Genomic DNA, 144,179 nt, shown 5'->3' with positions numbered 1-144,179 from the left:
GAAGTTCAATTTCCTTAACTTCTGGGAATTTTAAGAATATTGCATCTATAAGGTGCTTATTTATTTCTAAGTCAATCAAACTAGAGCTCCTTTAATTTAAGCAATTTCATAATATAACTTGGCAATACCACCCAGACAGGAAAACATTACACACAATGAGAATTCACAGCCTTTCTGAATGACAGAGACTGAGAGCTTAGAGCTACCACTCTAACATCTCAGCCCTGGGCACCTGTCATTACAGACTAACTGGAATCACTGCTGCTGCTGCTGCTGCTGCTGCTAAGTCACTTCAGTTATGTCCGACTCTGTGCGACCCCACAGACGGCAGCCCACCAGGCTCCGCCATCCCTGGGATTCTCCAGACAAGAACGCTGGAATGCGTTGCCATTTCCTTCTCCAATGCAGGAAAGTGAAAAGTGAAAGTGAAGTCTTTCAGTCATGCCTGACTCTTAGCGACCCCATGGACTGCAGCCTTTCAGGCTCCTCTGTCCATGGGATTTTCCAGGCAAGAGTACTGGAGTGGGGTGCCTTCTTCGACAGGAATCACTAGTCCACACCAAAGAGCTGTTCTCTTCCCAGCGGATATAAAACTTTAACTGATAAGCTCAAAGCAGATGAACAGGAAAGGGTAACAAACAAGACTCCCTGCCACCTTTCCCAAAAGAGACAAGATCTCTATATCCCAAATGGCCAGACCATTCAATCAAACGAATCCAGCACCAGGAACCTGGTGAACACTCAAAAAGAATCAGAACCGAATCCTCCCTGTGCTGGGGATGGACCCGAGTCCAGAGCACAGGAGCAGAAGGCAGATGCACACTGGTCCCAGATCTATGGTCAGGAGTGAAGGTGGAGAAAGCAGGGATCTGAGCACAGGCTTGGCTCCTAAACAAGTCATGGCACCAAAACTCTCAAAGACAAGATGCACTGACATCTAAGGAGGTGCTTTTACTTGGGCTGTTGTGCTGGGGTGACTGTTCATTAACGAGGAATGTCTCAAAGAGGAAAGGGTCTGAGGTATTATAGAGGCAAGTGGTGGAGGAGGAGTCATGGGGAAGAGGGGTAGAGGGGCCTGTGTCTCAGATATAAAGACTGGATGTGAGACCTGGGGACTTCTCAAGCATCACTGCTTCCAGGAGCACAGGGCCGAGATAACACTCAAACATTTTTAAAGCGGACTTCCCTTTTGGCTCAGTGGTAAAGAATCTGCCTGCCAGGATCCTCTATGACCCACTTCCCAGAGTAATGGAAATAAAAGCAAAAACAAACAAATGGGACCTAATTACACTTAAAAGCTTTTGCACAACAAAGCAAACTATAAGCAAGGTGAAAAGACAGCCTTCAGAATGGGAGAAAATAATAGCAAATGAAGCAACTGACAAAGAATTAGTCTCAAAATTATACAAGCAGCTCATGCAGCTCAATTCCAGAAAAATAAGCGAGCCAATCAAAAAATGGGCCAAAGAACTAAACAGACATTTCTCCAAAGAAGACATACAGATGGCTAACAAACACATGAAAAGATGCTCAACATCATTCATTATCAGAGAAATGCAAATCAAAACCACAATGAGGTACCATTTCATGCCCAGTCAGAATGGCTGCTATGTAAAAGTCTACAAGCAATAAATGCTGGAGAGGGTGTGGAGAAAAGGGAACCCTCTTACACTGTTGGTGGGAATGCAAACTAGTACAGCCACTATGGAGAACGGTGTGGAGATTTCTTAAAAAAAAAAACTGGAAATAGAACTACCATACGACCCAGCAATCCCACTGCTGGGCATATACACAGAGGAAACCAGAATTGAAAGAGACACGTGTACCCCAATGTTCATTGCAGCACTGTTTATAATAGCCAGGACATGGAAGCAACCTAGATGTCCATCAGCAGATGAATGGATAAGAAAGCTGTGGTACATATACACAATGGAGTATTACTCAGCCATTAAAAAGAATACATTTGAATCAGTTCTAATGAGGTGGATGAAACTGGAGTCTATTATACAGAGTGAAGTAAGTCAGAAAGAAAAACACCAATACAGTATATTAACGCATGTATATGGAATTTAGAAAGATGGTAACGATGACCTATATGCAAGACAGCAAAAGAGACACAGATGTATAGAATAGACTTTTGGACTCTGTGGGAGAGGGAGAGGGTGGGATGATTTGGGAGAATGGCATTGAAACATGTATATTATCATATGTAAAATAGATCACCAGTCCAGGTTTAATGCATGAGACAGGGTGCTCGGGGCTGGTGCACTGGGATGACCCTGAGGGATGGGATGGGGTGGGAGGTGGGAGGGGGTTCAGGATGGGAAACACATGTACACCCATGGCTGATTCATGTCAATGTATGGCAAAAACAATACAATACTGTAAAGTAATTAGCCTCCAATTAAAATGAATTTTAAAAAAAGAATCTGCTCGCCAATGCAGGAGACATGGGTTTGATTCCCAATCCAGGAGGATCCCACATGCTTTGGAGCAACTAGGTCAGTATGCCACTATTGAGACTGTGCTCTAGAGCTCACGAGCCACAACTACTGAGTCCACGCACTACAACTGCTGAAGCCTGCACACCCTAGAGTCCATGCTCCACAAGAGGAGAAGCCGCCGCAAGGAGAGGCCCGCACAGTGCGACTGGAGCGTGCCCCTGCTCACCACAACTTGACAAAAGCCTGCACAGCAATGAAGACCCAGTACGGCCAAAAACAAATAAAATTATTTTCTAAAACATATTGCAAAATTAGTAAACAATTGGTAGGTGCTTGTTTTTTCTTTCCACTTAAGTTCAAGGGAAACATCGGGATTTCACAGACTTAATGGAAAATAATGAGATACAAAGATTGTGGCTGGTGTACCAGAAGAGACTTAGGAAGAGCGCAGCATGAGTCCTGGGGCAGACAGAGCACAGCATGGGTCCTGGGATAGACAGAGCGCAGCACGGGTCCTGAGACAGACAGAGCGCAGCACGGGTCCTGAGACAGACAAGAGAACACTTCCTGAGAGAAACTGAGTCAAGTGTCCTAAAGTGACACATTCACACATCAAAGCGCTCACCTTAGAAAATCCTAGAACATACAGCAACGTCCCCTTTCCATGAGCCCCTTTCCTAGGAGATCTCCTGCGGTCCTGCAGACTGCACCCTCCCCAGGCCCTGGCCCAGTCACTGGGGGCTCTGCTGCTCCTGGCTGGGCCACACCTCCTCCGCCTCTGGGCTCCGGGCCTGTCCCAGCCAGGCCACCCCAAGGCACACTTGTCTCATCTTCAGCTCCCTCATCCTGTCAGTGAGGGTGACATTCTTGGTCCCTGGCACCCTATGCTCTCAGGTCCCAACACAGATCACCCTGCTTCCTCCGCACCCACTGGGTCTGAGGCAGGCGGAGAGCTGTGGCCCCTTCCAGGGGACCAGCTCCCACTTCACCCGGGGGTTCTGAGCGAGAAAGGAGCCAAGGTCTAGTTTGGGGATCAGTAGGTGGGGAGAGAAGTGAGAGGTAAACCAGCACCCTGACCACCGCCCCTCTGAGCCCTGTGCTAGACTGTAGTCACACTAGGCTGCAAGTGACAAGCAGGAGGGCCTGATGAATCTTTTAACAAGAATTTGGCCCACAAGGTCTGCACTGTCACGGTGTGGCCACAGAAGGGCAGCAGTGCCCAGGGTGGCTGCCCAAGGCAGCAGCACGGAGATGTCTCAGGTTAAGCCAGCTGGACGTACAAAGCCCTGGCCAACAGTGAGACACCCTGTGATGGGCCCTCGTGCTGTATGAGGAGCTCCTGTGTAAGTCCACCTGACTACCCAGGAAGCTTGAGACAGCCCAGGGAAAGCACCCCGACTCGGGCAGCCCAGTGCTAGAGCAGCAGTGAGTTCTGCAGAGCTGAGCTGAGGAACCACGGTGTCCTCAGATCAGACTGCTCCGCCAGAGGCCCTGGAGACGATCAGCCAACCCAGCCATGACACCCGGACTTTTGTCAATGCCTAACCCCACAGGCACCATGCAACAAAGCCACCGGTGTCCCCGCTCATGTACACACACAAGTGCTGTGTGTGCGCTAAGTCCCTTCAGTCGTGACTCTTTGGGACCCTTTAGACTATAGTCCACCAGGCTCCTCCGTCCATGGGATTCTCCAGATAATACTGCAGTGGGTTGCCATGCCCTCATCCAGGGGGTCTTCCTGATCGAGGTATCAAACCCACATCTCATTACTACTAGCACTATCTGGGAAGCACCCCCCTATCACGGTGATACCAAATGCCCATGTTTCTAACATGCTCCAAGCACACCAATATAGGAGCCATTGGCCACATGTGGCTCTCATGAATACGATTATATAATGATGTTATAGAATAAATTATATTTTAAATATTATGTATGATAATATATGTGTAAATTTTAGTATATTATAAATGCAATTCATTACAAATAATGACTTAATTAAAATTTTAAATGAGGTTCTTCTATCTCACCAGCCACCTGTCAGGCTGTTCACAGCTACCTGTGGCTAGTGGCTCCAGAACTGAACATTCACCAAGTATCTCTCCCCATTTTCAAGCCACTGAACTTATTGCTGGACTCTGGCTAGACTCCCTGCCCTATGCACTCCTTGCCCATAAATACAGCCCAAACCTACAACGGACTCCTTTGTAGCTGCTACAGTTTGATTTTTCCCAAATGCAATTCCCCTGCTGTTCCTGAATAAGTTCAATGTCTAGTAATTTGAGCTTGCCTCAGTTTACCCCTTTATTTATATTGACACAAGTGAGATAACAAATTGTAATGTATTTTGAAAAAGCATACTGAAACCAAGCAAGATCTTTCCTGGAATAGACCTCCCCATGTCTCCCAGCTCTTATCTATAGAAAAGCTTCAGCTTTCCAAGTGTTTCCCAAGTTCCAAAGAGCAAATATAATCAGAGAAATGAGAAAATGCAGAAACAAAGGAAAGGAATCGAGCAAGACAAAATAATAAGTTTAACCATTAAAAAAGATTGAGAACCTTTAGTTCTTCCTCAAGGGCTGTAGATAATACCCTGAGCCATATCCTTGAGTTGTTTTGCAAATACTAAGACCCCCACCAGGTGGAAGAAGTTAGCTGCATGCTCACCACCATCAACAAGACCCCAAACCAGTAGGAATGATGACTGTACCGATATAAGGGGGAAAAAAAAAAAACACCAAAAAACCACAATGTGAGAGCTGTAAGTTTAGAGTTGGACTGTGAAGAAGGCTGAGTGCCGAAGAATTGATGCTTTTGAACTGTGGTGTTGGAGAAGACTCTTGAGAGTCCCTTGGACTGCAAGGAGATCCAACCAGTCCATTCTGAAGGAGATCAGCCCTGGGATTTCTCTGGAAGGAATGATACTAAAGCTGAAACTCCAGTACTTTGGCCACCTCATGTGAAGAGTTGACTCATTGGAAAAGACTCTGATGCTGGGAGGGATTGGAGGCAGGAGGAGAAGGGGACGACAGAGGATGAGATGGCTGGATGGCATCACTGACTCGATGGACGTGAGTCTGAGTGAAGTCCGGGAGTTTGTGATGGACAGGGAAGCCTGGCATGCTGTGATTCATGGTGTCGCAAAGAGTCGGACACGACTGAGCGACTGATCTGATCTGATCTGATCTGAAGGACTACAGCCTGGGAACAGTTTCTCAGAGGTATTGCATCTCAGAACTCTGAGGATCACTTATCTAGATCATCTCTAATTCCTGAGACTGGCAGGCTTGGCCTGTGGGGGGAGAGACATAGAAAAATCTTTCTAAGAGCTCTGGTCTCAAGGCACAGGAAGAGAAAACCAAGTTTTCCTGGTAGGACTTGTTTCCTTAGGGTCAGAATTCTTAATTTTTTTTTTCCTTCAAGCTAGCTTTCCCTGCTACTGCTGCTAAGTCGCTTCAGTCGTGTCTGACTCTGTGCGACCCCAGAGACGGCAGCCCACCAGGCTCTGCCATCCCTGGGATTCTCCAGGCAAGAACACTGGAGTGGGTTGCCATTTCCTTCTCCAAAGGTAGCTTTCCCTACCCTTTGGGAATTAAACAGAAGTTGGTTAACCTTCCACTGACATTGCGTACTTAATTGGTGCAACTGAAGGTTCATAATTTTCAGAGACAAGCCTTCTCCTTCCTTTTAAAAATTTATTTATTCATTTACTTTTGGCTGCTCTGGGTTTTTGTTGCTGCATGTGGGCTTTCTTGGGTTGAAAAAACATATTCCAAATGTTATTTACAACTAGGGAGTTTTACATTGTGATATGTGATTCACAACTAACTTTAGAAAACGAAGCTATGAGATCTCTGCTTGTGTTTGTCTATATGTTTGTCTATATGCATTATCTTTGTTTTTACCTCTGTATGGGATTATCAAAATTAATTCACAAGTGAGGTCTATTTAACTGGATTAAAGGAAATTAAGGGCTTATATAAATTCTAAAAAAAAAAAAATAACAGAGGAAATAACTGGCCACAATTAATTTCAGGTTCACATAAACTGGGAAATATCCAGCATTAAATTAATACCTGGAATACAGACATGACTTTACAGTCATCAACATTAAGTATAGTACTTTTATTGAACCTAGATTTAAGTTAAATAGAGTCTTGTAATATCCATAGCAAATTTGTCAGCCAAGAACGTAACTTGATGTGAAGAAATTTTTAAAGAAAGAAAATGTGAGATAAGAGCTTTTAGATACTCTATTAAGAATAATTATACTTTAGAAATGTTTATCTAATAGTCTTTCCAGATTCTGGTAACCTGAAATTCTAGAGATGTGCTAAAATAAGTTAACTGATGGAAGCTTACTGAATAGCTTAATGACCGATAGAAGCTTTCACCATTTCCAAATAAAAGATACTGAAACATTGATTACTGAACACTGGCTTCCTTTTACATAAAAACAAAAAGTGTTTAGGACTATTAATGAGTATGTCTGGTGCCATGTTCTCTATAAGAAAGCAAATGTGTTTAGACATTATCATTGGTACTTATGTTCCCAGACTATAGAATGCTAATATAAATATCAGTTCATAATTGCTTCCTTCTCAGTTTTCACAAGAAATCGAGGTTTTAAGAGCTGAGGATTCTACCATCAGTTCAGTTCAGTTCAGTTCAGTCGCTCAGTCGTGTCCGACTCTTTGCGACACCATCAATCGATGCACGCCAGACCTCCATGTCCATCACAAACTCCCGGACTTCACTCAGACTCACGTCCATCGAGTCAGTGATGCCATCCAGCCATCTCATCCTCTGTCGTCCCCTTCTCCTCCTGCCCCCAATCCCTCCCAACATCAGAGTCTTTTCCAATGAGTCAGCTCTTTGCATGAGGTGGCCAAAGTACTGGAGTTTAAGCTTCAGCATCATTCCCTCCAAAGAAATCCCAGGGCTGATCTCCTTCAGAATGGACTGGTTGGATCTCCTTGCAGTTCAAGCGACTCTCAAGAGTCTTCTCCAACACCACAGTTCAAAAGCATCAATTCTTCGGCGCTCAGCCTTCTTCACTGTCCAACTCTTACATCCATACATGACCACTGGAAAAACCATAGCCTTGACTAGACGAACCTTTGTTGGCAAAGTAATGTCTCTGCTTTTGAATATGTTATCTAGGTTGGTCATAACTTTCCTTCCAAGGAGTAAGCGTCTTTTAATTTCATGGCTGTAGTCACCATCTGCAGTGATTTTGGAGCCCAGAAAAATAAAGTCTGACACTGTTTCCACTGTTTCCCCATCTATTTCCCAGGAATTGATGGGACAGGATGCCATGATCTTAGTTTTCTGAATGTTGAGCTTTAAGCCAACTTTTTCACTCTCCACTTTCACTTTCATCAAGAGGCTTTTGAGTTCCTCTTCACTTTCTGCCATAAGGGTGGTGTCATCTGCATATCTGAGGTTATTGAGATTTCTCCCGGCAATCTTGATTCCAGCTTGTGTTTCTTCCAGTCCAGCTTTTCTCATGATGTACTCTGCATAAAAGTTAAATAAGCAGGGTGATAATATACATCCTTGATGTACTCCTTTTCCTATTTGGAACCAGTCTGTTGTTCCATGTCCAGTTCTAACTGTTGCTTCCAGACCTGCATACAGATTTCTCAAGAGGCAGATCAGGTGGTCTGGTATTCCCATCTCTTTCAGAATTTTCCACAGTTTATTGTGATCCACACAGTCAAAGGCTTTGGCATAGTCAATAAAGCAGAAATAGATGTTTTTCTGGAACTCTCTTGCTTTTTCCATGATCCAGCGGATGGTGGCAATTTGATCTCTGGTTCCTCTGCCTTTTCTAAAACCAGTTTGAACAACTGGAAGTTCACGGTTCACATACTGCTGAAGCCTGGCTTGGAGAATTTTGAGCATTACTTTACTAGCATGTGAGATGAGTGCAACTGTGCGGTAGTTTGAGCATTCTTTGGCATTGCCTTTCTTTGGGATTGGAATGAAAACTGACCTTTTCCAGTCCTGTGGCCACTGCTGAGTTTTCCAAATTTGCTGGCATATTGAGTGCAGCATTTTCACAGCATCATCTTTCAGGATTTGAAATAGCTCCACTGGAATTCCATCACCTGCACTAGCTTTGTTCGTAGCGATGCTTTCTAAGGCCCACTTGACTTCACATTCCAGGATGTCTGGCTCTAGGTCAGTGATCACACCATCGTGCTTATCTGGGTCGTGAAGATCTTTTTTGTACAGTTCTACTGTGTATTCTTGCCACCTCTTCTTACTATCTTCTGCTTCTGTTAGGTCCATACCATTTCTGTCCTTTATTGAGCCCATCTTTGCATGAAATGTCCCCTTGGTATCTCTAATTTTCTTGAAGAGATCTCTAGTCTTTCCCATTCTGTTGTTTTCCTCTATTTCTTTGCATTGATTGCTGAGGAAGGCTTTCTTATCTCTTCTTGCTATTCTTTTGAACTCTGCATTCAGATGCTCATCTTTCCTTTTCTCCTTTGCTTTTCACTTCTCTTCTTTTCACAGCTATTTGTAAGCCCTCCCCAGACAGCCATTTTGCTTTTTTTGCATTTCTTTTCCATGGGAATGGTCTTGATCCCTGTCTCCTGTACAATGTCACGAACCTCATTCCATAGTTCATCAGGCACTCTATCTATCAGATCTAGGCCCTTAAATCTATTTCTCGCTTCCACTGTATAATCATAAGGGATTTGATTTAGGTCATACCTGAATGATCTAGTGGTTTTCCCTACTTTCTTCAATTTAAGTCTGAATTTGGTAATAAGGAGTTCATGATCTGAGCCACAGTCAGCTCCTGGTCTTGTTTTTGTTGACTGTATAGAGCTTCTCCATCTTTGGCTGCAAAGAATATAATCAATCTGATTTCGGTGTTGACCATCTGGTGATGTCCATGTGTAGACTCTTCTCTTGTGTTGTGGAAGACGGTGTTTGCTATGACCAGTGCATTTTCTTGGCAAAACTCTATTAGTCTTTGCCCTGCTTTATTCCATATTCCAAGGCCAAATTTGCCTGTTACTCCAGGTGTTTCTTGACTTCCTACTTTTGCATTCCAGTCCCCGAAAATGAAAAGGACATCTTTTTTGGGTGTAGTTCTAAAAGGTCTTGTAGGTCTTCATAGCACCATTCAACTTCAGCTTATTCAGCATTACTGGTTGGGGCATAGACTTGGATTACTGTGATATTGAATGGTTTGCCTTGGAAATGAACAGAGATCATTCTGTCGTTTTTGAGATTGCATCCAAGTACTGCATTTTGGACTCTTTTGTTGATCATGATGGCTACTCCATTTCTTCTGAGGGATTCCTGCTCACAGTAGTAGACCCAGCAATCCCACTACGGGGCATATACCCTGATAAAACCACAATTCAAAAGCACACCTGTACCCGACTGTTCACTGCAGCACTGCTTACAATAGCCAGGGCATGGAAGCAACCTAGATGTCCAATGACAGATGCATGGGTAAAGATGTGGCACAGACACACAATGCAGTATTACTCAGACACTGAAAGAGACAAAATAAGAGTCATCTGTAGAGATGTGGATGGACCTAGAGTCTGTTATAGAGTGAAGACAAAAAACCGAATATCGTATATTAATGCATATGTGTGGAATCTAGAAAAATGATACAGATGAACGTATTTTCATAGCAAGAACAGAGACACAGACATAGAGAATGTACATGCGGACATGGGGTAGGAGGAAGGGGAGGGCGGGACAAATGGAGAGATGGGGACTGACATATATACACTACTATGAGTAAACTAGCTGGCAGGAAGCTGCTATAAAGCACAGGAAGCTCAGCTCAGTGGTCTGTGATGATCTAGGTAGGTGGGATGGGGTGGGGTGGGAGGAGGTCTAAGAGGTAATACAGATCAACACCGTAATAAACTTCATTGTACAGCAGAAACCAACACAACACTTTAAAGGAATTATATTCCAATCTAAGAAGGAAAAAAAAAAAAAAAAGCCGAGGATTCTAATTTTTAAATGTAACTAAAGCTAATAGAAAAAATATTTTTGTTTACAGTAGCAAAATAGGATGTATATTTTCAGTAAAGAAGGCATAAGGAATGAAATTGCATTTTATTAAGGGACAAGTAAGTAGGTCTGACTTAGAGTTGGCTGTTTCTGAATGGAAAAATAAAGTGATAGATAGAGAAAGCTTCGTGGAATGTGGACCCTGCACAGAGTTCTATATGGTCAGGACTAAAGTATAAATTCATTTGAGTAAATAAATTTTAAAAGTGGGTGCTAAACTTGAATTTAGCTTTTCTCTCTTGTTAAGAGGACAAGTTTTCTTAAGATGTTGAGCTGCCTTGGATAATAAATTTTAAGCTTCTTTACCTTTTAAGTGATTTGTTCTGTATTTGCCTTTGAAGTCTTTTATTGTTATTAATACTTTGGGAACTAAAAAGCCTCTTGATGAATGTGAAAGAGGAGAGTGAAAAAGTTGGCTTAAAGCTCAACTTCAGAAAACGAAGATTATGGCATCCGGTCCCATCATTTCATGGGAAATAGATGGGGAAACAGTGGAAACAGTGTCAGACTTTATTTTTCTGGGCTCCAAAATCACTGCAGATGGTGATTGCAGCCATGAAATTAAAAGACGCTTACTCCTTGGAAGGAAAGTTATGACCAACCTAGATAGCATATTCAAAAGCAGAGACATTACTTTGCCAACAAAGGTTCGTCTAGTCAAGGCTATGGTTTTTCCTGTGGTCATGTATGGATGTGAGAGTTGGACTGTGAAGAAGGCTGAGCACGGAAGAATTGATGCTTTTGAACTGTGGTGTTGGAGAAGACTCTTGAGAGTCCCTTGGACTGCAAGGAGATCCAACCAGTCCATTTTAAAGGAGATCAGCCCTGGGTGTTCTTTGGAAGGAATGATACTAAAGCTGAAACTCCAGTACTTTGGCCACCCCACGTGAAGAGTTGACTCATTGGAGAAGACTCTGATGCTGGGAGGGATTGGGGACAGGAGGAAAAGGGGTCGATGGAGGATGAGATGGCTGGATGGCACCACTGACTCAATGGACGTGAGTTTGGGTGAACTCCGGGAGATGGTGATGGACAGGGAGGCCTGGTGTGCCGCAATTCATGGGGTCGCAAAGAGTCGGACATGACTGAGCGACTGAACTGAACTGAAGGAATAACTATTGTTTCACAGTGAACTGTGATCCTATCTGAGTGTTCTAAACCTTTTTGATATAGTTTTATTTGACAAAACTTTCTAAATCAAAGTTAAATGAAGTCCTGTGATCTCTAGCTAACTGTGGGATGCTTCAAAGGGCCCCTAACACATCCCAAAGAGATATATTAAACAGTTTCATTCCTATGTTAAATTACATAGGAAGCATTGTCAAATGCTTAATAAATCTTCTTATAGTGTATGGTGAATATTAATATAGGTATTCTAGAAACTATATAGCATTCCTAAAATTCTGATATGTCCTATAATATAGTTATATATCTAGTTACTATCTTTAAGTGAGGTATGTTACAACAGTAACCAATTTAGTCAGTTGGACTGCATTGTAATCAGATTTTAAACATGTCTTAAATCTTCTGTCATAGACAGTTATGGTTTTATTCTGTTGCCTCTGCAAAAATGCTTCCTCCTCAGGAATATTTATAGAAGGGATTTTTGGATAAATAAAAGCTTCTGACTTTCAGTAAATGTCTCTGCTTTTTAATATGCTATCTAGGTTGGTCATAACTTTTCTTCCAAGGAGTAAGCGTCTTTTAATTTCATGACTGCAGTCACCATCTGCAGTGATTTTGGAGCCAAAAAAATAGTCTGACACTGTTTCCACTGTTTCCCCATTTATTTCCCATGAAGTGATAGGACCAGATGCCATGATCTTCATAATCTGTATACTCATAACTTCAGTATCATTGATGTCCTATGGTTTTTACTGTAAGGGATGGATTGTTAATCTCATCTATTATGTATAGGATTCGTAAAGATGGAAGGGCAATTAAAATTAAAATAATAGCTGGTAAAACAGTTCAGATTGTTTCCACCTTTTGTGCATCTATTGTACTGGTATGGGTTAATTTTGTTGTTAATATTAGTGAAACAATGTCAAGTACTAGCGAGCTAATTAAAAAGACGATTATTAGTGTGTGATCATGAAAGTGTAGTAATTCTTCTATAATGGGTGATGTTGCATCTTGAAAGCCTAGTTGTATGGGGTATGCCATATGAGATGTACAGGGTTTTCATCTGTAACTTAACTTTGACAAAGTTATATAATGTTTTACTAACATCTCATTAATTGAGAGAGACATAGTGGTTATGATGTTGGCTTGAAACCAATAGTAGGGGGTTCGATTCCTTCCTTTATTTTAGGTTGACATATGTGAGTTCTTCAAATGTGTGATATGGTGGACATCCGTTTAATCATTCTAGGTTTGTCGTAGTTAAATCTACGGTCAAGACCTCTCGTTTAGATGTGAATGCTTCTCAGATGATGAAAACCATTAGTATAACTGCTGTCAGAGAGATAAATGAGCCTATAGATGAAATAGTATTTCATATTGTATGCTATGCTAAGTCGCTTCAGTCATGTCCGACTCTGTGCGACCCCATAGATGGCAGCTCACCAGGCTCCGCCGTCCCTGGGATTCTCCAGGCAAGAATACTGGAGTGGGTTGCCATTTCCTTCTCCAATGCATGAAAGTGAAAAGTGAAAGTGAAGTCGCTCAGTCGTGTCTGACTCTTAGCGACCCCATGGACTGCAGCCTACCAGGCTCCTCTGTCCATGGGATTTTCCAGGCAAGAGTACTGGAGTGGGGTGCCATTGCCTTCTCCAAAAGAGGGTAATCAGAGTATCGTCATGGTATACCAGATAGTCCTAGGAAATGTTGTGGGAAGAAAGTTATATTTACACCTACAAATATAATTGCAAAGTGAATTTTGGCTCATGTAGTATTATGGGTATAGCCTGAAAATAGTGGGAATCAATGTACAAATCCTCCTATGATAGCAAACACAGCCTCTACTGACAGTACATAATGGAAGTGTGCGGCAACATAATATGTGTCATGGAGAACAATGTCAAGGGAAGAGTTGGCTAGAACAATTCCGGTCAAGCCCCCTACTGTAAAAAGGAAGATGAAGCCCAGGGCTCACATTATAGCGGGAGATCATTTGATATTGCCTCCGTGAAGTGTTGCTAGTCAACTAAAGACTTTTACTCCAGTTGGAATAGCAATAATCATGGTGGCTGATGTGAAGTAGGCTCGTGTGTCGATGTCCATCCCAACTGTGAATGTGTGGTTAGCTCATACGATAAATCCTAAGAACCCAATTGATATTATAGCTCAAACCATTCCCATATATCTGAATGGTTCTTTTTTTCCTGAGTAGTAAGTCACGATGTGAGAAATCATTCCAAATCCGGGTAGAATAAGAATATATATTTCAGGGTGTCAGAAGAATCAGAATAAGTGTTGATATAGGATAGGGTCCCCTTCCCTATCCTAGTTAAGAAACTAGGCTTCATAAAAAGTTAACAAAAGCACTGAGTGAACTGGTGAATAGGGTTATAATTTTTATGGTTTTTATCTGAAAAATTACAGGCTGGAATCTGTGTTTTCCAAATGTAAGGAAAACCTTCCCCTTTAATTATGATTTACAGTAATTTGGTAAATTATACCTTTGCAAGAAGAATTGAAACATTTAACTTATCTGATCCCTCCAGAGATTAGAAACTCTTAGGTTCCCAGCAGCTTTATCAAATAAATGAGGAAGGCTACCTCTTGAACAGTTACAGAAACCTCAAGGTATTTTGGGATCCTTGAAAAGGGAGGAATTCACCCAAATCTGGTTGTCGAAATCTGTGACAAGGCCTTGGTGTGACTTTCCTAACCCTGAGACATCTTTTAAAAAGTGCAGTCCGAGAGTTCTTATAAAAGTTTCAGCAATCAAAATGTCTATCTGACCAAGCATATTTATGTAAATCAGGCCAAGTTTACTGAGACCAGACTTATTTGGCAAACTAGCCTTAATTTGGTAAAAATGAGGGTAATTTTAGAGAGAAAAAGAGTATGTTTCAATGAATATTAAATTCCAATTTTGTTAATGGGGATCTGTACTTACTAGACTCACCTCCCAGATAATTCCTTGCTGTTAAGTTATATTGATATAAAGTTAAATTGAATTATTAAAAGGACACTCTAAGTTTGTTTCTAAAGCTTATCTCAATAATCTACCTTTGGATGAAGATCAGATGCCCCTGCAACCAGGGGATTATATATATTGGCAAATATATCATTTAAAGGACTCACTACAAGCCGGGTGGGAAGGTTCTTACCAGGCATTCTTAACTAGCTCATGTGCAACAAAACTAAAGGGAACTGACTCTTGGATTCATATTTTTCACTTAAAAAGGGCCTCCACATTGGATTGGTCTATAGAGAGGCCTGCTGACCTCAAGCTCACTTTAAAACAATATTCAGAGGACAAACTACACTCACACCAAGACAAGAAGATGACATCAGCAGACACCTTACCCAAGATGCTGGACCTGATTCGTATGATCATTTATGTTTTCTTAACTTCTTCAACCTTTACATACAGATCAAATGTCTTTCTATCAAGGGCATGATCCTATGCTAGTTTTCAAAATCAATCCAATTGTTGGGTTTGTTGCCAATTACCTATGTCTAGTACTTCTTGGTTACCTTGGTGAATTTCTCACTTCCAAGGCACTGACTGGCCAGCCCTTAGGAAACTGATTTTAGAAGAAAGTAAGCTCAGTCCTGCTCAGGCTACTCTTGATATTACTAGATGGGATCCTCTCACCTGGCCAGTTAATAATACCTGCTCTGACCCTGGCCATATATATGAATTTTCTTTTAGGGTCACTCAAGCTCAATCAGAACAAGAAGCTAAGTTTCAATTAAAAGTTGTAACTTCCCATTTATTAGAAGGAAACCTCCCACAATTATGGGATTGATTTTTGTAGTTAACACTATGGCTATGGTCATTTAGTTTAAAAGTTCCTCTCTGGTGGGAAAAATTAAATGGTACCAAGGATGGTCATCCTCGTAACATTAGGAAATTTGGGTGGGTGCCTTATGAACAATGCCTACATATTATTGCCCTTAGAGATAGTGACTGGTATGGAACCAAATGGGTCAGATGACCAGGGATTCACTGGGCTGTGCCTAATTGGATCTGTGATACTAGTCCATGGGCTTGCACTGGGATGGACAGGAAGATGAACACTAGGACTTCCCTGGACTCAGGGTCATATACGCAACAATTTAGAGATGACCCCAGCCGATTTACCATTAGTACTAGCCCAATAACAACCAATCTACCATTGGTATGAGCCTGACAAGTCAAGAAATCTGTATTTCACTGGTATGATTATTTAGCAGCTATTTTTGCGCCTTCAGTATGTTACATTCTTCAACAGGACTGGAGAATGTAATCAGCCATACCAAAGCCTTAGTAAAATTCACTCAAGAGGTTTTAAATAATAGTAACCAAGCAAAGAATGTTCACACTGCCACACAGTTGTCCTCATCTCACACACTAGCAAAGTAATGTTCAAAATTCTCCAAGCCAGGCTTTAACAGTATATGAACCGTGAACTTCCAGATGTTCAAGCTGGATTTAGAAGAGGCAGAGGAACCAGAGACCAAATCAGAAACCAACATCTATTGGATCATAGAAAAAAAGCAAGAGAGTTCCAGAAAAACATCTATTTCTGTTTTATTGACTACATCAAGGCCTTTGAGTGTGTGGATCACACCAAACCGTTGAAAATTCTGAGAGATGGGAATACCAGACCACCTGACCTGCCTCATGAGAAATCTGTAGGCAGGTCAAGAAGCAAGTGTTAGAACTGGACATGGAACAACAGACTGGTTCCAAATCAGGAAAGGAATACGTCAAGGCTGTATATTGTCATGCTGCTTATTTAACTTATATGCAGAGTACATCATGAGAAACTCTGGGCTGGATGAAGCACAGGCTGGAATCAAGATTGCCAGAAGGAATATCAGTAACCTCAGATATGCAGATGATGCCACCCTTATGGCAGAAAGCAAAGAACTGAAGAGCCTCTTGATGAAAGTCAAAAAGGAGAGTGAAGTTGGCTTAAAGCTCAACATTCAGAAAACTACGATCATGGTATCCAGTCCCATCACTTCATGGCAAATAAATGGGGAAACAATGGAAACGGTGACAGACTTTATTTTGGGGGGGGGCTCCAAAATCACCACCATGGTGACTACAGCCATGAAATTAGAAGATGCTTGCTCCTTGGAAGAAAAGCTATGACCAACCTAGACAGCATATTAAAAAGCAGAGACATTACTTTGCAAACAAAGGTCTGTCTAGTCAAAGCTATGGTTTTTCCAGTAGTCATGTGTGGATGTGAGAGTTGGACTATAAAGAAAGCTGAGTGGTGAAGAATTGATGCTTTTGAATGGTGATTTTGGAGAAGACTCTTGAGAGTCCCTTGGACTGCAAGGAGATCAAACTAGTCCATCCTAAAGGAAATCAGTCCTGAATATTCATTGGAGGGACTCATGCTGAAGCTCAAACTCCAAAACTTTGGCCACCTAATGCAAAGAACTGACTCACTGGACGAGACTCCGATCCTGCAAAGACTGAAGGCAGGAGGAGAAGGGGACGAAAGAGGATAAGATGGTTGGATGGCATCACCGACTCAATAGACATGACTTTAAGCTCTGGGTTTGGTGATGGACAGGGAAGCCTGGTGTGCTGCAGTCCATGGGGTTGCAAAGAGTCAGACACAACTGAGCGACCAAACTGAAATGAACTGAACCAGGCTATTAGCCTATCGAATTCTGTCTCTATAATGAGAAAAATGCTAGAAGACCACATGACATTTGACATCCTTCAGCAGCTCAGGGAGGCACTTGTGCCATAACTCAAACTGAATCCTGTACCTGATGAATCCTCTAACACATTTAATGAATCATATGAGAAACCGCATTTCTGCCTTAAGTGACCCACTTCCTAGTCTTGACGATCTCTTGAAAAACTGATTTGGCATGGGAAGTTCTTGGCTTAAATATTTACTTATAATTCTAATTAATGTATTAGCTATATTATTTGTATTTTGCCTGTTTTACAAGACTATTGTTCCTTATATTACCAACTGTGTGACTGAGCTTCCAATAAATATAATGACTAGGCAATTTGAAGCAACTGATCAAATATATGGTTCCATATGAGATCAATTACTGTAATAGAGTGATTCTTGATACAGGAAGATGCTACAAGAGGGAATTTTTTCCCGGACTATAACAGACTAGCCAGACAGATGATCCAACATTACTTTTAGCTATTGTTTATAAGACCTAGTCCAGTAATAGCATATTGAGTGGCCTTGCAGCAAAATCTCTGCCAGACCCAGGAATAAGCCTTCCTAGCACCAGTGGACAAAATGGTCATAAAATGCCTCTCAAAGCATGAACAAATTTATTACCATGAGGGGGCCCTAACTACAAACTGGCACCTACCATTGGCATTTGCCATCCACCTCTACAAGGATTAAAGTGGGTGCTGCTGCAGCTGCTGATTTCCAACACTCCCTGAAAGGAGTTCAGGGTGGAAAGCAGAAATGAAGCAGGCTATCAGTAGGACTGATGTTGAAGCTGAAACTCCAATACTTTGGCCACCTGATGCGAAGACCTGACTCATTTGAAAAGACCCTGATGCTGGGAAAGATTGAGGACAGGAGAAGGGGATGACAGGATGAGATGGTTGGATGGCATCACCAACTTGATGAACGTGGGTTTGGGTGAACTCCGGGAGCTGGTGATGGACAGGGAGGCCTGGCGTGCTGCAGTCCATGGGGTCACAAAGAGTCGGACACGACTGAGCAAATGAACTGAACTGACGCTCTGGGAAAAATTGGCAGAACAGGTCTTCAGGTAGATATTTTCAGGAGCCAATTTTATGAGCCCAATTCTTGTGTCCTCTCATATCTAGAAAAGCACTCAGATGGTGACAACTGCTCATGACTAGAAGAAACCTTTTGCAAAAAATATATATATATGTGTGCTTATTTCCATATTTCCCCTTCAGCAAAATCACATATATACTGACCTTCACCCTACCTCTTTGGAAGAGTTTCTCAGGGCTATCTGAGATACTGTCTTCCAGGCTATAGTCCTCACATTTTGCCTGAAATAAAATTTCATTCACAACTCTCCCATTATGTACTTTTTTTAAGTTGGCAGTTGAAATTCCCATATCACCCAGTTACCTCATCATCAACTAATCAACAATACTTGTGTATGAGCTGACCTTGCACCCTGTGACCCTCTCCCTCACAGTTTCAGAAACCTGTCCCTGAAAGCCATTAGGGAGTTCGGGTCATGTGAGCAAGGCGCTTGCCACCCTACAATAAACACGATACATTCCTCCACCGCAATCCAGGGTCAGCAGATTGGCTTTGCTGCACATTGGGCAAGAGGAACCAAGTTTGCTTGTTCAGTAACAACAGTCAAGATCCAACCAGGAAAACAAAGTATTAAAGGGAGTAATTTAATAGGGGAAAACTGGTTACACAGGTAACAAGAAAACTGAAAAGTCAGACATGACAACAGCAGGAAATCATTAATACTTATCTTGTCATAAAGGACAAAGGACGGTCACCAGTCATCAGCTGGAGTTGTGCAGGGGAAGCCAGTACCAAGGAGTGAGGGGAGCTAGTACAGACAAAAGAAACAGATACAGGGAGATACCCTCTTTTCTCCTGCAGTGCCTCCAAAGTCAGCGACAGAAGAAAGCCTACAGCGCTCAGCCTTGCCTCCCATTCCCAGTGCTTCTGGGGCAAGTAAATCAAAGACCTGTACAAGAATACACTGCTGTAGTACTTAACTGGGTTGCACTCTACATCACAAAGACTTCCATACCATCATATTTAAATTCACAATAGACATTTTAAAACTAGGTTTTTCAACCGAAAGCTTCAACATCTACAAAGGCTTTACTGTACTCAAATCGACAGCTGTGTCAATCAGGTCAACGTCCGTTTGAGTGCCTTTGCTGTCCAGGTCCAAAGAAAAGGGAGATAAGAGAGAACTTGTCCTCAAGCTGCTGGCACTGCCTTGAACAAATAAACTTTCACAATTGGGATAGATGAGAACTCAGAGAAAGTGCACCTCAGTGAGAGATGTAAACAACAAGAGGTGCAGCTTACTCGGAATGTCTGAGAACAGGAATTAGCCAAGCAGAAACCAGAGAGCAGGGAAACCAGAAGTCCTAGCAGACACCCAGATGGCTGTGACCTACATAACAAGCCAAGGAACTTCAAGGAGGTTCTGAAAAAAGATCAGAAATTAACCGAGCCGTGAACAAGCGCTTCAGAATTATCTGATGGGTCTGGAAACTTGTACCCGGAGGTGCATCAGAAGCATGACAATGTGGGCCAAAAATATACATATATGACCTGGGGCTTGAAACAATATTGCCAGACCTATGCTGAAACGGGTAAGAGAAGAGAAGCACATCAGTGGGAGTGGGCGGTTAACTCTGCTTCAGCTCTGTAGCATTCCCAAAGACACCACTTACGACCTGAAGCGTGAGCTTCTTAAAACATTAAATTAAAAATTAAGTTATAGATTAGCATAGTTTAAGACCGTATACCCTTTCCCCATTTCTCCCCAATGGCCAAATATTAGAAAACTACAGCACAGAATCACGATACTGATAACCGTAAAGTCAAGACACACAAGTTTCTTTCATTTATAGCCACACGAGCTCACGCCCCTCAACTAACTTCTAATGCTATTATAATTCACCCAAGCCCTGTCCGCGCCTACAGCGGACACTGAAGAAGGTGTCCGGATGCTACACGCAGGGATACAGCCGCGGTCTCAGCTCAAGTGCCAGTCGAGACCACGTAGGCAGTGGAACCACAAGCCCCGCCCCTTCCGTCCCGGCGGACTAACAGCCGCCCGAGGTCCGAGCAGTTTCCAAAGCCGACCGAGTAGAGCCGGAAGTGGGAGGCTGCACCCCACCCCCCACCTCGCGACTTCGCGGAAGCGTCCATCCAACATGGCGGACCTCAACCGCCAGCTGCAGGAATATCTGGCGCAGGGGAAAGCGGGCGGCCCTGCGGCCACGGAGCCACTGCTCGCCGCGGGAGAGGCGAAGGAGTCCGCGGCGGGGGCCAGGGCGTGGTTCAGCCGCGTAGGCCTGCGCTGGACGTGGACACGGAGCCCCGCGGAGCCGGCGGCGGGACAGACGTGCCTGCCCAGCGTGACGCGCACTCAGCGGCTGGCGGCGAGTGGCGTGTGCCTGCTGCTGGCTGCGCTCTGCTTCGGCCTGGCCGCACTCTACGCGCCTGTGCTGCTGCTGCGCGCCCGGAAGTTCGCGCTGCTGTGGTCGCTGGGCTCGGCGTTGGCACTAGCAGGAGGCACACTACTGCGAGGCGGCGCAGCGTGTGGACGCCTGCTGCGCGGCGAGGAGGCGCCCTCGCGGCCCGCGCTGCTCTACGTGTTTGCGCTAGGCGTGACGCTATACGCGGCGCTGTGTTTGCGGAGTACGTTGCTCACAGCGCTGGGCGCCTGCGCACAAGTGGCCGCACTGCTGGCCGCGTTGCTGGGCGTGCTTCCTCGGGGCGCGGGCACCGCTCTGCGCATCACACTCGGGCGCTTGGGCCCGGGCGCCGCCCTCGCCAAGGCGCTCCCCGTTTGAGGCCCGCGGTCCGCGCCGTCGGAAGGACGCAGAATCCGTCCCCAGGATACGCCATCATGGGGACACGGACAACCGGCTCTAGGCCCACCGCCAGCCAAACCAAGGACTGCGCCTGTCCGTTCCCAGACCGCACGGGGTAGAAGCTGGTCCTTTACTGTGCCAGCGAACTGTAAACTGAGACACACAGGAGTTTGGGAAGCTCCTCGATTTCTGCATTTTGTGCTACACTCGGCAGCAAGTGTTGTGAAAACCAGATTTTGTTTTGAATTGGTGATAGGACGCTATGAATATTAGTGATAAATTGTTTTTGCGTTAACCGTGGTCTTAGATTACACTCAGTAAAAAGAGGAAATAGCTTTTCCGTTTTGACTGCCCTTATTTTCCCGGATTTGTCTTTCACGTTTTGTCACCTAAAAAAACCCAGGGGTAGATCGCAGTAGCTTAGTTCCACTAAACGTGCTTTCTTTCGCTTTTGGAAGATTTTCCCCTTGTTCTTCAACGTGAGTGTATCCATAGGAGTTAGCAGATTAAATGCTGACTTTAGCCACTGTAATTTTTTCAAGTGCTTTAGTTAATACGGTTTATCTCAGTTTTCTCTTAGTGGAATTGTTAACATGATGTCTTATAAAATTAAAGGACAGCTGGTTCTGCATTACATAAGGAAACCATGGACCAAGAAGCATGGTATCCAGTAAGGTGCACGTAAATGCTGAGGTCCAAGGACAGAACTCAGCTAAGGAAGTGCCTGGCAGACAGGAAGGTAATTCCACACCAGTTATCCTATTGGATGGGAACCGTGGATTTCTACAGGGTCGTTTTTCATTCCTAATTTTATGATGTGCTTTTGAACCATAGTGTACACTTGATATTCTGATCTTAATGGAATGTAAGGTGCTTTTCATACCTAATTGCCAAATTTTCTTCATTTTTAGATTTAGCACCTTGGTCTAGGACTTACCTTAATTTATTGCCAGAAAGAATGGGCTCAGTATTCTGGTGAAGTCCATAAATAAAACAACATTTTTTCACTAGCTACATATTAACTGGGAAGTAAACTGTATTTAAGAAGTTTTAGTCCTATGCCAGTGGTTCTCAGTTCACATGAGAGTTACTTGAGTCAAATTTCAGTTCAGTCAGAATCTCTGGGTGGGGTGAGGAGGAGATTGGCATCAGTATTGTTTTTTAAGCTTCCCAAATGATTTCCTTTTTCTGCTAAGGTTGAGAACAACTTGAAAGTAATTGTTTCCTGGGACTGGATTAGCATTGCTTAAACAGGCTGTCAGGCAACAGAGTTTTGCCTCTTCCTCCAGCCTCAAAACTTATATTTATAGGTCTTGATCAGTGTCCAACAAGCCCTGCTCCAAGTGGACGCCGAAGTAGACTTACTCCCACTCCCTTACTTTGAAAGAAGGCTGCTTTCCCCCCCATCAGTTAATAGGGTTACCTGCCTCAAGAGGCACTTACTCCCACCCCCCTTACTTTGAAAGAAGGCTGCTTTCCCCCCCATCAGTTAATAGGGTTACCTACCTCGAGAGGCACTTACTCCCACCCCCCTTATTTTGAAATAAGCCTGCTTTCCCCCAGTTAATAGGGTTACCTGCCTGGAGAGGCACTTACTCCCACCCCCTTATTTTGAAAGAAGCCTGCTTTTCCCCCCATCAGTTAATAGGGTTACCTGCCTCAAGAGGCACTTACTCCCACCCCCCTTACTTTGAAAGAAGGCTGCTTTTCCCCCCATCAGTTAACAGGGTTACCTGCCTCGAGAGGCACTTACTCCCACTCCCTTATTTTGAAAGAAGCCTGCTTTTCCCCCCATCAGTTAATAGGGTTACCTGCCTCAAGAGGCACTTACTCCCACCCCCCTTACTTTGAAAGAAGGCTGCTTTTCCCCCCATCAGTTAACAGGGTTACCTGCCTCGAGAGGCACAACTACTGGGTTTGTAAAAGCAAATCCACTGTTTTGGGAGAATGATATATTTTTTTGACTGGAAAGTGTACCATTGGCTGCTTTCTCTACCCCCTAGTTAAATCTGTATTTTAGTTCTAAATTTTAGGCTGAAGATTTTACTGCATTTAGCCCATTTTTATATTGATGCTATTTTTAAAAATTGTTTTTCCAGCATTTTCCCAAGAATTCACTGTCAGGAAATCTGTTTTTATAAAATTCAAAGCACAATATATTGTATATATTTTGACAGTGATGATTTAAAATGCAGATATATACATTAAGTAATAAAAATGTTGAGTTTTCCGTTTTCTCTAAATGAATTCATTCTCAAAATGCAACCTGGTTATCTGCTTACTGAGGTAGTGTTTTTGGAGTTAAAGCCTTAAAATCTTATGATAAAGTTTTTAGCACATGAGTCTCAGAAAAAAAAAAAAAAAAAACGAGCCTAATCTCTAGAAAAGGCAAAGGAACCAGAGATCAAATTGCCAACATCTGTTGGATCGTAGAAAAAACAAGGGAATTCCAAAAAAACATATACTTCTGCTTCATTGCCTGTACTAAAGCCTTTACTGTGAGGATCACATCAAACTGAAAAATTCTTAAAGAGATGGGACTACCAGACCACCTTACCTGTCTCCTGAGAAACCTGTATGCAGGTCAAGAAGCAACAGTTAGAACTGGACATGGAACAACAGACTGATTCAAAATTGAGAAAGGAGTTCATTAAGGCTGTATACTGTTACCCTGATTATTTAACTTACATGCAGCGTAGCATCATGTGAAATGTCAGACTGGTTGAATCACAGGTTGGAATCAAAATTGCCAGAAGAAATATCAACAACCTCAGATATGCAGATAATACCACTCCAATAGCAGAAAGTGAAGAGGAGCTAAAGAGCCTCCTGATGTGGGTGAAAGAGGAGTGTGAAAAACCTGGCTTAAAACTCAACATTCAGAAAACTAACATCATGGCATCTGTCCCATCACTTCATGGCAAATAGATGGGGGAAAATTGGAAACAGTGACAGATTTTATTTTCTTAGGCTCCAAAAAGACACTTGCTGCTTGGAAAGACAGCTATGACAAACCCAGACAGTATGTTAAAAAGCTGAGACATCAGTTTGCTGACAAAGGTCTGTATAGTCAAAGCTATAGTTTTTCCAGTAGTCATGTCTGGATGTGAGAGTTGAACCATAAAGAAAGTTGGGTGCTGAAGAATTGATACTTTTGAGTTGTGGGGCTGGAGAAGATTCTTGAGAGTCCCTTGGACTGCAAGATGAAACCAGTCAATCCTAAAGGAAATCAACCCTGAATTGGAAAAACTAATGCTGACGCTGCAATACTTCAGCCATGTGATATGAAGAGCCAATGCACTGCAAAAGACCCTGATGCTGGGAAAAACTGAGGGCAAAAGGAGAAGCGGAAGACAGAGGATGAGATAATTGGATGGCATCACTGACACAATGGACATGAATTTGAGCAAATTCCAGGAGACGGGAGGACAGAGGAGCCTGATATGCTACAGTCCATAGGATCGTAGAGTCAGACACAACTTAGCAACTGAACAACAATAAACTGTCTATTATGGTTTTGTGCTCTGGATCCCTTTTTATCCTCTTAGAATTTGATTACAACTTCTTTTTAAGCTATACCAGTAGAGGGCATGGAGAAGGCAATGGCACCCCACTCCAGTACTCTTGCCTGGAAAATCCCATGGACGGAAGACCCTGGTGGGCGGCAATCCATGGGGTTGCTAAGAGTCGGACACCACCGAGTGACTTCACTTTCACTTTTCACTTTCATGCATTGGAGAAGGAAATGGCAACCCACTCCAGTGTTCTTCCCTGGAGAATCCCAGGGACGGTGGAGCCTGGTGGGCTGCCGTCTATGGGGTTGCACAGAGTTGGACATGACTGAAGTGACTTAGCAGCAGTAGAGGGCAAATAAAGAATATCCACAAACCTAAAGCAATCTTGAGCCTCCTATAGGTGTGTTTAGAGCAAGGTGCTGATAAACAGGATGTTTTAAATTGCAAAGTAAAGAGAAAATCTCTTGAAGCCTCTAGGTTCTAACACCCTAAAAAAGGCAGTGTTTATGTGTGGTAAACATTTTATCTGCATAAGTAACTTAGCTTTTTACCATTTTTTAAATTAGTGGAGAACCAATTAGGGGTTTTTATATACGCCAACTATGTCAATATCCCTTTTCTAAGCAACTACTGACACTTTCCAGCACCACTAAATTTGTCAAATAAACTTGTTTCCAGTGCCCAGCTGAAGTTGTCGAAGTAGTGAGGGTGACCACAGGATGTCCTTTGAAGAATAAAAAAGACTTTTTATAAAAACAAAGTAAGGGGTCAATATAGAAAGTATCCTGGGATAATCTCAAACTGAACTTTTGGCTTCCAATTCAAAGTGGGCCAACTGTCCTATTCATTTAAAACTAAAAGAATCTGTTGTGGATGAGAACTTCCTGGCTCACTTTTAATTGAACAATCCTCTGCCTTAAACACTGGTGTTTCCACAGAGCTAGTGTGGAAGAGGAAGACATTATTTAAATTTTGCAGAACTGTTTTAAGAAAGATTTTGATCCATTCCTTTTCAACTTAAAACCATTTTGAAATGATTTACAGTATTCAAAAGGTATGTGTAGATGATTTCTAGCTTATGTTCCTCTAATGAGAAAAAAACAAGTCAAGGCTAAGGTGTAATTACTAGAAGATGCAGCCAAGGGAGACCTCTGCTTGGACATCCAGATTTTTTTTTCTTCAGTGTATAATTTTCCATTTGCCACAGCAGGTCTAACTAATAAGGCTTTGAATCTAACTTCAAACCACATTATAGTTTTGAAGTATTTTTCACTATGCTACAAAAGTAAGTGTGACAGAATGGCTAGATAAGAATTTGTTTAAAAACAAAATTCACAGATGAGTTAATTTAGATGACTTAGAGATTCCCATCAAGGATGTTCACAAATGTAAGCAGTAGTTGTACACCTCTCAGCAGACCGGATGCGACGGAAACTAAAGGTTTCCTTAAGGCAAGCACTTGACGACTAGTTGTTTTCTGTTAATTCTTGCGTAAATCACATTCTGTATTCATACAAAAACAACTTAATGTTTTTTCTCTGACAACTGTACATATAGAAACAAATTTTCGATTGGACATGAACTTAAATTTGTGGAGGTGCTCCATGTCTCGTGACCACTTAAAAAAAAAAAGATTCCAGCTTTTATCTTCACAAACCCATGTGGGATTTCGGGCAGTGAGGGTGGACAGGACAAAACAAGGCCAGCTACTCTGGGTCGCCAGCAGCAGTCTCTTCATCTTGAAGACCTCGGTAGGGGCTCTTGGGATTCAGCTGCCCAGAGAGAGTTCAGGGCCACACGGTGCAGGACTCCTTTTCTTTCTCTTGGAAAGTCCGCAGAAGCTCTTAAATACTGTCCAGAGAGGCCTAGGGGGTTTGAGCCCCAACTTCTACCGACCCCTCCCACCCCCCCTCGAAGCTCCTCGCCTTGGTGGGCCCGAGTTCATGTTACTCCCTCTACCCCAGTTACTGCCACTCCGGCCCCCTCTAGAAGCGGTACCACTGCCTGGAGGGCCCCCAAAAGGTTCATCTCTGTGGTATCCATCATGGTGGTCTCCATCCAAGGAGCTGGAACGTCCGGACTTAGGCACTCTCTGAGAAGGTCCTGGGCCCCCTCGGCCTGAAATGAAACAGTGGTTTTACATGTGACTTTTATTTCAACTTTTTAGTAACTCCTGGTACAAACATTTACTCTACGATGACAGACACTGCAACATTTCTGGTTTTGTTTGTTTTTTAAACAGAGTTCTGAGAACATTAACGCGGTACTCAGAGCAGTAGAAGTTGTGCCTCCACTTCTCCTTTTCTCATCCCCGTCCTGGCCTGTGGCTGTGCCCCTCAGCATCAGCTAGACACAGTGTTCCCCAAGGCTGTGATGGAGCCGCTGGGGAGCCAAGAGATACATACAGAGCCCCATGCTGGACTGTGCCTACAGCCTATGAGAAGTGTATCTTCACCTTCCTATGCCACCACAGCTGTTCTGGGGGAAGGTTTGAAAAGCACTAACAATATTAGAAGCAAGTAAGAAATACAAACTGCTGATGATGTTAATTACAAGTGTTCTACAGAATAAGTATTTACTATGATTATCCTACAACTATATGGCACTTTTGATTTCTTGTTAAAATACAAAAAGAAAAACACTAGCTTTTAGTGCTTCTCCCAGGGATAGTTTTAGCTGTCCCAGGATTAGACACACAAACCTCTAGGTATCATTAAAATTCTGACTTTTAAAATTTTTTTCCTGAGATGACAGCGTTTAGTCACATCTCCCATGATGCACTATCAGAAAACTATTGCCAACTTTGTCTTAAATTTTTGAATGGAATCTGAATCCAGCTAAGACGAGGTGAGGAAAGATAGCCAAAGGAATTCTGGCTTCTTTTCTTACAAAGCTCAGCCTAGGCCCCCTCATGGTACCCTGGCAGAGAAGCTGTCAATTAGGGTATCACTTCCACACTAGCCATGTGGCCACAGCCTGGGACCTACAAAGTGCGTCCTGAGTGCCCACCCCAGCCAGCAGCAAAATGTGCATGTGGGTGGGCACTGGTGACACGAAGTTATTTCTGAGAGCTTTGCACTTAGAAGAACCAAACTACCAAGAACGAAAGGCAGAACTCTGTAAAGAAGGGATTCAACAGGAGGCAGGTGAACTGGAGTGGAGCACAGGCTGCGGCGCAGGGGCACTCTTTCCAGCAGCCTCCAAGGCACACTCCTTGTCTGTCAGCCCAGCCTCACCTGAGCCCACAGCTGTAGTTAGCATTCAATAGCTACCACTCCGGGCTGAAACTCATTGCTGCCTCTATAAAATAAAGATCCAGAGTTTCAAGTGGCAGAAATAATCCACTGCCCCCATGAAAAGAAAACCACTTCCAGACCATGTTCCCCAAAGTCTTTGTGACTCTGGCCACAAGCAGAGCTCCTTCTAAAAACAAAGGCACAGAACCTGAGAGAAGATAATCCTCCCTGCCCCTGACAATGGCCCCGAGGGCTCAGAGCAGTCTTTACCAGAGCACGTCTGCCAATCAGAGCAAGAGTCTCACAGATCAGCAGAGAAAGTGCTGGGACAGTCTGAAAAAGAGCCGTAGTGGAAAACGTGAACAAACCAGGCACTCCTGGAAGCAAGTGGAGGAGACCTGTGCAGAGACTGAGCTTGCAGTCATCCACTGGCTGCACCACAATTGGGAACACGTATCTCTGCAGTCTAAGCCCTGGAGGGTAAAGGACCCCTAGTACCCCAGTGTGGGGTGCCCCAGTAGGGACAGACAGAACAGGCATACACTGGGATGGGGCTTCCAGTAACCCTGAAGCCTTCCTGGCAGGGCTGTAGCACCCACAGCTCCCAAGCTGTAATCACCAGCCTCACTTACCTTTGCCTCCTCGATCCTCAGAAGGACCTCCTGGGGCATCCATTTCTCTGTGCTCAGAGGTTCCCGGCCCATCATGCCAGGGGCGCTTTCGGGGTGGTAAAGATGCCATGTCCATGCCTTGGAGAGAAGAGGACCGTTCTCTGCTAGCTGGGGAATGACCGTCATGAGGGGGATGATCAGGGCGGGGAGCATCACGGAAATGTTCATGTCCTGGCCCTAAAATAGGAAGCACAGATCCACAAGGCTAAGAATCTGACAATCTCATTATATTTAAGTACGTTCACGCATGCTCAACTGCTCAGTCATGTCCAACTCTTTGCGACCCCATGGACTAGTCCGTCAGGCTCCTCTGTCCATGCGATTCTCCAGGCAAGAATACTGGAGTGGGTAGCTATAACCTCCTCCAGGGAATCTGCCCAACCCAGGGATCGACCCAGATCGCCTGTATTGCAGGTGGATTCTTTACCGCTGAGCCACTGGGGAACCCCATATTAAAGTACAATGTGATCAAAAGAAGACAGAAATTATACTGTTAAGCAGCAACTTGAAAACAAATATTCATTCACGCAAGAAACATTTCCTAAATACCCGCCGTAGGCCAGTGACATCATGAATACACAGAAAGGTCAAGATTAGGAATCAACACACTCCCTAAAATAAGAGGAGTTGGGAAGGTCTACAAAAGTGATTCTCAGATTTTTTAGTTTCAGAACGTCTTCACACTCTTAAAAATTATTGAAGACCCCAAATAGATTTAATTTATGAGAGTTCTAACAACATCTGCCATGTTAGAAATTAAGACTGAGAAAACTTTCGTTCATTTAACTATATTTTCCAAAAACAAAACTGTTTAGTGAAAAGAGTGGCATTTTGACAAATCTCTTTAATATCTGGCTCAGCAGGAGAAAGTCCCCACCTGCTCCTGCATTCAGTCCACACTGTGGGTTGAAGATATGAAGACAACCCAGCCTCCCAGGGAGAGGTGAGCTGCTGAAGAGAGAATGCAGTGGACCCCTGGGAGAGTCCTCAGACCACACTCTGAGAACTGTTGGTCAGAGGAACCCTAAGGCACAAGCAGCTCTACTGCCTTACCTGGCTCTCTATTTCCATCCCAGGAGTCTGGTTTCCGTCCTCCTTCAAAGCGAGGGAACTCATCAGGAGTGGGAAGCAAACCCTTCCTTCCTCCTACACAATGAAACAAAACACCACCACAGTCACAGACTATTCCAGGCGTGCTCACAACCACCTAACTCTTCATCCCTGTCCTTCCCAGACCCATGGTTCTCAGCTCACCTCGGGGGGTACCCCGACCTCGACCTCTGAGATCCCTTCCTCGGGCTGTTTCGTCAGTAGCATCAAAATTCTCCTCTGGTCCAAAGTCTTCGGGCCCAGGAAAGCCATCTCTTCCTCTGGGGGGAGCACGGCCCTCATGTCTTGGGGGTGCTCCTCTTCTGAAGCTGTTAGGGAAAATCAACAGGATATCCATCTAATGGAATATCTTGTAGGTCGAAGTTCATGTTTCAAAAAAGCCTAATTATGTGAGGAAATATGATACAATGTTGAATGAGAGAAAAACAAAACAAAATTAAGTATTTTTTAAAGTACCCATTTTATAGTATGGCAGGTAAATACGGGCAAGAGGGCAATGTACTAAAATGTGGGGTTATTTTAATTTTCTTTTAGGCTTTTAGGAATAATAACAGTGAGCATTTTTAAAGTGCTTATCTCACGCCAAGTGCTTTACAGTGTATTATTTCATTTGTTCCATCGTCACAACCACCTTATGAAAGTGACTATTCTACCCTTGAGTATTTATTTACACAGGACTCAGAGAAGTTAAGTCACTTATTTAAGGACACATGGTTAAGTGCTGGGATTTAAACTCAGCCAGTTTTGACACTCAGTGCAGGCTCTTTACCTCTGCCTCCCAAATATTTTTCATTTTACCATTCACATTTTTATATATAAACATGGCTTACATAATCAGAAAAAAAAAGTGGGGGGAGGGGGCAGAGATCACTAGAGATCATGCCTACTCACTGTACTTGACTTGTTTGGGGGCATCTGTTCTGCCATGTGCCCTGGTCCACCTCTCTACTCAGGGGCAGGCCTAGGGGCCATAACCTGCACCAGTGGCCCCAGCCACATCTGACCGATGGACAGGAAGACATCTGGTTTGTGGGTGGCTCACCACTGCCAAGGTGACCATCTCATGCCTGGGCTAGTGGACCATGTCACCACCTCTCAAGAATTCTGAACTGGGAAACTAAGTGGGCCAGGAGTGCTACTGAAGCAGGACCATTAATGAGGGGTGCCAGAGCTGCAGCAGAAGCCTGTGAGGAAGCAGAAAGAGGGGCCTGCCAGTAGGAAAGGTGCGTGAGCAACCAAGAGAGGCCACGGAAACTGGAGAAAGGATCAGAGAGAGGCAAGGGCTTAGGGCCCACCAGGCCTTCTGCTTTCTCCCGAGTTTCCATTTGTTTATCTTATACTCCAACATTTTGAAAAATTTCATACAGAGCAACAAATGCCCAGACATTCTTCACCACAATTCATTAATCGGTTCTTAAGATTCTGCCACACAAACCTTGTCTTTTCACTATCTATTTACTAATTCACTTTCTAAGCCTTTTCAAAACCAGCTGTGACATAATGCTTCACCTCTTCATCCTTCAGTAGATTTCTTCTAAGAATAAGGACTTTCTCCTACATAACAACACTACTATCATTCTAAATAACATGTAATAGTATTTAATACACAATCCAATTTTAATTTCTCTGTCCTCAAAATGTCCTTTACAGGTGTCTTTATAGTTTTCAATCATACACTGTTTTTCAGCGGTCCCATCTCTTTGGTCTACTTTAATCTACAACAGTCCTCGTCTTGTGTTTTATCTTTTGTGACCTTGACTTTTTAATTTTTATTGGAATAGACCTTGACATTTTTGAAGGGTCCATACAGGGGTTTTACATAACATTCCACAATTTGAATTCTGATTTTCCTATGATTAGATTCAGGTAAAACGTTTCTGGTAAAACTTCTTATACCTTCACAGTGATGCCAGTCTGTCTCACTGTTTAGGATGTAAAAGTGATATGGCAACCAAATTTCACTGTTGTAAAGGTCCACTTTCTCCTTTGCAATTAAGTAATCTGTGGAGTGATACCTGGGCAGTGTGAAAATATACTGATTCTCCACAATCCTTTTATTTGATGATGGCTTTCCGTATCTGCTGAGGATCCTTCCCTGAATTAATTATGACACTGGTTGCTTAAAATAAGTGATTTTCTAAGTCTGCATCTGTAACTTGCTGTTTTACTGTAAAGAGCTTTCCTTGTTTCACTCCACCATTCCAACGATCTAGATGTGTTCTTAACACCTGTTTTGTAACTTAATGAGCCATGCTCCTGCAAGCCAAGGAGGGGTACTCCAGATGCTGGGAATTTACCACTCAGGGTGAGGGCAGAATCGACAGGGGCGAGAAGTGGAGCAGGAGTGTCAGCAGAGGGCGCTCCTCCCCCGAGGCAGATTCAGGGAGGAGTCCCCACACATGGCAGGACTCTTCTCTTGTCCAGGCATCCATTAGACAACTGCTCTGACTACAGAAGGACAGAGGGAATCTAATCTGCCCTAGTTAGAAAATAGTTCCTGTTACAGACTAAATGTTTTTGTCCCCTCCACAAAATTCATATGCTGAAGCTCCATCCCCTAAAGTGACTTTGGAAATGGACCTCTGAGAGCTATTTAGGTTAGATGAGGCTCTGCAGGTGGGGCCCCATGATGGGATATATGCTCTAATAAGAAGAGATACCACAAAGAGCTTGCTCAGTCTCTTTCCATCACGCAAGGACAAGGGGAGACGGTGCCTGTACGCAAGCCAGGAAGAAAAATCTCACCAGAAACCTACACTGCTGGGCCTTGATCTGGGACTTCTAGCCTCCAGGACTGTGAGAAAAATCAATTTCTGTTGTTGAAACCCCTCAGTCCGTATCTGTCAGCTGAGTAGTGTATCTGCTAACAAGCTGACCCCTCTAAAATATATCTCCCTCTGTAACAGATTCATGTATTCAACAGTCACTGGGCACCCACAGGGCGTCACCACTACTGCGCTAGGCTCTGAGGACCTCCCTTCAGGAATGTGCCACGGTTCTGAGAGATACAAGTGATACACAGATAAATATATCACTTCATGTCAAGGACTGCTAAGTGCTCTGAGGAACATAAAGCAGAGGAAAGGGACAGGAAGAAAGATCCAAGTGCAGTGAGCCACAAACACCTAGGAGACTGTATTCCTGGCGAAGGAAAAAGCAAGCACAACATGAGCAGGATACGCCTGGCATGTCAGAAGAGGAGTACAAACTGTGAACAGCACAGTGTCTAGGTGTGGGTCTGTCACTGACAAATGAAATAAAACACAAACAGAGTAAAATCTAAAACTGTGCACAGACAGAGATTCAAGAAATCAGTGAACATTATGTTGGTGCCAAGGCCACTGGAAATGGGGCTCCTGCAGACATAAAAAGCCACTTCAAAGAGTGAATTCTTGGATATCATTTAGTGAGCTCTTAAATCTTTTTATTAAAAACTCCCCTCCAAGAGCTGCTTCCCTTGACCCCTCCCTGGACGTGTTATCAGCCACTCTTTTCTAACATACCCATGAGAACGGAGATCACCAACCTTTACCTCAATTACCTACTAGCAACAATCATAGAGTGATGAGGAAAGACGTGGGAGAGATGACTGCGGCAGGAAGACAGGGGTGCTGCGCAGCAGAGCATGGCTCTGCCAACTGGATGGCCAGACCGGGAGCTGCTCTTACACGTACCATCCATGGGACCTCCCAAAGTCAAGCAACTGCTCTCTCAGTGGCATCCCTCACCTGTGCAGGCTGACAGTAACACCTAAACTCACAACTCACTGCAACAACTGAATGAAGTAACATCTGGCACACAGCAAATAATTATTATCATTGATTATTTTGAGTCTCACTTGAGATTTCACTAATTCTTTTTACTCCCTACTTCCTCTATTCCTTTTTTTACCCCAAACAAGTCAAGTGTCCAAGCCTGACCTCAGCCTATTTGAACAGCAAGATTATTCTTCAGCTTGATTGCATTTTGTTAACATCTTTAAGCAATTACACAAAAACTATCTACTCAATAATTCCTTTATTCTCTGTCTAGATGTCTCATATTTCATCATTCTAACCAAGAGAACCTGGAGATTTCTATTCAAATCCAAGTAACTTTATAGTACACAGGCCCACCCATCTGTTTAAAAGGACCAAGAAATAAGCAAAAAGATTTCTAAACTGCAGAGATAATAAAGAACCACATAGATGTTAAAAGGCATATTAGGTCTAAACACAAAACCTAGAGAGGGGAGGGCACTCTTCCCCCAGTGAAGGAGTAAAGAGATCCATGTGGACAGAACAGATGGGAAGCTCCAGGGAGGAGGACATGGACCCATACAGTGTCTGGCCCACCTTTCTTCTCTGCGCCCTCGGAACCGCGGGTCCTCAGGGTCCCGGGGGAAGCGGTCGTCTCCAGGTCTGCGGCCTTCCCACGCCCCTGGGGGGCCCCGGGCTGCACCCCGGGCATCCCCCTCACTGAACTCCCTGTGGTCAGGGGGGAATGGAGGCCCAGGGCCCCCACGCCTCCACTTCTCTTCTTGTGGTAAAGGGCCTCCTCGCCCCTCAAATTCTCGTAACCGGTGGCCAAAGCGCTTGTCGGGGTGGAAGTCGTCTGGTCTGCTGAAGTCATCAGGGAATTCGGGGTGAGGGCCACGCCTATCAGGGGGACCCCTGCAGTCCTGGCTGCCCCGGAAAGGCCCCCTCTCGGGACCGTGCTCAGGGCCGCTGCTCTGCTCGTGCCGCCTCTCTGACATTGGGCCCATGTGATGGTTTGGAGGGCCGCGCGAATCACCTAAAGGAAACAAAACTGATGTTTACCTTGTCTTCCAGGAGTCCTGTCAACACAGGTCTGATTTTCAGCATCTTAAAATTTCAGAATGCAGTCTTTTATTGAGAGTGTTTTCCCTCCTTGGTTCCCAGCGTACTTAGGAGACAAATGTCTCTAAGGCATCATATAATGAAAAGAACAAGGGTTTGGGGATACAGATTTCAACTTCATCAATTCACTGGCTAAGCAACTCAACAGCCGCAGTGAAGGCTCATTTAGAACACAAGAACATCACAGGTATAAGGATAAGCCTCCCTTCCTGCCCCCATTCCTTCAGAGTGTTGCTGGGCCCACTGCTCCACACCCAGGGAACTCATGCTGAAGGTCGGCCAGGAAGCCAAGTAGACAAATTCACCTCTGCACTCCTAACAGCCTGCAAAGCCCACCACAGGGCCACTGGGCCCACACTGCCCTGAGGTCTTTCCTTTAACTCCTAGTCCATCTAACCTGATTTGTTAGCTGATGCTTTGATTCTTAACAAAATCCTCTGTAGCGTACGTGGAAGCATGGGCTTCTCTAATAACTGCTGGGTGCCCTGCTGTCCTTCAGTTTCAGGGTTTATATAAACACTTTTTCTGGATTCTTCATCACAGTATCATCACCATTCTTCACAGTGTTTGGAAATTAAAGATTTCTTTTAATAAATATTTTAATATATGCTGTATAGTTACTGAATAAAAACGGAAAGAGACCAATTACACTTAGTTTATCTCCCAACTGTAAAGGGGTTTGTTTTCCTGGCTACTGAATGATGACTGCAGCCATTGTAAATGTGCATCTCTTTTCTGTCAACATACAATTTAAATCAAATATTTTTTTAAGGTACGTAGCTAAAGAGACACTCTTGCTTCTAACTTCTAAAAATGTCATCCCTGCACTTTCCCAGCTCATGACTTTTACTGTTTTTTCCCAGCAATAAAGACAAACTTCCTTTCCTTACGTCACAGTTGTAATCCTTACCCTCCCAACACCTTCCTCTTTCATTTTTACTCATTTCTCTTAGCCATTTCAATTCCTCTTCATCATTCAACATGGGTAAAAAACTTGGAAATCTCAGTAGAAAAATACACCATGGGAAGTGTTTTCCTTCTAAAAACATCATTAGACAAGTCTCTTCTCTTTAGCTTTTTCCATCCCCTCTGCCTACTTTCCTTCCATTAAGCCAGTCCTCCCACGCTGAGGAAAGTGTCTTCTAAGCTGCCGTTTTGTTCAAATACCTCAAGGCTCATTTCCTCCTGGTAAACAGCCCCTCACTTCCCAGTGTGATCCTGCAGCTAATGGCTCATTCTCTGACTTCACGTAGAGTGGTGTGACCTCAGACACTGCAGACCTTTGACCTGAGGAAGCTGAACACATCCCATTTGGACTTACCCATGAGTAACAATCCTCCCATTACCTCTACCATGCTTAAAAGTACCCTGGCTCCTCCAAGGAAAGAAACCCACCACTACAAATAAGAAGGGATGTGGCCGCCGGTGAGCGGGCGGCGGCGCTGGTTAATCCAGTGGGGGATGGCAGGGCCGCTTTCTCGGCTCCCCCTTCTCCCTTTGGTCCCTGGGAGGAGAAAGAGAGGAGGAAGAGGAGAGGGGTGGGGGTTGGGGGGAGTGAAGAGAAAAGGGGAAGAGCAAGGAAGAAAGGGAAGTAGGTGGAGACAGACACAGGTAGGGGAGAGGGAGAGAGGCAGGCTCTCAGTTTGCTGATGGCTGTACCTTGTGGGTAACAGACTTCTTTTCTCAGGGTCCCCAAATCCAGAGATTGGCTCTTGATGCTTTCTTTTTCCCTGGTGGTCACCACTTCCACTTGGTAAGACTAGAAGAAACGTTCTCCTAATTCTTTTACCTCTCCCTTCCTATTTCTAACAAATCGCATAAATTCACAGCTAAGCTTTAAATTCCCAAAGCCCCGGGGTTGAATATGCTGACAAGGACTTTGCCTAATCTGATCAAATCAGGGCAGAACCTCACAAGTACTACAAGGTGCTGTGGGCTTAGCCAATTACAACTGAAAAGGGGTCTCGTTCTCTGCAGTGATGTCTCCACGATATTCATGATTCTCTGGTGTGTTCCTCCGTGAAAAGGCAGCAACTCCATCCATCCACGTCCCTCCCAGCCCCACCCTCTAACTGCCTCCAGCCGCTGCCCCTCCCCACTGCACTCCTGCTCTTCCCACACTCCTGGGAGAGCTGAACACCTTGCAAAACAAGACGGTGGCTCCTGCACGTGCCCCCTGTTGATACTCAGGGTTGATTCTTAATGTCCACAGAGCCTACACTGAAAATTCTTAACTCTGCTTTTCACAGTATCCACAACCTGGGGCACAACACACTGGAACACAGCTTTCGTCCTCTCAAAGGTACAGAACAATGCCACCAGGAAACACTGCCTGACACAACTTGGAAGGGAAGGAGGGATAATACTAGAAACACTGCTAAAACTGAATTCCTTATCCCATCAAAAACTCAGACCAAACAGTTCAGTTTTCTGGCATGCTAAAAAGATACACTTGCATTGGATTAACACAGGAACCACTCCCATTCCCAGGAGGACAAGGCTGGCTTGCAGCACAGGCCCTGCTCTCCTGGTGGCTGTCCAAGCGGTTTCATCTCCCGCCTCTGGTAGTGAGGAGTTGTGCCCTCTGTGCAGCATTCAGGCTAACCAAAGCAAATCTATGAAGACAGCATAAGGCAAAGCTATGACCGAATTGACTATGCTCTTATTTTTCCTAGAGGTTCAAATGATCACATTCTATCAATTACTTACCAGTAAAACTATTGAAAAATTTACCCAAAGGAGGTAGAATATAATCTCTTATTCAGCCGAGCAGATATTTACCTTTGTTAGGGCCAGGTCCTTGTCCAGGGTTAAGAGGGGGGATGCGACCTTGTGCTCCCTGCTGCCCTAGTCCTGGTATCAGGGGTGGGGGGCCTGCATTCTGTCCTTCCTGAAAAGATGTGTTTAAAGCGGGGGTGTGAAATCAAAGGCTTATGCTTCATGAACAGCAATTTTATCATAATGTGACAAGATAAAAATACTACGTTGCCGCAAATCTTCCAGCAATACATAAACAGCTAGCAGAACCGTCCTTATATCGGGGGAAAGAAGATATTTCTCTGACCATAATAAAAGGAAACATATATTTCAAACCTGCTGATAGGTTTATTTAAAGCTAGATCTTCAGTTGTAATTCCAAGCCAAAACCTCAATGGAAAGTCGGAAATCATAACATAAAAACAACACTGCACAGAGATGGAATTTCTGGCAAAAGCAAAGACCTGGAGACCTTCCAGGACAGGTAAATTCTGCTCTTGCATCCATAATCCCTTTCCAGCTACAGAAAATAATTCATCCTCTCAAAAGGTTATGAGTAGGTTTAAAAGATGGGGGCAGGAGCATAGGAAGGGGCCCCCTGCTGAGCAAGGTGCTCACTCACTGCTCTCTCCTTTCACTGCCTTCTCTCTACTGGCTAACTCCCCTGAGCCCAGCACCCACTGCTCGCTAGCAGGGCTCCTGGGTTCTCACAGCTTCTGTCTGACATGTGCTTGCTGCTCCTCATAACCTCCTTGCTCTGCAGCCCCAGAGCTCAACCTTAGCTTGTTCCTAGTCCTTGTTCCACAGAATAAATAATATTCTGTATTTTTACCTAGCCATTTCTAAATTCTGATTCCCCACACTGTCCAGTGATCTTGGATCTGGACTCTTGACAAATAATCAAATATACATCTAGTCATTCCTTCATATAAAAAATGCATTAGTGACTGAACCTACCATCAACAGCAAAACTGCTTTCACATTCCAAACTAGCTACAAGAGCAGCCTCGGCAGGACTCACTCAAGCTCCGCAGTTAAACACTGCCACCATGGACTCAGTACAACTAACGTCCACACGCCTTTGTGTCCTGCGCCTTTTACTGGAGGGCAGCTCTTTTCAACATCTTTCATGTTATCACCTTAACACTTGAAAGCAATTCCATTAAATTTAACCAATTATAATGATTGGCTTAAATAACTGACCTGATCAAGGTGAAGAAAGTCAGATATCAGCATAAGAAATATAAGCAAAGCTTTTCATCAGACAACTTCTGAGACGTGAAATGCCCTCTAATGTATTAATCCTCCATTTTCACTCCAGTATTTCTACAGGTAAATTAAATTTTAGAGCCATTTTGCTTTTCATGTCTAAAATCTTCTACTATATGATACAATAAAAACATTAAATTGTTCCCACAGACCTGTCCTCTGGAATCTGACACGTTTATATAATTTCAGTCGCAAAGTGATAGCTAAAGTTCATCATATTTTTAGCCTACAAAATGAAAGCTGTTCATTCACTAACATAAGGTTAGGTAGGTAAATATTATAAATATTTATAATATAAATATAATATAAAAACTCCGGGAGTTGGTGATGGACAGGGAGGCTTGGTGTGCTGCAGTCCATGGGGTTGTAAAGAGTAGGACACGACTGAGCAACTGAACTGAACTGAATATAAAAAACACACACAAATATACACTGTATTAATAAAATATAAAATATTTTTAAGTTTTAGGACAGTTCTGGATGGTAAACTTAGATTTATTAAACATCCTAAGTTCTGAAATGTGCCCAATAAATTCTGGAAATAGATTCAAATGCCATCAAATTCTTCATTGCTATGCCATTTTTAACTTCTGGAAGATGTGCTGAAGAGGACCATAATCTAGTTATTTTAATTCGGTGAATCCACTGGTCACCTTCACATCACAGACACTCAGAGGTGGTGTATGTTCTACACACAGCATCCACAACAGGCCCTCTTCGGCGGGAATCAAGTGCTTTTCAAAAGGTGAAGACCCAGGGAATCAACAGTGGTTCATTCACTCACTTTGGTCCATGACTGACTTCAAGGACACAAACAAAGTTGTTCTTATCCAAATAATTCTTTCAGACTATGAAATTCAGTAAAACATAAAAACCCACAGAGCCAAACAGTGCCCATGCATTCTTCTGTAATTCGGCCCAAGAAAACTGAACTTCCACTACCTCTCAAGCACAGCTCAGCAGATGGGTTTAAAAAAACTTGGCTGACAGTAACAGAATTCTCTAAAGAGAGCCAAGAAAATTTCTGCAAAAATACTTCCTCTTGAAAATATTCTTATACGTGAACTAAAAACAATTTGAATAGAGTTTCATCCAAAGGGTCACCATTTGAAAACATGCAATTCTGAACTCATATCTCTAAAAGTATTCAATGAAATGAAAATAGTGAGAACATAGTCTACAGTATATTCAAGAGTTAAACATCCCAGACTATCTTAAAAGTAGAGCTGGCAGGCAGTGGCTCAGTTGTCTGGAAGCCCATGAAACACCAGCCTATGAAATAAAGAGCCCAGAAAAGGCAGCAGAATAGACCTGGAGCCCCCATGCTCCCTCCTCAGCACCACAGCTCTTTTAGAGCCCTGAGACAAATATGAACTGTATTCAATCGGGAGTTCTTCTGGAAAAGGCTGAGAGTAAAGATTCTGTTGCAATATATTTAATGATCTACTTAATTACTCTTTCTTCCTTCAGCCATGATGCTATTCTCAAGCCACTGTCACTACTTGAGACGTCTACACCAGCTGTTCCTTCCTTTCACAGCATTTTGAAGTGCTGCCTCAGTGTGGAGTGTATTTTCCCAAAGTGTAATGTCTACAAGTTGGAAATAAGTAATACCTGGTTGAAGGGGGCCCGGGGCCCATCACCTAGCAGAGCTGTTTTCTGCTGCTGGAATGGTATTGGCCCTTGAGATGGATGTGGCCCTCTTGCCGGGTTCTGCTGTCCCTGAGGTCCAGGGGGCCCTTGCATGCCACCCTGGGGTGGAGGTCCCAAAGAGCCCTGGGGCGGCCCCTGCTGACCTTGTGAGCCTGGAGGCCCCCTCAATTCCTGGGGAGGGCCCAGCATCGATCCTTGGGGTGGAGGGCCCTGCATGCCTCGCATCTCCTGAGGACCTCGCATCTCCTGAGGGCCATGTCCCAGCAGTCCACTTGGAGGATGAGGACCTCTCATCTCTTGAGGTGGGTGACCCAGCATCATCCCTTGGGGAGCAGGACCCTGGTTCTCTCGGGGGCCTGGAGGACCCTGCATTCCTCTTGGATTCAATCCCATCAGAGGTCCCTGAGACACAGGACCTTGGATCCCTTGAGACCCTGGCCCGCCTTGTATCCCGTGAGGATGGGGAGGTCCTTGCATTCCTCTGGGACCAGGTGGTCCCTGCATACCTTGAGTACCAGGAGGTCCCTGAGGGCCCAAGTGACCCTGGGGACCAGGTGGGCCTTGGGGGCCTATGTGACCTTGTGGGCCAGGTGGGCCCTGAGGACCCATATGACCCTGAGGACCAGCATTACCCTGGGGTCCAGGTGGTCCTTGAGGTCCCAGAGGGCCATGAGGTCCAGGATGCCTTTGTATTCCCTGGGGCCCATGCATGTCCTGAGGCCTTGGCAACCCCTGGGGCGGTCCCTGGGGCCCTTGTGGTCCCATGAATCCTTGCGGCCCCCCACCTCCCTGATGCAGTGGAGGGCCTTGTGGTCCCATTTGTCCCTGTGGTCCAGGGGGTCTAAACTGTCCCTGTGGACCTGGAGGCCCCATTTGAGCCATGTTCATTGACAGCTGCTGAGATGGATGAGGCTGTTGAAAACCTTGAGGAATCTGAGACATTGGACCTTGTCCTGGAAAGGGCTGGGGTCCCAGGAGAGGGGTGCCAGATGAAGGAGGAGGCTGAATCTGCTCAGCCTGTTTCTGTGCAAGTCTTTCAATTTTAAGTTGCTAGAAAGAAAGAGAGAAAAGGCATGCTAATAAATATGACATTATTACTATCACTTATTTTGTTTGGGGAATCTCAAAACAAACATAAAGACATTATTGATTGACCTCTTAATGCCCCAACTATAACTAGAATCCATATGATATTCATATGTTCTGAAGGTACTCAGGCTTCCAGACTCTAAAATGCTTCTTTCCAGGTGCTGGGAAACAGCAGCCAGGACTATTCATATCCATCTTGATCGGGGAAAGCACAACAATTTACTAGTGTTTTATCATTCTAAGTAGCTTCCAAGGTAGAAAAAAAAAGAACAAACCACCTGCTCTAAAGCTAACAGAAAATTCTTTTATCTATGGATAAATATGTGACTCCAAATTGAAACTGTTGGTTTTACCTTGTCTATTAAAAATGTATGTTCAACTGAGGTCTACTCATTGCTTGACTGGTCTGGTTTTAAAAGTCTTAGAAACAGGATTCTGCTAGAAACTAGCTTCCTAATGTAGCAATAAGAAATTATACTGCTCATCTGACCCATGTAAGAGTTCCTTTCCTTCTCCTCAAGGGCAGATCAATAAAAAAACATTAACCACTACTTTCTTAGATCATCTTGAATTCCCTCAAAAGTGTCACGCACCTCCAGAAGTTGTGGGTTAGTATACTGTAATGTGGCCATCTCTTGTTCGATTTCTGCTTGTGTTTTTTTCTTCTCTTCCAATTTAATGTCTTCTTTTCTGTCATTCAATACCTCGTTTGGGGCAGGAATTGGAACTTTATTTTGCATCCATGCCTTGGGAATGAAGAGAACATTAAAGTATACCCTAAGTGTGTAAATTATAATGACAGAATGAGAAAACCATTCTATAATATCACCAGCTCATTCCAACCTGGTGAATACAAGTTCATGCAGCTGGTAAATTATCTTTATTTCTAACTCTAATTCTCTAATTCTTAGTGACACAGGAATAGAGTTAGGCAAAGCACATTACTAGGTAGAAACTGCCAAGTTGAAAAAGCTGCAAGATTTCACATGCTATTAAGATGCAAAGCCTGCCTGCCTCTTCAAAAGGGCGTGTACACTTTTGCACATTGTGTGAGGGACAAAGTGGAAGACAGAAAAAATATGCTGAAGAGTGTCAACATACTCTTTCCACTCCAAGTCTCTTTTCTTCTTCCAATAGCTTGGATAATAACAAGGTGAGAATAAAAGAATATCCAGAGAAGATTCATGACAAACTCAGCACTAACTGCAAAGCAGCAGATGGAGACTATGTCTAATAATGCCTGAAATACGTGAAGAAAGCTCCAGAAAGTCTATAGTACAGACAGACATACCTTCAACAGATGAGATAATATAAGGGAGACCTATCCTTGCACATCAGTGAGACTCACCAGTTCCCCAGCGCATGAGGAGGGCATAGGGAGGGGATGAGGGTGCCCTTGGAGTTGCTCACCTGCTGGAACTGAGCAGGGATAGGTTTTGCATACGGAACCTTCTTCTGAGGCACTTTTTTCTGATCCTTCTGCATTACCTCCTCCATTCCCCAATCTAAACCTGGAATTGTCATTTCAATTTCATTTGATTCATCTTTCCCTGCAACCAAGAAGAGAAGCGGTTAGCCAAGGAAATGAAAGAAAATGGCCACCTCACCAGTGAATGTATTTTTGAAAGAACAAATTCTAAATATTATACAGCTTATATCACTTTTATCAATGCTTCTCAACATACATCATTTTGACATTTTCAAAATAACTTACTATCACAATTATAGGAAACAGGTAAAATTACAGAAAAAGTTAAATTTATAGCAACAACTTCTCTTACCCATCTGTTCTTGTTCCATAGCTAATTTTAGTTGTTCTGGTATTCCCATCCCTGGAATTACTGCCAGACTATTAGGTTCAAGGTCATCTATAAATAGGAATATAGCCATTGTCAATAGAGATTTCATGAATGTAGTGGGCCAATACAATTAACACTTGATAAAAATTGTTAGAGATTCATAAATCAATAAACTATAAAACTAAAATTCATTTTACATAATCTTCTCAATACTTAACACTTTTATTAGAGAATATCATATTTCAAAGAAGAATAAACATGCAAGAACCTCACCATATTCCACTCCATCTTCAGACATTCCAGGTAATAGGTTGAGGTTGTATCGATCTCGCATTTTATCACCTGGTCGGTTTCGGGTCCAAAATTTGCTGTCAAAATAAAAGTATTTGGAGGGAGGAGGAGAGGAGCAGAGTTTCAGTGTATCTCTGGGCACTTAACAGTAGTAGTAAGCAGTCCTCTGGCAAAAACAACAAAGTTTTAAAATGCCCTATTCTAAAAATTTTTAATGTAGAGAGTTTTTTTCAAATTAGAAGGTAAAACAAAATTCAAATAACAAAGTCATATTCAATACTCAATCTCCTTGTAATATGTGTATTTATAACCCACTGCGAACATGTCCTTAAAAGTAAGTTAGAAAATAAATAAAAACATTCATCTATGAATGGACTAAATATGCATTTATCTCCAGCTGCTCCATAAACACAGCAATTCCTTGTTACTTTTGACATAAAGCTTACCTAGTATGGTCATTTGAGCCTGAGCAGAGAATATGTCCAAGGGGATGCCAAGCCAGACTCCAGATCATTCCTTCATGGGCCATCTCCATTCCACCCACTTCTTTCTCTACTCTGTAACGGCACCACAGAAAGCAGTCTTTTTTACAAAAGTTACTCAGCTTCTCCTCTGCCAAAGAAGGTACTTTCTTTTAGCGTAATACAAAGCTACCAAACTTGGTAACTTTGAATCTGGTCAATTCCACATGTTTCAGAGGTACCCAGTTGTGATCAATAACATATTTCCAAAGAGCACTTCAGAGGGGAAATGCCTTAGAAATTACCTTATCACAGGAAACAAGGAAGTTGGTCTTCCTCTCCCTTTATGACTTCCATAGCCAGAAAGAGAAGTGCTATGTTTTCTATTCCAAACTGGGTTTACAGATACAGGACATATGAACACTCAGAGAAAAATACAACACACTATCATTTTTTTCACTTTCGGGTGTGGTCTTCATATAATTTACAACTTCTTTATGTAGTGAGTGCCACATACCCAACATGCCAAAATAACAAAGAGCCATCAGACCCTCCACTGGCAAAAAGTCCTTCATGAACAGGATGCCAGGCCACAGCTGTAAACAAAAACATAGAGAAAAACAAAATTATTAGGATGTCAGAATTCTACAGTGATGGAATGAGAAGCATATCATAGCTACTGACCTGTAGCTTCTTTCTTATGACCTCGGAAGACTTGAAGCTCTTCTTTCAGATTTCGGATGTCGAAAAGTTTACAGAGGTGGTCACGTGATGCTGTGAGTAGCCAGTTGCCATTGAGATTTAATTTCACTTCCATTACTGTGTTTTTATGGGCATGACTAGAAACAAAGTACCAAGAAAATAATCCTTGGTCAGAATTCAAAACAAGTGTAAATCAATGGTCATTTTCTTGAAAAGCACACGGTAGTCAAGATGGAAGAAGTTTGGCCTAGAAGTAATAACGCATGTAACATTACAGGACTACCGTTAAAATATACATGAAAGAAATAGGTCAAAGACAGAAATAATGTCCATTATCTAAGCAGTTTTTACTGACCAATTTAAAACAGCAGCAGAACTTCAACTGGGTAGAAAATTTTATCTGTGAAGCAAGGAAAGCACTTGAACACATAAATTAATATACAATAAAACTCATTAAATTTTAGAAATTCAATAACCTGCTCTTATTAAGTCAAACGTTAAAAAAGAACTTGAGACAGTTTGAGGGTTAATTTGAACTAAAGACTCTGCAACTGCTGAGGCCAGGACAATACACGTCTCCTAGGAGCACCATTAACAACGTGTTCTATTTGCTCGTGGCCACTGGAGCTGTGCAACAAAGCAGCCTTGCTGCCAACCAGCTCACTCTGCACATGGCTCAGTTCTCAATCAGAGGGACTAGGAAACAGCTGCTTAGTTGGAAAAAAAAAAAAATCAACAACAATCAATCAATATTAAATGAACTGTGAATGTTCACAGATGAGTCAAAGAGAAAATTTTACGATGTGGCTGCATTGTAACTAAACACCTCAGAAAAAAAAATTAAAACTGATTTAAAAACAGAGGGAAAACTTCTCTGTTTCCCTCTGTTTTTCCCTCCCTACCTCTGAAGAGCTGTAGGGAGAAGGAGAAAGGGGGCTGTCTCACACGTGGCACACATATCAAGTCTATATAGTGCCAAGTGTATCAGTGTTATGAGTAACCTAGAGTGGTAGTAATAACCACCTCCTCCCTACCCCTCACCCCCACGATACCCAAATTAAATTTACATGTATGTGGGAGAACAAACATCAAGCCTGACTTGATGAGGAATTCAGAGAGAAACCATATTTAATAAATAAAAGGCCTATAGATAAGAATCCATCTGCTGTCTACACTACTTTTTCAGGAATACATGAGAGGAAAGAAGGCTAAGAGTTAACAATCCAGTCAGCTGTGCTCCCCTTTTTTTAAGGATCAAGGTGGGGTTCCTATCACTTACAGTGTTGCAAGACTCTGCCCAGTCTTGGGATCCCAGAACTTGATTGGCTGTTGACTATCTTTACTTCCTGAAACAACTAACCCTTTCGTTGGATGCCAGTCTACACACTTCACATCAGCACCGTGCCCTGTCGGAAACAAGTTAAGATAAAAACCTAATCAGCATAGATATTTAAAACAGGACTCCATTCTAATTTAAACCAAAGTAGAGAAATCTATTAAATGTTTTGATCCTAGTGCTCAGTCTTCTTAAACTTTAAAATGCAACCTGTCCTATGCCACAAGGCACAGGAACCATTTCTCTTCTGGAACTATTCTCACTTACTTGCTGGTAGGCCAGTCAAGACTTTTTGGAAGCTTTACCTCTCAGGCCCCTGTATATAAAGCTTTTCAAACTTTTCATGATCTTCTGTGTATTATCCTAAGTATTAGAAACAACTCTTGTTCACTTTAGCTTTCCTACTTTGCAGCAGTCCCTACAGATCGTAAGTTATAAATCCAGACATCATCACTTTCTAGACGTGACAATAGGAAAAGCATTCCATCTTTCTGATATCATTTCCTGAAATATAGAATGAGAAAAATAATCCCTGTTTCACTCACACTTATGTCAGATGAGATGATAATAAAAGCTAGACAATCAAGTGCTCACTATATGATAGGCAGTGTATGAAGCACTTACAATCATCACCTCTTTAAATCCTCACAAAATCCTGAGGAAAGCTGTTCTCTTCAACAAGAACAGGAGCTAGAATCTGAACCCAGTCTCCTGGATTAGGGATAGTAGTTCTCTTAACCACTGTAGTTACTTCACACGCGTTATAGACTAAGCTTACTAAAAATCACTAAAGCAAAAATCAGAATTTACAAAACTGAAAAAAAAAAGAGCATGATTTTTGAAAACTTGGTTGCCATACAAAAAGAGCCTCAAGAGTATTTTATACAGCAAATGCACTAAGAAGCAAATGGAGAGAGGTAAACAGCATTTGAAATAGCTCCTTCTCTAACCTGGATCAAATCCAGCTTCTATGAAGTGGGAAGGAGGAAGGATACAGAAGAACAGAAAAATCGGGAAGGAAGGAAGAAGAGATGGTTCTAGAGGCACTGGAGAGAAGGGGAATTCGCACCTCAAATAGGCAAGGACTTAACTAAAGACCATCCCTGTGCTAGTAAGCACTCAGAAGGTACCAACTATCTGGAGAGCAGTTTGGCAATGTGTATGAAAAAGCATGAAAAAAAGAGTATGACCTACAACCCAATAACTCCATGTCTCAGAAATGATCATAAGGATATAATGTGTATCCATAAAATTTGATTTGTAAGGATATTTACTGATATAGTTTATTTTTAAATGCTCTTGAGTAGGAAATATACTACAAATTAAATTTCAGTATGGCATATGTGCTCAATGGAACATGATACACCTATTATAAATGATTTTATAGATAACAGCATGATTAAAGTGATCATAATACTAAGTTTATTAAAAAAAAACAACTGTGTATAGCATTCCTGATGCTATCACTGTAGAAAGCAAACAAATTAATAACATGAGGGACTGTGTGTCCAGCTACATAGAGAAAAAAGGCAAGAAGCCTCGATACCAAGCTGTTACAACATTAAACTGAATAGTAATTTCAAGGTAATTATTTCTCTGTCTTCTGCTTTTATATTTCCTACAATTAATATATATTATTTTGTAACCAACAAAGGGAAAGGGGAAAGAGGTTTTGTTGTTCCCTTAATTTTTTTCATTAAGAGCTAAGGATGGAAAAACTGGATAGAAATATAAATCAAGCTCCCAGCCCCTTGCTTGCCTTAAGAACTTTAAATCTTATTAATAACTTTATCCTTAAAAGATATGACCAGAGAATTTTAAAACTTTATGGGTCACTATCACCTAAAATTTAATATTGTATAGATATGTATTTTTATCAAATTTGAGTAGAAAGCGCATGAGAAAGTATTTTTTTAAATGTGATGCACTATGCAAAAAAAGTTCATATTCTCAGGAGTCACCTCTACCTCACTTTCTCTGAGACACTTTTACTACATAAAGAAAGTATATCTGTTTAAAAACGTACATGCAAAAACAAACCCCCCCTAAAAAAAACCCTATCAACCCATAAGAAAGGAACAACAAAGTATATTTTAGTTGCTTTACTTTTGTTTTTGGAAGTTTTCTGAAATATTTAAATAGAATTCAAACAAGTGAGAAATCCCATTCATCCCTTTTTGTTAAATGAACTTGAAAAGAAAGTGAAAGTGAAGTCGCTCAGTCATGTCTGACTCTCTGCGACCCCATGGCCTGTAGCCTACCAGGCTTCTCGGTCCACGGGATTTTCCAGGCAAGAATACTGGAGGAGTGAGTTACCATTTCCTTCTCCAAGAGATCTTCCCAACCCAGGGATTGAACCTGGGTCTCCCACATTGTAGGCAGACGCTTTACCGTCTGAGCCACCATATTCATATATATCACTAATATAAGTCAAATTGGTCTGGACTGATTCTTGAATATTATTTTATTGGTCACTGTCCCTAATAATAAAAATAATAGCAGTAGCAAACACATATACTCCTTATGTGTGGTACTACTCTAAGCAGAGTATGTATACTGAGCCATAATTTTACATCTGATTACAAAGCACAGATAGGCTAACTAACTTGCCCAGAATTATACACTTGATATGTGGCAGAGCCGATATATGAATGCAACAAGCTGGCTCCTAAGCCACTGCTCTTGTCGTCTACTCCATACTGCCTTATTACATGTGAAAGGTCAGTTTGAGAGTTACAGAGGAAAACAAAAATATGTACCTTCCTACTGAATATCTGCTTTTCTATGCATAAAGACTCACCAAAGGACGGTATATTTCAGACAGGGTACTGAAATACAAGGGGGACTATGCAAATCTTTTTATTATTTTATCTTTGAAAAACGTACATATATTATCTACTTAAAAAAATAAATACAAATAATCTAAGAAGATATGTACAATAAGTATGTGTAGCTTGCTAACCTTGGTGGCTTAAATAGAGAGACGCACACACACAGAGGACACACACGTGCTGAAAATACAGACCGTGTGTCTGAGAGGACACGCGAGAGTGTGGTGACAGCAAGTGCCACAAGCGTGAGGGCTGGGCATGGAGGGAGCACGGGCAAGGGCAGCTCGCCCTGTGTCATCTGCTAACTTTAAAATACTGAAAACAAATGGTCTTTGGAGAAAAAAAGTCAATTAAAAATTTTAATTTACTTAATGGATTGATTACCTTTATGAAATCTTTACAAGTAGTGTAAGTCATTTTCATAATTTTTCATGAAAAAGGAGAAAATAAATAGATTGAGCTGGCATAGAAGGAAACTAATATGCAACTGATTCCTTCCCCAGGAAAAAAAGTTACTGAATTCCCAATGAAGAGACAAAAACTACTTCAAATGATGAAATTCTACCCTCTCCTGTCAATATGACACATTTAAATCCAGAAGAATCAAACAAGTAGAAATTTATCCAAAGAAAATAATTTTAAAGGATTTTTTAAAACTTAGTTTCAAAACATGGTATTTGAAGCCTTGTTCATAATAGTAAAAAAGTATAAAATAGTTTAGAAGTGGAATGACTAAATCAACTGCGCCACAGCCCCCAAACAGAAGAAACGTACAACTACTGCAATGAAGCTTCTGGGGACAAAGACAAATGCCCTGAAATAAAGTGGACTTTTAAAAAACAAACTATACATGCACAAACTATGCATATGCTGTAAAGATGATTATAAAAATGCACATAAACAATTATTATAAAAATGTACATACAGATAAGCGGGAAAGGAAAATTATACTGGAAATTGTGAGAATAAAGGTAAGATTTTTCTATCCACATTTCCTAAAATATTGTGGTTTTAGTCATAAACAACATGGGTAGATACTGTGTGTATGAACTTTCTGATGTGCTTTTAAAATGAGAAAAAAATGCAAGCTACTTTGCTAGGTAGTATCTTATCCATCAAATTGGCAAAAATTAATTTTGGTGACACAGTGTTAAGATGGTTGTTTAGTCACTAAGTTGTGTTCGATTCTTTTGCAATCCCATGGACTAGCTCTCCAGGCTCCTCTGTCCATGGCACTTCCCAGGGAAGAATGCTGGAGTGAGTTGCCGTCTCCTTCTCCAAGGGATCTTCCTCACCCAGGGGTTGAACCCATGTCTCCTGCACTGGCAGGCGGATTCTGTTAATGAGTTATAGACATTTTATACACAACTGGTTGAAAAGGAAATTAGCACAACTTTCTGGGGGCTTTTGGCCCAATCAAAATGTTTTAATGCTTACAGCCTTTAATTCTGTAATCCCTCTGGTAGGAATCCACCATGTTTGCAGCTGTAAAAAGCACACCAAGATTTATATTTAAAGGTATTTATTGGACCTTATTTGAATTCTAAAACTGGAAACAATCTATATCAATAAAGGGCTATTTAGAAAAATTTAGGTACATCAATATAATTCAATACAATACAGCTATTAAAATTGAGGTTGGAACTGAAAGAGGAAACGTTTTGGAGTGACAGACTTTATATCTTGATTATGGTGATGGTTACAAAAATGAAGCAATTGGAAGGAACTTTTTGGAGGGACAAAAATGTTATATATCTTGATTATCATGCATATATTTGTTAAAATTCATAGAACTGTACACCTAAACAGGGTAAATGTTACTATACATAATTTATATCTCAATAAACCTGATTTCTAATATCTTAAGCAGATTTTAGCTCCATTTGTAAAGAAGAAAACATAAGCTGTTAATAGTGTAGGGAGAAGAAATGGTACGGGTTTAAGAAGCAATTTACTCTTCTATACTGATTGAAATCTCCAACATGTGCTTTTATTACTCTATATAACGGCAACTGCCTCTGGTTTCCTTCTATTCAAAACTCAAGGACTGACTGACGCCAGTTAGCACTTGGGTTTGCCAGTACAGAACTAACCAGTGCCTAGGGTCCCAAGGAGATACACTTCAGAGCCTCGGTGGGAATGCAAGTTTTCATTGAAAGCTTTTGGACTTGGTATGACTGAATTAAGTTCAAAGATATTAGGTTTTGTGACCTAGCATGCCATATATAAAAACTTAACCTTATATAAATTATTATCTCATGGAAAAATGACTTGAGTCCCAAACACATGGCTTATCAATTTCAACCATTATTCCTACAGAATGCCTATAAAATAATTTTTATTATTTCAAAGATAATTTCAGGATAGAATCATTCAAAGTGCTTTGTTATCCACAAACATGGAAATTTCAAGAATGCAGTATTTTTAATGCTAAGCAATTAATATATATATATCCACATGACGAATTTTTATTGGCCTAGTGACCTAGATATTTTAGAAGTAAAAACATCTTGCTAATGGCTCAAGATTTTAGGACTAAAAACTTAACAATGAAAGACCAAATATTTTTTAAAGCAACATTTAAATGTTTCAGGTTTAAGCTTATAAAAAATACAAAGATAAAACTCTCAACAACACCAAACCTGCTCCAGATACTATAAAGGAACGTGTAGATCTGTAGGGTACTGATGGGAGTCTACAGGTAGATTGTAGCAAACACATACAATCATCATTAGGATGGCAGAGCTTTAAGAAGCCAGTGATGCAGGCACATGGTTGCCAAATAAAAACTCTAGGATCCCTGAGAAAGGTAACAAGGATCTTGGTTGTAGTAGCAGTAGTAGTGTTAGTGGCTCAGCCGTATCCAACTTTTTGCAACCACACAGACCACACACAGACAGAGTAGCCTGCCAGGCTTCTCTGTTCAGGAACTCTCCAGGCAGGAATACTGGAGTGGGTAGCCGTTCCCTCCTCCAGGGGATCTTCCTGACCCAAGGATAGAACTCAGGTCTCCCGCATTATAGGCAGATTCTTTCCTCTCTGAGACACCAAGGAAGCCCAGCTTGGCTGTATTTGACAGCAACTAGAAATGGAGGCTGTGCTTGAAGAAAGATTTCAATACTGATACTTGGAGGTACAACTGCCAAATTCTAATATATCCCAGTTGCAACTCATCAAATGAAAAATAAGACTGTCATGATAAATCTACATGTGAGACTCCTTTTGAATGCTTATAAACACTTAAGAATTTAACCTGCACTGTTCAACATAGTAGCTATTAGCCACATGTGGCTATTTAAATGTTTTTATACATCCCTCAGTCACACTACCAACATGTCAAGTGTTCAACAACCCCATGTGACTAATGACTAGCATATTGGAAGCATAAATATAGAATATTTCCATCACCACAAAAAGTCCTATCGGACAACACTGATTTAGACATTTATTTTTTAAAAAAACTTTCTTCTTAAATCTCCATAATCACATTATTTTTATTTACTATCTCAGTTACAAAATGATAGCAACAACAAAAAATTATCTTCAATCAATACTTGAACTAGTGAAGACCTGCAAAGTTATAAAGTCTTGTAAAAGTTTTACAAGAGAAAACTGAGGCCTATTTGGGTTAGTCCACTGACCACTGGTAGCCAGGACTGCCTCCTTCCCATGTCCAATCTTCCCTTCACCTCACCAAATATAAAACATCCATATAAAGGGGCAAAGAGTTTCTTTTGTTTATCAAATTTTGCTTGCACAAATGTAAATGAGGAGGGTGCAGAAGGAAACCTTCTAAATATCTTTCCATCTTGAAAATATGGAAAGAATTTAGGGGTGAAACCTAAACACAAAAATAAGAATTACTTTTACCTGAGAAGTAATCACATTGACCTTGAAGAGCAAGGTCCTGTTAAATGTGACAACCATGACTCAACTCCACCCAAAGAAATTCCAAATTAATCTACTCATACATAATCAAACTTAAGTTTTGAGGGCAGTGAGTTCTGCATCATTTCTTCGGTAGCTAAACATTCCTTCAGGATCCTCGCTAAACGAATAGTGACAGAATTAGCATCTCTGGGAGACAGGTAGCATTTGCTTTGTGGGTTAACCAGTGTCTGACACCCAGAATTGTTTAGCTTATTACTTCATACACTTGTTTGCAGAAAGAAACCATTAATTGTGCATTAGAATTTATACTGAATGGGGAGATTAATAACTTTACTTACTCCACCTGATTACTCTTTCACGCATTCATCTATCTTTCACTTGTTCACTAATTCAAAATAAAGGTGCTCAACAGTACTTATTGGGCTCCTATTACAGGGGCTCAATCTCTAAAGTAGGTGATCGGCAAACAAACAGAACTGAACTCTGGGGAAGTATCTGTGGAACCACAAAGTCCAGGCACAAAAGCTTTTAAGAAAGTTAATGCTTAAAAAAGTTTTCTGAATATAGATGGAAATTAAGCCAGCAAAAATTAATACAGGTTTTTTAGAGATAGCTGTCCACAAAACAAATAAAAAACCTTTTTAAATAAGTGTCATGTAACTATCTTGAAATAAGGTGCAGAATGCAGGGAAAAAAACATTTTCCTAATGATAAAATGTTTAGATGTTATTGTTTTTAAAGGCTATCCTAGAAATATAACGCAGAGACTCTTAATAAATCCTAAAATTTTAGGAATAACAGGATAGATGTCCTTAGCTATTTGGTGAACAGCTCTAGGCTTATTTTTGTAGAAACTGGAGGCTTCCTGTTTATTAATAATTTCCTATCCCAGAATCTGGCGTGCTGCAATTCATGGGGTCACAAAGAGTCGGACACAACTGAGCGACTGAACTGAACTGATCCCAGAACCATAAAGTATAGTGCAGTGAAGACTAGAAGCCAACAAAGGAATAAGGTCTGTTTTTGGATCTTCCCTTACAGGAGCTTCCCTGGCCTCTGTGAAACTGTGTGTGAATTTAGTACCCCTATGCATTTTAAGAATCTCATCTCTCCTTCACAGCCTCACCAGACCCTAAGGGACCTATTAGCCCACATGGGTAAACAGCCCTGCCTTAAGACAGTGCATATGTCCCAAGGCTTGGTGAACAGTCTGAAAAGCAAGATACAGAATTTTATTTGAAGGTCAGAAATAGCGTCCATTTCCCCATTTTATTTTTCCTGGATCAGATCATTATGTGAACAAATCTTAAGAAAGTTTTCTTTCATACATAGCTTACAAAACACCAAGATTTTCTAATACAGGAAGGAAAAAAAGCAAACAAAATTCAAGTACCACTTTGCACAACATTAACAGTTGAAGAACTGCTATTCAACAAAGTGTGTCAAACATTAACAACAAACTCAAGCTACTTTCAGCCACAAAAACAGAAAATATAACAGTTCAGTTTAAGGCAAAGGGAATGTGTAGTCATGGTCCATAGCCAGACATTTCAGCAGATCAGCAGAATTAAGAATTTTAAAAATTAAGGAACATTAAGTTACTTGTACATTGGTCAATGAATATGCAATTTATTAGCACTTTTACCTTCCTTTTTTGTAGGATGATTTTAAACTCGATCCAACACTGAACATCAATTGGGAGTAATTACTATCTTTGTCTTTTAAATCCAGAAAGGTATGTTAGTAAAAAAAAAAAAACTATAAAATTAAATGGAAAATAAATAAATTAAATTAAATTAAATGGAAAATAAATTTTGGAAAGAGTACACCTCTAGGCAGTGCTTACACAAAGCATCTCCTAAGCAGCAACAGTGCACAGAATCATGGGTAAAGGGTTTCTCTGGTCAAATAGCTGGGCAATGCTGAATTTTAAAGACTGACAAGTTTCTTTCCATGTCTGAGGGCCTTACAAGGCTTTCAATGTATATGACACATCTGTAGGTGAGAATTTGACCATGAGTCTTTCTTCCTGAATACTTCCAATACTTCCAAGCCCCTCAAAAGACTAATCTGCAAAATTCTGAAATGCTAGCTGAAATGATGAATGGAAATTCAGGTTAGCAGACAGTTTTGGAGCAGGAGAGGAACAAGTAAAAGGCCCTTTAACCATATCTGTAATGTGTACTTCTTTTTAAAATTCATAAATATGTAAGCCAAAAGGTAAGGGTTTGACAGAGCTGAGTGGTAACACAGAAGTGTTTATCAGGTTATAAAAAACTGTAGAAGATATAGTGTCAGAAGAGCATCGGGTGTACAAACAGAAAAACTCATACGGAATAGGAAGTAGATACATCATAAATTTGCCAACCTTCTACTTAACGTACATATTTAATTTGCATATGCAAGGAAAATGGTTTCTGTATGTTTGTACCATGTGCTTATATAGTACTGACAAAAGCTGACCTAAAAGAAATTGTCAAGTACTTTAAAAATTGAAATCAAACACACATAAAATTAATGCCATGTAACTACTTCTGACAAAATGAAAAAAAAAAAAGAATATACGACTAAGTGCATAATTTGAGTCCAATTAAAAATTTAAAGTATTCAAAAAAAAATTTAAAGTATTCAAAAAATACAAGGCTATTTTGGAGAATATTTATCAAAGAAGATTAAAGAGAAGGAATGCAACAACCAAATATTCTTTCAGCCTCATTGCTGATATACTCCTCCATTGATGAATGTTAACAATAAATATTATAAAGCACTTCAGCCATTTATTTGTCTAAGATGGGAGATAACTGGTGTCTCATCCAACACAAAAACCAGCAGCAAAGTCCTTTATAAGAAAGGGTACACTGGTGTGTGTGTGTGTCTGTGTGTGTGTGTGTGTGTCTGTGTGTAATTAGCTAGTCAAAGGTTCTCTAGCAAACATTTCTATGCATATACCCAATTCAACAGTAATATACAGATGGTACAATATTCTTTTAAAGGGTCAAGAAAAAAGCATAGTCATTGCTTGAAAAATTGAAAGAAAATGTAAAAAAAGAAAAAAAAACTTTAAAAGAATCAATAGGACTACCAGAAAGAGCAGCCCTATGCAATATTAATAATAAAGCTAATTAATGCCAGAAGATACCTTGGCCAAGAATGAAGATAACTCCTAATTGAAGCTCCTAATAAAGAAGAAAAAACAAAACCATTTACAATGATACCTTTGGGTACTTCAAAGGTAAGCTTTCCTTCTGAAAACAGGTACAACTATGATTCACCCAGCTGAATGAGACCATTTAAAGAGACCATTTTTTTTAAGTTGAAAGTTTAGATAGATAAACACAACACATAATCCAGGTCAAAGTACAGTTTATTAACCCCAGGGCAATCATAGCCATGCACAGTATCAACTGTACTCTGAATCTCTTGAGTTTTGCCAGAATCTTTTTGGGAATATTTGCACACTTTTGGTAAATGAGGTTCCCTATATAATTCTGCCCATCTACTACTACTCATGCCTTGGAAGAAAGGAAGTAACAATGGCAAAGTTAGAGAAATTTATCTATATCAGAACAAAAAGGTTATGTGAACCCCTAAATACTGCTGGGGTAAGTGTATATCACATGAGTCCCAGAAGGCTGTGTAATTTCTAACTACAATTAGGAGTTTTTTCCTACAAAAGAATATTCAGATACAGCCGTACACTCTAATTGGATCTTGATCATTATTTTCATTTCTATTTCAAAGCAGAGATAATGGAGAAAACCTCAACTGGAAGCTTGGTCATGTTATCTAGTTTCCATCATAATGAAAACATATTCCAATAAAATAAATTTCCATTAGTTCCCAGTGATATAAATAAGAGGAGGAGAGCAGCTGAATCACTCATACATGAAAATTCCAAACAACTTAGGTTTACCCTCAAGGATGTGGAGCATAATTCCCAATGCTTTAGGTGTGGGCTGTGCTTCATGACTTCCTTTCAAAGAGAACTGTATGGAGAAGGGGGAAAGAAGTCGCCTTACACTGGAGAACTCTGACAAACACTGCTTCAACATGGTGATCAAAGTCAACATTAAGTCATGCTGACAGTATACACCTCATATTCTGATGTGACAGAAGTGGCACTTTACCTCTGTGAATCTCCTCCCCAAATTCCAGAACACCACACCAAAACCAGTCATGAGAGAAATATCAGATAAATCCCAATTGAGGGCCATTCCACAACTACCATAAAACTTCTCATCAAAACATTGGCAGCAAGAAGACACAGAAACAAAACCTCGATAGTGCTATAATGAGAGGGGCAGGCAGCTTGGAATCTAGGATTCTGTATCTAGCCAAAGACTCACTATAAATGAAGACATATAATAAATTTTCAGAATTTCACTCATAGATCTCAGAAGTAAAAAAAAATTAACTATTCCAGAAATGTGGAAACCAAGTAATGCTTATTAGGAAATGTGAAAATCCAAAACAGCTCAAATTAAATGTAACATATTATAAAGAACACCATGATTTCCTCATGGAGGTGTTTAAAATTTGCCATCTTCTTGTACTTGAATGAATGATGAAAAGCTCAGAGTTCAAAAACAAACAAAACAAAAGAGTGTTCTTGGGGAAAACAACAGATGAGTGTTTTATTTTGCCTCCTTCTCTGAGCAGTGTCAAGAGTGAATTATACAGATTCTCAACTTCACGTACAATCTACTATATTTACTTCCCTCTGGAAGAAATAATCAAGAGATAAAATGAGATTTGTCCAACAGGCCCACAGGTACAGTGTCAGAACAGTTTCATTTGGAATCAAGGATATATTAAATATAATTTATGTAGGTACTATGTTTAGTGTTCATGTGCTATACAAGGGTTAAGAGTGAAAAGATTTGTAGTAAACCATCTGTTTAAACCTCAGATGTCATTTACCAGTTCTGGCCTTATATAATTTACATAACCCTTGCTAAACCTTAATATTTTCATGTGTAAAATGGATTACTCAATTATTGGGGGCAGTTTCAAGAATGAAACGAAATGTATGAAGCACTTAGCACCATGCCTAGCACACATTTTGAATAGTCAAATTATAAAAGTTCTTTATTTTGATCCAATCTCTTCCTGGAAAAAGCTCACCACAAGGACAGATTTCCATGTAGAGTTAGTTGTTCAGCAAGAGCTGTCACTACCATGGACAGAGTACGGGAAAGCAGAAAATGGTCCACTGGAAAGTACTTCCCAAAAGTCAGACTTCTTAAGATTTTCCTAAATTTCAATCTTCAAATAACCCATGAGTTCTAATTACCAATACCCAACCTAAGTATTAGACTTGATCTAATGCCATTATTTTCTCAGAATTGGAAGACCTACAAAATTGAAGTCATCATTGCATTTATTATATTATGACTGTATTTGAATTAACTAAGAAAAACAGGTAATACATTTGATGACAGATAATAGAATAAGTAAAATTATGTACCCAAGCTCCTTCCTAAATTACTTTTAAAAAATTTACAGTGGATGTACTTATTCCAAGACTGTCACTGACTACAAAATTTATGAAAATTTCAAAAAACTTCAACTTAAATGTTGACATGCTCCAAAAATAGATGGGTTCATGATGAATAAACCAGAGCAGAAAATAAAACCCATAATACAGAATGGGCTGTTGGGGCCTTTAAAAAAAAAAAACAAAACAGGCTCTAGGGACAGCTCAGTGACAAAGGCTGTGATACTATAATGAGGGTAATTACAGAACTCTCCATAGAGCAACTTGTCCAGGCTCTCCTCCTGCCTTCCCATTTATATAGAACAGCTGCATTCAACTAAAGCCAGACAATGGCTTTCTAAACAAAGCAAAAGGTAGCTGGGAAGAAATCCCAGACAGGACTTAAAGTTGGAGAGGAAAGCACAAAGCTTGTGCCAATGCCACACTATGACCCTGGAGAGAGGAAAAAGAAAGGAGAAGTGAAAAAGAAAGAAAGGGGAGGGAAGATTAGACAGGAGAGGAGGAGGAAAGGTGAGGGGGAAGAGCGGAGGCCCATCCAACCAAGAGTGAAATAAACTGAGGACTCCATCTCAGAACACAACACACTTACTCTGGCAATTGTGGTAGTTGCCTGTTTACGCCAAGACTGTTCTTCCCCATTTAGTTCACTACCCACAAACATACACCCGTGAGTGTGGCACACACAGAGTCTATAGTGAGGTCTACTATGGACAGAGGAGTGTTCTGGGCAAGTCGACTTTCTCAACTGCAAAAGAAATAACAGACTGTGACTTTTACTAACCAACATAAATTTTCATTTAAATATTTGGCCAACTAAGGATCAGTGGACATTTGAGAAAAATCAAACAGGAAGAAAGACCAGGAAAAAGAAACAAACTCAAGTGATTCTAGGGAAAACACAGGAAGAACAGACCTAATCGAACTAAAGACACATATACACACACCTGAGTTGCTATGTGAAGAGTTTTAAAGGGTACATGCATTTCAAATAAACAACAAAACAAGACTACCATTAAAAATGGAAAGGCCAGAGAGTCAACAGGAGGTCTTGAAACTAAACATGAAGTGGATAAAATAAACATTTCACCAGAAGGGTTGAGTATCAGATTGGGCATGAATGAAGACTGTATTCTGGAAGATAAAACAGAAGAAATCCCCCAGTTCTTAGAGCAAAGGACAGAAGCAGAAAATATGAAAGAAAAGGTAATACAAGGTAGATAGCTCCAAGAGGTGAACACGGAGATCCCTAAGACAGCAGAGATATTGGGAAATGATAATCAAAGAAAGACAAAAATTGTTTGAATGGAATAAAGATTTGAGATTGCACATCAAAGTGAGAGAAAGAAATGAAATTTAAATTAAAAAAGAAAAAAGTCCACAGAGAAAAAGAGATGATTTAAAAAACATTCAGAAGGGAAAGCCAGGTTACATACAAAATAATGAGAACTGGAATAGCGTATGATTTCTAATCAGCAGAACTGAGAGAAGGTAGTGGAGGCCTTTAAAATTCTGAGGGAAAAGGATTTCAAATTCACAATTCGAAACCCAAACTATAAGTCAAGTATGATGACAAATTATAGACCTCTCCAGATGTAAGAAATCTGGTATTTACCTCTCAAGCACTGTTTGAAGGTGGTGAACAGAGTATATCTTTTACTAAACTGGGAGGCAGGGAGTGGACTTAATAAGGAAAGGCAAAGAAGTCCCAGTGTGTCTGCAGTTGCAGGCACAGAAGACAATCAGTCCAAATTAGAGCAAGAAGTCAGAGAAACAGGTGAAAAGTATCTTCAAAAGCAAAAACAAAATATTTACTGTCATCGCAGAATTTAAAAACTTCCTATGATAAAGGCTTTTAGTGCCATTAAGAAATTAGAAATTTTAAGAAAAACTAAATTATGACATTATTTTAACAGTTTATAAGACAACAGTTAAGAAAACAGACTCACTTGATCTTGACATTCAAGTAGGACAACTTTTAACTGCCCACACAGTTTATTATAAATCTGATAACACTGAGATCAGTAGGATCATTCATAGTCACAATTCTACTTATTGGTTTCTTTTTTTTTTAAGAATGTTCAGTAGTTAAAAATCCTTGGGAGTGTTTGTTTGTTTGTTTTTAGTGTTTATTTTTAAATAAAGACAGATAAAAAAAGGTAGAAAGACATTGAGGGCATAGATTTCCTTAGGTAACAAAATGGTGAGTCAAGGAATGTTGTATAAAGGTCACGGCCCCCAAAAATAAAGAACTAAGAACATTTAAAGCTATATGAGAAACTATCAAAGCAACCATAATTTAAAGGGTACATGCATTTCAAATAAACAACAAAACAAGACTACCATTAAAAATGGAAAGGCCAGAGAGCCAACAGGAGGTCTTGAAACTAACAAAGGCATGACTGGTGGTGTCAATACTTGAAATTCTTCACCTTTCATGATAGGAAGTAAACAGGTACTGTGTCAGGCAGATATACCAAGAAATGTATTATTTTAAATTCTGATGGTAACCACAGAAATAAACAGTTTAGGAGGACTGTCCAAATTCCATCCCTCTGTGGTGCCGGAGAAAATTCTACATGTGCATTTTATTTATAAATTTGTAAAATAAGGTTAGGAATTTCCCTGGTAGTCCATTGGTTAAGATTCTGAGTTTCCACTACAGGGTGAGTGAGTTTTATCCTTGGTCAGGGAACTAATTAAGAAACCACCTGTCTCGAGGCACGGTAAAAAAGAACTCCCAAAATAAACGTAAATAAAATAAGCTTACATTTTTAAATGGTAGAAATTTTCTAAAATGTTAAGCCTACAGAATCTATAATTTTTGGCTGGACCATAATAACATTCTTAATCATTAATGATTCGAAGATGGTGAGGAATCTCAGAAGTATCTTTCAAAAGAAAGTTTGAATGTTATCCATTAAGTTTCCTGTTAGGATTCTATCATAAAGGAAAATTTACATAAGTGGGAACAACCAAAAGGTACAGAAAGCTTGGTGCACAACTATGGGAAAACTTCTTGCAATTCCTAAATGCCTATCAATGATAATGGTGAAATTAGCTATGATCGACACATGCTATGAAATGTTATAGAGCAGTTACCTGAGAAAACGGGAATAGTAACAACATGAAAACATGATCATGATATACTGTGTTGTGAGGAAAGCAAATAGCCGAATAATACATGTAGTATAACCTCATTTTAGTAGGTTTTCTTCAACGTCTTTTTATAGATGCATAAGAGTTGCAGAAACATTCACACCAAACCATGAAGGAAATAGTGATTATCTCTCGAGGAGGGGGAAGACACTGACTTTTTACTTCTAAGTGCTTGAATGTTTTATGAACCTTTATTACCTTTGTAAAAGGTAGAAAATTCTAAAGAAAAGTTTCAAAATTAATCCCACCCAATTCTTTCCTTACCTGTCCACCCCTCCCTTCCCCCAACACTGATGTATCATAGATCTCAGCCTTCCATGTGGCACAGGGTGGGAATGTGTGAATCCAGACATTACAGTTCTCTCCAAAGCTCACCTCCATGTGTTACACAGAATATACTTGTTGCCATGAACAACTGATGGAAAAAAATGCATCTTAATGTTGCATGTGGTCTTCAGCCTGGTTGGTTAGGGAATGGTGCGGCTAACAAAGCCAAGGTTGCAAACGATATCCACATGTAGGTTCAGTAAGTGTTATGAAGTCAGCCTGAATTTGTATTCATCATTTGTAATCTTTCTGGTGACAGGACAAGATGTGGAAAAGTCAACATAAACCCATATTAACTAGTGAGGACACCTCTTAAAAGGTAAATACTGACAGTGGGCTCCAGTCTCTTGATTGTATTTTGAACACACTTGTGTAAATGCATAACCACAGTTCATGTATTTCTTTGCCAGTCAGTCACACTAAGTTGAGTCATCAATGTTTCCCAGAGAGAAAACGTAGGTTAGCCAGGTATTTGCAGCAACACCGCCTGTCTGCACTCTGTGGGACCAGTGTGATGGTGAGGAGTGTGGGACCACGCAGTTCTCAGTTTCTGGTATTTAATTCTCATCTTCAGCCATCACACCAAACACAAATAAAAGTAATGTGGCAGAATGAAGGTTTCTCAACCTTACTGTGCTTGAAGAATGACTTTTCATTTACTAATTTTCAGAAAAGGCAAAAATAAAAGGAGAAAATCAAAGACTGAAGAAAAACAGAATAAGGACTTATAATGTGACCACATTGACAGTTATATAAATATCTCTAAAACTGGAGAATGTGATTTCAATCTAAAGTAAAACGTCTATTTAAAATGCTCAAATAACTCACACCACAGAGATGTATCATTTTTTTGGCCTTTATATTTTTTCAAGATATTATAAACCTAGTAGTAATAAGATTGGGACAGAATATTCTGCTGTATCTATGGAATATCTCAGTATATTTTATATATTCACCAAGTATAAATTTACCTAACCAGAACTCAAAAAACCAGCTAGTGATTCGTGTCTGACTCTCTGCAACCCCATGGACTATACAGTCCATGGAATTCTCTAGGCCAGAATACTGGAGTGGTAAGCTAGTCCCTTCTCCATGAGATCTTCCCAACCCAGGGATCGAACCCAGGTCTCCCGCATTGCAGAAGGATTCTTTACCAGTTGAGCCACCAGAGAAGCCCAAGAATACTGGAGTGGATGGGTAGCCTATCCCTTTTCCAGGGGATCTTTCTGACACAGAAATCAAACCGGGGTCTCCTGCATTGCAGGCGGATTCTTTATCAGCTGAGCTACCAGGGAAGCCTAGTGATTCTCAGGAAAGATTCAAATATAGTATCTATTCAAAAGCCAAACAAGCAACCAAAAAAAGGAAAAAAACAGAACTTTGGACACAGTGCCTGGGGAATAATGGAAGTGAACAACTGCCTTAAGGTAGTGCTGTGGTTCTAAGATGACAGTGGAAATAAAGTATGAGGACTTATATAAATAAAGCTTCAAAAAATAAGTCATACTTCCATTTCAGTAGAATGTTATTTATTTAAATATGGCTTACAATACAATTAATTTTATCAATGACACTTCTAAACCTAAGAATCACTACCGAAATAGGATAATCTTATATAACCCATCCCAACTCTTGATCTAGTAATCGCCTCATAAATAAACCCTTTATTTAATCTTTCCTAATCAATTTCAACCTCCTCTTAAATCAAATTACCTTAAATGTTACGTTCTTTATATCCTCCACGCTTTCCCCATCTTTCCTAGCACATATATGATTTAAGCAACAAACATTTGCTTCAAGCCTACAACATGAGAAATGCCTTCTGTGTACTTCTGGGACCCTCACAACAACCCTGTGAGGTAGGTATCATTAGCCCCACTTTACAGAGGAGGAAACACATACAGAAGAGACTGACTTGCCCAGTAGCAGAGCTGGGATTCAAAGCCAGACCTGCTGCTCTTAAGTGAGTAATGTTTAAGGTACTCTGGAGGAAAAACGAAGACTGCCCAAGTAGAAACTGTGAGTGTACCCAGAATTTTGGAACAGCTAGAAGGAGGTTCAGTAACATTAATGATTTCTTCTTCCTTGTCCCTTAACCACTGGAAATAGCAATTACACTATACTGTCCTATATTTTAAAGGTAACAATACACATAGCAGAGAATTTACCCCTCTGTTTTTTTAGAGAAAAAAATGACATTACAAATAAGATTTGCACACATCATTGACTATGAAAAGACATAGTGTACTTGTACTATTCTGGTACTTCTGTTAAGTGGACAGCTACAAAGAAAACATAAACGCAAATCTACTGGTTACAGTAAATAACAGTAGAGTCAATTTTGTGGAGATCATGAAAGTGGGATGCTGCCCAGATAAATTATAAAACCTTTAAATCAAGGTTACTTTAAATCAAGAGAACATATCATAAACCTTTGTGCCTAAATTACAAGGAGATATATTCTGGCATCTTCATGTAACTTACACACAGATTAAAAATGGTACCATAGTAAGTTCCCTATCAATCTTGAAATCTGTGATAACTCTGGAATACTCTTTCCCATGCAAAAATATTTATTGTACTTATTAAATAAAATCTAAATAGTTCATTATAGAGTGTTTAAAACCACGATTAAACACATTTTTTTTTAAATACATTTTTTTATGTTTAATGGTCTTTAAGAAAAAACCTTATTTTGAAAAGTTATCATCCTTAGTTTGGTCCAAATCAACCATATTTTTTATGCTACTAGTGTTCTACTAAAAGCATCAAGATGTCAAAAGTTTTGCAATCTAAATTCTTTTTTAAAGGTTTTTGAGATTCTCATAAACATTTAAAGCTAGCATGAAGATTTTAATGACAAAATGTGATTATATTCTTTTATCTATAGGAAAATTCTATACACCAATGGCAGAACTAGTGATATCACATGAAGAGACTAGTTTACCTACAATGTGTCTGCTTGTCTAATGGAGCTAAACATTTTGAATTCTATCATGTGACACTACCCAAATGTGCTCTATACTTTTAATAAAGTCTTAATTACAAACCTAACTTTTCCAGTATTAAAACTTACTAAGCTGTTATCAAATGATAAAAAGATTCAGTGTTAAGGCAAATACTCTTAGTTTATTGTTCAAGGTAAAATACAACAGAAAAAGCCTATTCTGCAGTTTCCTAGGAGGCAATTTTGTTCTGAAGACCTTCAAATTTTAAAAAGATTACCTCTAGACTTGTGGAAGATGTTCTAAAATATCTGATTTTAAAAAGTTACCACTTTAAAAACTGCAAACCTGTAAGAACTACCTCATGAATTAGAGTGATACTTTTTTCTGCACTATAATAACACAGTGCTTACAGGGAACTCAAACAGGGACTCTGCAACAATCTAGAAGTGTGGATGGGGAGGGAGACAGGAGCGAGGCTCAGGACGGAGGGGACATGGGTGTGCCTATGGCTGGTTCTTGTTGATGTTTAACAGAAAACAATAAAATTCTGTTAAGCAATTATCCCTCAATAAAAAAATATATTAAAAAAAAAACACTTGGAAGAGGAAAAAAAAATAATGCAGTGCTTACTTTAGGATATATATGAAGATATTAAAATAGATGCTTTTAAACTAAAAATCTCCAGCTATCACTTGTACTGCTCATAAAAACAGGAATGAATAAACGGATAAATATAAATTTCTTTTCAGTGACCTTCAATGAATATGACTAGAGTGGAGTTATGAAAAACATGGTCCTTTTATTTTTGCCTTGAGAGTTCATAAAGAATTTTACAATTATTTTAATTATTAATTGTAAGGTTTCAAACAGTGTTCTTAAGTCTTAAAAACCTTTACAATCCCTTTGATGTATATGGCTACGTATTAACACAGACAATTCAGAAAACAGACAGTTGATTCTTCCCAGATGTAAAGAAAGAACTCCTGAAGTACAAAAAGCTAATCCTGAGATGCTAAATTTAGTGGAGTAAACCCTTAGGATTCCAGAGAGATTAATAAAAGTTTATTGATCTTATTTCTTAAAAAGAACATGTTTTTACCCACTACAGGTATCCCCTGCTTTTCCAAAGTTCACTTTACACCGCTTCACTTTTATGAAAGACCTACATTAGTACAGGCATACCTCAGAGATGTTGTGGGTTTGATTCTAGAACACCACAATATAGCAAACTACACGAACCTCTGGTGTCCCAGTGCTTGTACTCACACACACTGTGGTCTATTAAGTGTATAAAAGCAGTGCACCTAAAAACACAGTGTACATACCTTAATTAAAAACGGATGCTGTTGGAAAACGGCATGATAGGGCTTGTGCAACACAGGGTTAGCAACAGACCCTCAACTTGTGAAAAATGCTGACAGAAGGAAATCCAAAGAGGATTTCTGCTTTTACAAAAAAGGCAAAAGCATTCAGGTTTTGCAGGAAAGCCAATATAGAAGAGTGGTCTCCCTGAACAACGAAAGTGGTGCCATCAAGCTCTTTCCTTAGGAATTACACTCAGCATCTCTGCATCAAACCATGGTAGCTGTGCACTGCAACCGTAAGCATCCATGCTTTGTCTCAATTTATTTTGTACATCTGTTCGTAAGCTGTGTCCTACTTTAGGATAGTGGGGGAAACCTATAACTACTTATAACCAGCTGAAAACTGGCAAGCTTCCCAGTTGCTGTTTTATAAAAATGTCCCTGTCAATATCATCGCAGCCTGTTCAAGTGACAGACCAAATATGTCACTGCTATTAAATCTTGGCCTCCCCATCAGCTGGTTCCTACATAATCAAAGGCCACTTGGACTTAAAAGCTATGGTGGGCAGGGGGCGGGAGGGCGGAGCAGTCACTTCCTCTGAGAACTAATCTAATGCTCACAACTAAGCCTCAATGTTATTACAAACTGATCTGACAATTACAGCTAAACCATTCTGTTCTGTTGGACAATCTCACTAAACATCTATTAAATTAAGTCATTCTGAGATCATGATGAGGTGAGACAAAAATAAGGTCCTGCACAAAGCACAAAATATCAAACGTCTCTCTTATGCTAAAAGAATGACAGCCCTCACGTCCTTAAACCCTCGTCCCAATGATCCAGTCCAAAGCCTATAATATAATCTTCATAAGATCCTCTTACTGAGACACCTCAAATTCCCTAAGGCCTATGTTCTTTGCTGTGACGAGTAATAAATAAACTTGTTAAACTACAAGTATGTTTCTGGTGGTCTCTGACTGCAGGTATACTTGTCAATACTAATTGCAGAATAAAAACAGACTAAGTCTTCTAGGGTTACAAAATGACTCTAAAACATGGGTATTAAACACTCTAAAACATGAGTATTAATACTCATTTCATTATTCATAAGGAAGGCCACTTTGGATGATTTTGGTGTAAGATTTCTTCCATTTTGCTTTTAATGTCAAAACCATGCTAAAATGTGTTGAAGAATTCAGATGAAAAGCAGGTATTACTGCTAGTCATACTGAAAAGGCATAGGAGAAACCCATCTAGCCAAGCTGTTTAGGAGAATGAGCAGGAGTTTATCAAGAGTCATTTCAAGTAGAGGCATGTGCAAAGTGTCTGCGTACATTCAGACTCAAAGGCAGTTTAAAACCAAGGATCCCATGGAAATACACAGCAATAAAACCAGAGGTATATACGGAAAAGGTGAAAGAAAATAACTCTTGCTTGCTTTTTTCTTACACAACAGTGCTCATCATAACTACTGGAAAGACCTGGATAACAGGTTAGCTATGAGAAGAAAATGAAGATTTTAATATGTACTTTCTCACTGAAAGATTTTTTTAAATGTGCGCAAAACTCTCTCTTCGCAGCTGAATGTTTTTTTTGTAAGAATTAATCTGCTAACTTAGAACAAACAAGTTTCTATAACAGAACCAAATCTACTACAGACAGTAAAATAAGGATTCTGTCAAAAAATATTTTAAAGTTAATCTACTCATAACTATATGTTTAACACAGAAGTTAAAAACTATTAAGTCTTGAAGAACCTGAGGATAATAATAATAAAAAAGAAGTTTCTGGACCAAAGAAAAAAACAAAATATCTTTTAATTTGTCAACTATAAAATTTGCTTTTCAAAAAAAAAAAAAGCCCTATATACCAAAACAAACAAACAAAAATCACCCATTACTTACTTTCCAGATAAAACTGGAAGATTATCATGTCTAGGGTTGGGGACAGAGGTGAGTGCATGCAGTTCCCCAGGTGTCTACTGTGTCCTCCCTGGCCACAGAAGACATGCCAGGAACTTCAGTCTGGAGGTCTCAAACATGGAAGTCGCTGTCTGCAAAGGCACGTCGTTTCTGAGGAACGTGCACTGTGCAGGCATTCTGGTTGAGAAGAAACACCTTCACCACCACTGCCGTCTATCCGTGTGCTACACGCGTTACAATCTGATTCCCCTCGTCAGATTTATTTTTTGCAGGCTATGAATACCCAGTTACTCAACAAGCAGGACAAGCAATGATTTACACTTATATGTAATGTGAGGGGATCATATATGGATGTGAGAGTTGGACTGTGAAGAAAGCTGAGCACCGAAGAATTGATGCTTTTGAACTGTGGTGTTGGAGAAGACTCCTGAGAGTCCCTTAGACTGCAAGGAGATTCCACCAGTCCATTCTGAAGGAGATCAGCCCTGGGATTTCTTTGGAAGGAATGATGCTAAAGCTGAAACTCCAGTACTTTGGCCACCTCATGCGAAGAGTTGACTCATTGGAAAAGACTCGGATGCTGGGAGGGATTGGGGGCAGGAGGAGAAGGGGACGACAGAGGATGAGATGGCTGGATGGCATCACTGACTCGATGGACGTGAGTTTGAGTGAACTCCGGGAGTTGGTGATGGACAGGGAGGCCTGGCATGCAGCGATTCATAGGGTCGCAAAGAGTCGGACATGACTGAGCGACTGAACTGAACCGAACTGAGGGGATCATGCAGTTAAAAACCACAACTTCTATGTATCAATAAAAAATGTTCAAAAGCATGTAATGCCAGTGTTAACTTACAGTAGGAAAAGGAAGCTTGTGGTCTCCCTTGAGTCCACATGGTAAATGAGTCCACAATGTTTAGAGAGTATTGGTAAATACTCATGTTACATTTTATTTAGTTTTATATCCTTTCACCAACATTTGTACCAGAGTATTAGAAGTAATCCAAGAAGGCTGACTGTTCCGCTAAATTCAACCTCCTCTGTAAATCTCTTCTACATTTAATTCTTTCAAGAAATGTGGATTAATCACCCATTGGATTTTAACACATTTATTCAAATGTGACTGTAAAATAATGATGAAGGAAACATCACAATACTGACTACTATTCTTTTTACAGTCTAGACCTTAACAACAGTGCCAAGCCTTGTCCCTTTCAAGCATCACAGTCCTTGGCGAGCCTCCACCAGGACTAAAATTCTCCTCTAACATAGTGAGTCTGTTAATACCCATCATACCACAGGCTTCAATTTCTAATATCCAATTCCCCAAATCAGAACTGTATCATCTTATTTCCTCATGGTGGGATGACAGAAACTTTTCCTTTTTAAAAATATGGTCCAAAATATAAAGGGAAAAACATTTAAAACACTTAATTGAAAAGGTTAATCACAGTAACATTTATGTAACATTTAATGATGTTTCTGCTAGAATTTAATAAACCAAATAACTTGCCTAGCATATACTCTTGAATGTTTGTGTCAATAAACCTTTTATTTTTACCCAGAACACCCTTGGTGATTTATATTTGTATGATATATTAAAACATTAAATCTGTAAAACTAAAAATATCCTCAAAAATTAGATTGACAAGCCACTTGAAAACTATGTAAATCAAATAGTTTTCCTAAATCTCTGAGAACTAAATAAAATGACCTGACTTGACCATTACAAAAAATATGTAAAATATTAAAAACACAAAACTTTTGGTTGAAGTATTTCAAAACATTCAGGGCCTACTATCCAGCATTAGTGGCTCAGTCATGTCTGACTTTTTGCAACCCATGAACGGTAGCCTACCAGACTCTTTGTTCCATGGGATTTTCCAGGCAAGAATACTGGAATGGGTTGCCATTTCCTTCTTCAGGGGATCTTCCCAAACCAGCGATCAAATCAAACTCCCCCACTGCAGATAGACTCTACCGTCTGAGTCATTAGGAAAGGCCCAAAGTACAGGCATTAGCTGGGAAAGAACACGACAGGGCCTACAGAGAACATTACAAGTGAGCACTGTACTATACGACCTCAAGAGGGAAGCAGGGTATACATTCATAAATCATGGAGCTTACAATGCTCTTTACCATCTAGTATGTCCTATAACATCATGCTGTTTGCTCACTTTACCAGCTAGGCCCATATCTGCTCCACCTTATATAAAGATTTAGCTCCTACCCAGCAAATAAGCCTTACCCCAGCCAGTCTGTTGTCACCTGCCAAGTTGGATGGGACAGGGACAGAACATGATCAGGAAGCCCAGACAAATGATATTAGATTTCTGTGTTTAAGTCTTGTCTACTGTGACAAAAAAAAAATATGTGGAATATTCTTTCCCCAAGACTTCTAACTTAACTGCTGGTCACATTACTCATCAAAGATGACCAAAAAATGACATTTTACTGGGGCTATCACTAGCTCGCCCAACTTTATTACATTGCTAAATGGAGTCTGAAGTTTAAAACTGTGATCAATTTGGTCATTACGTAAAATACCTGTTCTTTTCCCAGAGAAAAATAAATGTTGTCTTGATGAAGCTGTCTAGACACCAATTACCACAGTCTACTGCAATGTGATAAACAGTGAAGACTGAATAGCTTCAGTTATTTTTCAGTTATTCAGCACTCTGAATTGGTTCACCATGTGACTAGGCCAATTTACAAAACATGTGAAAAAATAAAAACTAGGGAAATGTTGAAAATGCAGCTTAAGTGTAAAGATCGTGCCATGTATCCGCAGAAGAATCAAGCACAGAATCTTGAACAGTGGGTAGTCATTAGACACTCAGGTCATCTAACAAAAACAGAACCTTGAAGTGTCTTCATGTGTTCGTGCTCAGTCGCATCTGACTCTTTGCGATGCCACAGACTGTACCTCACCAGGCTCCTCTGTCCGTGGGATTCTTCTGGAAATAATACTGAAGTGGGAAGATTTCCTCCAGGGGATCTTCCTTGACCCAGGAATTGAACCTGAATCTTCTGTGTCTTCTTCACTGGCAGGCAGATTCTTTACCACTGAGCCCCCTGGGAATCCCTTGAATGTTTCCATATGAGATCCTAGAAAACCCAGTTCTAAGTGCTGAGTTTTTTATACCTGAAAACATTAGAAAATCATGACAACTGTGTTTAAACAAGTACTCCTATTTACGGATGACCTGTAAATAAAACCTGTACTAGTGAAACACCAATGACAATGGTTGAAAAACATTTAACAAGAAAAGTAAAATACACTTCTGAAACAACCATTTTTGCGCTTAACTAGGCAGAGCTAGGGAAACAGGTTCTGAAACTGGCTTTGAACCTGACAAATAGCATTCACTGAACACTTGTTATGGCACTAGTTAAGTGCTTCTTCTGAATTAACCCATTTAATTCTCACAGCTTAGTACGGTCGGCACTATTATTAATCCCCATTATACACACGAGGACATACCAAAGCAATGTGACTCACACAGCTGCTAACAGCTAAAACTGTGACCAACATTCAGATTCCAGAGCCTGTGATTGTGGTAATACGTAATACTATCTCTTTATAAACTAAGTTTTATTATGTAACAGGAAACTAATAAATGAAAAATTAGTAAAAATGAAAAACTAGTAAAATCAAAATAAGTAAACAGACATTTTCAAAAGGCTACAGAAACAAATCAAGGAAAGGAAATTAAGAAAGCTATACACAAGAGAAGGTGAGATGACAGAAACTACAAATCGACAAAATAAAGAATAGTGGGGAAAAAAGGAAAAATAATTGAATGAAAATATCTTTGACAGTCTAAACTACTTAATAAAAGGCATAGGGGGAAAAGAAGCATGAAGGAAACATTAGAACGCTGAAAATACTCTGTATCTTGATCTAAGAGGTAGTTACAGATGAATGTTTAAGTATGTAAAAATACCTCATACTGTAAACTTAAGATTTGTATATTTTACTGTATACGCATATGTATAATGATGTAAGAGTATAAATACTTTTAAATATCTTTAAAAACATGAGGTGGCTTTGAGGCTCTATTTACTACTTCAAACAATAGGATTAATTAAATGATCTACCGTCTTACCAAAAGTATTTTTAGAGCAAAGTGGCAGTATCTCATGGGACTTACCCTACCCATTTTAACCCTTGATAATAAATGTATCCACATGCTTGACTTTCAGGCTTTTGGGTCTGCCTTAAAACAAGAAACTACAGGAAACAGACAATCTAATCCAGGTTAATTATTTTCAAATAGAACCATCCAACTGAAAAAAACAGTGCCTTCTCAAATCTCCCTAACAGCTGGCAAAGCTAAACATGGCAAAATCTCAGCAAAGGAAAGCCTGATAGCTCACATAATAGCCTATTATCTTATCTTTCTAAAAAAAAAAAAAAAACTTCCATAATTAACTCCAAATATGAAGTCCTAGGGCTTCCCAGGTGACACTACTGATAAAGAAACAGCCTGCCAATGCATGAGACGTAAGAGATCCAAGTTCAATCCCTGGGGTTGGGAAGATTCCCTGGAGGAGGGCATGGCAACCCACTCCAGTATACTTGCCTAGAGAATGCTATGGACAGAGGGGCCTAGAGGGTTGCAAAGGGTCCTTAGGGTTGAAAAGAGTTGGATACTTCTGAAGTGACTTAGCACACATGATGATGTCCTAATTTTCTCCCTGGCTCCTTTATAGAGCTATATACAATAAATCCAATCCTCAATTCAGTTCAGTTCAGTCGCTCAGTCGTGTCTGACTCTTTGAGACCCCATGAACTGCAGCATGCCAGGCCTCCCTGTCCATCACCAACTCCCGGAGTTCACTCAGACTCACGTCCATCAAGTTGGTGATGCCATCCAGCCATCTCATCCTCTGTCGTCCCCTTCTCCTCTTGCCCCCAATCCCTCCCAGCATCAGTCTTTTCCAATGAGTCAACTCTTCGCATGAGGTGGCCAAAGTACTGGAGTTTCAGCTTTAGCATCATTCCTTCCAAAGAAATCCCAGGGCTGATCTCCTTCAGAATGGACTGGTTGGATCTCCTTGCAGTCCAAGGGACTCTCAAGAGTCTTCTCCAACACCACAGTTCAAAAGCATCAATTCTTTGGCACTCAGCTTTCTTCACAGTCCAACTCTCATATCCATACATGATCACTGGAAAAACCATAGCCTTGACTAGACGGACCTTTGTTGGCAAAGTAACGTCTCTGCTTTTCAACATGCTATCTAGGTTGGTCATAACTTTTCTTCCAAGGAGTAAGCATCTTTTAATTTCATGGCTGCAGTCACCATCTGTAGTGATTTTGGAGCCCAGAAAAATAAAGTCTGACACTGTTTCCACATCTATTTCCCATGAAGTGCTGGGACCAGATGCCATGACCTTAGTTTTCTGAATGTTGAGCTTTAAGCCAACTTTTTCACTCTCCTCTTTCATTTTCATCCAGAGGCTTTTTAGTTCCTCTTCACTTTCTGCCATAAGGGTGGTATAATCTGCATATCTAAGCTTATTGATATTTCTCCCCGCAATCTTGATTCCAGTTTGTGCTTCTTCCAGCCCAGCAACCCACTCCAGTATACTTGCCTAGAGAATGCTATGGACAGAGGGGCCTAGAGGGTTGCAACGGGTCCTTAGGGTTGAAAAGAGTTGGATACTTCTGAAGTGACTTAGCACACATGATGATGTCCTAATTTTCTCCCTGGCTCCTTTATAGAGCTATATACAATAAATCATGATGTACTCTGCATAGAAGTTAAATAAGCAGGGTGACAATATACAGCCTTGACGTACTCCTTTTCCTCTTTAAAACCAGTCTGTTGTTCCATATCCAGTTCTAACTGTTGCTTCCTGACCTGCATATAGGTTTCTCAAGAGGCAGGTCAGGTGGTCTGGTATTCCCATCTTTTTTAGAATTTTCCACAGTTTATTGTGATCCACACAGTCAAATCCAATCCTACTCCCATACAAAAACCTTTAAATATTTGAAGATGACAAAATTTTTCTTCAGATTCTCTTGTCCAAGCTGAATACTAAACTTCGCTGTACTTTTCCTCATGATTTCCAGATCCTTCTCCATTCTAATCATCTCCCATGATAACTATGCCCCATCATTCTGAAGGACTTCACTGGTGACTCAGTCGTAAAATCTAACTACAATGCCTGCAATGCAGGAGACATGGGTTTGATTCCCATGGGTCAGGAAGATACCCTGAAGAAGGAAAGGGTAACTCACTCCAGTATTCTTGCCTGGGAAATCCCTTGGACAGAGAAGCCTGGTGGGCTCCAGTCCATGGGGTCACAAAAAAGTTGCACACGACTTAAAAGAGACTAAACACACACATTCATATCATTCTGAAACATACATTTTTTACAAGTGAGGGATGGGATGACACCTCAAGAATTCACACCTATCAGCTAAAACCCATGGTTATTTTTATATGAACTCTCATATACCAATCTAGTAAACTCCAGAATTGAGACGGAAAATCTAAATACAGAACTTCACATTTATCTCTAATTAAAATTTTATACAATAATATTCTATTCACAAGGTTTAAGATGACACTATCCATTCTAGATGAGAATTTCTGCTTATAGTTGTGAATCACCTGTTAACTTGCAAAAGCCATCTTTAATAAAAAATATTAAACAGGAGAGAGGCCAAGTAAAGGATCTTGCAGCACCTTCTGCATACATGCCTCACAGGTAACAAACATCCAATGAACTTTTCTGGAAATAACAGTCAGTCATGCAGCTATAATGCCACGATCTACCATGACCTACAGATTAATTCAAAAGACTGACTATGGTTTAAAACAATTCCTTTATCTCCCCCTCTGGTAATTCTATAAAACTAGGGTTGTTTTAGCATGACCTATTTCTATTCCAAACCACTGATTTTCAATGGAAACAGTAATGTCCCTTAATAAGCATTCTGTAAAGACTTTCCTTCTCAGAGTCTATTTGGATGTGCACTGGTACCTTTTTTAAAAAAAGTTTTATATGTATGGGTTATTATCAATAAATTTCATTTCAGAAAAGTAAAACTATTTTTAAAAAGCAATTAGTAGGCTTTACAGGACTAAGACCAACTGCTCTAACCTTTGGTGACTTCTGTTATCACAAATTACTTTTGTTTTATACAAGAAGTTTCTGTTGCAGATAAAATATTGAGCTCCCAGGTACGAAGTCTCTTGGACTCACCTTAATACTCTTTGGGCTTCCCTGATAGCTCAGTTGGTAAAGAATCCACCTGCAATGCAGGAGACCCTGGTTCAATTCCTGGGTCAGGAAGATCCGCTGGATAAGGGATAGGCTACCCACTCCAGTATCCTTGGGCTTCCCTTGTGGCTCAGCTGGTAAAGAATCCACCTGCAATGCGGGAGACCTGGGTTTGATCCCTGGGTTGGGAGGATCCCCTGGAGAAGTGAAAGGCTACCCACTCCAGTATTCTGGCCTAGAATTGGTCTGCATTCATCTTGATTTCCCTCAGTACTTCCTAACTGTTTTAATGTGGCAGAACACTTATGATTTAAACAGCAGCAACTTAGCCACTTTTAAAGTTATATAACCTAAATTGGATCTCAACACCATGTCTGTACCTTTGCCTGCTGAGAACTACAAAGAGGCATGCACAGTCAGGGCAGGGCTATCACACAGCAGCACACTGGGCTGCACACTGCTAGAGGAGCTCTGCCAATCCCTGTGCAAAGGCGTCTTGTGGTGGCTGGGCCCTTCCTGGGGTTCCCTAGAAACCAATTCAATAGTTAAAAACATCAAATTAAGGTAGATACACTTCACTGGGATAATGCAAGTAACGTGACATTCTAAAACCAGGCTAAGAAGGTAAAGTTCTCTCAGAGAGAACTATATTAAAATATATTCACTGAAAAAGAAAAAAAAAAAAAAAGAAGCCTCAGCAGATTGATTTTGAGTCATAATAGTGTGTTTTGGACAAATTAAGACTATTTTATGACACGATTTGTTAAAAAAAAAAAAAAAGGATAAATGACCAAGAAACTACCATTTCTTCCTTTAAACAGAAATTCTTAATCTCTTATAACTAAAGAGATCACACCACTGTAGGTGCTTCTTAGAAATTCCCACGATCTGATTTAAATCAAATTTTAAGATGGCTTTCAGATACATAATAAAAGTGAACAAAGAAAGTGACTATGAAAAAAACAATATTTGTTTTGGTACTTAACCTCCTTCACTGTCAAACAACTTACTTGTGGTGATACCATATTTTAACTATACTATTTTTATTAAGGGATCTACCCACTGAAAATGAAGATGCCAAAAGCATACTATACCTTTACTTTTATCAGCTCTTTCCAATGTCCTGAATTTTAATTTTAAAAACTATAAAAATCTTCATCAGCCGAGCTCTAGAGGGTAACTAATTCACTGGCAACCAAAAACTTAAGCCTCACTCAAACTGAAGCAGACAATTACAGAATATTTATTAAATGCAAAGATAAAAACTGACTGCTTAGATGACAAGTCATAGTGATCTGTTGCTGTCAAAAAATTGGAATCTCTATACACAAAAGAATGTCTGGAAATTGCTCTTAATTAAAACAGAATGACTGTAACAGTGTGCAGCCCTGGCATCCCAAGAAAGCCAAGATCTATTTTCAACAAGTTTTTGGAACATGTGTGCAATATTTTAAATAAGTACATAGTTAGAACAAAGCTCAGTATAAAAACCTAAAACGATACTGTAAAACATGAATGGACCATAGTAAATGAATATTTCAGGATGCTACTACACTAATTTCTTCAAATAATTTGCTTTAGACATACATATCAAGTCTTCTTCCCTCTCATGATATACTCAGATAATTATTTACGTAGGAAACATACCATGATCCAGTCTGTTCAAGGGAGCAGGGGGAAAAGAGCCTTCAATAAACGCTTCCTCAAAATAAGGAAACACAGGGAAAACAGGTTATCAACCAATATATTTATGGGCCCACATGAATGACTGGACGATTATATAAGATGTGCCCTAAGTTCTTTTAATATTAAAACATGCTATGTTAGTGAAAGGGGTTATTCTGCTACAGGCTATTTTAAAGGAAGCTGAGTATTTGCTTTTCATCTTGGGGAGAACACAAAGGATTCTGTGGAATGTTTTGTACAAATACATAAAGGTCCCTTAATCGCAAACTTCATGGTTTGCCAATTTTAAATAAAACATTACCAATAAAAAAGCATCAGAGACTTTTGAACACTCAAGACTTTGTAAATATGTCTTCACACAGTTCAGAAACACACTGCCAAACCAAAAGATCTTCGCAGAGGGGCTTATCTCATTAAAGAACCACAGTCACATTCAGTCAGGCAGAGATACACAGAGACTTATCAAAAATACTAACAGTATTATTTTCTTATGCTGTGTGTACTCAAGGGTTCATTTCCTCTCCATGAATGGTGTATTTTAAAACTGAAAACAGATCTTACCTCCTGAGTAAGCCTCAGTATAACTCCTTATGTTCATGTTTATTTATTTAACCCAGTATATAGCTTGTAACTCATTTGCAGTTTGAACTATTCTTTGTGATTGAAAACCTATACCCTATATGGACAGCTTTAAAGTAGAATGGCAAAAAAAAATTGAGAATCTACAGTTCTCTCTACCCAATACTTCTCTTCTCTCCCTACAAAAACCTTTATTCTACAATTTGATCATCACAGCTCAGGAAGACATTACATCTATGCTGATGATACTTTTAAAACATAAAAGAGGCAGTTTAACATAACGCTTCAGAGTATGAACTCTAGAGTTGAGAGGGGTTCAAATCTGAGCCTCACCTCTTACAAATTATATGGCCTTGGGGAAGTTCACTTTTTTCTAAAACATGGAATAAACTACATTTATCTCATAGGGGTAATGGTAAGATTAAATGAACTACTTAGAATAAGTGTAATGTGTCAGTTATTGTTGCTAAAATCAAGAAGGTAAAACAATTCATACTAAAGCTAGTAAATTGGATTCTTTTTAGTATATATTATGCTGGCAGACATGGGGTCACTAAGAGTCAGATACAACTAAGCACAAAAAAATAAAATTTCACTTCTAATTAAAATTAACTACAGTATTCTTATTGATTCTGTATCTCCAATCTTTCTTATTTTCATTTTAGTCACAAATGATCTGTTTCTAACTTTATATTGATAAAAGCACACTTCTAAGACTCTCACTGACTCTTTCCCCCAATACCCAACATTTTAAGTTTGTGAAAATAAACTTTAAGAAGCATGAGGGTAGGAAGACATCATACTTTTATTTTTTAAAAATGTGTTCTACCTATGATAGCATGAATACAATATATGCTCACTAATAAATGGATCTTAATGCCTCTATTTCACTTGAAGTCAAGTGCATAAACACCTACAGGCTCATTTAGACTTATGTATTCTTGGTGCTTAAAGGTTGTTTTAATCCCAGTCCCTAAACTGAGTGCTGTAATTCATACTAGAAAAGAAAGATAAATGTGTGTAAATTATGCTGACATGCATATGCTTTGGAAATGGGTGGGCATACACATAGTATTTCTCAATGCTGCAATATATTCAGCTTCACAAGTGTGTCCTTTTCCCATCTATGGAACAAATACGACAACCTCAAAGTAGCAAATCTGACAATAGATCGATGCTCATTTAAATATTAAAAATACTGATTATTTTCTCTTGTGTAACGTCTTCTTTTTCCAAGAAGCATAAGAACAATCTCAGTAAGGACACTCACTAAAAAGCAACTGTAAATTCTGTACTCAAAAGTACCACATAATGGCCTCTGCCACACACAGGGATCCTGTAAGCTTACAGCTACAAGACATTAAGAAGATATGAGCGCTGTCTTCAGATACTTGAAGAGCTGCCATGTAGAAGAGTTCAGATTTAATTTTTTGTGTTCCAGAAGGCAGGACAAGTTATGAGAAAGAAGGCTTCTGATTTAAAGAAAGAACTTTCTGAAAATTAGAGCTACATAAAACTGAACCTCTTTTGAGAGGTTCATGTGAGGTAGTGAATATCGTATGGGCTTCTCTGGTGGCTCAGTGGTAAAGAATCTGCCTGCCAATGCAAGACACTCGGGTTCAATACCTAGGTAAGGAAGATCATCTGGAGGAGGAAATGGCTACCCACTCCAGTATTCCTGCATGAGAAATCCCATGGGCAAAGGAGCCTGGTGAGTTACAGTCCACAGGGTCGCAAAGAGTCGGACACAACTGAGCGAGTAACCACGCACGCATAGTAAATACTGTATCAATAAAAATGTTTTTTGAGTAGAAAAATGGTTTGGGGGAGTGATGTGCGAAAGTATTCGATAAACAGCTGGACTACGTGCTCACAAATATCCCCTTCAATCAAAATGTTGTTGGATTTCCTTAACTTAATCCCAGGTGATGGTCTGATGCACAACACTAACACGCCGTGGGAGTGTGCTTACCTGCCTGACGTCATAGAGCCTATCGCACCTTCATAAAGGGCAAGAGGCATTTTAAAAGCCTCCTATTTGCTTAACTTGGGGATTCCATTTTCTATGAATAGAACTAAATTAAATTCACTTCACTTTGTTAAGAATTTCACCTCATCCCTTGAGACAACTTGAGTGCCATAGTGCCCTGATCCCAAACCCACCAAGTGAATAGGAAAATTATAACAACACTGGTTTCATTACTTTATAATCATGTCTAAAATTTAGAAAATTTAGAAAAATGAGGAATGATAGTTTTCTGTCAGATAATTAGACCCTAACAACCCCATCCACTACACCAGATCCACTATCAGAAGTACTACTTAGGTGGTATAATTAACTTGGTTGACTGTATTTCTATTTCTCATGTACTCACTAAGGTACTAAGAAAACAGTCATGACCATAAACCAAATATAACACTGTTTACAGGAAGACAACAACATGAGTAAGCTACAATAAACTGATCCTAAAAGCACATGGAGGTTCACTGCATTTTTGTTCATTTTTAAATATTCATAGTAAAAACTTAAAAAGAATACCCACAGCAAATATAAAATTCAACCCTCAGTTAATACAGACATGATATTGGTCTGTTTTTTAAGCTATATGAAGAACAGGTTATGATTCAGCATTCATGTAATTTTATCCAAATTCACCTGGACTCAAATTTTAAAATATTTACCTGCTAATTAATACCTAACTTACACTCTAAATCTCAGAAGAATCAAGTTCTTAAGCACTGTTTAGAAACAGTTTCATTAATATAACTGAAAAACACTTCATGGGCACTTGGGGTTAAAGACACTATCTTATATTAGTTTTTCTTCTTTATTTAATACAAGATGCATAGTCGTATTATATCAGACTTCATGGTTATTATAGTCTAGGCCATTGTTAAATTAATGGTTTTGATCCTTTAGAATTACATCAATACATAAAATTATTTGGTTTCCTCTATATTTCTTAGGATTTTCAAAGTCTAGAAAAACCTATCATTGTTTAACAGCTAAGACTTCTCATAGTAGAATTAGGATAGGTGTCAAGTGATAGGAAGCTAGTCCTGGCTCTGATCTTATTTTACCTTGACTATTTCACTTAATCTCCTGGGTCTTGGTGCTCATCCATAAAAGAACGCAGATTAGATGATTTCAAAGGCTCCATCTAGTTTCTGGTTGTCAATATTATGACCTCATCCTGAGTATACCCCTTCAATAGGACAGGTATGATATCCTTATTCTAGCTATCACAATACATTACTGTGGATAAAACCCACAAAATGTGTAAAGCCAGGAATGTTTAAAAATTGTGATTAAAAAATACACTGGCTTGAAATATGGGTTAAATATCAAGAACACTAAACTTCTTGTCTAGAAAGCATAAACTCTATATGCTGTAAATAAAACTCTGAAAAGGTGTGAGAAACAAGTCAAGCAAGATAACTCACTCTACCAACTCTTGAACAAAAAAGGGCAATCTCTGAATAGTAATTTCTTGACACACAATGTCTGTGGCACCCATTCTCTCTCTACGCATGTATGTGTAAGAGGAAGATGATACTTTTATGGCATAATGGAATCAAGAGTATGGAAGACAATGTACTCTTCGTTAATACCTGAGGAAACTACCTTCCTAGTTAATAATAAACCAAGATGTACGTAAATGTTTTTTGTGTCAATATTTATATTGAATATGTAAAACACACAGTTAATTCCTTAACTCTAACACTATTAAATTCATCAATAGTGCTGATGTACTACTGTGAGTTATTTCAACAGCCCCACTTAGAAAACTAAGTTAATCCAAGTGAAAATATGGATTTCTTTTCTAGGATAGAGTAATTCACAGATGTTAGTTTATAACTATGAAATCAATAAAAGTAAATAAAAATCCCTCCAATATGTAGTAACAAATGGCCCATGTAGTATAAATGTGGTATACTGAAGAACCACCTCCTTTCAGAAATACCAATATTGAGAAGTGTAGCTACTGAGACTTTGGTTAATGCCTATTGAAAAAGCAATGTCAGAAGAATGTGAGTTATATAAATAAAATTATAGCGTCAATATGTTGGAGAAAGCCGTCCGGGGTACAAGGCAGGAAATGTGTGTGTATTTAATTTATAGCTCAAAATATTAATAGTAAAAATAGACAAAAAGTGATTGTAAACCAGAAAGAGTTCAGGTTTCTTTAAAGAGCCTGGTTGAGATGGTGTGTATGTAAAACAACTGAATGAAGATGTAAGCTGGTATTGTGGTACTGTGATGATTTAAACCACAAATGCCTTCCCTATTTAAATATTCCAATCAGTACTGTTAGGACACGTACCTCGGAGAATTCTTTCCTCATGGCAACGAAGAAAGTCCCAGATTCTAACAGTGCCGTCATCAGAGCATGTAGCAAATTTATTATCCGTGGGTGAGAAACTGTTACGTGAAGACACACAGCAGGGGAAAGAAGTCAGCATTTCACAGGTTATCTGCGCGTCTCAGACAGGGAAAAATAAAACACTGCGCTGCGCGATAAACAGGAGAGGGAAGCATCCAACGTGAAGGGCCTTAAAGAGACTGCTGTTAGCTAACAACCTATCTCAACAAAAGAATAATTCACAGTAGTTGCTTCTTAGTTTTCAATCATCAATATTCAGAGAACTTAATGAGGGTATTATTAGTACTAATGCTATCCAGACTCCCCACAGTACAGTATTTCCTATGGTATCAACAGAAAACATAGAGCTGATTAAGTATAGAACTAAACAAATTCTCTTTGCAATATTCCTGTAAAGTCTTTTAAAATCACATAGGAATACTGCTCAAAAAAAACCAGCATCAGCTTCTGCTTTGAACTTCATATAATGATAAGCTGAAAAGTTTCAGGCAGGCTGTTTTAAGACTAGTTGTTAAAACATTCCTTCATATGATGTTTCTCACTTATGTAAAAGGTTTGTGGAAAATGTTCACACCTTCTTTTCACGCAAGTTATCCCATGAATGTTACACTTTTTGAAGGAAACTAACATGGGGACATGCCGACTGTTTAAAGCCAAAGAATATGCTGCAAAGGAGGGATCCATTTCTTCCTCCCTGTAAAAGACCATCAAGTTTCTCACTTAACTCTAAGAACTCCCCTGAACTTCTGAACCTTATGCTTAAGAAAGGACCACTTTTGAAAATTCAGTGTATAGTCAGGAGAATAAGGCACAGTCTTTGCAGATGTGTGTTTATCCAATAAGTCTTTGTTAAGATTCTGAAAGTAGAAACAAGTGACTACAGTGGACGATGTTTCTATAAAGATGTCAACCTCCTCCCTCGTGTGGGTGGCACAACCATAAAGAACGCTGCTTAGCTTTCTTCTGAAGCTGCAGCATTTCTTCAAGCTTGTTTTTGAAACTTTTTCTTTTCCATTTCTACTATACATATCTCACTGATATGTAAAAATATACAACTTAATGAAAATATTTTAAACTCCCACTTATCATACATTTGCATTACTGATGTCAACAACAGTGAATCAGAAGGAAAGTCCTACAGTCTTCTTGACAATGGTCTGCTCACAGCTCCAAAGCTTGAAAGAACCCGCTCATTAATCCATTAATGTTTGCCACATCCAGAGTTACTTGGAGACTTTTTAGCCCTACTATACTTTTCTTTTGAAGTCGTGGCATAACCAAGCCAACCAGGTCTTCACTTAAGCCTTTTTTTTCTTGTATTTTGTGAGAACTCTGAAGGTGTTTTCTGTAGGCTTTAGATTTTATTCAGTTGTATAATTAAAGACTGAATTCTTTATTTGGAATTAAATATTCTTATCTTACATAGTAGGTAATAAAAATGAATAACGTATACACATTATTAACCATAAATGAAAAGAGAAAACCAGTGCAAAATGCGGCAGACAATACATCTCTAACATATTGCAAAGGCTCATATCGGGACAACACTACTTCAGAAAAGTGCCAGCAAAATGGTGAATGTGTGAAAACAAAGAAAAATATTGTGTTTATAGGGTGCAAAAAGTTTCCCAGAATCTGACAGAACCCATGCATCTCTGCACCCAGAATACACTTAGAGAATAATTTAACCATGACAATAGGGACTACAGAAAATGGTATATTGTGTATAAACCTGGCCTCTCTAATCGCCTCCTTATGTGCCTGGAACATCTTGACGTTGTTCATGTTCGACTGCCAATATTTCACATATCCTCCGTGGTCTGCTGTCAACATCCACATGTCATTATGTGACCAAGTCATGGCTCTCACTGGGCTATCATGAGCCTGTGAAAACACAAAACATTTATAAACATCATATCAAAGACGATACAATGGAAGGCAATGATCTGTCCAATTATAAGTTTTAAAACGCCAGTAACACAGAATGATGCTACCATCTGATGATTACTGTTACCTGTAATATTGTTTCAAAATTGAAAGTGAGTCCATTCCACAAGGTGAACTCCCCACTAGAAGCTCCAGTGACCAACCTTCTTCCTTCTGGAGTCCACTGAGAAAGAAAAAGACATTATACAAGGTCACAAATCCACAACCTTAATTAATTGTTAAAACACTCAGAAAGTCTTTATAAAATATCCAACAATTGACATTAAGTGGACAATACTTTCACTTCAGAATATGGCTCAGATTTATAAGCAAATACTTAGCCAGAAAAGAAATTAACACAGTCCAAGGAAAACTCTAGCACTTGGCTCATTAAGTAAATTAAAAAGAGTAAGTGCATTACAATAACCTGTTAAGTTACACACACCTAGGCACCCTAAAGAGCCTTTCAAAACAGAATATCTGAAGATCTACTTTTTCTAGAATACATGGAAGATCATCATACTAATAAATAAGATCGTCAGTCACCAGAAAAACTCAGAGACTGAATGAGTGAAAGATTTGGTTTATTACAGCTGCTAGTGGACCTTTGGGCAGAAAAGTTACCAGTGTTTTATGAAAATAACAAAACAAAACAGTATAACAATAAATATCAATTTAAGGAAATCAAGGCTATCAAACTTTTCCTGGAAACTAAATGTACAATACATATAAAGTTCTTCTTCATTCACAATATCAAGCAGTGACAAGTCTCATGCTAATCTAGCATCAAACAAGAAAAAAGCAATACAACAGAGGCATGACTGTTGTACCCCAGTATTTCAACGTCACAATCTGCATTCTGAAGGAATCTGTGGCATATGCTTATCAACTCAAAACGCAACGTACTTTTTCTTTTATTTTCAAGTTTCTATGATAGATTACACACGTTTTCCATAGACGTAAACGCAAGAAATATCAATACAACAATCCTACATTCCCCTGTAAAAAGTGTGACACAGGGCTGAAAAATACAAGGGTGCTTATAGGATGAGACATACGAAATCAAGTTTATTTGGTAAATTACACAGATACACATGACAAGCCAGCCTTTTACTGCTTACCTGAAGATCACGATTTTGCTATCATTTTAAAAAACCCTTCTACTTTCCTAGTTTCTGCTATCTGCTATGGATCCCAACTCGGTAAAGACTACAGGCTACCACCCTGTAGACACAGGACCCACAGTCTTTATGTCTTTAACGCCTGTAATCTGGACTTGTCTTCACTATGTGCAAATTTCCTAAGACCTTATAGCTTGATTCCCAAATGAGCAATTTACCCATCTAACGAGATACAGCACATGGAATGCTCAGATTCTATTCACCTCAAAAAGGTTTTCTGTGTTATGTTAATGAGAAATTAAAATTAGCTGTACATCATACTCCTTTCACCAAATCCTCTGCCATACAAAATTACACTACAAATTGGTTGGCTCTACTAACACAAAAGCCATTCAAATAATGTTCCTTTTCTAATGTTTTCTACTGTAATAGGCCTCCGAAACAAAGAGGAGGCCTGACTGACTGTCACATTTGTATGGAGCTGAAGCCAGCATCTCTTTCAGCCCTCTGAGTTCTCTGGGCTGTCTATCACACCTCTCTAATAAGAAGACCTGCTTATTTTGCTCATTTGCCACAAATGTCTTTCCTCTGTCCCATTATTTTTTCAATTCTTATTCACTCAACTTTGACTATTAACTATCTTATGTTTATGGACTTGATATACTGCTAACCAACAAGTACTTTCTTACTAGCAAAACACATACACAAAAAGATTACACTATTATCTATAGGAATATTAGCTGGATGCCTGGGACACAGAGATGGGAAGACTTCTTTATTACAAATCCTTCAAATTTTAATAATCTGAGCCATGTCAATGTACTGTTTATTTTAATATTATATTTTAAAAATTTTAGCGAAAATGTATTGAGTACCCACAATGTACCTTCACTGATGACAACTATGGTCTACCTTTGGACTTCAGCTCTTCTTGGGTGTTTCCCTTCCCAGTAACCCTAAGAGTTCTGATTCACCTTGAGATGCTGTTCTCTAAACTGCAACAGAACATTTCTATTCAAGAGCAAGTCAGACACCTGCTGCAATATATATCCATGGCCAGCTCAGAGAGAATTCTACAGAAACTGCAACATAAAAGCAATCCAAAAGTACTACCTTACTAAACGTGGATATAATAGATAAACTGGATAGTCCAAAATAAAAATAAAAGCAATACACTGATTTTTATCCCAGTTATATATTTTAAACACTGCTTCATTTTCTTTGTCCTATTAAATATATTTGCAGGTTAATTTTTCAAAATTAATTTTTCCAAAAAGTATCAAACAGAATACTTACCCTGACAACAAATACTGGACATTTTACTTTATTTGTTGATGTTCGAACAAACTTTGTTGTTACTGCATTCATAGGATTATTCAACATCCCAATAGGTGGAACCAGCTACAAAAAAAGAGAATTAGATTTAAAGAGCTTCTGATCATGCACAGGGTATAAACCAGGGACATGGTAAGGTAATTATTTCAACATTTAAAGACAAATTCAGGACCATACAGGACAGTACTGTAATATATTAGTCTATAGTAATCAAATGAAGAAAATGAAAGTACAGGAAAGTTAAATGCCTATTATTTATTACTAAATAAACAATAAAATCAAGGGCCAGATTTCCCAAATTACTTCTCAAAGTCAACACACTTAAACATATTCATAACAAGCAAGGTTTAAAATTAACTTCTCTATTATAAGGACTCTTAGGCAGTGCAACCTTTTGCTGGACATTGCTTTAAGACCCAAATCAAAAGTTCATCCATTATCAGATTAAAAGAAAAATTTAAATGCAGGTTAAAAAAAAAAACATGGTTTATGCAGATACACTATCCTTTCAGGAATGTTTTAATTATTAAAAAAAAAATGTAAAAAGAAAAGTCCATGTTTAAATTAGAGATCTCATAGTTCCTAGGTCCAAGCAAAGAGGTTTTTATTAAACAAATATGACATATCTTATACTTACATCATTATAATAACCTGCATCAGGCTGAATTGCTCGCATATCTCTCTGGTCTCTTTGCCATATTCTATTCTGTTAAAAATCAATCAATCAATCAATCAATATATAGTCTATACTCAACTTGAAACTTAAGTAAATATTTACAGAATGTAAGCTGTCATCAAATGGGGAAAAAGAAGAATAAAACTTCTTCACTATGTTCTAAAACACAGATAATAGTATTTATCTTAAGAGATTTCCCCCTTTTCCTACTGACATTGTTTAGAATTTCCTCTCTTTGCTCATATTATGCCCAACCAATCATCCAAGATGCTGGTGACCCCAACACATTCTCATAGACAGACATTCCCAATTTCTTCAAATTCCTCAGCACAAAACAATTCCTCTTATCCTGGTCTTGGTTTTCTTAACTCCTCCCAAACTCTCTTAGTCTAGTTTTTCAACTGAAACATCTGAAAAAGCCTTAATCTACCTTTACCTCTGAATGAATATTTTTCTGCTAAGTCCCTGCAACATACAAATTAGGCATATAGGTCTTTTAGCAATTTGTCTCAGGTAATGAGAAGGCAATGGCACCCCACTCCAGTACTTTTGCCTGGAAAATCCCATGGACGGAGGAGCCTGGTGGGCTGCCATCTACGGGGTCGCACAGAGTCCACAGAAGACACGACTGAAGCGACTTAACAGCAGCAGCAATGAAAAGCAGACAAATTTTCTTCATAGGAAGCAAAACAGACCAAAACCCGATTAAAGTGGAGATGGTAATAAAAAGCAAATCAGAGACTTAAAAAAGGTTAAGATAAATGAAGAACTCACGGGGAGATCTGTCAAGCTGACCCAGGCTTAGGTAGACCCCTACTCTGCCTTCACACGCCCTATCAGAGCCGTATCAGAGTTTCACCCGACCAGACTGTAGCACATGCTCAATCCTCTAAGTAAACAGAGGCCCTTTCCTTGAGGGCCTTGAAGAGTCCAGCGTACTGGACACACACATCACTACTCTGAACACATGTTCTCGTACAAATATCCTTATGTTGGTAATCTCTTAACATTTTACATACACTACAAGTTTAATGAGCGCTTTACAATTGGAACAAAAGTACTCTCTTCTGATATATGTTGTGAACCTTTAGAACAAAGTGTATTTTTAAACTAGTGTCTTTAAAATTTTTTGAAATTATTCATGCATTCAAAGGGAAAAAAAAACCCACCCAGTACTCTACTTAATTGAGGTTACTGGCCTCATTTGAAATGTTATTTCATCCTCCTAATGCAAAAAACACAGGTATACTCATTACCCTACATTTTAAAACTTTTCTTCTTTTTAAAAAACCAAAGTTTGGTCATCTAAAGCACATTAACTGAACTTACCTCCAAATACTTAATTACAGATGGATTATAGTCTATGGTTTTTCGGTTTACTGCTTTTCTCATTCGTTTTCCATCAAAGGTAAGCTGCTGCATTGCTTGCTGCTGTGCAAAATCTGGTCGCTTATAAAACAGTTGTCGAGGTGCCTGGTGTTGGAACCTTGGCATATGGAAAAACCGAGGAGGAGAACCAATTTCTGTAGCCATGGCGATGTTTTGGTTCTATGACACCTGGGAAAGGAAAAAGTACTTTCACTACAAATATGTCAGCACTGTAACACTACCAGAAAACATTTTTAAATGAACATTTTTTTACACTCCTGTACCTTTTTCTAATATGCATCATTTCTAGCTTTTAGTCAACCTATTTACAAAATGAACAATTTGACTTAATGGCAGAAACCAGTTACAATTTGAAAAAAGGTCAATTGACAGATTAAGTGCTAATAAGTATTTGTTGTAGGGGTTTCCCTGGTGGTCCAGTGGTTAAGAATCCACTTGCAATGCAGGGCACACTGGTTCAATCCCTGGTCCAGGAAGATGTCATATACCATGGGACAACTAAGCCTGTGAGCCACAACTACTGAGCCCATGCTCCAGAGTCCAAGAACTGCAACTACTGAGTCCATGTGCTGCAATTACTAAAACCCACGCACCCTAGAGCCCGTGTTCTGCCATGAGAAGTCACTGCAATGAGAAGCCTGAGCACGGCAACTAGAATAGCCCCTGCCTGCCCCAAGTAGGGAGAAGGCAATGGCACCCCACTCCAGTACTCTTGCCTGGAAAATCCCATGGACAGAGGAGCCTGGTAGGCTGCAGTCCATGGGGTCATGAAGAGTCGGACACGACTGAGCGACTTCACTTTCACTTTTATGCATTGGAGAAAGAAACGGCAACCCACTCCAGTGTTCCTGCCTGGAGAATCCCAGGGACGGGGGAGCCTGGTGGCTGCCGTCTATGGGGGCGCAGAGTCAGACACAACTGAGGCGACTTAGCAGCAGCAGCAGCCCCAACTAGAGACAGCACATGCAGAGCAATGAAGATCCAGCACACCAGCCCCCAAAAAAGAATAAATAAATAATTTAGTAAGTATTTGTTGTAAAATTTAGCCTGGTGGAAGGAAACATCTGTTTTTCAGAGCTTGGGGCAAGTGTATTTTGTACGTGTAGGGTGGCTAAACTGCAGGGGAAAGGAAGGTAAAATCACTTGAGAACTGTTCACATTTTTAAAATGAAGTTTTCATCAGATGTTTGATAATAAAATAGATCATTTTAAGTTTATTGTAAGACCCTCATTTTATACAAGTTATTTTAAAAAAAACCTTAAGCTTCATTTCTATCCTCTTAAATTTCTTAGGACGAGTGTAAAAAGTAGAATAAACTATCTTATTTCAAATGAATACTAAAAGTATGTCTATCTAATTTCAGGCTCAAAGTAACAACCACAGAAATGTATTTCTCAGTATGTACATCTACATTTCTATACAGGCAATATTAGGCTAACATCTAAAGAAAAAATGTTAGGGGCTTAGTTTTTCAACTTTAGTGCTCTCCAATTAAATTTACATTCCAATAATACAAATGTGCATGAATTAAAAACACATTTCAAGCATATTTTAAAAATCAGATCATGAAAAATATATAAAGGGTGTTAGCATTTCTGCATTTTTGTTTCAAAAAGAGCAATGATTATTTTTCTGTATTCTTACATTTGCCTTTCTTAATTCCAGACACTAAATCAAGGACTTGAAAATAAATTTGTGATTTCCTGTGGATGAAAATCAGTACTACTTAATACATCCTTGTCACTTTACTGTCTCCTGAAACCATCTGATGATGGTAACAGAAAGGAAATGGAGGAGGAAAGGTGGGAGTGGGGAGATTAAGTCCTGACTCCCATGATACCAAAAATAAATAGAAACTTCCCTGGAGGTCCAGTAATGCAAGGGACTTGGGTTTACTCCCTGGTGGGGGAACTAAGATCCCACATGTCTTGGGGCAACCAAGCCCATGTGCAGGAACCAGATATGCCCACGTGTCGAAATGAAGACCCAGCACAGACAAACTTTTGAAATTAATTTTTTTTTTAATTTGAGAAATAAAACATGTTGTTGTGGTTGGTGTTGTTCAGTTGCTAAGTCATGTCCAACTCTTTTCAACTCCATGGACTGCAGCACATGAGGCTTCCTTATCCTTCACTACATTCCAGAGTTTGCTCAAACTCGTCCATTGAGTCAGTGATGCCATCCAACCAGATTATCCTCTGTTGCCCCTTCTCTTCCGGCCCTCAGTCTTTCCCAGCATCAGGGTCATTTCCAGTGAGCTGGCTCTTGAAGTTTTGGAGCTTCAGCATCAGTCTTTCCAAAGAATATCAGGGTTGATTTCTTTTAGGGTTGACTGGTTAGATCTCCTTGCAGTCAGTCCAAAGGACTCTCAAGAGTCTTCTCCAGCTCCACAGTTCAAGAGCATCAATTCTTCAGCACTCAGCCTTCTTTATGGTCCAACTCTCATATCCATACATGACTACTGGAAAAACTATAGCTTTGACTATATACACTTTTGTCAGCAGAGTGATTCCTTTGCTTTTTAATTTGCTGTCTAGGTTTGTCATAGCTTTCCTTCTAAAGAGCAAACGTCTTTTAATTTAACTGAGGCAGTCATCATCCACAGTGATTTTTCAAGCCCAAGAAAATAAAATCTTCCACGTTCCCCCTTCTATCTGCCATGAAGTGATGGGATTGGATGCCACGATCTTAGTTTTTTGAATGCTGAGTTTTAAACCTGCATTCTTTCTTTCCTCTTTCACCCTCATCAAGAGGCTCTTCAGTTCCTCTTCATTTTCTGCCATTAGAGTTGCCAGGAGAAATATCAACAGTCTCAGATATGCAGATAATACCACTCTAAATCTGAGGCTGTTGATATTTCTCCTGGCAATCTTGATTTCAGCTTGTAATTCATCCAGCCTGGCATTTTGCATGATGTACTCTGCAGAGAAATTAAATAAACAGGGTGACAATACACAGCCTTCACATACTCCTTTCCAGTTTTGAACCAGTTCATTGTTCCATGTCCAGTTTTAACTGTTGCTTCTTGACTGGCATATAGGTTTCTCAGGAGATCGGTATGGTGGTCCGGTATTCCAATTTATTTGAGAATTTTCCATAGTTTTTTGTGTTCCACAAAGTCAAAGGCTTTAGTGTGGTTAATGAAGCAGAAGTCGATATTTTTCTGGAATTCCCCTGCTTTCTCTATGATCCAACGAATGTAGGCAATTTGAACTCTGGCTCCTCTGCCTTTTCTAAACCCAGTTTGCACACCTTGAAGTTCTTGGTTCACGTACTGCTAAGGCCTAGCTTGAAGGATTTTGAGCATTACCTTGCTAGTATGTGAAATGAGTGCAACTGTATGGTTGTCTGAACATTCTTTGGCACTGAAATGCGAACTCATCTTTTCCAGTTCTGTGGCCACTGCTGAGTTTTCCAAATTTGCTGGCATATTGAGTACAGCACTTTAACAGCATAACCTTTGAGGATTTTAATTAAACAGCTCAGCTGGAATTCCAGCATCTCCACTAGCTTTGTTCATAGCAAAACAATAAGACATGAATGTAGTATTATTTCCACTACTCTGGAACAATTACGGAAGACCCTAACAAATGTTAATTTGTAATGAGATGAGACAGGGCTTCCCTGGTGGCTCAATGGTAAAGAATTCGCCTCTAAATGCAAGAGATGCGGGTTGGATTCCCTGGATTGGGAAGATCCCCTGGAGAAGGAAATGGGAACCCACTCCAGTATTCTTACCTGAGAAATCCCAAAGACAGAGGAGCCTGGCACGCTATAACACATGGGGTCACAGAGAGTCGGACACAACTTAGAACTAAAAACACCACCAGTGCAATGAGAAACATTCTGTCTCTCTTTTCAAGCTGTGCACGTATGAATTAAACAGACTACAACTGCCTCAATAAAGCTGGTGAGGGAATCTGTTTATTCAGCTATCTCATGAGTCCAATTAAGTTTCAGCATCCAGACTTCAAATAAAGGCTTTAATTTCGATGCCTCTGTCAATAATTCTAAAAGAATGCAGCTTTGGTAAGTATACTTTTAAATTACTATTTTTTCACTTTATAATCATCAAATTTCTAATTTTATTAAAATAAAATTATCCTAATATTCTAGTTTCTATTATTGATATCAAATGAGAATAAAGATTTTTATACATATCAAAAGAGGCTTAATTATTCAGCCAAAAAACCAAGGGAATGAAGTGCTGACATATGCTACATGATGACTCTCAAAACCACTACGTAAACAAAAGAAGCCAAAGATAAAAGGTCACGTAATATACGCCTTCATGTGCACTCAAATCCAGAACAGGCCAATACACAGTGGCAGAAGCGCACTAGTGGTTGGCAGGCAAAGGGAGAATGGGGATGGAGCTTCCTCTGATGATGGTGGAAGTATCTGGAACTAGGAAGAGGTGGCAGCTGCACAACAGAGAATGCACTGAGTAGTACTGAATTAGACACTGAAATGGTTAGACAGTGAGTTTTATGTTATACGACTTCTACCTCACTTAAAATATAGGGGTTTAGTCCACTGGAAAAAAATTTCATATGGAGTAAAGGAAACACTGGCAGGCTACAGACCATAGAGTCACAGGAGTCAGACGGGACTTAGTGACTAACCCACCACCACAGATGAGACATTTACAGGAAGCTGACGCTATTAAAGTTGGGTGATGGGTACACGAATATAAAGCATTAATCAAGAGCCAAACCTAGGATCTACTGTACAAATACGAGAAAATATTTGAAGTCAATGCTGAAGTCAAATGCAAACCAATCAATATGTTGTTACTAACACTTTTAAATAATTCACTTGTTAAAGCTAGAAAATAAAATTACTCTTTCATTTAAGACATCACTGCCAGGTACTTCCTGGCAGTCCAGTGGTTAAGATCCATGCTTCCAATTCAGGGCGCCCAGGTTTCATACTTTGTTGGCGAACTAAGACCCCACATGCCACGAAGTATGTCAAAAACAAGACTAAACTAAACACAGTTCAGCTCAGTCACTCAGTCGTGTCCAATCCATGGACAAATAGATATAAAGCTTTCAAAAAGACTTTACAGAGGGTGGGAGAAAATATATTTCCACTTACTGATCTGTTGATAAAACTTGTTCAGAAAAAAAAGGCCTTTCACTTTTCCGTGGATGGTCAAGTACCACTTGTATTCTAGAAAGAAAGGTCCAGCATGAAGAAAAAGAGAAAAAAAAAGTATATTCCAAATCAAAATCCAGCCCTAAAATAAAACATAAACAAACCTCCTGACAATACAGTAATCAATCTTCATAAATGTCTTAACACATGTCAGCATCACTTCGTGCAAACCGCTATAACTTGTCCAAAGTCAAAAGCAAAGCCATTTAGTAGCTGCTACCTTCACAAATTCCCATGCGAAGTCCTAACCTCCAATACCTCAGAATATGACTGTATTTGGAGATAAAGCTCTGACCCTTATGACTAGTACCCTAATCAGAAGAGATTATGACACAGACATGCACAGAAGGAGAGCCATGTGAAAACAAGGGAAGACAATAGCCATCTACAAGCCAGGAAGAGAGGTCTCAGAAGAAACTAACCCCCTGCTCACATCTTTTTTTTTTTTTCTGTTTTTATTTTTATTTTTTGGGGGGGGAGTTCTAAATTCACTTTTTTTTTACATTTTTTTTCTTATTCGTAATTATTTTATTTTTAAACTTTAAAATATTGTATTAGTTTTGCCAAATATAAAAATGAATCCGCCACAGGTATACATGTGTTCCCAATCCTGAACCCTCCTTCCTCCTCCCTCCTCCCTCCCCATACCATCTCTTAGACTTCTAATTTGCAAAACTGTGCGAAAATTGTTTGCTGTTTAAGCCACCTAGTCTATGGCACTTTGTCCTGGCAACCCAAGCAGATTAACAGAGGCAAAGCAAAGCACCTAGACCTCCTGATCCTCCTTCAACATGGGTTGCCAAAAGATGTCTACAATAATGATATAACAGCTCTCTTTGATTTCAACAGCAGAAAACTTGATATATGAGGTTAAAACTGAGTGGCCTAGATAGAAAGAACCATCAATCAAATCACTGAAATTATTCTTTCCAAGCTTCACCCAGTAGACTGTAATTTAAGGAACCCTATAAATAACTAAATACAAAAAAAGAAGAGCTTTACTTTTCATAAAAATAATTACTGTAATTTCTACTCATTGCAGTATTCACTTTTGAGCTACACTAACAGAAACGACAAATTTAAACTAGTAGTCAGGGTCATCCCCAAAGCGTATCTATCTCATATCTGGGGTGGAGCTTGGGGTAGGGGGAAGGAGGCTGTAGGCAAGACAGAAACTGAGGTAGAATGAGAACAAGAAATTTGTGTATGATCATTAAATACATACCAACAACAGAACCAAACTGCTAAGGAAAAAAAAACTCCACCTGAAACACTGAATTCATTGTCTTTCTCATACACACTAACCTTCAACATTGCAAGGAACCAGCACAATTTTACCAAGTGCCTACTTTTTATTGTACCTTACATCAGGTACAACGTATTGTTCTGACTCAACGAGTATCACTTCTGAGTTCACAGAACCGATTTCGTACTTTGTGGTGTCTGGTCCCCACGCCTATTTTTGGCAAATACAAAGACTCCTGAATCCACAAAAGCAAGCAGCTTCAAGCTTTCTCCAAAATTAGGCAAGTCATGCAACTTCTCTCCATCTGTTTTCTCAGCCTGGACAACAGTTTAATGTAAGTAACTCCAAAGATACTTATTGCTCAAAGATACTATTTTGTATGAAATATATTATTCCTTTAGCCAATGTACTGATTAGTCTGTGAACAAACTGGAATACCCAGACTTAGTTCTCAGATGCTTGAGCATGCAAATCCATACAAGCATTCTAATTCTGCTTCTTGTCCCAACTATTACAAAATAACCTCTTTTATAATCTTAGTCATCTGATATTACCAAGATTACAAATGAAGATAGGGAAAACAAACAAATGCTCTTTTTTTGGCCACACTGCACAGCATGTAGGATCGTAGTTCCCTGACCAGTGATTGAACCATGCCCCTTTCACTGGAAGGCAAAGTCTCAACCACTGGACTGCCAAGCAAGTCCCTAAACAAATATTTTTCTTAAAGAAGTCACTACAAGTTTCATGCTGAATTGTGTGAAACAATAACTCATTTCACTGAGACTGTCTGATTAAAGTAATAAAAACTATAAAAAATGTAAAAATAAAAACTGTATAAACAAAAACATGATCTGAAAGGATATATGCACCCCAATGTTCATTACAGCACTGTTTATAATAGCCAAGACATGGTAGCAACCTAAATGTCCACCAACAGAGAAATGGATAAAGAAAATGTGGCATATAGAAAACGTAGACAATGGAGTATTACTCAGCCATTATAAAGAATGAAATAATGCCATTTGCAGCAACATGGATGGTCAAGTGGGCCTTAGGAAGCATCACTATGAACAACGCTCAAGGTGATGGAATGCCAGTTGAGCTATTTCAAATCCTGAAAGATGATGCTGTGAAAGTGCTGCACTCGATATGCCAGCAAATTTGGAAAACTCAGCAGTAGACACAGGACTAGCCGCCATTCCATCCCCAAAGAAAGGCAATGCCAAAGAAGGCTCAAACTATCACATACCCGCACTCATTTCAAACGCTAGCAAAGTGTGCTCAAAATTCCCCAAGCCAGGCTTCAACAGTATGTGAACCAAGAACTTCCAGACGTCCAAGCTGGATTTAGAAAAGGCAAAAGAATCAGAGATCAAATTGCCAACATCCATTGTATCATTGAAAAAGCAAGAGTTTCAGAAAAACATCTGCTTCATTAACTATGCCAAAGCCTTTGACTGTGGGGATCACAATAAACTGTGGAAAATTCTTCAAGAGATGGGAATGAATACCAGACCACCTGACCTGCCTCCTGAGAAATCTGTATGCAGGTCAACAAGCAACAGTTAGAACGGGACATGGAAGAACAGACTGGTTCCAAATCGGGAAAGGAGTACGTCAAGGCTGTGTATTGTCATCCTGCTTATTTAACTTCTGTGCAGAGTACATCATGAGAAATGCTGGGCTGGAGGCAGCACACACTGGAATCAAGCTTGCCAGGAGAAATATCAATAGCTTCCGATATGCAGATGACACCACCCTTATGGCAGAAAGCGAAGAACTAAAGAGCCTCTTGATGAAAGTGAAAGAGGAGAGTGAAAAAGTTGGCTTAAAGCTCAACATTCAGAAAACGAAGATCATGGCATCTGGTCCCATCACTTGATGGCAAATAGATGGGGGAAACAGTGGCTGACTTTACTTTTGGGGGCTCCAAAATCACTGCACATGGTGACTGCAGCCATGAAATTAAAAGACGCTTGCTTCTTGGAAGAAAAGTTATGACCAACCTAGACAACTTATTAAAAAGCAGAAATATTACTTTGCAAACAAAGGTCCATCTAGTCAAAGCTATGGTTTTTCCAGTAGTCATGTATGGATGTGAGAGCTGGACTATAAAGAAAGCTGAGCACTGAAGAATTGATGCTTTTGAATCGTGGTGTTGGAGAAGACTCCTGAGAGTCCCTTGGACAGCAAGGAGATCCAACCAGTCCATCCTAAAGAAGATCAGTCCTGAATATTCATTGGAAGGACCAATGCTGAAGCTGAAACTCCAATACTCTGGCCACCTGATGAGAAAAACTGACTCATCTGAAAAGACCCTGATGCTGGGAAAGATTGAAGGCGGGAGAAGAAGGGGACGACAAGAGGATGAGATGGTTGGATGGCATCACTGACTCAACAGGCATGAGTCTGAGTAAACTCCCGGAGTTGGTGATAGACAGGGAAGCCTGGCGTGCTGCAGTCCATGGGGTCGCAGAGAGCTGGACACGACTGAGCAACTAAACTGAGCGACTAAACTGAACTGAACTGTCACAAAACTTGGAGTTTTCTACGCTGAGTGGTTAAAAAAAAAAAAAAGACCAATAACAAAATGAACATTGTATTCTCTCTTGGATGTCCAATCACTGATAAATATGAATCCTGAACAAGTCAGGAGACATTATACTGAGACCATTCCACAAAAAAACAAACAGGAAGGAAACTGTTTAAGTAAGTAGTTTATAAAAGTTCACATGATTCTGGACTTGTGGACATGGTAGGGAAGGGACAGAGTGGGACAAAAAGAGAAAGTAACATCAACATACACACACTATTAGCTGTAATGGATATGTAATGGATGGCTGATGAGAACGTGCTGTGTAGCACAGAGCCCAGTCTGGCGCTCTGTGATGACCTGTAGGGATAGGATGAGGGGAAGGAAGGGAAGCTAGGGAAGGAGGAGAGGTATGTACAATTATGGCTGATTTGCGTCATCATATGGCAGAAACCAACAGAACACTGTTAGCATTTTAAAAATATATTTACATTTAAAAATGGGGAAAAAAATAAAATCAACTCTCCATTAGAAAAAAAACTTCACGTGACTGTATCTTGTTGATAACTAAATATGACATTAAAAATCAATTTCAGTTAATCCTCAGTGCAGGAGTTTTCCAACTTTCATTGCTTTCAGCCTCAGATTTAACTACACCATTTTTTGTACTTACTTGGGGTAAGCAGCTTTGGTTGTGTACCTAGGTACAAGGTAACTGAGACATTTTAGTGGATATTGAACTGGATCAGCTTAATGAATGTTTCCTGATACTGTATTTGGGCTTTTACATTCAGTTTTCTGTGCCATTTTAAAGGCACAGAAATATTAAAAATAACTGTAATGCATATGACCACAAATCTGTCTACTTAATTAGACAGTACAACTTAGTATTTCAAAAGTGTGACTCTGGGATAAGGAACCTGTACCATCAACTGTTTTCAATGGAAATAAAGTCAGTGGTTATTGGGTGTGTTTCCCCCGCCCCCCGCTTGTCATTACCATAGAAAGAGGGTTTTCCCGTTATTACAGTTTTTAAAACTGAATTATACATTAATTTATTAACTGTTTAAATCAATAAAAACTAAACAAACAAATTCTCACTGGATTAGTGAATCATCTTTGCACAAGTAAACAAAAGCTATGCCTCAGCTAAGGTAACCATAAAGTGACCTCCCAAATTAAATTAAAGACAAAGAATTCAAACATTCAAGGATGAGCTGAAGTCAGCAGTTCCTAAGGTTAGACTTTACGGCTCTCAATGTCATTCAGATTTCATAGTATGGGATATGAACTGGGCAGCTGAGAGTTTTAAAAACTTCTAGGTGATACTTTAGTGTGGCAAAGTTTGGGAACCACAGAACAAAATAACTTGGATAGCCTAGTTATAAAACAGCTGCTTGCTCTTTTTTTTAAAAAGCCATACTCAGCATCTTGTGAGATCTTCGTTTCCCAACAGGATCAAATCCAGGTCACAGCAGTGAAAATGCCAAATACTAACCAACAGACAGCCACAGAATTCTCTCAAAGAGTTTCTTTACAGTAGCAAATTCTTATTTCAGGGCTCCTTTACTCTTAAAAATTGAGGCTTCCTTTCCACCCAATTTTTGTTTATTGTGGTATTTATAGCTATAGATACTTACCATATTAGAAATTAAAGAAATTAAAATTTTAAAATTAGAAAAATTCAACGTATTTAACCTATTTTAGAACAAAGATAAGCTCATAATAACTATTTTCCCTTCACCAAAAACAACCAGTGAGAATCACATTGTGTTTTACATTTCTGCAAATTTCTTTAATGTCTAGCTTAACTGAAACAGGCGAAATCTCATGTCTTTTTTTTTTTTTAAGTTGGACCTTTTCAAAAAAAATTCTTTATTTTATTTTTGGCTGCACTGGGTTTTGTGAGGGCTTTTGGAGGGCTTTCTCTAGCTGCGGTGTGTAGGCTCTAGGGCATGGGGTCTGTGGTTGTGGCGCACGAGCTTACTCGTTGCTTCGTGGCGTGCAGAACATTCCCGGGGCCAGGAGGCAAACCTGTGTCCCCTGAACTGGCATGTGGGCTCTCATCCAGCGTACCACCACAGAAGTCCTCTTGTCAGCTTCTGTATTCAATCTGTTACAGTACGTTACTTAAAATACAGGAAAAATGTCTGGGCACACAGAAATATATATTAGGAAACAGGAAGAAAACTATAGGTACTTTTTGATATTCCAACAAAACTTGATGTGATAGTTTATTAAATATTAACTGTAGTGCAACATCAATAAGCTTTTTGTACTATTATGTTAAAATACACTGGTTTATTTTGCACTTTGAAACTTTAAACCATGGGTGATTTTACAACATGATGCACTGATCACTTGGAAAGCAATGGTTCCACAAAATTAGGTATTTCATCTGTCACACTTCTTATAAACATATGTAATTTTTATTAAAATCACCACTGACCTCATCATAAAAACTACTAACTACTGGGAAAGTCAACCTCATAGACACAAGTTTCCCGAAACTGTAATTCTTGCTTGAAAACTAAATTTTTATCACTGGCAACAAATACTAACAGTTGTTTTCCTTGAAGCAACAGTCTACTTACATTTACTGTCAAGAAAAATATTTAACACATACTCAAGAAGTCTGAATGCCATAGCTCGTCACCCTTTCCATTTAAATTTAATACTCTATATACCTTTTAAAGTTATAGTTGATTTACAATGTTGTGCTAATTTCTGCTATACAGCAAAGTGATTCAGTTATACATACCCATATATACATGCTTTTTAATATTCTTTTCCATTATAGCTTATCACAAGACATTGAATATAGTTCACTGTGTGATATAGCAGGAACTTGTTTATACAGTCTATATACGATAGTCTGTATCTGCTAACCCCACATTCCCATTCCATCCCTCCCTCTCCCTCGGCAACCGCCACGTCTGTACTCTCTGCCTGTGAGTGTTTCATAGGTAAGTTGAGTCATAATTTAGATTCCACAGAAGATATCATATGGTATTTGTCTTTTTCCTTCTGACTGAACTTCACTTGGTATGATAATCTCTAGATCCATCCATATTGCTGCAAACAACATTCCTTTTTATGAATAAATAGCATTCCACTCTATACATGTACAAATCTTCTTTATGCATTCATCTGCCTATGGACATTTAGGTTGTTTCCATGTCTTGATTACTGTAATGTATGAACATAGGGGGGTGCAGGTACTTTTTGAATTATCATTTTATCCAGATAATATGCCCAGGAGTGGAATTGCTGGATCTATGGCAACTCTATTTTTAGCTTTTTGAGGAAGCTCCATACTATTTTCCCATAGTAGCTGCACTAGTTTATATTCCCACCAACAGTGTAGGAGGGTTCCCTTTTCCCCACACCCTCTCTAGCATTTTTAAATTTGTTCAGTTCAGTCACTCAGTTGTGTCCAACTCTTTGCGACCCTATGGACTGCAGCACGCCAGGCTTCCCTGTCCATGATCAACTCCCGGAGTTTACTCAAATTCATGTCCATTGAGTTGGTGATGCCATCCAACCACCTCATCCTCTGTTGTCCCCTTCTCCTCCCACCTTCAATCTTGCCCAGCATCAGGGTCTTTTCAAATGAGTCAGTTCTTCACATCAGGTGGCCAAAGTATTGGAGTATCAGCTTCAGCATCGGTCCATCCAATGAATATTCAGGACTGATCTTCTTTAGGATGGACTGGTTGGATCTCCTTGCTGTCCAAGGGACTCTCAGGAGTCTTCTCCAACAACATAGTTCAAAAGCATCAATTCTTTGGTGCTCAGCTTTCTTTAGAGTCCAACTCTCACATCCAATGACTACTGGAAAAACCATAGCTTTGACTAGATGGACCTTTGTTTGCAAAGTAATATTTCTGCTTTTTAATAAGCTGTCTAGGTTGGTCATAACTTTCCTTCCAAGGAGCAAGTGTCTTTTAATTTCATAGCTGCAGTCACCATGTGCAGTGATTTTGGAGCCCCCAAAAGTAAAGTCAGCCACTGTTTCCCCCATCTATTTGCCATCAAGTGATGGGACCAGATGCCATGATCTTCGTTTTCTGAATGTTGAGCTTTAAGCCAACTTTTTCACTCTCCTCTTTCACTTTCATCAAGAGGCTCTTTAGTTCTTCGCTTTCTGCCATAAGGGTGGTGTCATCTGCATATCTGAGGTTATTGATACTTCTCCCAGCAATCTTGGTTCCAGCTTGTGCTTCTTCCAGCCCAGCATTTCTCATGATGTACTCTGCACAGAAGTTAAATAAGCAGGATGACAATACACAGCCTTGACGTACTCCTTTCCCGATTTGGAACCAGTCTGTTTTTCCATGTTCAGTTCTAACTGCTGCTTCTTGACCTGCATACAGATTTCTCAGGAGGCAGGTCAGGAGGTCTGGTATTCCCATCTCTTGAAGAATCTTCCACAGTTTGTTGTGATCCCCACAGTCAAAGGCTTTGGCGTAGTCAATGAAGCAGATGTTTTTATGAAGCTTTTTCAATGATCCAATGGATGTTGGCAATTTGATCTCTGGTTCTTCTGCCTTTTCTAAATCCAGCTTGAACACCTGGAAGTTCACAGTTCATGTACTGTTGAAGCCTGGGTTGGAGAATTCTGAGTAGATTTTTAAATGAAGGCCATTCTGACCAGTGTGAGGTGATACCTCATTGTGGTTTTGATTTACATTTCTCTAATAATTAGCAATGCTGAGCATCTTTTCACATGCTTATTGGTCATCTATGTTTTCTTCAAAGAAACGTCTATTTAGATCTGCCCATTTTTTTGATAGGGTTTTTTAATATAACTTTATTTTACAAATTAATCCCTTGTTGGTCACATCATTTATAAATATTTCCTTCCATTTCCTAGGCTGTCTTTTCGTTTTGTTTATGGTTTTCTTTGCTATGTAAAAACCTGTAAGTTTGAATAGGTCACATTTGTTAATTTTTGCTTTTATTTCTATTGCCTTGGGTGACTGACCTAAGAAAATATTGGTACAATTTACATCAGTGAATGTTTTGCCTATGTTCTCTTCGAGGAGTTTCATATACGTAGTCTCTTATACGTAGTTTTAAGCCATTTTAAATTATTGTGTGTGATGTGAGGATATGTTCTAACTTTATTTACATGAAGCTGTCCAACCTTCCCAACAGCATTTGCTGAAAAGACTATCTCATCCCCATTGTATATTCTTGCCTCCTTTGTCAAAAATTAACTGACTGTAGGTGTGTGGGGGTGTTTCTGGGCTCTCTATTCTGTTCTATTGATCCATATATGCTTTTGTGCCAGTACCATGCTGTTTTGATTACTATAGCTTCACAGTATTGTCTGAAGTCTGGAGGGTGATTTCTCCTGCTTGGTTCTTTTCCCTCATGATTGCTTTGGCAATCCTGGGTCTTTTATGGTTCCATGTAAAGTTTAGAATTCTGTGTTCTAGTTCTGTGAAAAACATAATGGGTGATATGACAGGGATCATATTAAATCTGCAGATTGCTTTAGGCAGTATGGCGATTTTAACAATATTAATTCTTCCAATCCAAGAGCACGGGATACCTTTTCATATCTCTGAGTCATCTTCAATTTCCTTTATTAGTTTTACAGTTCTCAGCATGTTAAGCCTTTCACCTTCCTGGTAAATACACTTCTTTTTTTAAGCAGTTTCTAGCTCCACAGCAAGTTAGCAGAAAGCGCAGAATTCCTACACACACACACACACACACACACACACACACACACACACACACAGTGCCCCTCCCCCACAGCATTCAGCATCAGAGTGAAAGTTAAAACCAGTGTACCAACATTAATGCATCATTGCCTCTCAAAGCCAGAAGTTTCTATGAGGGTTCATTCTCAGTATTGTACATCCTATGCGTTTTCAAAGACGTATTCAGATTGGCTTTTCACATGGAAATATGTGTTTAAACCCCTCTAGGTCTTTTCCACAATAGGTTAGCTCGTTTCTTTTCAGCACTAACATTTCATTGTCTGGATGGATCATATTTATCCACTTACCTATAAAGTACAACTTGGTTACATAAGTTTTGGCAATTATGAATAAAGTTATTGTAAATATTCATATGGAGGTCTTTTCGATGCACTTATTTTTAACTCATTTGGTTAAACTCCAAGGAGTGTGATTACTGGGTCCACTGATAAAGAGTATAATTCCTTTTGTAAAACAACTAACTGTCCAGAGTGGCTGCACCATTTTGCATTCCCACCAGCAGTGAATGCAACTTTGTGTTGCTCCATATCCTCACCAGCTGTTACTGTTTTGCTATGAACATTCACAGTAGTTTCTGTGTGAACATAAATTCTCATTTTTCTTGAGTAAATATCTAGGACTGAAACTACTGGGTCATGCAAGTTTAATTTTATGGGAAACAAACTGTTACCCAAAGTGGTTGTACCATTTTTGCATTCCCAACAGCAATATGTAGAAGTTTCAGTTGCTCTCTGCTGTGTGCTCAGTAGCTCAGTCCTATCCTACATCCTCACCAACACTTGGTATATAGTCCGCTAAGTGGAGGACAAGGCTGTCTTGCTTCTTAGTCATTCTAATAGTTGAGAAGTAGTAAAAGACACACACACCTCTCAGGTGGTTCAGGGGTAAACACACCCACATCCACCCACACCCACCCCCATCCACACCCACACCCACGGGCTTCTCAGGTGGTTCAGGGGTAAAGAAACCACCTGCCAACGCAGGAGACGTGGGTTTCACTCTTCGTCGGAAGATCCCCTAGAGAAGGAACTGAAATGCCACTCCAGTCTTGCCTGGAAAATCCCACGGACAAATGAGCCTGGTGGGCTACAGTCCATGGCGGGTGCAAAGACTCAAACATGACTTAGCAACTAAGCAGGCATATAAATAAAACTATGTATATAATTTTGGTTACTTTTAGTTGTGCTGGGTATTCACTGCTATGCAAGCTTTTCTGTAGTTATGGTGAGCAGGGGCTACTCCACGGCATGCAGGCTTCCCACTGCAGTGGCTTCTCTTGTTGTGGAGCATTGATTCTAGGGTACATGGACTTCAGCAGTTGCAGCTCCCAAGCTCCAGAGCACAGGCTCAAGAGTTGTGGTGCTTGGCCTTAGTTGCTCTGCTGCATATGGGATCTTTCAGGATCAGGGATCAAACCCATGTATCTCCTGCATTGTCAAGAAGATTCTTTACCACTGGGCCACCAAGGAAGTCCCAAGAAGTAGCATCTTACTGAGGTTTAATTTGCATTTCCCTAGAGACTAATGATGTTGAAGTCTTTTCAGGTACTTACTTGTCACTCAAATCTTTTCAGCAGAGCTTTTGTTCAAATCTTGCCTACTACTGTTAAAGTGGACTGTTTTCTTTCCTTCTTTTATTTTTTGGCCCCACTTGATGGCCTGTGGGATCTTAGTTCCTCAACCAGGGATTTAACCAGGCCCTTGGCACTGAGAGCAGGGAGCCATAATCACTGGACTTCAATGGCCTGGGGCTGTTTTCTTACTGCTGAGTTTCTAGAAAGTTCTTTCAACAATCTACAAACAAAATCTTTATCAGATATATGATCTGCAAGTATTTTCTGTCAATCTAACACTTTTCATTCTCTCCATTTCTTTCAGAGTAGAAGTTTCCATGTTAACTAAATCAAATCAATTGATTTTGTGCTTTTGATTATATCTAAGAAGTTTCTATCTAAGTCAAGGCTACAAAGATTTTTCTGTTTTCTCTCGTGTCAATTTTACTGTTTTACATTTCTCGATTATTCTGTAACCAATTACAAAAAACTCTTTTTTCTACTAAACAGCCTTTTGCATTTTCCAGAGGTCTACCTTGACACCCTGATTACTCTAACTGTAAAGAACGCCTTGAAATCAGCTAAATTTCATATCAGATTCTCCAATGATGTTGTTCTTTAGCAAAAGCCTTTTAGCAATCTGTGTTTCTTTGCCATTCTATGATTTTCTAAAAGCAGCTTATCATTCATTATCTACAAAAAATGTTTCTGGGATTCTGATCTGGTGGATCAATTTGAGGAGAAATTACATCTTAATGTTTAGTCTTCAAAACCACAAACAAGTAAATTCTCTATAATTGGACCTTCTTTAATTTCTTTCATCAGTGTTTTATACTTTTCAGCTCAGAGATCCTGTACACATTTTGCCAAACTTACATCTATTTTTTTGGTGCTACTTAAATGTTAACCAGTTTTGACCTAATTCCATTGCTGGTACACAGAAATACAACTAATTGTATAAATTGTCTATATATGCTGAAATCTTGCTAAACTCACTAGTTCTAGAAGCTTTCCTGCAGTTTTCTTAGGGATTTCTGCATAGACAATCAAGTCATTTGCAAATAGAGGCAATTTTATTTCTTCCTTTCTGTTCTGAAAGTCCTCTGTACTTTTTTTTTCCTGTCTTATTACATTGTTCTAAATTTTAAGAGCAAAAGCACTGTCTTTCACCATTAAAGTATGTACCATTCAATACGACATCGTGTTATGACACTCAGTTGTGTTTGACTCTTCATGACTCCATGGATTGTATCCCTGCCTGGCTCCTTGGTACATAGGATTTTCCAGGCAAGAATACTGGAGTAGACTGCCATTTCCTTCTCCAGGGACCTTCCTGACCCAGGGATCAAACACAGGTCTCCTGCACTGCAGGCAGATTCTTTACTGTCTGAGCCACCAGGGAAGCCCAAATATGACATTAGTCATAAACTTTTACAGCTGCCGTTCAGGAGTGAATGGTGCTTCCTAGGTGGTGCCAGTGGTAAAGAATCCACCTACCAATGCACAAGATCCAAGAGACAGGAGTTTGATCCCTGGGTCCGGATGATCCCCTGGAGAAGGAAATGGCAACCCACTCCAGTATTCCTGCCTAGAAAATCCCATGGACAGAGGAGCCTGGTGGGCTACAGTCCATAGGGTTGCAAAGAGTCAGACACGACTGAGCCTGCACACATTTCATGATAAAAGAAAATCCCTCCCATTCCTTCCATGGCATGCCAGAATGCAGTTTGTAAGAATTTTTAGCAGGAAAGTATGAAAAACTGTATCAAATGACTAACCTCTATAAAGACTAGCCTATTAATATGATAAATTATCCCTAACTGATTTTCAGATGTTGAACAGCCTTTCATTTCCAGAATAAATCCCATTTAGTCATGACTTACTATTTTATAATTGACTATATGTGAATCACTAATATTTTGTGACTTTGGCATCTGTGTTTACAAGGTGTACTGATATATTTTACTTTCTTGTATTTGGTTTTGTATTTGGTTTTTATATTAAGCCTTATATACTGAGTTGGAAAGCGTTTCTTCTAACATTTCCTGGAAAAGACTATAAAACCTGTATCATTTCCTCTCTCTCTTTTTTTTTTTTTAAATTGGCTGCTGGCATGCCAGATCTTAGTTCCCCAACCAGTGATTAAACCCATGCCCTCTGCAGTGGAAGAGCAGTCTTAATCACTGGACCACCAGTAAAGTCTAATGTATTATATCCTCCGTAAATGCTTCATAAACTTCACCTGTAAAACCATCTGAATCTCAAGTTTCCTTTTTTGAAAGGATTTTTAACTAAGAAAAAAATATGTTTCTTTCAAACATATGGACTATTCAGTTTATCTATTTCTTCTTGAGTAGGTTTTAGTAGTTTGTGTTGTCACTGAAATTGATCATTTTCACTCAAGCTATCAAATTTAGGGCACAGAGTTTTCCTAGTATTCCCTCATTGTCATTTAATGTCTGTAAACTCTGTGGTGATAGCCCTTCTTTCATTCCTGATGGTTAATTTAGGCCCCTGCCCTCTATACTTGCCACACTTCTCTACGAACAGCCCGTCATTCTTTCATGTAAAAAACGGGTTCCATGGGAAAAACTGAGTATAATCATTACATAATTTTCCATCAAGAGAAATGCCATACTTTCCTAAGTGGGAAAAACTGCTTTATCCGTACTTCTCATTTCATTACACGGTGTACATCGTCTGCTCAGGCTGCCATAACAAACTACCACAGACTGAAAGACTTAAACACCAACAATTTATTTTCCCACAGTTATGGAGCTGAAAATCTGAAACCAGGGTACGAACACCGTCCAAGTCCCAGTGAGGGTTCCTTTCTGGCTTGCCAGCGGCCACCTTCCTCCTGCTTCCTCATGGGGCAGAGAAGGGACAGGAAGTTCTCTGATGTCTCTTCTTGTAAAGACACTAATGCCACTACAAAGGCTCTACCTTCACGATTTCATCTAAACCTAACGATCTCCCAAAGGCCCCATCTCCAAATGTCATTACACTGGGAGTTACTGTTTCAACATACGAATTTCACAGGGACACGATTCTGTCCACAGTACACTACACAGTATTTAAAAACTAACATTCAACAATTAACATTTAAATAAATTATTTTTACTGCTTTCCAATGCCATCCTTGAGCTTTCTTCACTTTAACTACCAGTGTAAGGAGACAGTAAACATGAAATGACTACTAACACAGTTGGTGCCACTGCCTTGAATCATGTTAAGGAGTCAGCATGTTTATCCATTACTGCCTTTTATACCAGAACTGCATATGTCAATATAGGAAAAAAGCCTAGTAATATCTTGTGTGCTAAGTCGCTTCAGTCGTGTCCAACTCTTTGTATCCCCATGGGCTGCAGCCTGCCAGGCTCCTCTGTCCATGGGATTTTCCAGGCAAGAGTACTGGAGTGGGTGCCATGTCCTCCCCTCTAGGGGATTTTCCCCACCCAGGGATCGAACCAGAATCTCTTACACCTATTGGCAGGGGGGTTCTTTACCACTAGTGCTACCTGAGAAGCATTAGTAGTTCTGACTTCTCTTTGAGAACTCACCACTGCCTTACAGACTTGAGTTCAAATAACTAGCATAGAAAAAAATTTTATAAACTGCAAAAATTATTAGGAATTTAAGGTATTCACATAGTACTCACAGCAGACAACTAATACTAAAAAAGTGATCCATTCTTAATTCCATTTTCAAATTCACTGATGAAAATGATCAAGTTACACTTTCATCTGATGAAATAAACCTTAGAAGGAAACAGAAAGCTCTACAGGATCTAAAAAAGAAAAAAAACTAAACTTGGTTGTGATAAAACAAATAAAGAAATAAAGAAAGCCGGCTATTTTATAAGTGCACTCATGTTTTTATAGGATTATATCACTTACAGACAAATACACCAGAAATATTATGAGTGATGACCTCAGGAAGGGAATTAGATAACTCGGGATAAGAAATTTAAACTACGCTCCCTTTAAGTTTTACAGGGTCATGCCTTACATTTAGAGCTTACATTTTGAGTTTATTTGTGTATATGATGTGAGAGAATGTTCTAATTTCATTGTTTCACACACAGCTGTCCAGCTTTCCCAACACCACTTGAAGAGACTGGCTTTTCTCCAATGTATATTCTTACCTCCTTTGTTGTAGATAAGTAACTGCAGATGCATGGGTTCATTTCTTGGCTCTCTATTAAGTCCCACAGAGCTATCTATGTATGTGTTTTTGCTCCAGTAGAATACTGTTCTGACTATTGCAGCTCTATAGTATAGGTTTAAGTCTGGAAAGGTTACACCTCCAAGCTTTGTTCTTTTTCCTCAGGATGGCTTGGGCAATTTGGGGTCTTTTGTGGTCCCATAAATTTTAGGTTTATTTATTCTAGTTCTGTGGAAAACATCATCAGTGTTTTGGTAGGGATTACACTAAATCTGTAGATTGCTTTAGGTAGTATGGCCATTTTAACAATATTAATTTATCAATTCAAGAGCACAGAATATCTTTCCAATTCTTTGAATCATCTTCAATTTCTGTCCTTAGGGTTTATAGTTTTTGGCGTATAGGTCTTTCACCTCCTTCCTTATATCTTTTCCTGGGTATTTAAGTTTTCTGATGCAACTTTAAACAGGATTTTTTTCCTGACAGTTCATTATTAGTGTACAGACATTCAGCAGATTTCAGTGTATTAGTCTTAAATCCCATTACCTTGCTGAAACAATTTATTAGTTCCAATACAGTTTTTCATGTAGAGACTTTAGGATTCTGTATATATAGTGTATCATGTCATCTGTAAATACTGACAGTTTCACTTCCTCCCTTCCAATTTGGATACCTTTTATTTCTTTTTCTTGTCTGATTGCTATGGCTAGGACTTCCAACACTATGTTAAATAGAGGTGGTAAGAATGAGCATCCTTGTCTTATTCTGAATTTATCAGGAAGACTAAACTCCTAGAAAAGAACATAGGCAGAACATTCTTTGACACAAATCATAATAATGTTTTCTCAGATCAGTCTCCCACAGCAAAAGAAACAAAAGCAAATATTAAAAAAAAAAAAAAAAACCCACACAGGACTCTAATCAAACTTAAAGGTTTTGCACAGCAAAGGAAATCATAAAGCAAAACAACAACCTAGGAATGGGAAAAAAGATTTATAACTGATACAACTAACAAGGGATTAATTTCCAAACAGCTTATACAATTCAGTATCAAACAACCCATCCCATCCAAATACTGAGCAGATCTAAACAGACACTTCTCCAAAGAAGATGTATATGGTCAACAGGCACATGAAAAGATGCTCAACATCAGCAATTATTGGAGAAATACCCATCAAAACCACAATGAGGTATCACCTCATACCAGTAAGAATGGCCAACATCAAAAAGTCTACAAATAAAAATTGCTGGAAGAGTGTGTGGAGAAAAGGGATCCCTCATACACACACTGGAGAAGCCAATGGCACCCCACTCCTGTACTCTTGCCTGGAAAATTCCATGGACGGAGGAGCCTGGTAGGCTGCAGTCCATGGGGTCGCTAGGAGTTGGACACGACTGAGCGACTTCACTTTCACTTTTCACTTTCATGCACTGGAGAAGGAAATGGCAACTCACTCCAATGTTCTTGCCTGGATAATCCCAGGGATGGGGGAGCCTGGTGGTCTGCCGTCTCTGGGGTCTCACAGAGTCAGACACGACTGAAGAGACTTAGCAGCAGCAGCATACACACACTGCTGATGGGAATGAAACTGGTGCAGTGACTATAGAAAACAGTTTGGAGGTTCCTTTAAAAACTAAAGACATCGTCACCATATGATCCAGCAACTCCACTCAGGTATATATACATCTGGAAAAAATTTTAAAAAGATACCTGTACCCCAACATTCACAGCAGCACTACAGCCAAGACATGGACTCAACTCAAGTGCCCATCAACAGACAACTGGCTTAAGAAAATGTGACAGGTTACCCAATCATAAAAAAAGAAGGAAACATGTTGTAGCAACATGGACAGACCTGGAAAATATCAGCCTTAGTGAAATAAGTCAGGCAGAAAGACAAATTCTATATGATAAACTTATAGGTGCAGTCTAAAAAATAATACAAGTGAATCTATATACAAAATGGAAACAGATGTAAAAATCAAACTTATGGTTATCAAAGTTATGGTTATCAAAGGGAAGGGTGAAGGGACAAATTAAGAGTACAGGATTAACAAATCCAAACTACTATACAGGACTCCCCTGATGATCCCATGGTAAAAAAATCCACCTGCCAATGCAGGTAACACAGGTTCAATACCTTGTCTGGGAAGATTCCACGTGCTGCTGGGCAACTAAGCCCATACACCACAACTACAGAAGCCCACATGCCCAAGAGCACATGCTCTGCAACAAGAAAAGCCACCGCAGTGAGAAGTCCAAACACTGCAACCAGAGAAAGCCCAAGTGCAGCAGCAAAGGCTCATCTCAGCCAAAAACAATTAAAAAAAAATTTTAAGAACTACTGTACATAAAGTAGATAAGCAACAAGGATTACTGTAAAGCTCAGGGAATACCCAGGATCTTGTAATAATCTAAGAAAAAAATTGAATCACCATGCTGTGAATCTGAAATTAACACAATTTATAAATCAAATTTTTAGAAAAAAAGAAATTCAGTTAACACCGTTTGAATTTTAGACTATATATGTATCACCCCAAAAGCAAATGAAGTTTCTTTCACAGTTAAATATATAATGATTTGGTACATTAAAAATTCAATTTAAGGGCTTCCCTGGTGGATAAGAATCTGCCTTGTAATGCAAGGGACATCAGTTTGATCCCCAGTCCCGGAAGATTCCATGTATTAAGGAGCCACAAAGCCCATGCACCACAACTACTGAGCCCATGTACTGCAGCTACTGATGCCCATACATCCAGAGTCTGTGCTCAAGGAGAAGCCACCACAACTCGGCAACAAACAGCAGCACCGTAACTACAGAAAGCCCACATGCAGCAACAAAGATCCACCAGAGCCAAAAAATAAACATATACGTCTATTTTTTTTTAATTCCACCCTCATTCAACTTGGGAAGCAGAAGACAGAATTCATTTTTTTTTAAAAATATTTTTCCATTTCAGTATATGGTATGTATGTCACCGACTCAATGGACATGAGTTAGAGCAAACTCCAGGAGATAGTGAAGGACGGGGAGCCTAGCGTGCTGCAGTCCATAGAGTCGAACAGAGTTGGACATGACTTAGCAACTGAACAACAACATAATCTTTCTAAAACAAAAGGAGTCTAACTAAATCTCGTTTAATGACTGGATGGTATCAATTTATGTGACAGAAATATAAATTCAGTTGTGAACTCTCTATTGGATTGAGTTTTCAATAGAAAACCTGAGATAGTTCTTAGCTGGAAGCTCTGTAAGACTGAAAAACAACATGCATGCCATGTACGGAACTAGTCCCTCCAGATGAAGAATTCTGTCCAATACAGGATTTCTAGAGAACTGACAATCAGCTTCATTACAACATTATTTTAAATGAATAAGGCACAAGTCTAATATCTAGAGTTTACCTGAAACATCTGTAACCAAAATTAACTTAAAACAGGAAGTACAACTTTCAAAAAAAGTTGTCCTTTCCTATGTGCTTAAGCAATTCTTTCTATTCCCAAACTGTAAGATACTAATTATAAAAGCCTCTGGAGACTGATGATTATCACTACAAGGTAAGTAAGCTATAAAATGGTATGGAGGTTCCCCTCAAAATTAAAAACAGAACTACCATACGATCCAGCAATCCCACTTCTGGGTATTTACCCAAAGAAAACAAAAATATTAACTGAGAAAGATATATGCACCCTCATTAACTGCAACATTATTTATTATAGCCAGATACAGAAACAATGTGTCTATAGACACACACATATTATGTATCACAGTATTATTCTCAATCACTAAAAAGAATGAAATCTTGCCACTTGTGACACCATGGATGAACCCTCAGGGCATCATGCTAATTGAAATAAGTCAGACAAAGACAAATAATGTATGATCTCACTTATATGTGCAATCTAAAATACAAACAAAAAAACAGAACTCATGCAGAAAATACATTGGTGGTTGCCAGAGGGAGGGAGTACAAAGTAGGTGAAATGAGTGAAGAGGTCAAAAGGTACAAACTCTCAGTTATAAACGTCATGGGAATGTAATGAACAACACTGCGGCAGCAGTTAATCATCCTATATTGCATACTTGAAAGCTGCTGAGAGAACAGACCTTAAAAGTTCTCACCAAAAGAAAAATAACTTGTGACTAAATAAGGTGAAAGATGTTAATCAGACTTATTGTGGTGATAATTCTGCACTGTAAACATATATGAAATCATTATGTTGAACACTTGAAAATAATAAAATGTTATGTCAATTATACTTCAGCTTTTTAAGTGCCAAACAGTTATATAAGATAATTTATTCAACTGATACAATTCAATTAGGCAAATTTGGTAAACAGACCTTATTAGTTAAATTAGAGTAAGAATTAGATAATGAGGTAATTATTCCTAATTTTTGTCTGATAACACCATTATAATCATTTAAGAAAATTTCTTTATTTCTACAGATGATGAACACAGAAATTTTAAAAGTCTGTATCTTTCAGAGTTCAGGAAAAAAGAAAAACTAAACAAATAAATGAAAACCATGCTGCAATACGTAGCACAATTTAACCTCTCCCTATGGGAAACAGATGGGGAAACAGTGGAAACAGTGGCAGACTTTATTTTTGGGGCTCCAAAATCACTGCAGATGATGATTGCAGCCATGAAATTAAAAGACGCTTACTCCACGGAAGGAAAGTTATGACCAACCTAGATAGCATATTCAAAAGCAGAGACATTACTTTGCCAACAAAGGTCCGTCTAGTCAAGGCTATGGTTTTTCCAGTGGTCATGTATGGATGTGAGAGTTGGACTGTGAAGAAGGCTGAGTGCCGAAGAATTGATGCTTTTGAACTGTGGTGTTGGAGAAGACTCTTGAGAGTCCCTTGGACTGCAAGGAGATCCAACCAGTCCATCCTAAAGGAGATCAGTCCTGGGTGTTCATTGGAAGGACTGATGCTGAAGCTGAGACTCCAATACTTTGGCCACCTCATGCAAAGAGCTGACTCATTGGAAAAGACCCTGATGCTGGGAGGGATTGGGGGCAGGAGGAGAAGGGGACGATAGAGGATGAGATGGCTGGATGGCATCACTGACTTGATGGACATGAGTTTGAGTGAACTCTGGGAGTTGGTGATGGACAGGGAGGCCTGGCGTGCTGCGATTTATGGGGCTGCAAAAAGTCGGACACGACTGAGCAATGGAACTGAACTGAACTGAATGACTATTAGAAGGCACTTGAAGATCCTGTTTCATCTTAATGTCAAATTAATACAGACACTAATGATATGTTAATACACACTGTAACCCAAACCTGCAATGAAAGTGAAAGTCACCCAGTCATGTCCAACTGTTTGCGACCCCATGGACTATACAGTCCATGGAATTCTCCAGGCCAGAATACTGGAGTAGGTAGCCTTTCACTTCTCCAGGGGATCTTCCCAACCCAGGGATCAAACCCAGGTTCGGGTTTGAATGGGGGAGCATTGCAGGCAGATTCTTTACCAGCTGAGCCACAAGGGAAGCCCAACCCAAATCTGCATTTCTTATCAACAATTTACATATTTTTAAACCTTGATCCACTGTAAAACAATATAGGGTGATGATAGAAATCTGGGAGAAAAGGAGAAAGTAAGGAGAGAGGAAGTAAATCCGTAAGTTCTACACCCCCAGATTCAACCAAGTGTGGATGGGGAAAAAACTTTTTTTAATTCTTGAAAGTTTCAAAAAACTTGAAATTGCCACATAGTAGGAACTATTTCTAAAACATTGTTCTTGCATTTACAACTATTCATATAGCATTTACATTCTGTATAAGTCATCTAGAGATGATTTAAAATATAGGGGAGGATGTCTGTAGGTTATGCAAACACTATGCCTCTAACCAATCCTTCAATGAGACGTAGAGACAACTATATAGCCCCATTGTTGCTTGTTAATTGTACGTGAATCATGGATTATACCTAAATTATTTACTTTCTCCCCCTTAAAAATTACAGGTTAAGAGTTTTCCATATTACAGAAGGCTTTGCAAATGTTTTTAACAACTTCCTAAATGTTCCATTAAATATGACATGATTTACTTAAGATAGCAAAAATGTAGAAAAAGACCAAGCTGGTTTTGGGGGCACCATTTTTTAAGCAGTTCAAATCTAAGCTTAGAAGAAAAGTTTAGCATCACGTACTTTACCTTCATGGGTAAGTTTCAGCTGGCTCTTGCCAAGAGAAGAGTGTCTTAGCTGGAGAAGGCATAATTAGTTTGAAGAATTCAGCCTTTCTGCAAACTTCAGAGTTTTTGTACATTTCAGAAAATACAGTTTGATATATAAATGACTATTGTGAGATGCCGCTGTCTCTGTATCTATAACCATTTCACTTGGACCATCTAATCAGTCCTATGAATGTATCCCTAAATACGGTTTTTGAAAACCTAATTGCTGTCTCATGACAATTATGTATGACAAATTAAGTATTTATGGAGGAAAATACATTAAATTTTGAATTGAGTATGCAAGCTCCCTAGTCAATTACTTTAACCTTAACTGTGTATGTTTGTAAAGTGTTAATTCTCCTGCATTAAACACATTAAATAATGCCATCTACTTTGAAAGAAGAGAACAAAGAAGAGGCAGGAGCTGGCACTCCTTCATATGCCTGCACAGAGTCAGTCGTGTCCGACTCTGTGCGACCCCATAGACGCCAGCCGACCAGGCTCCCCCGTCCCTGGGATCCTCCAGGCAAGAATACTGAAGTGGGTTGCCATTTCCTTCTCCAATGCATGAAAGTGAAAAGTGAAAGTGAAGTCGCTCAGTCGTGTCCAACTCCTAGCAACCCCATGGACTGCAGCCTACCAGGCTCCTCCGCCCATGGGATTTTCCAGGCAAGAGTACTGGAGTGGGGTGCCATTGCCTTCTCCACCTTCATATGCCTATGAGTCAGTAAAGATTGAAATAATGTCCCATATAGAGACAGTTATTTTGAAATATGATAAAGATTATCATTGAGGTGGGCTTCCCAGGTGGTGCTAGTGGTAAAAAAACCCACCTGCCAATGCAGGAGACATATTAAGAGACTAAGGTTCAATCCCTGGGTCTGGAAGATCCTCTGGAGGAGGGAATGGCAACCCATTCCAGTATTCCTGCCTGGAGAATCCCAGAGGCAGAGGAGCCTGGAAGGCTACAGTTCATAGCATCTCAAAGAGTCAGACATAACCAAAGCGACTTACCATGCGTATGCACATTACTGAGGTAAAATAATTCTATTAACTATGGTTACAGTTGGTTGGCAAGAGGTCAGGAGAAAATGGCTGATGAGAAAAAACTTCACAGCCCAATTTGTTCAGCTTTGGAAGCACTGGTTGTGTGATGTCTGGTCAGGAGTTGTCATGACCTCTTGCCAACCATCATTTATTTCTTCAAGCATCTCGACAACTTTTTTCAGGGAAAATGCTTCCACAACCAGAGGGAGGCAGAAAACGCGTCCCAAGAGTTCATCAAACCCCAAAGCATGGATCTTTATGCTACAGGAATAAACTTATTTCTCACTGGCAAAAATGTGTTGACTATAATGGTTTCTATTTTGATTAATAAAGATGTGTTTGAATCTAGTTATAAGGATTTAAAATTCAGTGTCTGAAACCAGAATTACTTTTGTACCAACCTAACATATTAATAACTAAGGTTATCTTTAAGGGCTTCCCACGTGGCTCATTGCTTAAGAATCTGCCTGCAGAGCAGGCGACCTGGGTTCAATCCTTGGGTCTGGGAACATCCCCTAGAGAAAGGAATGGCAACCCACTCTAGTATTCTTGCCTGGAAAATCCTGGCAAGGGATTTTCCCTAGCAGGGATCCCTAGCAGGCTACAGTCCAGGGGATTGAAGAGAGTTGGACATGACTGAGTACAGCACAAGGTATCTTTAAACAGAAGCACATATAAACTAAGGATATGCTTTGGTAGACTGATTGAACTAGTGTCACAGAGGCTCACAGGAATCTAAAGTTCCGAGGACCAATGGCACAGTATTTGCCAGTCCAGTGTTTGTGGAAACTTCAAAGAACATAACTTTGATGAATTAGTTCAGTTCAGTTCAGTCACTCACTCGAGTACATTTCGCAACCCCATGGACTGCAGCATGTGAGGCTTCCCTGTCCATCACCAACTCCCGGAGTTCACTCAAACTCATGTCCATTGAGTCGGTGATGCCATCCAACCATCTCATCCTCTGTCGTCCCCTTCTCCTCCCATCTTCAATCTTTCTCAGCATCAGGGTCTTTTCAACTGAGTCAGTTCTTCACATCATGTGGCCAAAGTTACTGGAGTTTCAGCTTCAGCCTCAGTCCTTCCAATGAATATTCAGGACTGATTTCCTTTGGCATGGACTGGCTGGATCTCACTGCAGTCCAAGGGACTCTCAAGAGTCTTCTCCAACACCACAGTTCAAAAGCATCAATTCTTCAGTGCCCAGCTTTCTTCGGAATCCAACTCTCACATCCATACATGACCACTGGAAAAACTATAGCTTTGACTAGATGGACCTTTGTTGGCAAATAAATGTCTCTGCTTTTTAATATGCTGTCTAGTTGCTCATAACTTTTCTTCCACGGAGTAAGTATCTTTTAATTTCATGACTGCAGTCACCATGTGCAGTGATTCTGGAGCCCCCCAAAATTAAGTCTGTTTCCCTATTTACCATGAAGAGATGGGACCAGATGCCATGATCTTAGTTTTCTGAATGTTGAGTTTTAAGCCAACTTTTTCACTATCCTCTTTCACTTTCATCAAGAGGCTCTTCAGATTTTCTTTGCTTTCTGCCATAAGGGTGGTGTCATCTGCATATCGGAAGCTATTGATATTTCTCCCGGCAATCTTGATTTCAGCTTGTGCTTCATCCAGCCCAGCATCTCTCATGATGCACTCTGCATAAAAATTAAATAAGCAGGGTGACAATACACAGCCTTGATATACTCCTTACCCAATTTGGAACCAGTCTGTTCTTCCATGTCCAGTTCTAACAGTTGCTTCTTGACCTGCATACAGATTTCTCAGGAGGTAGGTCAGGTGGTCTGGTATTCCCATCTCTTGAACAATTTTCCAGCGTTTATTGTGATCCACACAGTCAAAGGCTTTGGTGCAGTCAATGAAGCAGATGTTTTTCTGAAACTCTCTTGCTTTTTCGATAATCCAGCGGATGTTGGCAATTTGATCTCTGGTTCCTCTATCTTTTCTAAAACCAGCTTGAACATCTGGAAGTTCATGGTTCATGTACTGTTGAAGCCTGCCTTGGAGAATTTTGAGCATCACTTTGCTAGAGTGTGACATGCGTGCAATTGTGCAGTAGTTTGAACATTCTTTGGCATTCCCTTTCTTTGGGACTGGAATGAAAACTGAACTGTTCCAGTCCTGTGGCCACTGCTGAGTTTTCCAAATTTGCTGGCATACTGAGTGCAGCACTTTCACAGCATCATCTTTCAGGATTTGAAATAGCTCAACTGGAATTCCATCACCTTCACTAGCTTTGTTCCTAGTGATGTTTCCTAAGGCCCACCTGACTTCACATTCCAGGATGTCTGGCTCTAGGTGAGTGATCCACATATCGTGATTATCTGGGTCATGAAGATCTTTTTTGTACAGTTCTGTGTATTCTTGCCACCTCTTCTTAAGATCTTCTGCTTCTGTTAGGTCCATATCATTTCTGTCCTTTATTGTGCTATCTCTGCATGAAAAGTTCCATCTCTAGTCTTTCCCATTCTATTGTTTTCCTCTATTTCTTTGCACTGATCACTGAGGAAGGCTTTCTTATCTCTCCTTGCCATTCTCTGCAACTCTGCATTCAAATGGGTGTATCTTTCCTTTTCTCCTTTGCCTTTTGCTTCTCTTGTTTTCATAGGTATTTGTAAGGCTTCCTGAGACAACCATCTTGCCTTTTTGCATTTCTTTTTCTTGGGGATGGTCTTGATCACTGCCTCCTGTACAGTGTCATTGAACCTCCATCCATAGTTCTTCAGGCACTCTTGTTTATCAGATCTAATCCCTTGAATCTATTTCTCACTTCCACTGTATAATTGTAATGGATTTGATTTAGGTCATACCTGAATAGTCTAGTGGTTTTCCCTAGTTTGTTCAATTTAAATCTGAATTTGGCAATAAGGAGTTCATGATCTGAGCCACAGTCAGCTCCCAGTCTTCTTTTTGCTGACTGTATAGAGCTTCTCCATCTTCAGCTGCAAAGAATATAATCAATCAGATTTCGGTATTGACCATCTGGTAATGTCCATGTGTAGAGTCTTCTCTTGTGTTGTTAAAAGAGGGTGTTGGCTATGACCAGTGTGTTCTCTTGGCAAAACTCTGTTAGCCTTTGCCCTGCTTCATTCTTCACTGCAAGGCCAAATTTGCCTGTTACTCCAGGTAACTCTTGACTTCCTACTTTTGCATTCCAGTCCCCTATAATGAAAAGGACATCTTTTTTGGGTGTTAGTTCTAGAAAGTCTTGTAGGTCTTCATAGAACCATTCAACTTCAGCTTCTTCAGCATTACTGGTCAGGGCACAGACTTGGATTACTATGATATTAAACAGTTTGCCTTGGAAGCAAACAGAGATCATTCTGTTGTTTTTGAGAATGCATCCAAGTACTGCACTTCAGACTCTCTTGTTGACTATGATGGCTACTCCATTTCTTCTAATGGATTCTTGCCCACAGTAGTAGATACAATGGTCATCTGAGTTAAATTCCCCCATTCCAGTCCATTTTAGTTCACTGATTCTAAAATGTTGATGTCCACTCTTGCCATCTCCTGTTTGACCACTTTCAATTTGCCTCGATTCCTGGATCTAACATTCCAGGTTCCTATGCAATACTGCTCTTTACAGCAATACTGCTCTTTACAGTGCACCGCTGGAGCGACTGTGAGGAGATTTCCCACCTCCAAGGGCAGAGAAGCCCCAGCAAGACGGCAGGAGCTGGAACAACTTTTAGGAGATACCCCACATCCACGGACAAAGAAGCCCCAGCAAGATGGTAGGAGGGGCAAAATCGTGTTTAAACTCAAACCCTATATCCCCCAGAGACGCTCAGAGGGCTCAAACAAACTGTGCGCATCAGGACCCAGAGACCCCACAGCGACTGAGACAGAACTGTGTCTGAGTGTCTCCTGTGGAGCTACGGGTCAGCAGTGGCCTGCTGCAGGGGCAGGGGCTCTGGGTAAAGTAGACCTGGGTATGGCATAAGCCCTCTTGGAGGAGGTCGCCATTAACCACACCACAGAGCCACCAGAACATACACAGGACTGGGGAAACAGACTCTTGGAGAGCACAGACAGAACCTTGTGCGCACCAGGACCCAGGAGAAAAGAGCAGTGACCCCACAAGAGACTTCCCAGACCTGCCAGTGCTATGAATAACAAGAATCAACTGGAGTTGGCAGCACCTACTATTCACAAGTGAAAAACAGAAGACTGAATAAGACAAAGAATTCAAAGATGTTCTCAAGGACGTTCTCATTATCTTTTTGTCTCCAAGAACTGAACCTGGCCCCTCAGCAGTGAAAGCACAGAAACCTAATCACTGGATTACCAGGAAATTCTCATTTTTTATAAAACTCCTTCAACTGTAGATCCCTTTCTTCAAGCTACATCTTAAAAGTAAGTTCAAGAAGGACTTCCCTGATAGTCCAGTGGTTAACCATCTGCCTTCCAATGCAGGGGACACGCAGGTTCAATTCCTAAATGGGGAACTAAGATCTCACATGCTGCAGGGCAATTAAGCCCGAAAGTGTCACAACTAGAGTCCATGAGCCTGAATGAAAGACCCAATATGACAACTACTGAGCCAACGCACAGCAACTGCTGAAACCCACACACCCTGAAGTCTGTGCTCGGCAACAAAAGAAATCCACTGCAATGAGAAGCGTGCACACCACAAGTAGGGTAGCCTCCACTCGCTAGAACTAGAGAAAACCCACACACAGCAACAAAGACCCAGCGCAGCCAAAAATAAGCAAATGAAATTTAAAAAAAATATACAACAAAGCTGTACCACTGTAATGCTATTCACAACTCCTCCCTAGAACCCCTAAGCCTTGGGGGAAGGGCATACTGTATCATTAGAGTGCAAACAACAACCAAGTGGAGAAGATAGGACTCTATTTAAGGCTCTCCTACCCTGAAGAAATCTGTGATACTTCTGGGTCTTTTTTCCCTTAATTTTGAAAATGAAGGAATAGTATTAAGAACCATTAATATTACCCAATAGTTAAAATTTGTAAAGCACAGAATGACTTATATCTTCTATCTGAAATGCAAGAAAGCTTCTGCAATTTTTAAAGCATGCTGCACCTAGCTGTGCCAGGAGTACCTTTATATATTTATAAATTTCAGAGAACCATTCTATGATTTAATAGGGATTCACGTAGCCAACTAAGAAATTCTGTCTTACAACAAAGTTTTTCAGTTCAGTTCACAAGCACAGTAAGCAACCTGAGTTATCAATACTTCTGCATATCTATATTATGAAATTTTAGATAACCATTAAAATACTTGAAATATTTTAAAAAATTGCACATGATCTAATATTAAGTGGAAAATTCAGACTGTGAAACAATTGCAATTATTTTAAAAGAACTGTACACTTTTCCTCAAAAGCCAAAAAATGAGAAGGAACACATAACAAAGATAACAGAGCATGGACTCATGGTAAAATTCTGTTGTCTTCTTTACACCTTGAGTTTTTCCAAGTTGTCCACAATGGACAAGGAGATCTATGGAAGCAGCTAGGAGTGGAGCTTTTTCCTTTCACTTTTTTCAATGCTATTCTGAAATCTCTAAGTCTGCCAAATACTCTCACATCCTTTGCTGGTGTATTTCTATACCAATGTTCTCAATTACTTTTGTGAACTTATGCTTATTTATTACACTTAAATTTATTCAGCAGTCTGCATTTCCAAAGTATACTATGCCATAATCATGGAAAAGCATACATTATACTGGTAAAACCTGTATGTCTGCCTATTTAAAATATAAATTCCTTTTAGGCAAGAACTGAACATTTTTTAATCTCTGTATTCCAGTGTCTAGCATACAACCTGGCACACTAAAAATGGTAATAAATATTGGGCTGGCCAAGAAACTCATTCAGTTTTTTCCATAAGCTATCTCTAGGATCATTTAGTTGTCTTTAACTTCATTGAAAACAGTCTTGTTAAGACTGTATTGTGACAGCTGTCATATCAACGTGCATTTAAAAAAAATCAACACTGGTGAATTTTTGTGTAGCTATTTTAATATTGAAGATGAAAGAAAAAAGCAACATTTTAAACATGCATTTTTGTGTAGCTATTTTAAAACTGAAGATGAAAGAAAAAAGCAACATTTTTGGCATGTTATGCTAGTTAAGTAATTCTCCAAGCCAGGCTTCAGCAGTACGTGAACCATGACCTTCCAGATGTTCAAGTGGTTATAGAAAAGGCAGAGGAACCAGAGATCAAATTGCCAACATCCACTGGATCGTCAAAAAAGCAAGAGAGTTCCAGAAAAACATCTATTTCTGCTTTATTGACTATGCCAAAGCCTTTGATTGTGTGGATCACAACAAACTGTGGAAAATTCTTCAAGAGATGGGAATACCAGACCACCTGACCTACCTCCTGAGAAATCTGTATGCAGGTCAAGAAGCAACAGTTAGGACAACTGGTTCCAAATAGGAAAAGGAGTATGTCAAGACTGTATATTGCCACCCTGCTTATTCAACTTCTACGCAAAGTACATTATGAGAAACGCTGGGCTGGAAGAAGCACAAGCTGGAATCAAGACTGCCAGGGGAAAATATCAATAACCTCAGATACGCAGATGACACCACCCTTACGGCAGAAAGTGAAGAACTAAAGAGCCTCTTGATGAAAGTGAAAGAGGAGAGTGAAAAACTTGCCTTAAAGTTCAACATTCAGAAAACAAAGATCATGGCATCTGGTCCCATCACTTTATGGGAAATAGATGGAGAAGCAGTGGAAACGGTGGCTGACTTTTATTTTTTTGGGCTCTAAAATCACTGCAGATGGTGACCGCAGCCATGAAATTAAAAGACGCTTACTCCTTGGAAGGAAGGTTATGACCAACCTAGCAGAGAGACATTACTTTGCCAACAAAGGTCCGTCTAGTCAGGCTATGGTTTTTCCAGTGGTCATGTACGGATGTGACAGCTGGACTGTGAAGAAAGCTGAGCGCCAAAGAATTGATGCTTTTGAACTGTGGTGTTGGAGAAGACTCTTGAGAGTCCCTTGGACTGCAAGGAGATCCAACCAATCCATCCTAAAGGAGATCAGTCCTGGGTGTTCACTGGAAGGACTGATGTTGAAGCTGAAACTCCAGTACTTTGGCCACCTGATGCGAAGAGCTGATTCATTTGAAAAGACCCTGATGCTGGGAAAGATTGAGGGCAGAAGGGGACGACAGAGGCTGAGATAGCTGGATGGCATCACCAACTCAAAGGACACGGGTTTGGGTAGACTCCAGGAGTTGGTAATGGACAGGGAGGCCTGGCGTGCTGCAGTTCATGGGGTCACAAAGAGTCGGACACAACTGAGGGACTGAACTGGAACTAAACCCCAACACAAAATGATTTGAGTGTTAAAAAAAAATTAAATTTAAGAAAAAAGGATTTCAATGACCCTCCCACCTCATAATTACAGGTAAAATTCTAATATGGATATTCACTTTTTTTCCTAGGAAGAAATATGTAAGTTTTATCAGATTCCTATGGGGTCCAAAAAGTATAGAAAGCACTACTGTAGGTAACGATAAATCATCCCTGGAACATATATCACATGAAAATTATCAAAAAGGGACAAATTAGTGATTTTAAATTCCCCTTGTTATTCATGCTGAAAATGACTCATCATTTACTAGGAAGCCACATCATTCAAGAAAGCAGAAACTATGATAGTAGAAGTGACAGACTGGTGTGAGAAAAAACACCCTATTCACACACTGACAGTGCACATTCTTTGACCAAGCACTTCCATTCCATGAGTTTATCCCTACATGTGTTCACACATGCGCCAACACATATCCATAAGGTTATTCAATGGAGCACTGTTTTTAATAACCAAAGACTGGAAACTACCCACGTCTATTAATTAGAGAACTAGTTAACATGAAACACCCATACAATACATATTAAGCAACTATTATAAAGAAGGTAGTTCTATTTAGAATGTCCAAGATGTATTAAGTGAAAAGAAGTACAAAACAGTGTACAGACTACCACCATGGATGTGAAAAGCAACAAAAAAGGAACACACACACATCTGTAGGAAATACATTTGCTATGTGCTGTGCTTAGTCCCTCAGCCAGGTCTGACTCTGTGATCCCACGGACTGTAGCCCACCAGGATCCTCTGTCCATGGGGATTCTCCAGGCAAGAATACTAGAGTCGGTTGCTATGCCCTCCTCCAGGGGATCTCCTCAACGCAGGGATCAAACCCAGATCTCCCACACTGCAGGCAGATTCTTAACCATCTGAGCCACCAGGGAAGCCCATGAATACTGAAGTGGGTGGCCTATTCCTTCTCCAGGGGATCTTCCCAACCTAGGAATAGAACCAGGGTCTTCTGCATTGCAGGCAGTTTCTTTACCAGCTGAGCTACCAGAGAAGCCTCACATTTTCTATATATATAACACAAATTATCTCTGGAAAAAAATTCACAACGAACTGATAACTCTAGTTACTGGATAAATGAAAGAGGCTTGGAGGACAGCCACAGGGAAGAGACAGATCACTGTATATCCTCTTATAGTCTTCACTTTTTTTGGCAATGAGGCTAGTGGTAAAGGATCCACCTGCCAATGCAAGAGACATAAGAGATGTGGGTTTGATCCCTGCGTTGGGAAGATCCTCTGGAGAAGGACATGGAAACCCACTCCAGTATTCTTGCCTGGAGAATCCCACAGACAAAAGAGCATGGCAGGCTACAGGACATGACTGAAGCGACTTAGCACGAATGCAGTATAAAAGTAAATGTATGAATGAACAAATGCATAAAGATAAAGTAACTTATAAAAGAAGTTACTAAGTAGGGTTATGAACATAGGCAATGAACTGGAAATGAATATTCTGGGCACGAAACTTGTAAAAAACATAGCCGCAAATGAGCACTGTGGGTAGAAAATGTGGGCGGAAAAAAGAAAAACTCCTTCATATTATAAACTATAATTTGAGAACGTGACACATATGAGGGAGGAACCTAGCTACTCGTTTGGGATATGGCATGTTTGGATAACAAATATCTACCAAGAGGGAATTCCCCAGCGGTCCAGTGGTCAGGACTCTTCGCTTCTACTGCAGAGACCTCAGGTTCAGTCCCTGGTCAGGAAACTAAGATCCCACAAGCTTCCCAGCACGACCAAATAATATAATTAATTTCTAAAATATCTACCAAAAACTATTCTGTCAAATACTAGATTTAAAGGCTGAAATCATTGTTACTAAAATAGAAGTATACCAAAGTCCAAGGTGGTAATCAATTTTGAACAAAGCTAGATATAACAACTTCAAGACCACAGAATAATATGATCACTTATTTCCTGATGGAAGATCTTCCTATTTTAGACTTTTCTGGCTATGCAAACTTATAATTTTAGCTCTCTCACAAAGACAGTGAACAAAAAAGCTCTTCAAAGTTACACTGAAATGTTGATGGGTTTTGGGGGGTTTTTTTAAGGTGGAGAAAAAACACTACACAGGTATTCAAGTGACCTGCATTCTTCTACTGTGTGACTTCGAACAAATTCAATCTCTTCAATCCTGCTTTTTTAAGAGTCTAGATCTTATGGCCTCTAAAGTTAAAATAATTCTAAAATTTCAAGATTATACAGAGAGCAGGTGAGAATTTTCCAGTTTCTCTTCATCTCATTTTTAAATTTAGCTTAACAACTAAACTGAATGTAAAAACATTTAACAAAATACACAATCATTACCAAAGGCAGAATCCTAAGCAGATGGTCCTGACTATTTCAAATTTGTCAACAGCAAGATAAAATGAAAAGCTTGAGGTTTGGGGTGCCTCCTGCTTTTGGCACAGTGATTCTGCTTCTGCTTTTATTACCCACACTGGCCTACAAGCCTAACTAGTTCCTCAGTCACTGGCATTTGTGGTGTCTTTACTCTATGACACATACTGTCTTAGTTTGGTCCTTCCCTTCAAACTAATCAGTCAGAATTTCAAAAATACAGTGGTTATTAAGGTTATAATTACCGAGTTAAAAAGTAAAGTTTAAAAATATTTCACCAATGAAACACATGTCCTTTATTTTTTATGTGAATCTCCCCTTTATAAAGGTTCAGTATAGTTACGTAAAATTGCTTTTATTACAGCTAAAACTAAAGCTTATTAATTTCTAACTGTTAGGTAGTTAGAATAGGGAAAAGGAGTCCAAAATGGCAGTGGCTAAAAGACAAGGAAGAGAAAAGCCCACGAAAATAGAACAGAGGAAGGTCAAAGGAAGGTCCAGGACCAGAGTGAGGACTTCAGGTAGAAGAGCACTCCTGACTAAGCCCAATTTGCATGGGGCAGGCCCAGGGGGAAGAAAAAACATATAAAAAGAGGAGCCAAAGGGCTCTCTCTCTCTCTCTCCCCTGCGCGCCTGGACGCTATTCTCTTCACATCTTTGCATCGACGTGCCCTCACACCTTGAAGATGGATTTTCCTGTTTTCTTCTAAATAAAATAGAGCTGATTTGTCTGAGAGCTGTAACACAGTCTGTCCAAGACCCGAGAGCTGTGACACGCCAAGGGGGCTTTAATGTCCGTCACTCCAAATCTTTGCTATGGCGAGACAAAAACCAAGAGGCATACACTCGCATGACATAACCACAAAGGCAAACTCACTAGAGCTTTCTAAACAGTCAAATTCATTTTCTTAGGCATACTCATGGACAACAATCTACATTTTTCATTGGAAAAATCAATTGCTTGACTGCACTAAATACAGCAAATATATATATTTGTGACTCAGGTTAGGTGAAGCCTTTTTAAGATACAACACCAAAAGCATAATCAACCCAAGAAAAAATGGACAAACTGGACATCATCAAAATTACAATGTTTTTGTGCTTCAATAAAACCATCTTTAAAGAGAAAAGACAGGGCTTCCTTGGTGGCTCAGTGGTAAAGAATTTGCCTCCCAATGTAGGAGCCACGGGTTTGATCCCTGATTCAGAGGGATCACACACGCGATGGAGCAACTAACCTCATGCACCACAACTACTGAGCCTGTGCTCTAGAGCCTGGGAGGCCAACTACTGAAACCCGTGCGCTCTAGAGCCTGTGCTGCACAACAAAAGGCACCACAATGAGAAACCTGAGGACAGCAACCAGAGGAGCCTCCCCCCACCCCGCTTTCTGCAACTACAGAAAGCCATCTCAGCATCCAAGACCCAGAACAGACAAAAATAAACAGAAGTATAAGAAAAAAAGAAAATGAAAAGACAATCCACATCATTAGAAAAAAATCCCACAAATCATGTATCTGATAAGGGACTGGCATTTAGAATATATAAAGAACTCTCACAGCTCAATATTAAAAACACAACCAATATTTTAAATGGACAATAGCTACTTCTCTACAGATAACAAACAGTTAATAATCACATGAAAAGATGCTAAGCATCATTAGGAAAATGCAAATCAAATCACAAAGGGAAAACACTTCATACCCACTAAGGTGACTATAGTCAAAAAGAAGAAAATGACAAGGGTTGGTGAGAACGTGGAGAAATTGGAACCCTCATATACTGTTGGTAGAAATGAATACAAAATAGTGCAGCCTCTTAGGAAACCAGTTCAGAACTTCCCTAAATTCTAAGGATATGATTATAATTCTAATCCTAGGTACATTCCCACGGAGAAGGCAATGGCACCCCACTCTAGTACTCTTGCCTGGAAAATCCCATGGATGGAGGAGCCTGGAAGGCTGCAGTCCATGGGGTCGCTGAGGGTCAGACATGACTGAGCGACTTCACTTTCACTTCTCACTTTGATGCATTGGAGAAGGAAATGGCAACCCACTCCAGTGTTCTTGCCTGGAGAATCCCAGGGACGGGGCATCCTGGTGGGCTGCCGTCTATGGGGTCGCAAAGAGTCGGACACGACTGAAGTGACTCAGCATTAGCAGGTACATTCCCAAGAGAACAAAAAGTATTATTATCCACACAAAAACTTGTACACGAATGTTCATAGCGGTATTACTTGCTATAATCAAGAAGTGAAAACAACCAAACATTTTACTTACTAGGCTACCTCTTTATTATAAACAACAGAAATCAGAAAAAGCTGGGTAGAAGAGATGCACAAGGTAATGTATGGAGGAAGGGTCTCAGAGTTCTCAGAGCCCACCAGTCTTCTTGAGAATCTTCATGTGGTCACCAATCCAGAAGCTCTCCGAACCATGAGCCATGTTCTTTCAGAGTATTTATGAAGGCTTCCTAACCTGGGCATGTTTGACTAAATAACTGGCAATTAATTCAACCTCCAGCCCCCCTCCTCTCCTAGAGGGTGGGACTCAAAGTTCCCTTCACCCCTAGGTGCTTTCTAAAAGTCACCTCATTAACACAAACTCAGGTGTGATTTCAGGGTTTGTCATGAATATCAAAACACCTTTATCACTCTAACCATTTAGAAAATTCCAAGAGTTTTAGGAGTTCTATGCCAGAAACCTGACAAAGACCAAATACACACTTCTTACTATAAATCACATGGGGGATGGGGGAGCACTGAACTGATATAGCATGATTTCTTGGATACACTGTTAGGAAAAAATAAGGGTCCCACACACACAAATGAGAATATAATCAACCTTAAGCACTTGTGTGCAGCAAAGGACACAATCAACAGAGTGAAAAGGCAACCTACAGAATGGAAGAAAATGTCTGCAAATCCGACAGGGGTTAATATTCAGAATAAATGAAGAACTCCTACAACTCAACAACAAAAATCAAATTACCCAAGCTTCCCTGGTGGTTCAGTGGTAAAGAATCCACCTGCCAATGCAGAAGACACGAGTTCGATCCCTGGTCTGGGACGATCCTGTTGCCATAGAGCAAACTAAGCCCATATGCCACAACTATTGAGGCTGTGCTCTAGAGCCCGGGAATCACAACTACTGAGCCCTTGCACTACTAAAGCCCCCAAGTCTTAGACGACGCAGCAACACGAGCAGCCACGGCAACGACAAGCCCACGCGCTACAAGCAGAAGGCAGCGCCCACAGGCCACGACTGCAGAAAAGACCCAGGACGGCCAATAAATGAATAAAATTACTAGGAAAAAACAAAGTTCACAAGTTGTTTACAGTATGCCTCTTTTGTAAGAAAGAGAAAATAAGGATGCAGACATAAACACGCCATACTTTGGATGGGTGAGAAAGGAATAGACAGCTTAGAAACAGAAGCAAGATTTATATACTCTTTGGATATTGTACCACGTTTTAAGCCACGTAAACATTTACTATGTTAAAAAGTAAAGAAAAAAACACACTCAATCATGAACAAAAAGCAAAAAGTCTGACTTGATAGTCAAAACTAATCAAATTGATCAAATAAACAAAAAGGTGTCATTTCAAGCAACTTTTGAACACAGTTCTTTTTTGGCGGGGTGCGGCGGCTGTGCTGGGTCTCTGCTCCTGCAGGCAGGCTTTCTTTCGTTGCAGTGATGGGGGCAGTGGTGGGCTGCTCTTTGGCTGGGTGCGCAGGCTTCTCACTGCAGTGGCTTCTCTTGTTGCCGAGCCCGGGCTCTAGATCCCACGGACTTAGCTGCCCACGGCACGTGGGATCTCTCCAGCCCGGGGACTGAGCCAGTGTCCCCAGAACTGGCGGAAGGACTCTCAACCACTGGCCTACCAGGGGACGTCCGCTAACTGCTCATTTTCAGTGGAATACAGTCTAAGGAAAAAGGACTGAAAAGAAATCAACTGCACTCAGTTGAATCTACTTTCTTTGTAACAAATCCCAATAATAATGCTCACTTTAAACTACCCCTGGAGGATTCATGTCAATGTATGGCAAAACCAATACAATATTGTAAAGTAATTAGCCTCCAAGTAAAATAGATTTATATAAATAATAAAAAATAAAATAAATAAAAAATAATAATTGGAATTCAAAATACTAATATAAACAGATGGTTTCTGAAAACATATTTTCTAGCTCTGTCCAATGAAGGAAGCCTAGAACACAGACAATCTAATAACAGTATATATATTACCAAGCACCCAAATCTTAAATTTATAAATATCATTTTCTATCAAAAGAAAATAAGACTTTTTGGAGAAATAGAAAAACATAAAAAACAAAAAAGGAAAACAGAGAAAGACATGGGTTATTTTGTTTTGCTAAAAAAACAAGAAAAAAGCTCTCAAAGATTAATTAGGTTCAGCCAAAAGGGACACAAGAGAGAATTCCCTGGTGAATACAGATCTTCCACTGCAGGGGGCACGGTTTCTATCCCTGATCTTGGAATAAGTCACGTGGGATGACCAAAAAAAACAAAAAAACCACGGGGTGGGGGTGGGGATACAAGAACCAGCTTAAAGAGGGACTCACGCTGGCCAAGTCTGCAACAACTTAAGCATGGAAAACAATAACAATTACAACTAACACATTAAAAATAAAAAAGTAATACTCCAAAAATCAGGAGAAAACAAAACTAGTAGACTAGACTCTTAAATAAAAGTTACTCGTTAAAGAAAGAAAGGCCATAGAAACGACTGAACAACCAAAGACTAAAGAGGGCTTCCCTGGTGGCTCAGTGGTAAAGAAATCTGCCTGCCAATGCAAGAGACACAGGTTGATCCCTGATCTGGGAAGATCCCATATGCCTCAGAGCAACTAAGTCCATGTGCCACAACTATTGAGCCTGTGCTCTAGAGCCCAGGAGACGCCAACTAGAAAAAAGCTCACTCAGCAACGAAGACCCAGCATAGTCAAAAACGAATAAATTTTTTTTAAGTTTAAAAAAATTATAAAGACTAAAGAAACATGACAACTAGAAAAAAGCTCACTCAGCAACGAAGACCCAGCATAGTCAAAAACGAATAAATTTTTTTAAGTTTAAAAAAATTATAAAGACTAAAGAAACATGACAATTAAATACAACGTTCAATTCTAGACTGGAACCTAAATTACAGAGGGAAAAAACTCTGTAAGGGATGTTATTGAGACAACTGGAGAAACTGGAATATGAAATCTGAATATCAGATACTGTACCTAGTTACAGTTCAGTTCAGTTGCTCAGTCGCGTCCGGCTCTTTGCAACCCCATGGACTGCAGGGGGCTGCAGGCTTCCCCTGGACTGCCAGGCTTCCCTGTCCATCCCCAATTCCCAAAGCTTGCTCAAAACTCCAGTCGGTAGAATCTATTAATATTCTGGGTATTTAAGAGAATGGTGTTCTTACGGGAAAGATGCACAGTGGCTATCAAGGACTCCAGATGTTTCAGGAAAAAACACACGGAATAGGCGGAATTCCCTGCCAGCTGCAACTACTAAGCCCAAGGGCTGCAACTATCGAAGCCCGCATGCCCAGAGCCCGTGCTCTGCAAGAAGAAAAGCCACTGCGATGAGAAGCCTGTGCACCACGACCAGAAAGGAGCCCCTGCTTGCCACACCAGAGAAAGTCCACGTACAGCAACAAAGACCCAGATCATCAAAAAACGTAAGTAAATAAAAATTTAAAAACTATAAAGGAGGGGGAAGCACTTTTTTTATTAACAGAAAACAGCCAAAAAATAACAGAGCCGTGAGGAGAATTTTTATAGAAAGTTCACTTATTCAATTTTTATAACTCCAAATTAAATGACTAGGCCAAAAATCATCAACCATTAGGTGACAGGGGAAAATGTACCTTTTCAATGAAGAAATTCAATGGACACCACACCAAGTAAATTTAGCATTGGAAACAGTGGGGCAAACATCTGGAAGTCCTCACCACCTTATTAATAGATCACTAGAAAGAGGAGAACCAGAATTCTGTTTTTCCTGATGCAATGCAATGTAAATTACATACTACCATCTAGGAAGTATTTGTGCCAAAAATACTGACCCAAATTTAATTAAATCTCTCTAGATCTTTCAATTTATAGGAAATTTAAAAATAGAGAAATAAGTTAAATGACATTTTAAGCATTCAGTCAGAAAATCCCAAATATGGCATATTCTTTAAAAAGTCCATGCCAGAGACAACATTAATTGAAAGTGAAGTCGCTCAGGTGTCCAACTCTTCACGACCCCATGGACACCAGGCTCCTCCGTCCATGGGATTCTCCAGGCAAGAATACTGGAGTGGGCTGCCATTTCCTTCTCCAGGGGATCTTCCCGACCCAGGGTTAACGTTAACTGACTAAAGCATTCAGCCAGAGGCTAGTTTGCAATAACGATATATAAAGTGTAGAAAAATGGCATTAAAGAGGTATTTAGGGAACAAATACAGAGAAGGCAATGGCACCCCACTCCAGTACTCTTGCCTGGGAAAATCCCATGGACGGAGGAGCCTGGTAGGCTGCAGTCTATGGGGTCGCTAAGGGTCGGACAGAACTGAGTGACTTCACTTTCACTTTTATACATTGGAGAAGGAAATGGCAACCCACTCCAGTGTTCTTGCCTGGAGAATCCCAGGGACAGGGGAGCCTGGTGGGCTACCGTCTATGGGGTCGCAGAGTCAGACACGACTGAAGCGACTTCGCAGCAGCAGCAGGGAACAAATAGCATGATATCAGCATTTACTTTCAACTGGTTGTTGAGGGGAGAGGTATGCTGAGAGTTAAAGCAAAATGGTCAAAATGTTAGAAACAGATAAATCTAAATGAAAGGCAATAGGTGTTCACTGCATTCTTCTTTCAGCTTTTCTGGATGTTTGCGATTTATCCCAACACACAAAGAAAAAAAAGTTACCAGAATACCCTACACACAAATAAAGAGAAATTGCTCCTAAACCGTATCTTACTAAGTGGGACAGTAAACAGAGCAGGTGGTTATATTACAAAGTCAGCCTTAAAGCAGAGCTGTGTGTTTGTCAACACACCCAAGGACCTGCTCAAAAGGTAAGGCACAGTGTCAGGTGCTAAAGTAATAGACGGCAGTCACACAGACCTTAGGTTAACCAGAGGAACAGTTGAAAATAAACAAATATTCACTGAAGACCTCACTAAGGAGACAAGACATAGCTGGACTTTGAGAAATGGACAGGATATGCAGTATGAAAGGAGGGGGATGGGCAAACAGGTCACCAGTAAGGGCAAAGGAGCAGAAATAAACCCAGTCTGTGTGAAATACAGATCTCAGGAGAGTCATGATGGGAATTTTTGTAGAAAAATCATTCACTCAATTTTTATAATGCTTTAGGCTTTATGAGCACACAAAATATATAAGGCCCTGTGGCATCTGCCTTCTAAGAGCTGACAAAGTAGTGGAGAAGTTATGCTCCAATCAAAATACATTAAATAGGACTTCCCTGGTGGTCCAGTGGTTGGGAATCTGCCTGCCAATTCAGGGGACCCAGGTTCCATCCCTGGTCCCAGAAGATGCTACATGCCATGAGACAACTGAGCCCTTGCGCCACAACTGAGGCCTGCGCACCCTAGAGCCCACAACTAGAGAAAACCCACGTGCCCAGAGTAGCCAAAAATAATTAAGTAAATTTTACAAACACATTAAGAAGAGATATACACAAAACTCTTTAATAACACAGGGAAGGGAGTATTTACTTTACCAGAGGAATGAGGTTGATCCAATCTTTGTTTCCAACAAAGACATTTGAGTTAATTTTTTAAAGTAAAAATGGGGAAGGTAGAAATGGACAAAATGGATGAAGGGGGTCAAAAGATACAAATTTCCAATTCTAAAGTAAGTTAAACATAGCAACTACAGTTAACACTATATTGCATATTTAAATTCTCTAAATGAGTAGATCTTAAAAGTTCTCATAACAAAAAGAAATTATAACTGTATGGTGATGGACTTATTGTGGTGATTATTCTGCAATATATACTAACAGTGAAGCATTATTGTATATATGTACACCTAAAACTAACATCTCAATTTTAAAAAAAAAGAACTTCATCAAATTCAAGTCACAAAAGAAAAATGCCAAAATTTGCTGCTTACTATGTACTAGACTCTTTTTTTTTTTACCTTGGAGATAAGTACTATAACTAACATTTCTAAACTGAAGTTCAGCATGTAAGTGCCCAAATGTAAAAAACTAGGTAGTGGTGAGACTAACCAGTAGACAGACCTTCAAACCTAGGTCTACCTACTGCTAAAACCCATAGCCTTTCCAATACTACCTAGATCTTAGAAAATAACAAGCACTCAATTATGATTATAAGGTACTATACAAACATTATAAAGTCAGTCACTACCAGAAAATACTAAAATGTTCTAAGGCCAGAAAGGATGAGAGTAATGTAAAGATTTTCCAATACAATGCCATATATGAGTCTCAGAGAAACTTTCACTCATCTAAAAGAAAAAAACAATCTCTTATAAGCAAAAGTTACAACACAAATAAAATCCTGGAATAATGTTTGGCAGAAAACTAGGACAATTTGGAATCTTACAAAACAAATCTGGAATACTGAAACAACTGGTGAGCTGGACAACTAAATATACTTTGATAACAAAGATTTCTAATCTTCGGGCTCTAATTAATACTACTTTATCTAAAAGTCCTATTTTTTGCTAAGCAACCTCAAAAGGATTACATAAACAGATTCTTACGTGAAAAGCTTTCACTAATATCTTTGTCAAAATATTTGTGACAGTTATAAAACTTTACATTGCCTTACTTTCTTCATTCTTATTCTGAAATATGAAATAGTTTCAGCATCAATTAACATTTTTCCCTAAGTAGTGTGAAAAGTATACAGAACTTGTTACTTAGCATGCAGAGCTCTGAATAAGCACCTTAAATGGTTACTAAAAGTGTAATTAAAGCCTTAGGTCAGGGTAAAATCTGCGTTTTAATATTTTTCACCAACCAAAGAATACAAGTTATGCCATCAACTTCAGAGATAAGGATTTATCTTTTTCCTAAAGCACTGTGATTTAAGGCCAACTTTCTACTAAAGTTCTTCCCCTAAATACCAAAAGTTAAAAATTTTCTCTAAACTTCAAGAAAAAAGGCCAAATACAGAAAGTAAGGCCTCAACATAAATACAAATCGATACAGTATTTTGTCTTCTTCTAGGCAAGGAAACCAATTAAAAAGTGCAAAAGTACTGTATGGTAATAAGAGAGGCCAAATGCAATTAAGATTAGCTGGGAAAAAATGCCATCGGGGAACAACGAACACGTTTAACTAAAAGTTTTTGTTTGAATTAAATAGGTCTACCTCTGCATCACTTTCACAGGCAAAAAATACTGCGTGTGCTAGATCTCCAGAGGGTACTTAAAAAAAGTCCACTCAGGCTTCGTAAGAGGTATTCCTTTTACACAGGCTTTTTGTTCATTTTCTAGTCTTCCAAAGTTCCCGGAACACTCAACATAATGTCATCTGAGTAGAAAATACTTCAAATCATTCATGACAGGTTTTCTAGAAATAATCTATGCATTTCTGATTTGATTTAAACATGTCCAACTGCTGAATTCCCTATCGACCCGCCTCCTCCTTTCTCCGGAAGGACCACCAATTACAAGGGTTTACATGCACGTATCAACAGTTTTTATATTTCCTCAAAAAAAAAAAAAAAAAAAAAGAATGCCTTCTATGATCCTAAGTATCTAACTGCCAGAACTCAAAATCAGAAATGTGCAGGGAGTTACTAACGGCCACCTGCAGAGAGCACGATCTAAACCAAACAAAACAATAATAAAGCTATTCCGCAGGAGCAGAGGTTTTTTGCCTATCTAGCTGTGGACTTATACGTGTTAAAATTACAGACTTTAGGTCAAGATAAAAACGAGGCTAACTAAACCTTCGCCGTTTTACAGGTTTCGTATTAACTAACTTTCCATGACCTCTTCAACCAACCACTCAAACCATTCAATTCTCGGCCCAACCCCTTCCACTCCCGCCCCCAATTTCAGTTTTAAGGCGCTTCACTCCTCCAAACTTCAGTGTTTTCCGCGGCCTACCCTACCTACGTCTTCGCGTCGCCACAGGTCCCAAGTCAGGGCCTTAGCCTTACCATGTCCGCCCTTCCTGGTCTGCCTCAAGCTGCTAGCCCCCTCCCGTAAGGCCCAAACCCGCCTCAAAGAGCCCTCGGGAGGTCGATCCTCCCAGCTCTTCCAACTCGTCCACAGGCACCCCTGAGGTCCCCAAAGCACGCAACGGCCGAGCACGAAAATGGCGGAGTGCGGCCGCCTGCTGCAGGTGAGCGGTCCCATGCCGCCGCCGCACTCACCCTCGGGCGCTGATCAGAGGTCCTAACGACTGGCGAGCGATATGTTCGTCTTCACAGTCAGGAATGTCTCTCCCGTCGGGCCCCCTCCCTCCTCCCCTCTCAATCCCACTCCTCCAAAAGAGCAGCCGCCATCTTCCCCTATGAGCCACCGAGCGCACGTCCGTGTGTCATCACGCACCGGCGTACGCTTCTACGTCACGCGCGCCTGGGCCGAAGGGCTCCGTAGGGCTGACTCTGCGCATGTGTTTAGCTGAGAGGCGGGGCCTGACCGGAACCTCACGCGGCCTCTAGGAGCGACTTCTTTGTTCCGGCTGAGAGGAGGTCCGCACTCCTTGGGGAGAAGGAACTAGGGGAGGTGGTGCCGCCTTACTTTCTTCACCCTGTGAGCTAACCCTGGTCCTCTTAGAAATACCCCTTTTTGGAAAATTTGAATGAGAAATTTGTTCGTGGGCGGTACTGCAGTTGCTAATATGTTTATTCATCCGTGAAATTAGGGGGTCTGGCTGACAATATCTTAAGAATTTGAAGAAACGCACCGAGCTGAGTCAAGCACGTTTGTGTCGTTTGTGCATTCCCAGTGCCTCTTAAAGTAGCTCCTTTCTAAATGAGAGTGGATAGTGAGTCATAAAACTTGAGCCCTAGGGTACAACCAGTTTAGAAAACTGTTTCCACAGTGTCTATTAAAGCTAAGCATACACTCACCCTAAAACGCAGCAGTTACCCTGCAAGAGAACTGAGTGCACGTGTCCACCAAAGGTTTACATGAGAATGTTCATAGCAGCTTTATTTGTAATAGGGCTTTCCTGGTGATTCAGACAGTAGAGAATCCACCTGCATGCAGGAGACCTGAGTTCAGTCCCTGGGTCTGGAAGATCCCCTGGAGAAGGGAATGGGTACTTGTCCCAGTAGTCTTGCCTGGAGATTTCTGTGGACAGAGGAACCTATGTACCAGAAAATAAGTTGTGGTGTGGTCATGCCATTGATAGGGACAGAGTCAAGGGACAAGTGTGCTCACTCAGTGGTATGGACTTTGCAGTCCCAAGGACAATAGCCGGACAGGCTCCTCTGTCAGCGGAATTTTCACAGTAAGAACTGTGGAGTAGGTTGCCATTTCCATTTCCTTTTCCAGGGGATCTTACTCACCCAGGGATGGAACCCTTGTCTCTTGCCTCTCCTGCACTGGCAGGTGGATTCTTTGCCACTGCGCAACCATGTAGGTGATTAAATAGTTAATCCCACTAGAGAATTTTAAGTAGAAAAAATAGGAAAGATCCCTGTTAGTTAATGATTACTAAAGAGAGTTGGTTTGCTTAGCAACAAAACCATGCTACAGAAGTGGGAGACAGGCCTGAAAGCAATAAAACAATGGTGGCATGAGACCCATATCCTACCTAGTGAGCCCAGTAAATTAATGATCTCTAGGACATGCTTTCTGCACATATAAAAAATAATTTGTGGACCTAGCTGGACTATGTAGGGATAAGAAAACCCATGCCCAACCGGCAGAAGGAGCGGATAATGAAAGCATAACTTGTACTCAAGACAAAGTTCTTCTCCCCCTCCCCACTTTTCCTTTGATTATAAAACTGTAGCCCACTAAGTTCTCAGAGATGGCATCCCCTTGCCCGCCTGTTGTAAACCTCAGGAGCATCCTGTTCTAATCAAGTCACTTTTCATCTTCCTCTTTGCCTCTTGCTGAATTCTTTCTGTACTGAGACATAAAGGACTGTGGTACCAGAGCACTTCAGAGCCCCTGAAACGACACCTAATAGTTTGAAAAGCAATTAACCATGCTGATGCAAGTGATTTTACAGTGCTTGATTTAGATATTTTGAGTATTTTGGCTGTCTTTCTCATGGTATAATGTTAATGGTTCTCGATTACTGCAACTGGTCTACCTGACCATGAAGCATCATGCAGCAAGAAAAAATCTCCAGCATGAAACTTAGCCAACCACTTTGACATGTTTGATCAGTCACAGCACCTTCACCATACATTGCACAATCCTTTTGGTTTTTGGTTTTTTTTTTTTTGCATTTCAGTTGTGCTTTTACCTTTGTTGAAATAATAAAGCATAATATGCCAAAAAATGTTGCTTTTTTCTTTCCATCTTCAGTATTAAAATGGATACACAAAACTCACTAATTTTGATTTTTTTTAAACACGAGGCTAATATGACAGCTATCACAATATAACCTAAAAAAATTGTTTCAAATGAAGTTAAGGACAACTAAGCACTACTAGAGCCATCTTACAGAAAAAACGAAATGAATTTCTTGGCTAACCCAGTACATACCTTACTTATAAAATTTTTTTTTTTCTTGGTAAAAAGTGCTAACCATCATTTGACAATGCACAAACTTGGAAGCAACAAGCAAAGATTTAGGAAATCTACACTACTCCAGAGTAGTGTTAAAAAACAAAATTGAGTAAATTTTAAAGATTTTGATTGACTTTATTTAATGATTCATGAATCAGGCAGCACCCAATCTAACAGATGGAAAGGTGCTCCAAGGAGAGTGTAGGCAAAAGGGACAAGGACGTTCTCCTAAGAAAAAGTAGAACGGTGGCAAAGTTACTTTCCTTTATGGGATGAGGTCTATCAAGTAGGTTACTACTTAACTAGAGCTGTTTATGCAGTTCTTGGTTGACTGACTTAGGATTGCATTCCTGGGAGAGCCAAAAGTATATTTAACTCTCAGTTTGGTGCTGTGAAACTTAGCATAAGTGACTCCATTTGGGGCCTGTTGTCTTGTTTTTATCAATTTCCCCCTTTCAGTGAGATGCTCAGGCTAACTGAGATGTGATCAAAGGAATTGGCATTACTCCCAACTATTGCTCTGAAGTTCTCTAAGTTTTTGCTGAATCTCTCTGTGGTGTCTACAGGCAGAAACGTCAGATTCACATACTTTAAGCCAGTCATTCTCGTCATTCCTTTTCTGATGCTCTGGTTTTAGGGAGATCTTTTGCTAGCTCATTAGTGGCTGCAAATATGCATTTGAAGATTTTCAGAGAACACTGAGCCCTGGGGAGACTACTATGATTACCACAAGCAGGATAATTCCCAATACTTGTCATGTACTTTGGAGCTGCAGCCCCCAAGACCCAATCAATCAGAATCAAATAAGTCAGAGAAAGACCACAATTAAGGGGTCATTTTCTTAAGATAACTGGTTTGTTCGCTGATCTTACATAGCCAAATCTTAGCTTCTTGAGAAGCATCAATCCAAGTGCAACAAGTCACATTAGCCCTTACACAAACTCCTCCTTACTCAAGAGATAATCAAGGATTATTCTAGTATCAAAAACCATTTCTGCCAGAGAGTCTAGGGATTTTTATCGGACAGCTATGGCTTTAGCAGAAGATTCTACAATATCTTCAAGAGTTGAGGAAAGGTTCCTGGTCACAACCTCATCTGCACTTACCCGTAGCCAAGGGAGTAGGAACCTGCCATCAGAAGTGAATATGAATCATAAGTGCCTTCTGGTAATTGCCATTTGGGTCTGTGGCTCAGAACTGAAAAAAATTATGACCATGGAGCTCAGTAAAATTTGAGGGTGTTAAAGGAGCTTCCCAGGTGGCACAGTGGTGAAGAATCCACCTACCAATGCAGGAGACACAGACGCGGGTTTGATCCCTGGGTCAGGAAGATCTCCTGGAAAAGGAAATGGCAACCCACTCCGGTATTCTTGCCTGGAAAATCCCTGAACAGAGGAGCCTAGTTGGCTACAGTCCATGGCATCACAAAGAGTCAGACATAACTGAGCATGCACCCACAAAATGCACAGGCAGTTCTTTTAATCCATTCTGATGGTCTGTGTCTTGTAACTGATACATTTAGACCATTCATATTTAAAGTGTTATTGAGATAATTGGATTAATGTATACCATATTTGTAACTATTTTCTATCCTTTGCCCTTGTTCTCCCTTGTCTGTGCTACTGTCCACACCCCTTGAGCTGAGTGGCCACAGGAAACTTTAAAACAGCTCTGACTTCCTAATCATCACTCTTACAAGTCAGTGTTTTCCCCATGATCTGCAAAGTACAAACATGAGAATTATGAAAAACAACAAGAATAAGGCTTGATTGTAAATCATGAAGAAGACCCAAGGGTTCTGAGACAAAAATGGGGAGAGGGGTTGAGAGAGGGGATGAACCTGTTGGGGCTGAGAAAGGGGGTGAACCTGTTGCACTTGATAAGAGCATGCCTGCTGCGTGCCTGGAGGGGACAGGGCAAGGACTTCTGTTTACAGACAACAGCCACAAACTACCCACTTTTGTGGGAAACTGCAGAGCAGGGAGAGGGAATGCTGTATCTCTGTGTGCCCACTTTGCTCCAGTATCACAGAGGTCACACCTACACATGTGTATCTCATTGAAATGGGGCTCATACAGGGTCCAGCCTGGAAAGAACATAGACACTGACTACTTCTCTAGGAAGCACTATTCACTCAGGCTAGCATTCACCTCTTAGACCCCAAGAGAGTGACTGGATCCTAACCTGGGGGAAAATGACTTGGTTGGCCCAACAGTTTTGTGTCCAACCAAACCCTGGCAGGTGATGAGGGAACTGTTAACAACAAGGTTACTCCTTGTGCCGGCCTCATAGGCAGGGTTCCCAAGGGTAGAGACTGGGATGAACATGCCCCTAAAGGCAGTGTTGCTGGCAATGCTACTCGGCTCTTGGCTAGAAGAATGGGAGCTCTACCAGGGCAGGCCCCTGGGGATGTGACTTAAGGTAGGGGAAGCAGTGCGTCCAAAAACGGGGTTACTATTATTCTAGTGCAGGGTCCTGTGGCCGCCATGGGGGTTCTCTGACCAAAGAAGCCCTAGGTATTGAGGCCAGAGCTTCCCCCATAGCAGTGTTTTATACTCAGCCCCTTGATCCATTGTCTCTACTACAATGTTGAGTGTTGCAAATCAGTCCAGATCTGGGGTAAAGCCCATACGTGTTCCTGAAACCCTCAACTTGAAGGAAGCTGGGCTTGTGCTGCCAAGCTCCTGGCACATGCTGGCCCCCAGTGCCTTTCGTGGGGGTGAGGAGCAGAGTCTGCTCAGGTAATTGCCCATTGAACACTTGAATGAGGTCAGTCCTCAGATAGAGAACTGGGCTTCAAGCGCTCTCCTCCAGTTCCCAACCTCTACAGGCGACACAGGCCCTGTTTGGCCTGCTTCTGGGATGCAGCTCTTGAATACAGGAGCCAAGAACGGGTGCAGGCGCATGGGACTGCCCCGAGCAAAGATCCTGCAGAGACAGCATGTGTGCAGAGGGCACTCAAGGACTGGAGGCAGCACAAGCGCAGTTCACCTCAGACTCTCTAGCGCTTCCCAATGTCCTGGGGTCTAAGAGCTGGAGATGTTTGCCTTAAGGGTAATGAGCTTATTGGCAAGGCAGTGGCCCTTCTCCCCAGGCCAGGCCCCAGAGCTGTGGGGGAACTAACTGTACAGGAAAGAGTCCTCAGTCCCCACCCAGCAGAGAGGGAACTCAAAAACAGGTTTCCTGGTTCAGCACCCCTAAACAAAGTGGCAACTTTGGGATCACCAACTGTGTGTCCTCCTGCCCTTTCCCTTGGTGCCCACACCATCAAGATGCTGCTGGTGGGGAGGCCAACTGAAGTGGCAGCCAGGCAGGCAAGGAGGGACATGTGTACCACATGTGTCTGTGAGAGGGTAGGAGCCTGACTTTAAATGGTACTAAATAGCACACACAGGTGTCCTAATCACAGAGAAAAGCCATTGCAAACTCAAGAATGACACAATGACCTGGACTCACCCCATAGATCAACATTAACCTCAGCACTTAAAACTCTCCTACCTTTGGATTCAGTGAAACCGAGCTCAGGCTGAGTTCTGCTCTCTCTCCCTTACTGCAGGAATCTTGAATGACATCTTCCTTGCCTATTTAACATTCTTGAGTGCAGTTTTTGTTTTGACAATAGTAAAATGTAGGCCTTACAGCAATATAGTCTTTTACTCTATTTTTTATGTTTTAGTTGTCATATGTGTAACATCAACATGAACTGAACCCCACCCTCTGAGATTATGGTATAATTTTTTTTCATGCAAAAGTTTTATATATATATATATATATATATTAAAAGAATTTAAGAGGAGAAAATAATAGACTATCACATTTATCCAGATACTACCACTTCTGTTCCTCTTCCTTTATCCCTGAAGTTCCAGATTCGGCACTTTTGTGTGTTTTCACTTTAATCTGAAGAAATCCCTTTGATATTGTTTTATATCTAGTTGCCTGATGATTAACGCCTCTAGGCTTTTTTTCGTCTTCATCACCCTTTGTTCTGCCTTCGATTGTAAGTATATCTTTGCAGCATATAATGTCCTGGATTGGTAGTTTTTTCTTCCAGTATTTTAAATATATTTTCTGGCCCCTGTTTCCTGATAAATTGCAGGCCTTTGAATTGACATTCTTTTACATATAGTGTGTCATTCTTCTCTGACTTCTTTCAAGATTTTTCTTCACCTTTGATTTTTAGCAGATTAATTATGACATGTTAGGTTCAGGGTTTTCTGAGGTTCCAAGATCTATGTTTTACAAATTGTGAAGTTTTTGCCATTTTCCCTTACGTGTTTTCTTCTATGCTAACTTCCTTCCTTCAGTGGAATGGAAATTATACCATATTTTTTAACTGAAGTACAGTTGCTTTACAATATCACATTAGTTTCAGATGTAAAGTATCAGTTCAGTTCAGTTCAATTGCTCAGTCATGTCCAACTCTTCGCAACCCCATAGACTGCAGCACTCCAGGCTTCCCTGTCCATCACCAACTCCGAGAGCTTGCTCAAACTCATGTCCATAGAGTTGGTGATGCCATCCAACCATCTCACCCTCTGTCATCCCTTTCTCCTCCTGCCTTCAATCTTTCTCAGCATCAGGGTTTTTTCTAAGAAGTCAGTTCTTCATATCAGGTGGCAAAATATTGGCATTTCAGCTTCAGCATCAGTCCTTCCAATGAATATTCAGGACTGAATTCCTTTAAGATTGACTGGTTTGATCTCCTTGCAGTCCAGGGGACTCTCGAGAGTCTTCTTCAACACCACAGTTCAAAAGCATCAGTTCTTCAGCTCTGAGTTTTCTTTAGAGTCCAACTCTCACATCCATATATGACCACTGGAAAAACCATAGCTTTGACTAGACGGACCTTTGTCAGCAAAGTAATGTCTCTGTCTTTTTAATATGCTGTCTAGGTTGCCCATAGCTTTTCTTCCAAGGAGTAAGCATTTTTTTTTTAATTTCATGGCTACAATCACCATCTGCAGTGATTTTGGAGCCCAAGAAAATAAAGTCTATCACTGTTTCCACTGTTTCCCAATCTATTTGCCATGAGGTGATAGGACTGGATGCCATGATCTTCATTTTGTGAACGTTGAGTTTTAAGCCAACTTTTTCAGTCTCCTCTTTCACTTTCATCAAGAGGCTCTTCAGATCTTCTTTGCTTTCTTCCATAAAAATAGTGTCATCTGCATATCTGAGGTTATTGATATTTCTCCCAGCAATCTTGATTCCAGCTTGTGCTTCATCCAGCCCAACGTTTCTCATGATGTACTCTGCATATAAGTTAAATAAACAGGGTGACAATATACAGCCTTGACATACTCCTTTCCCTATTTGAAATCAATCTGTTGTTCTATGTCCAGTTCTAACTGTTGCTTCCTGACCTGCATACATATTTCTCAAGAGGCAGGCAGGTCAGGTGGTCTGGTATTCCCATCTCTTTCAGAATTTTCCACAGTTTGTTGTGATCCACACAGTTAAAGGCTTTGGCATAGTCAATAAAGCAGATGTTTTTCTGAAACTCTCTTGCTTTTTCAATGATCCAGTGGATATTGGCAGTTTGATCTCTAGTTCCTCTGCCTTTTCTAAATCCAGCTTGAACATCTGGAAGTTCACAGTTCACGTACTGTTGAAGCCTCGCTTGGAGAATTTTGAGCATCACTTTGCTAGCATGTGACATGAGTACAATTGTGTGGATGTTTGCGCATTCTTTGGCATTGCCTTTCTTTGGGATTGGAATGAAAACTGACCTTTTCCAGTCCTGTGGCCACTGCCGAGTTTTCCAAATTTGCTGGCATATTGAGTGCAGCACTTTCATAGCATCATCTTTTAGGATTTGAAATGGCTCAACTGGAATTCCATCACCTCCACGAGCTTTGTTCATAGTGATTCTTCCTAAGGCCCACTTGATTTTGCATTCCAGAATGTCTGGCCCTAGGTGGGTGATCATACCATCGTGATTATCTGGGTCATG

The 144,179-nt window shown here is 40.1% G+C and overlaps 2 protein-coding genes across 13 annotated transcripts; one reads left to right on the top strand and one right to left on the bottom strand.

Annotated features, from left to right (window-relative positions):
- Nucleotides 1-16,176: 16,176 nt before the first annotated feature.
- SFT2D3 (SFT2 domain containing 3) lies at nucleotides 16,177-23,410 on the top strand. The gene has a single exon (XM_061432094.1). The coding sequence runs from the start codon at nucleotides 20,308-20,310 to the stop codon at nucleotides 21,157-21,159; it is 852 nt and encodes a 283-aa protein (XP_061288078.1). The 5' UTR covers nucleotides 16,177-20,307; the 3' UTR covers nucleotides 21,160-23,410.
- Nucleotides 23,411-26,165: 2,755 nt separating this feature from the next.
- On the bottom strand, nucleotides 26,166-136,081 carry WDR33 (WD repeat domain 33). 12 transcript variants are annotated; one of them, XM_061431996.1, is made up of 23 exons: nucleotides 135,904-136,080; nucleotides 99,067-99,229; nucleotides 88,077-88,304; nucleotides 86,709-86,777; nucleotides 86,033-86,137; nucleotides 83,704-83,799; nucleotides 83,422-83,573; nucleotides 81,630-81,727; nucleotides 45,872-45,998; nucleotides 44,575-44,729; nucleotides 44,408-44,486; nucleotides 43,876-43,986; nucleotides 43,412-43,506; nucleotides 43,121-43,207; nucleotides 42,750-42,889; nucleotides 41,933-42,085; nucleotides 40,212-41,300; nucleotides 37,353-37,461; nucleotides 34,047-34,485; nucleotides 29,857-30,020; nucleotides 29,656-29,748; nucleotides 28,564-28,779; nucleotides 26,166-26,813 (listed from the first exon to the last, which is right to left on the bottom strand). In XM_061431996.1, the coding sequence occupies exons 3-23, from the start codon at nucleotides 88,278-88,280 to the stop codon at nucleotides 26,584-26,586; spliced, it is 4,011 nt and encodes a 1,336-aa protein (XP_061287980.1). In that variant the 5' UTR covers nucleotides 88,281-88,304; nucleotides 99,067-99,229; nucleotides 135,904-136,080; the 3' UTR covers nucleotides 26,166-26,583. The 12 variants fall into 12 exon arrangements, 11 of the variants coding, with proteins under 11 accessions (XP_061287980.1, XP_061287972.1, XP_061287989.1 ...); XM_061431988.1 differs by lacking the exon at nucleotides 99,067-99,229; XM_061432005.1 differs by lacking the exons at nucleotides 37,353-37,461; nucleotides 99,067-99,229.
- Between the last annotated feature and the right edge of the window lie 8,098 nt (nucleotides 136,082-144,179).

Source organism: Bos javanicus, chromosome 2, assembly GCF_032452875.1.
Source record: "Bos javanicus breed banteng chromosome 2, ARS-OSU_banteng_1.0, whole genome shotgun sequence".
Classification (NCBI taxonomy): Eukaryota; Metazoa; Chordata; class Mammalia; order Artiodactyla; family Bovidae; genus Bos; species Bos javanicus.
This window is presented reverse-complemented; position numbering and strand designations above follow the sequence as displayed.

Coding starts and splice junctions, on each gene's coding strand:
- SFT2D3 (XM_061432094.1), top strand. CDS start 20,308: ATGCTACACGCAGGGATACAGCCGCGGTCTCAGCTCAAGTGCCAGTCG.
- WDR33 (XM_061431996.1), bottom strand. CDS start 88,280: ATGGCTACAGAAATTGGTTCTCCTCCTCGGTTTTTCCATATGCCAAGG. Junction 43,507..43,875: donor GGCTCAAATGACCATACTAG/GTAAGCTTTATG, acceptor TTATTTTGACAG/CAAATTTTGGACCCGAAACC. Junction 30,021..34,046: donor CGAGGGCGCAGAGAAGAAAG/GTGGGCCAGACA, acceptor TTTCCCTAACAG/CTTCAGAAGAGGAGCACCCC.